Source organism: Capra hircus, chromosome 18 (assembly GCF_001704415.2).
Source record: "Capra hircus breed San Clemente chromosome 18, ASM170441v1, whole genome shotgun sequence".
In the NCBI taxonomy this organism is placed as follows: Eukaryota; Metazoa; Chordata; class Mammalia; order Artiodactyla; family Bovidae; genus Capra; species Capra hircus.
In genome coordinates this window covers 9,926,215-10,056,891 of record NC_030825.1, presented here as the reverse complement: position 1 = coordinate 10,056,891, position 130,677 = coordinate 9,926,215, and the positions used below count along the sequence as shown (strand labels likewise).

At 44.3% G+C, this 130,677-nt stretch overlaps 1 protein-coding gene and 1 pseudogene across 1 annotated transcript; both read right to left on the bottom strand.

Annotated features, from left to right (window-relative positions):
* HSD17B2 (hydroxysteroid 17-beta dehydrogenase 2) lies at positions 23,285-122,750 on the bottom strand. The gene is made up of 5 exons (XM_005691832.3): positions 122,293-122,750; positions 52,988-53,200; positions 46,185-46,370; positions 31,325-31,462; positions 23,285-23,729 (listed from the first exon to the last, which is right to left on the bottom strand). The coding sequence occupies exons 1-5, from the start codon at positions 122,558-122,560 to the stop codon at positions 23,368-23,370; spliced, it is 1,167 nt and encodes a 388-aa protein (XP_005691889.2). The 5' UTR covers positions 122,561-122,750; the 3' UTR covers positions 23,285-23,367.
* LOC102171181 lies at positions 53,270-104,737 on the bottom strand (annotated as a pseudogene).

Below are 130,677 nucleotides of genomic sequence, written 5' to 3'. Positions count from 1 at the left end.
ATCACCTCCACTAGCTTTGTTCACAGTGATGCTTCCTAAGGCCCACTTGACTTCACATTCCATTAAATTCACACTACAAATCTGTTTTCAACACAAATGATTTATTTTTTAAATAGGATATTCTCAACATCAGTAATCCTGTATTAAGAAAGATTTCATGTGTGACTCTCTATGGTAATAAAAACAATTGGAAAAGCAATTATGAGTGATCACTTGGAATGTAACTGTATGTCGTCACATATTTGTTTAGGTGACATTCTATGAAATATTACCTAATTTGAAAACAAGAGTTATGCCTCACTTTTAAAGTCTTTATTGAATTTGTTACAACATTGTTTCTGTTTCACGATCTGGTTTTTTGGCCTCGAGGCCTGTGGGATCTTAGCACCCTGACCAGAGATAGAACCTGCACCCCCTGCATTGGAAGACAGAGTCTTAATCACTGGACCACCAGGAAAGTCAACTATGCCTTACTCTTCTTTGTCTAGTTCCAAGCCAAATTCCTCAAGCAGGCTTTTGTTTGTTTGTTTGTTTTTTTAAGTAGGTAATTAAAAGATAATAGACTTTAAAAAACTGTTTTTCTATTTACCTAACTGCACATAATGTTTTTAGTGACTCTCCTGTGAAATTTGTTTAGTAAATATTGGCTCCTCAAATATTCTGCATACTTTATTGTTTTGCAAGATAAATCTATCTGCAGGCATATATTCACAAACTCAAAGTCTTCAGGTGTTCAGTGCTCAAGAGTAATGGAGAATTTCCGAGTTTTCTCCAGGAGATTAGAATTATGCAAATCTTAGTTTAGGATGTACTTCTCCCTTCTGATTTAATCCTGGTGCCAGATTCTACTCTCTCTGTCAAGCAGAAGATACAAGGTACTCCCCAGAAATTAACTACAGGCCCACTACATCTGGTAACATCTAGTTGGGGACATTCCCAGGTAAAAAGTTAAAGGTAACAGATGGCTTCTTCTTGATGCCTATGATAAAACAGGTCAATGTGGTTTTTTTTTAATTAATTAATTTATTTATTTATTGGGGGCTAATTACTTTACAATATTGTATTGGCTTTGCCATACATTGACATGAATCCGCCACCAGTGTACAATGTGGTTTTAAGAAGCCAGATAGATGAGCTACAGAAGGAACTGTTTAGTTTTGTAGCAGAATTTAGAGAAAATGTGAGAGCCTGGAGTAATCTTTCTAGCCAAGCAAAAGGCCCTCAAAGTAAGAAAATGTGAAGATTAAATCTGGAGAGTTTTCAATAAAATTTGGTCTTAGAATAAGCATTGAAGTAAATCATCAAATCCAAGGATGCGGCTATACGATCATTTTCCGATTTGGGGATGTCAGATCTGAAGGTTTGTCTCCTAGATCTTCTTTGTTATGTAAGAGAGATTCTAAGAATCTTAATGGGAGTGGTTTGTTACACAGCCATGCATAACAGATATTGACTTTGAAACATTTGCCAATCTTATGTGTATGAGGGATGGCATCTTGTTTCTCTCATCTACATTTCCTGGCTGCTAGTGAGTTTAGGAAACTTTTTATTTGAAATGTGGTTGATTTACCGTGTTTCATTAGTTTCAAGTGTACAGCAAAGTGATTCACTTAGGTCTATTTTATATATATGTTCTTTTGTGTATTCTTTTCTATTATAGATTATCATAAGATATTGCATACAGTCCCCTGTGCCATACAGTAGATTCTTGCTGTTTATCTATTTTATATACAGTAATGTGTGTCTGTTAATCCCAAACTCCTAATTTATCCTTCCCTATACCCTTTCCCTTTTGTTAACTGCAAATTATTTTTCTATGTCTGTAGGTCTGTTTATGTTGTGTAACTAAGTTCATTTGTATCCCTTTTTTTAGATTCCACCTGTAAGTGATATCATATGATATTTGTCTTTGTCTGACTTCACTTAGTATGATCATCTCTAGGCTCGTCCATGTTGCTGCACACGACTACTATGACTGAGTAGTATTCCACTGTGTGCAGGTAACATCTTTTTTTATCTATTCATCTGTTGATGGACATTTAGGTTGCTCCTATGTCTTGGCCATTGTAAACAGTGCTACCATACATGCACTGGGGTGCATTTATCTTTTCAAGTTAGAGGTTTTGTCTTTTCTGGATATATGCTCAGGAGTAGAACTGCGGGATCCTATGGTAACTCTATTTTTGGTTTTTTAAGGCACCTCCATACTGTTCTCCTTAGTGATTATACCAGTTTATGTTCCCACCAACAGTTAGAAGGGTTGGGAATCCTTTTTTTTTTTTTTAATCCCTGTGGGTACCCCTATACCTGTACATTGGATAACAAGGTTTGGAAGGGGGAAAAAAACATGTTTCTCTGAATTACCCAGGAGAAATCAGCTCTGTGGGATAAACTACAGTGCAGATATTTCTGGAGAGAAGTTGTAAGGGATGCAAATAATCCCAGAATGTTAGGTTGCTGGCTAGCCAGGTATTACACAGGATGGTGGTAACACTGTAGCTGATTTCAGTGATAACACTGTTCAACAGACTGTGGCACCTATGCCCTTGATTCTGGGAAAGTTGTCGACTGGATTTTTAGACATTATAATCCATAGTACCAAATGTGCAATTCTGAGTGACTCCTATCCTCTGTAACAATAGTGGCAGAAGCCCCAGAGCCTCCAGCAAGAATCAATGGGAAACCACTGGGTCAGAAGGCTCTCTGGTATAAAAGAAAGTGAGGCTGAAACCGGCTGTCCTCATGTTGAGGCAGAGACAGCTGGGTGGCGGGGGAGGGTTTCAACACACCCTCCAGCCCCCTGGATTGGCAGTTAGGAATTTTCAAATCAAAAATGATATGCTTCCAAGTGTTTATACCTGGGAGCAGAAGAGCAAAACTAAGAAATGCCTGAGGTCTCCTGGAGCTTACTTCACCCAGATGAAGTGATTACAAAAAAACAAGAAATGCATGAAATAGATGCCAACGATTCCAAAGGTAGGAGGAAGTAATAATTATGAAGCTAAGAAAAGCTGTCTCATGAATGTGAATTATGCATGTTGGAGGCTTATGGGTTTTAATACTTTAAAGTGTTAGAATTAGTAGTACTGTCTTGTTCCAAAAATTCTAACTCATATTAAATCAACTCTGAATATAAAAAATTGACTATAAACTCACTCATTTCCTTGATGGAGAATACTTTCCTCCTTAAGAAGAAAATGAAGGTGGGGAGAAAGTCCTGAAAGCTCTTTTTACACTGAGCTTCCCTGAGAAAGGGGCCAAGGAAGAAACTGGCTTCAAGCTGAAGGTTTTAAAAGTAATTCTTTTCAGAGGTTGGGTCATTTTATACATCCCTTTTACTTTGACACTCTGTCTACTGGTAAAGGGATTTTTTTTTAAAGTCAGCATTGGAATATAATGTACATGTGATAAGATCCACCCATTTTAAGTCTATGGTTTGATGACTTTTGACACAAGTATTCACTTTTGACAAAGCCATCACCGCAATGAAGATGTAGACTGTTTCCATCCACCCTAGAAAATCCCTCCTGCCTCCCTGTGGTCAGTTCCTGACCTCCTGTCTTAGGCAACCACCGATATGTTTCTGCCATATTATGTAAGTTTTGCCTGTTTTAACATTTTATATAAAAGGAATCTTATATATACTTTTTGTACCTAGGTTCTTTTGTTCATCCTAATGTTTTGGGATTTATCCATGTTGTTTGCATATTTCCTGCACTTCCAAAATAAATTGCTTGCACCTGAACCCTCATTAGGGTCTCCTTCTGGGGCAATCCAAATTGAGACAGCAACTCTGAGTCAGATATTAGAACAATTGTTATTGACAAAGTAAGGATAGGTTGGCAAGCAAACAAATAAATGATAGGTAGACAGATAAATAGATGATAAATAATACATAAAGCCAAGAAAAGAATGGTTGGAAAGGAGAAGGATCACAGATATTTTTATCTGGAAAGTTTGTATTGATTTCATTCATATTTCTTATTGAATGTTTAAAAATGGCAAATTTCAGTTTCTTTCAAAGATTTTTATTGTGGAATTTCAAATCTATATAAAAGTAGACAGAATAGTATCATAAATTTTCTATTTATGGAAAATTTTCCAGCTTCAGCTTTCTACCTACAGCCATTGTTACATTTGTACTTTCATCCACTACCCCACTCTGTATAATTTTGAACAAAATACTAAATGTCATACCATTTCCCCTATGAAACGGCTAAAATATGAAAATATTTTAGCATATACATCTAAAAGATAAGGTCTTTTAAAACAACTATCACACATAAAGTAACAATTTCTTAATATCATAAAATATCAAATTAGTATTAAATTTCTCAACTATCTAACAAATGCTTTTTTATAGTTTGTTTAAATCAAGATCCACATCAGTTCTCTGCATAGCCACTCACTGATGTTTCTTTCAAGTCTCCTCTAATCTATATTCTCCCGACTCCATCGCACTCTGTTTCCTGCACTTCGTTTATTAAATAATTACTTGATATACTTTAATTTGCCAAGATTTGGCTAAATCTAATGCAAATTACATTTTGCTTCCTTTGAGTCATGCAATGTATAACCCAGGGTTAATCCAATGCTTTAACATGATTTCTTCTTTTTTGCAGACTAATGTTGGAAAGTCTTTGTATTTTGGAAGGCATTCTCAAAATGTAAATGCTTTGGAGGCTGTGGAAACAGACATATGTATATGAAAGTAAAATCAGGAGCGCTTAGAAGCTGGATAAGTAAAGAGAATGAGAAAGCCAGCAATAAGTGCCAAATTACTTTTTAAATCTAGAAATCGATCATGTCACTTTCTCGGCTTAAAATGTTTCTGTGGTTCTCTATCACACTGAGAATAAATTCAAAACTCCTTACCCTGGCCCTGTGTGACTTGAAACTGCCTTTGCAATCTCACCTTACTATCTAACTCTTTTATGACGATACGATCAGTCAGATGGCCTTCTCGCCACACTTCTCACCCCAGTAGGGTTTGTGCGCTCGCTTTGTCCTCTGCTGGGTAATGCTTTTCCAGAATGTAAACAAGTCTGCTCAAAATGGAGGACTAAACAGATGCAGACTATACCCCAAGTTTAAAAACACAGAGCCAAACCTAAAAACAAAAGACAGTGTTCCCGTGGCCACCAGGGGAACTGAGCCCCAGTGACAAGGAGAAGTCAAAACCGTGTGGCCTGGGAATGCAAAATGGGACAACCGCTTTGGAAGACAGTTTGGCAGTTTCTTACAAAACTAAAACACATTCTTACCATCTGATCCCGCAATCATTGTCCTTGGTATTTATCCAAGGGAGTCGAAAATATGTCCACACAAAAACCTGCACATGGATGTTTACAGCAGCTTTATTCATAATTCACCCACCAAACTTGGAAGTAACCAAGATGTCCTTCAAGTAGGTGCAGGGATAAATAAACTGGTACCTCAGACAATGGAATATTATTCAGTGCTAAGGAAATATGAGCTATCCAGCCATGAAAAGACATGAGGAAACTTGGATGTATATTACTTTGTGAAAGAAGCCAGTCTGAAAAGGCTACATGCTGTATGATTCCAACTATAGGACTTTCTGGAAAAGGCAAAACCACGGAGACAGGAGAAAGATCAGTGGTTGCCGAAGGTAGGGCGGAAGGATGGATGGATAGGCAGAGTACAGAGGATTTTTAGGGCTGAGAAATTTTCTGTATGATATGACAATGGTGCTACATGTCATTATACATTTATCCAAACCCGCAGAGCATAGGACATCAAGAGAGAAGCCGCGGTAAATTTTGTACTTTGGGTGATTATGATGGCTTAATGTAGGTTCATCACTTATAACAAATGTACCACCGTAGTGGGGACACGGACAGTGGGGGAGCTTATGCATGTGTGGGGACAGTGAGCATATTATATGACAGATCTTTGTACTCTCCACTCAACTTTGCTGTGAACTTAAAACTTCTAAAAAATTATCTTAAAAAAAAAAAAAACACTGGATGACTCATGTGAGGCTCTATATAAAATAAATACTCTGGAATTTTGACCTTGAACTCATGCTTAGAAATGGAATTACTCGTGGGCCTTCCCTGATGGTCCAGTGGTTAAAACTCTGCATTTCCAATTCAGGGAGCATGGGTTCAATCCCCTGTCAGGGAACTAAAAATCCATATACCTTGTGGCTAAAAAAAAATAAAAATAAAAAAAATAGAATGGAATCACTTGTGATGATAGCTCATTTGAGCATAGAATTCTGGATTGAAATTCACTTTCACAAACCCAGAAATCAAGAACTATTATTTTTCACAGACCCTCCTTGAAAAAATTATTAAAAAATGAAACTAGAAAAATAAAGACAAAGGTTGTGTCATGTAAGAAGAATTAGTAAGGACAGAAATCAGCAAAAATTGACCAGAGAATCTACATATTAATTGATTGTAAGTTGCATAATTATTTAGGAATTGATTGTAAGTAGTCTATTTGGTTTAAGAAATCATACCAGAAAAAAAATCAGCAAAGATGGGAAAGGAGCATTTTGAAGAAATTTCAATTGTCCTCATCTTATTCAAGAAGAGAATAGAAATACAAATTTATGTAGATACTGTGTGCTGCATGCTAATTCGCTTCAGTTGTGGCCAACTCTTTGCAACCCTATGGACTGTATCCCACCAGGCTCCTCTGTCCATGGGATTTTCCAATTCAGGGAGCAAGAATACTGGAGTGGGTTGCCATGCCCTCCTCCAGGGGATCTCCCCAATCCAGGGATAGAACCCACGTCTCTTATGTCTCCTGCATTGGCAGTCGGGTTCTTTACCACTAGCACCATCTAGGAAGCCCCATGTAGATAACAGTTTTTAAAATAGAGCCTTAAGTGTACACGTGAAATTTTTGAGTAACCACCAAAGGAACCGAAATAGAATATGGTAAAGGTTTTATTTTTATTTTTATTTTTTTTAGAATATGGTAAAGGTTTTAAAAGGAGGCCAAAAATAAAAGGAAAAAAGCTGAAAGAAATAAAAACAATATGGTATTGGCATAAGATAGACACATAGGTCAATGAGATAGAGTATAATATAGAAACAGAAGAATCCAGAAATCTATACGATCAGTAAATGTTTTACAAAGTGTGACAGCCATTCAGTGGGGAAGATAAAGTCTGTTCAACAAATGGTTCTGGAACGACTGGATGACTATATGGAGAAAAGTGAACCTGATCTCTGCTCCCACCAGCATGGGATACAGCATGGGAATAGAACTCTATTCATCTCTCAAAATGCATTGAGCCACGTGCTGAATGTGCGTGTGTGTGTGTGTGTGTGTGTGTGTTTCTTGTACATGAAGTCATAATTTTTTGTAACTGACCCATGTTTGGTTGCTCTGTGTCTTCGTCACTGTGAGCAGGCTTTCTCTGGTCGTGGCAAGTGGAGAGCTGCTCTCTCGTTGCGGTGCACGGGCTTCTCACTGCCGCGGCTTCTCTTGCTGCAGAGCTCTAGGGGCCCGGCCTTCAGTAGCTGCAGCACGTGGGCTCAGTAGCTGTGGCTCGCGGACTCCAGTGTGCGGGTTTAGCAGTTGTGACTCACAGGATTAGTTGCTCTGCAGCATGTGGAAACTTCCTAGACCAAGGACCTAACTCATCCGTGCCCCCTACATTGGCAGGCAGATTCTTATCCACTGTACCACCAGGAAAGTCCAATACTCAATTTCTTAAAGCTCTACTAAGAGATAAGAAAGGCTTCTTCAGCGATCAATGCAAAGAAATAGAGGAAAAAAACAGAATGGGAAAGACTAGAGATGTCTTCAAGAAAATTAGAGATACCAAGGGAACATTTCATGCAAAGATGGACTCGATAAAGGACAGATATGGTATGGACCTAACAGAAGCAAAAGATATTAAGAAGAGATGTCAAGAATACACGGAAGAACTGTACAAAAAAGATCTTCACGACCCAGATAATCATGATGATGTGACCACTAATCTAGAGCCAGACATCTTGGAATGTGAAGTCAAGTTGGCCTTAGAAAGCATCACTACAAACAAAGCTAGTGAAGGTGATGGGATTCCAGTTGGGCTGTTTCAAATCCTGAAAGATGATGCTGTGAAAGTGCTGCACTCAATATGCCAGCAAATTTGGAAAACTCAGCAGTGGCCACAGGACTGGAAAAGGTCAGTTTTCATTCCAATTCCAAAGAAAGGCAATGCCAAAGAATGCTCGAGCTACTGCACAATTGCACTCATCTCACATGCTAGTAAAGTAATGCTCAAAATTCTCCAAGCCAAGCTTCAGCAATACGTGAACCATGAACTCCCTGACATTCAAACTGGTTTTAGAAAAGACAGAGGAACCAGAGATCAAATTGCCAACATCCGCTGGATCATGGAAAAAGCAAGAGAGTTCCAGGAAAACATCTATTTCTGCTTTATTGACTATGCCAAAGCCTTTGAGTGTGTGGATCACAATAAACTGTGGAAAATTCCTCAAGAGATGGGAATACCAGACCGCCTGACCTGCCTCTTGAGAAATCTGTATGCAGGTCAGGAAGCAACAGTTAGAACTGGACATGGAATAACAGACTGGTTCCAAATAGGAAAAGGAGTACGTCAAGGCTGTATATTGTCACCCTGCTTATTTAACTTCTATGCAGAGGACATCATGAGAAACGCTGGACTGGAAGAAGCACAAGCAGGAATCAAGATTGCCGGGAGAAATATCAATAACCTCAGATATGCAGATGACACCACCCTTATGGCAGAAAGTGAAGAGGAGCTAAAAAGCCTCTTGATGTAAGTGAAAGAGGAGAGCGAAAAAGTTGGCTCAAAGCTCAACATTCAGAAAACGAAGATCATGGCATCCGGTCCCATTACTTTATGGGAAATAGATGGGGAAACAGTGAAAACAGTGTCAGACTTTATCTTTTTGGGCTCCAAAATCACTGCAGATGGTGACTGCAGCCATGAAAGTAAAAGACGCTTACTCCTTGGAAGAAAAGTTATGACCAACCTAGATAGTATATTCAAAAGCAGAGACATTACTTTGCCAACTAAGGTCCGTCTAGTCAAGGCTATGGTTTTTCCTGTTGTCATGTGTAGATGTGAGAGTTGGACTGTGAAGAAGGCTGAGTGCTGAAGAATTGATGCTTTTGAACTGTGGTGTTGGAGAAGACTCTTGAGAGTCCCTTGGACTGCAAGGAGATCCAACCAGTCCATTCTGAAGGAGATCAGCCCTGGGATTTCTTTGGAAGGAATGATTCAGCTAAAGCTGAAACTCCAGTACTTTGGCCACCCCATGTGAAGGGTTGACTCATTGGAAAAGACTCTGATGCTGGGAGGGATTAGGGGCGGGAGGAGAAGGGGACGACCGGGGATGAGATGGCTGGATGGCATCACGGACTCAATGGACGTGAGTCTAAGTGAACTCTGGGAGATGGTGATGGACAGGGAGGCCTGGCGTGCTGCAATTCATGGGGTCGCAAAGAATCAGACACGACTGAGCGACTGAACAGAACTGAGAAATGATTACGAATTCCTCTCAACCTTTGCTCTCAGCCTAAATATCACCTCCTCAGAGAGGTCCTCCATAACCACTTCAGCACCTTCAGAATCTTGGATTGTACTGACTTCAGCCTGAAGAAGATAAAACATTATCTGTCAGGTGAGTGCAGAGAAACAGAGAGTGAGCTGGGCAGTCAGGCAAGAAGAGGAAATTTATTAGAGGGAAAAGAGAGGATGACTGGTTCTTAAGGAGAACCAGAGTTCTCCCTTTCTGACGGAGTCCTTCTTATACCCCACCAATGAAAAAATCTCTGAAGGGATGGTCATGTAGCCGGAGTTCTGGAATCTGGTTGTGTAGCAGCTCTGAAAAGACAGGCACCAGTGAGATAACAGGATGCCATTTGGGCAGCTTGGTCAGCCTCACAGATCACTGTGATTTATTCTTTATTTGCAAGGTTGACATAATGAGCCATCTTATCGAGACCCCATGTGGGCCTATCATTATCCAGCCAAAATCCCTCATCCCTCTGCTCTATAACCCACCTCCATACCCCCTGCTTCCTCTCTCTTCTTTTTTTGTTCAGCCCCTTCCTCTGTATGTTTATCCCATTCCCTCCCACCAGCTCCAGCCTCTGCTCTCTCATTATCTTGTCTTCCCATCCCAGTGTCTTCATCATCTTCTACTGGAAATGCTTTCCAGGCCTCCTCCTCCTCCAAGATGGTGGGGATCACAAGACAAGTGGTGATAACCACTCCCAATGGTTAATTTGGATTTCGAAACCTCATACTTGCCCTGCCTTCTGGGCATCCTGTCAGTCTGTCTGGTTTTTCAGTACCTAATGATTTGCTGTTGAGAATTGAAAATCATTTCTGATGGCCCTGGAACAGAAAACTTCACCAGGAAAGTGGGACTGAAGCTGGATTCCTACCTTTTCTCCTCTAAATGCTACTTGCTCTTCCCCTTGGATGTGGTGCTAATTCTGTCCTTGCAGGGTGCCTTTTAAGGAAGGGTTGATAGAATCTGTCCTTGGAGATTAGAAAGCTTGGCAAGGCTGACATGCACAGTTACACACGTCGTACATTTCACAACACACCCTGCTACGGCAGTAAGAGGGGCCTGAAATGCAGCCTTCACTCCCTTTACCAAGCCATACGCCTGTCAACTAAAAAAGAAGTACAACTAGAGATTTAAATTCATTCGGGGCAAAATGAGGACTGCAGCCTGGGAGGCAGTATCTCAGATGGCTCTGAGAGACCGCTCCAAAGCGGCAGCAGGGGAAAGCCAGTATATAAGGTTTTGGTGAAGGGGGAGTTCAGGACCATGAAGCACTCATTTTACAAAAGGTTTTTGTGAGTCATGAGGATCTGATGTCACCGTGAAGGGATTTAGTGCTTCTCTAGACATGAGGAGATGCTAGGATTGAGATCATAACATTTGTTCCTGAAAACATGCAAGTATCTGAAGACCTGTCCCACCAGATTCCCGGAAGCACAGAGCGCCTCACTGCACCCTGAGCTCCCTCAGGGGGTGATGAAGGTCAACAGCTAGAGCAGATGGGGTTCAGTCTCCATGGCAGATGGCAAATGCCTTTGCTGTTCAGTTGTGGGCAAAGCTCTTGGTAAGCGCCAATTTGCAGCTGACACATCCTTGAGCTGTGTCTGTCTAGTGGACAATTAGTAAAATCGTGTACTAATTTGCAAAAGGCACTCTAGGAACTAGCACGCACCCTGAAGCCTAGCCTGGGGGAGACCCTAGCCGGGTAACTGGCTATGACTGGATGCAGAAGGCCTGCAGCCATTCAGGGCCCTGATTAACAGGGCTTTTCTGAGAAGCTATGAAAGAAGCAGCCTAAAGGCATGTGCCCGTTTTTAGTGAGGCCTGTTATATGATGTTCAGCAAGTTAAGTGATATAAAATCACTTAACTTGTAAAATCAGCCACAGCCCCTGCCCAACAATTTCCATCCGTCCACTCAGCTTTGGCCAGAGAGGCCCTCACATCTTGGGCCTCTGCCACCTAGCCTGTACCCGGATCAATCTGATTCAGCCACGCCAACTTTCCTTGTGTCAGGCGAGCGTATGCTGCTCGGTTCTGTCTCATCACAACAGAGATTTGGAGTGACGGACATTAAAGCCCTCAGGGTGTCGCAGCTCTCAGGTCTCGGACAGCCCGTGTTATAGCTCTTAGACAAATTGGTGTTACAGCTCTATTTTATTTAGAAAATAGCAAGAGAATCCATCCTCGAGGCGTGAGGGCATGCCGACCCAAAGATGGGAAGAGAAGAGAGTGGGGGAGCGCCAGCATGAGGGGGAGAGGGAGAGAGGGCGTGCTCTGTGGCTCCTCTTTTTATATGTCTTTTCCTCCCCCTGGGCCTTCCCTATGCAAACTGGGCTAGCCAGGAGTGCTGTTAGTTCTACCAGAGGTCCTCACTCAGGTCCTCGGACCTTCCTTTGACCTTCCTTTGTCCTATTTTCACGGGCTTTTCCCTTCCTTGTCTTTTAGCCACCGCCATTTTGGACTCCTGTTTCCTGTTCTAACTACCCAACACTTGGATTAGTAAATGCATGGTATAATTTATCTTCTTCCCTCCAGTCTTACGATGTTTCTCTCGTTGACACTCTAGTCTCAATGCCCTTGTGGATGTTGGCCCTCCACAGGCTGTGGATAGTCCTGGTATACTCCTGTCTCCTACACAGTGAGTTCTGGTTGGGCAGGGGCGATCTTCTTTGCTTTAGACCCATGCCTCCCTCCCATAGCTTCTCACCCAGTGTGGTTGCTTCATGGTCTACTGAAGTAGGGTTGTCGCCCATCTCTCAACGAAGTAGGAATTTCACCCATTTTTTCTTATTTCTTTACTTTTTGGCTGCCCTGGGTCTTCACTGTTGTGCACAGGCTTTTCTCTGGTTGTGGCGAGCAGGGGCTTCTCTCTAGTTGCCATGCACAGGCTTCTCACTGGAGTGGCTTCTCTTGTTTCAGAGCATGGTCTATTGGACATAGGGGCTCAGTAGTTGTAGTGCTTGGGCTTAACTGCCCCTCAGCATGTGGGAATCTTCCTACACCAAGGATCGAACCTGTGTCGGCCTGCACTGGGAGGTAGATTCTTAGCCACTGGACCACCAGGGAAGTCCAGGAATTTCACCCTTAATGAACACTGAAGCAGAGGTCACAGAACACCAAAGACACAGAGAGGGGTCCCGTCTTCCACTTTGCCTTTACTGTGTAAAACTCACGAGGCTGGATATCGTCTGCTCAGTTCCCAGCCTCTGCTTCCTTGTACTTTTCTTCAACTGACCATTCACAGCTGTCCCAAGGGAGAAGGTTTCCTGTCCCTTCTCTTCATTTCACTCAGGACAGAAATGACAGTCCTATGATAACAGTTAATTAGTGTTCTCTTACCTTATTTGAAACATTGATGAACTGCCTTCTCCCCAATTTTGGGGTAGAAATATAAACGTCAGGGGTAAATTTCAAGCGGGAGATTTTGTTGACAATTTAAACACTGTGTAAGTATAGGAAAGAATATTTCAACAAAGGACACTGACACACTACTTAAGTCTTCCCTCTTGCTGCAGATAGCCTTGCCTTTACTGGCAGAGGCGCACAGGTCTTAGTGTACCTCAGAAAGGGAACTTGTTATACGGTAGCATCTCATGGTCTTTCTAGGGAAGAGACTTCCTGAGTTCCAATGGACGTCAATAAAGCTTGGCTTATAGTGGGTGCCAGAGTATGCCTTGGAATGAATGAAGGATGACTGCCTCTTTTTGAAGGCCTAATCTTCCCATTTCTCATGATTATAACAGGTCCATTTACTGGATGGATGAACCATAAACTCTGTAACATCATTAGCAGCACCCAATGCAACTAAGAACAAATCTCCCATCTCCTTCCAAGCTCCTCACTCATTAACACTTAGCTCTCTACATTTGTTGTTATTCAGTGGATAAGCTGTGTCCAATTCTTTGTAACCCTGTGGACCGCAGGGACCCTGTCCTTCCCTGTCCTTCACTATCTCCTGGAGTTTGCTCAAATTCAAGTCCATTGAGTCAGAGATGCCATCCAACCATCTCATCTTCTGTCGCCCCCTTCTCCTCCTGCCCTCAATCTTTCCCAGCATCAGGGTCTTTTCCAATGAGTTGGCTCTTTGCATCAGGTGGCTGAAGTATTGGAGCTTCAGCATCAGTCTTCCAGTGGATATTCAGAGTTGACACACAACTCTTTACACTAGGAAAAATCAAAACATACCATTCACATGAGATAAATGGCTCTGAAGCCATGTAGCTTGTCTATGAAATACTGACTTTAGGAAGGATAAGGGAACATTCATCTAGAATGGAAAAAAATCATCTTTGACCACCCACTTCCTTTGGCCTCTCGCCTTCTCTCAATGAGAGATGATGCTTCTTTAGGTCTTTCCTCGCGGCTAAGCCAGAGCTCTGACTGAGTCATTGGAATAGCCCCTGCCAGCTGTGGGCAAAGCTGTTTGGAAATTATAAATCAAGCCACCATTGTCATCAAGGGCTGGATGACAAATCAGTTTCTCCCTTGCACCAGTTTCCATCAACTGGTCATAGCCACAGGAAGCACACTGCTGGAACAGCACCTGAGACCTTATCTAAGGCTTGGTGGGGAAGGATTTCTAATTGCTCACCAATCCCTTCCATGGTTATTGTCACCAAAGTGAAAGTGAAGTCGCTCAGTCGTGTCCGACTCTTTGCGACCCGTGGACTGTAGCCCACCAAGCTCCTCCATTCATGGGATTCTCCAGGCAAGAATACTGGAGTGGGTTGTCATTTCCTTCTCCAGGGGATCTTCCTGACCCAGGGATCGAACCCAGGTCTCCCACATTGCAGGCAGACACTTTAACCTCTGCACCACCAGGGAAGCCCCAAAAGAACCACCTAAAACTTGGAAATGAGGCAAAAGCCTTTTTATTATCAGGCTAGAGCACTGTCTAAAAGCCCTCAAAGGACCATCTGAGTCTCCAAGGAAATGTGAATTTGTATATTGACCAGAGACCCAGCTCTGCAAGGGTAGATAGTAACTTGGAAAACACTTAGAGAGTACAGATTATTTTCATGTAGTAGAGATGCAAATGATTTCTGACTAGCAGAGAATATAGACCCAAACAGTATGGATATATTGTCCTTATACATATTAGCCAGTCTTACAGTTTTATATCTTACTTAGCAACTAAATTCTAGCATCCTCCTATTATTTTAAGAGCACTGTATTTTTACATAGCAGTTTTCATATCCTCTCTGAAGCCAGCTCTGCCATCCTGCTGGTTCTCTCATTAATGAGTTAAATAAAACTTTGGGACATGCTTGCTGTGCATTTGTTTGAGATGTTGATATTTTCTAAAATTATTCCTTGACAGTATGGAAGGAGGCGGGAGGCAGCAGGAGTTATGAGCTCTTTGTTTCTGGCCTGGGGTCCAGAGGAAGAGACGGCTTTGAGGATGCTGCCTGCACAGCTTCCGTCCTGCAACTCACCTTAAGCTCTCCATCTGCCAGGTACCCAGCTCTGGAGACAGAGACGCACATATGTGTTAGCAGTTGCCTGCTTGGGCCACCCAGTTACCTAGTGATGAGAGAGATCATGTTGCCTTTCAACATTAGAGGAGATTTTAAAGATCTAATGAAATCCCATCAACCCCCTCCCCACCCCGCTCTTTTTTTTTTTTTTTTTTTTGGTCTTCATCTGGCCTCATCATACAGCATGTGGTATCTTTCTTCCCTGATCAGAGATCAAACCCACACCTCGTGCATCGGAAGCACAGAATCTCAACCACTGGACTACCCAGACCGTCCTGGAATCCCATCAACTTGATTCAAGGAAGTGATGTATCACCTCAAGCCCAGCTAAAAGAAGTGAACTTGAATAAAATCCATGTGGTCCAAAGCCCTCTCCACATCACAGCATCTTTCCTAATGCTCTGATGTGCCAGCTTTCCTTCCGTCAGGACCACAGCACCCTGTAATTAGCAATAGGGAGTAATAACATCTAATGCTTATTGTGTGCCTAATATCTCCAGGTGAATTCTAAGTACTTAATATAAACTGCAAGGAGATCCAGCCAGTCCATTCTGAAGGAGATCAGCCCTGGGATTTCTTTGGAAGGAATGATGCTAAAGCTGAAACTCCAGTACTTTGGCCACCTCATGCGACGAGTTGACTCAATGGAAAAGACTCTGATGCTGGGAGGGACTGGGGGCAGGAGGAAAAGCGGATGACAGAGGATGAGATGGCTGGATGGCATCACCGACTCGATGGACGTGAGTTTGAGTGAACTCCAGGAGTTGGTGATGGACAGGGAGGCCTGGCGTGCTGCGATTCATGGGGTCGCAAAGAGTCGGACACGACTGAGGGACTGAACTGAACTGAATATAAGCTAAATCACTCAATATGATAACCACTCTATAAGACAGGCATCATTAATTATCATACTCTCCATTTACAGAGGAAGGTACTGAGGCACTAAAAAAACAAGTAACTTCCCCCAAGATCTCACAGCTCATCAAAGGCATACCTGAGGTTTGAACGCTCAAAGAATTTATACTCTAACTGCTTCATAATAGGCTCCATTCACAAATTAGAAGTTGAAGATGTTCCTGGTGGTATTAGGATTAAGACCCCATGCTTCCAGTGGAGGGGGTCTGAGTTCCATCCCTGGTCAGGAAACTTAAGTTTGCACATGCTAAATGACACAGACCAGAAAAAAAAAAAAAAGACACTTCACAAATTCAACTTAAAAAGCTCAACTCTTGGGATAGTGAAAAAATTCTGGGGATGAAGAGTGGTAATAGTCACACAGTGTTGTAAATGTCCTTTATATGCCACTGAATTGTGTACTTAAAAGTGGTTAAAATGGTTAATTCATATGTTATGTATATTTTACCACAATTAAAAAAAAAATAAAACCTCAGTTTTACTACATACTAGCTGTATGACTTTGAGCAGATTAACTTTCTAAGCCTGATTTCCTACCTAAACATGGAGATGTTAATAAAGTGTGTGCATCATAGTGTTATTGTAAGGATTGACTTAGTTGATTAAATTGCTCAGCAGAATTCCTGGCGCATAGGAAGACAGAAATGATTGTTAGCTTTAAAAAAAAAAAAAAAGTAGAAATTCTTACCAGCAAGAGTAGGAAATGTGAATTTCACTGTTTATCTATGAAAGACTACCTTGTACTCTTGTGAGAGGAAGAAGTATTAGCCAACCACCAGTCATTCCACCGTCCAACCTCAACCTAGAAGGGACACACCAAGGGAGCCTCATCTCCACAGCCATTGTGCTCAGATGCAAAGAAAAGAAAACCACCCACCACTATCCTATGCTTGGGGGCCCTTCCTAAATGCTAGGCACCGGCTAAACCCCTTTGCATTATGATGCTACTGTCACAATCATTGTATGAGATTAGCATTACTGCTTGCTTCTTAGGAAAAAGAAGATCCCACAGATGCAGAGAGGTTCATCAGCTTGCTTAAGGTCACCCAGCTGCTGAACAGCAGACCCAAGATTTGAATCCACATCTATGCATCTTCGTCAGTTCTGACTATTATAACAAACCACCATAACAAAACAGCTTCAACAACAGGCCATTTATTTCTCACAGTTCTGGAGTGTGGCAAGTCCGAGATCAATATGCCAGCAGATCTGGTGTCTGCACAAGACCCACTTCTTGGTGTGCAGATGGACACCATCTTGTATCTTCACAGCAGGGAGAGAGAAAAGCAAGCTCTCTCCTTTCTTCTTCTAAGGGCACTAATCCCATCATGAGGGCTACACCCTCATGACCTAATTACCTCCCAAAGGCTCCACCTCCTAATACCACCACACGGTGGTGTAGGTTTTCAACATATGAATTGGAGGGGATGCATTAACACTCTGTAAAAAATAACTCCAAAATGCCCATACTATACCACCTTGCTGTTCTGCCACCAAGAATGTGATATGTTTGGAGCAATATTAACCAGAATTCAAAACACAAAACAAAAACAAATCCAAGTGAAGGAGGAGGAGAGGGTCATCCTTTGACTTTGAAACGGAAGAGACCAGAAGTCCTAGATGGAGCAAGAGAGGAGGAGAGGCCTATTGGGATGCTACACAAGAAGAAATATACACTCCATCCCTCTTTGTAGAGGGAGCATCCTTCTTGAGACCCAGGAAGACATGGGGCTGTGTTTTGGGAGCGAACCTTTGAAAGCTCTGTGATGATGATAAGGAGGAGAGGGAGATGATTACAATACTCATAGCTGCAAGTAACAGAAACAGAGTTGCTTTGTTTTGTTTTTAAATTTTTGGCTATGCTGCACAGCATGTGGGATCTTAGTTCCCCAATCAGGAATTGAACCCACCTCTCTGTAGTGGAAGCATGGAGTCTTAACCACTGGACCACCAGGGAAGTCCCAGAAACTGAGTTCTGACCTCTTTGAAAAAAAACAGGAGTTGATTCACTTAATCAAGGCAAGCCTGGAGAATAGATTGGAAAAAATAGAATAGATGAGACCAAGTGCCTCCAAAAGATTAAGAGACAGGAAACAGAACTGTCATTTGTAGGAGACCGCCACCATCACTCTTTTTATCCCTCAATCAACACCCCATATCGTAGGAAGGTCATATGTCTGTTCATGATGCCCAAGTCCTTGAGGCTAAGATTCTGGAAGAGACAGGTTTTAGACCTCTGGCTTCTATAACTGGAGGAAAAGCATTGCTTTCCACCAAGATCTCACACCTGGGGAGTAACTTCCAATAAGTGGATGCTTAAAAGCACAACGCCCCCCACGCCAAACCCCTGCCAAAAAATTCCAGTCATTGCAATGTCTATGATATATATTAATATTAATAGCCCTTTTATGATTTTTCCAGTCCCAGTATACTTGGATACTATAAATATTCAAGATGAAAGTGTAAATTTTGTGTTCATCAATGAAAATGTCTTGCATAAACACTTAAGTCTTACAAAAAAGTCCTACCCAGTCTAAAGAATAGCGCTTTCAGTTAGGACCTTCTCTGTATGGAATTACTTCATCTCGGACAGTACGGAGAGAGAGTACAGGACAAGTCAAAGAAAGAGGTTGCATGCTATCCAGCAGCGAATTATTACCTATTATCAAAACAGGCAGAAGAACAGAAAGCAGAACTAAACCAAATTATCTCTGTGGTAAAATTCCTAGGGCAATTACCAGAGGCCAGAACACTCTCATGTGGTTGAAAGAATTTGAGAAGAACAAATAATTGAGGACAGAAGTTTTGGGTTTCTTTGTTGCTCTTCCTGCTTCCCATGGTAAGCTGGGATTTTCACGTTAGTCATCTCCATATTTTGCAATATGATAAACAGGTTGTGCGATGAACCAGGACAGGGTGTCCTACCACACCAGACACGGTGTGCCTACCACTGTTCTTCTAGCCAAGTGTGATTTCACACTTGAATTTCTAGAATTGCCAGTGATCAGATGAAATCTTCGATCCCCACCATGGGGCCCAGAAAGAATTTTGTGTCACCTTTTCCCTGAGGGACATGCTCACAGATTTGGGGGCGTATTATGTGTGCTCTGTTGCTCAGCTATGTCTGACTCTCGGTGATCCCATGGACCATAGCCCACCAGGTTCCTCTGTTCACCGAGTTTTCCAGACAATAATACAGGAGTGGTTTGCCATTTCCTCCTCCAGAGGGTCTTCCTGACCCAGGGATCGAACCCGAGTCTCCCGCATCTCCTGCACTGCAGGCGGTTTCTTTACTGCTGAGCTACCAGGAAGCCCCCACAGACTTTGAGGATAAAATTCCAAAATAAATTTTAACAGAAATAATTGCTTTCTATGGAAGAGGGCCACTAAACCATAATATCACCTACCCTAACCTCCTTTATTTTTTTTCTTTAGTTTCATCCCTTTCTTCCTCTCCTGTGATATTGCAACATTGCCTATTTTCTCCATCAAGCATTATTTTACTCTTCAATTCTTCACTGAATTCCTCCTACAGTGTATATTTGTCAGGAACTAATTCTGCTGCAAAAGATAGAAACCCAACTCAAAATAGATTGAAGAAAATGTATCAGCTCACACCATTTGGAAATCAGTCCAAACAGTAGATATGCAGGTATAGCCAGATCAAGGGACTCAAACTATGTCATCACTCTTTGATTTTTCTTCATCATTCTGGTACACTATCCTCTTTATTCTCTACCAGATTCTCCTCTGTGGGGTCTAGAAGCTGCAGTTTAACATGGACCTTGCAGTTGGAAAGGATAGCGTTTTCCTCCCAGTGCCCATGAGCAAACCTCACACAGTCAGGAATCATGACTGGTTCTTGTGTGGTCGTGTGTCCACCTCTGAACCAATCACTGGATCCAAGAGTATACATTGATTGGCCAGCCTGGGTCACATGCCCACCCCTATGGTAGGGCTGTGAAGTCCCTTGAATGACCATCTCACTAAAATCCTCCGCCAAAGGAAAGCTAGGCAGGCAAAAGAATAAGCAACTTCAGACTACAAACGTATATTCAACCTTCACATTCATTCCCAACTTCCTTTCCTTTTGCTTCTTGTTTCTTGCTGTGGAATTCGGATCTGGATATTAAGCTGAGTCTCTGAAACACCCACCTGGTCCCGCCATGGACACCCTACACTTGAGATCCCAAGAGAAATATTGGCTTATAAGATAAATCAACAGAGAAACACTGTTTGGAACTTCTCTAGACCAAGTGTTCAGGGGTCCTGGGTCCCTGAGTGGACGTTTACGTGTGAGTTGGACTGGGGACTTTTACTGGGCAGGAGGTATCAACACCTCGTCAGAGCCATTTGCATGGAATTACTCTTCCTCAGAATTACATCATCCAGAATGGCATCCCAAAACACAGATATATCACCAGTATAATGAAACTCATGAAATTTAATGTTCCATTCAATAATGTAGTAAAGTTTATTTCCAGACCTTTATCAGCTCCCTATGTAATAAATCATATTTTCGCCACATGCTTTTTTCTGATTCCTCCCTCTTATCCTGGGTTGTGAGGATGGCCCTCTTCCCTCTGCCAGTATTGGGAAAATACAGAAAGTGAAGAGATAAATGGGGCATGGGTACGGGCTTGCATGCAATTTACATGTGATACTGTGTGCCCGGGTATTAAATGTACCTTGCATTGTGCCCTTAAACAGAAAGCAGAACCGGGGAAGATAAAATACTTTTTGCCAAGAGTCCTGTTGTTGAAATACCTGTTCGTTTTGCCTTCCCCTAAGAATATGACAAATACCCCAATATTGGGGCTTCCCTCTGCCATTAGCTCTTATTGTTTTATTGTAGTAAACCAGGAACATCAATTACTGTGCAGACATGGTCCAGACATGGTGTTTCGTGTCTAGTACTTGTCTGTCTTTTTTTCTGAGAACCTGTAGATATTGTTCTAAAATTGAAATATATCTAACTTACATGTTTTTAGAGTTTTTTAAATCTGGACCATTTTTAAAGTCTTCATTGCATTTATTACAGTATTGGTTTTGTTGTTTATGTTCTGGTTTCTTGACCATGAGGCACATGAGAACTTAAACCCACACCGCTGCACTGGAAGTCAAAGTCCTCACCATTAGATCTCCAGGGAAGTCCCTGAAATTTATTTTAATGCTTATTAGTACTTACAGGTAACTTAGCATCTTCTGGTTTAAAACAGGGTCTCCAGGTGACTGTGAAATAGAATTTCAGATCCCTTCCCCTACCATCTCTTTCTCTTTTGCTTGCCCTAATCCTCAGAGTCTGGGTCCATAGGAGCTGGTGTGTTTTCAAAGCACCAGGAAAACGGTGGTATCTCATCTTCACCGGCTTTTTGGTTGGGCTTCTCATCCTCACATCAGCCCCTAGCTCAAGTGGCCCCTGCTACAGCATTCCCCCAAACCACCCTACAGACACCCTGGGTCTTCATCCTGAAATTCTCTTCCTCTCTCCATGAGCCTCAGTGATGTTTCCAGACCTCCCACTTCCACCCAAACCCAAGGGGTCACGGCCAGAGCGGTGGTGAGAGGTGGTCAGTCTTTCTCCAACCAAATGGACTGCACTGTTTCTTTTCCCTCCGTTGTTGTTTCTTGCTGCTAAGTCGTGTCCATCTCTTTTGCGAACCCAAAAGATGGTCCTAAATCTCCATGGGGTTGAAAAACAGAAAAAGAACCTGCACAGTCTAGAAAGAAAATGAGACAAAGGGAGGTTTGCGATGAGCAAGGTGTCTGGATCTCTACTTCCCTCGTGTCAAGCTGGTTTTCTAGAAAGTTACTTTCCTGCCCCGTCTGTTCACCAGCTCCTCCCCTTTTACCTCTACCAAGTGAACTTGGCTGCACCTTCCTCAGTATCTCACGTTGCTCCCTTCAGCTGGGCTTCTGCAAGTAACGATGCTGGCTTTTCCATCCTGCATGCTCATATGGAGGCCGCAGGGATGGTTACCATGGACACCAAGCCAGCCAAAAGACCTCAGGGCCTGTGCTTGAGATGGGAGGCCTCATCCTGTTATCCCCCAGGCTCCTTGGGTAGAGGAAGGGAGAAGAAGGGCATGGACCACTGGTTATAGACAATGAATCCAACACCTTGGGTGCAGTGGCTGCAGTGAGACATCAGTGCACAGTGAGAAAGATTCCATTTCACTGTGGTCCCTGCCATTTCTTCCTCCTCTTCTCTCATCCTGCTGTTTTCTTTCTTCATCTCTCTTTCTCTCCCCCCTCCTGGTGGGCAGTGGAGTCCAACCTGGATTTCAATTCTAGCTCTGCCTTTTGCTAGCTGTGCGACAGTGATCGAGGAATTTAACTTCTCCGATACTTAATTCCCTTGCCTATTAAACAGGGGTGAAGATACCTACCTCCATTCTCTAATGAGAACTAGATGACAGAATGTCTGATATCTATCCAGGGCAAAGTTAACACCCAATTAATGCTCCCCATGGTGATCATGTCTCCCCTCCAGTAAGTCCTATTGAAACTATGCAACTCCGATTGGGACTCAAACCCATTGTCCTTTTTTTTTTTTTCAAATTTTTATTGACTATTTTTGGCTGCCTTGTGTCTTCATTGCTACACACGGGCTTCCCGTTGCAGTGGCTTCTCTTGCAGAGCACAGGCTGTAGTGAGCACAGGCTTCAGTAGTTGCAGCACATGGGTTTAGTTGCCCTGTGGCATCTCACGTGGGATCTTTCCAGACCAGGGATCAAAACCTGTGTCCTCTGCAATGGCAGGTGGATTCCCAACCACTGGACCACCAGGGAAGCCCCTCAAACCCACTGTATTTTAATTGAAATCACCCAGCTGGTCTCAGGACTTCATGAAGTTCGGGTTCTTTATGTCTCGTAGCAGAAGAGTGATAGGTAAAAAGTAGATTTATTGAGAGAGATATACGCTCCACAGACCGAGTGTGGGCCATCTCAAGAGGCTTGGAGAGCAGCCCTGAAATATGGGGCAGTCAGTGTTTACAGGCTGGGTGATTTCATAAGCTAACAGGTGAGTGGGAGGGTCACTCCAACTGTTTCGGGGAAGGGGTAAGGATTTTCAGGGATTGGAGCACAGCCCGCTTTCTGGCCTTTTATGATTGGCTTCAGAACTGCCCTGGCACCTATGAGTGTGTCATTTAGCTAATACATTGCGATGAGTGTCTAATGAGGCTCGATCCACTGGGAGTTGAATCTTCCAGCAACATAGGCCTAGTTGGTTCTAACCAGTTTTGGGGGTTTTTTTTGGGTCATATGCTCAATGGCGCAATCATTCTTTTAAAAGTTGTGACCTGCCCCCTTCCCTCCTGTCTCCCTATTCAACCAACAGAATTCACAGGGGCTGCAAGGTGGGAAACCACAACTTTAATGAGAAGCTTGAGATTTCTTTTTATTCCAAGACGTTTAACATTTTCCACTGAGTTGCCTACATAGCCTCATTCTCCCAGTTAGATGTGCTTAATACTCTTGGCATCTTCTTACCATAGCTATATATTTTTCTGCTAAGATAATCAAATATGCCAGTAGGGCTGAAGGAAGCAAAACAGAGCCATGGATAAGACAATTTCCCCGGCGCATAAAATGCAAAGGGGCTCTGAGCAGAGATGGCATGCCGAACGTCCAGGAGCACTGGGGAGATGTCCGGATCAGTGCAGGTTTTCATTAACCTGAGAAGACTACGTTCGCTGAGGATATAGTCCTGGCCGTAGTCCTCTTGCACTTCAGGGGAAAGGTTGTCCAGGACAGTTCTCTCCAGTGTCTCCCACATTTGACTCGTGCCTGAGATGTCTGAGATGCAAGAAGAAAAAAAAAAGAGAGGCTCAGATGCTGGGAAGGCCAGAACAGGCATGTCCTACCCTTAACTGGGAAGAAGGCTCTTGTGAATCGGCTTCTGTCGGGAAGGACATTCCCAAATGCTTTTTAAAGTAAGTGCTTTGATTTTTATTTTTTAAAGATTTTTGGATGTGGGTCATTTTTAAAGTCTCTACTGAATTTGTTACAGTATTGTTTCTGTTGTTGATGTTCTGATTTTTTTTTTTTTTTTTTTTTTTTTGGTCAGAGAGGCATGTGGAATCTTAGCTCCCCGACCAGGGATTGAACCCACACCCCCTGCATTGCAAGGTGAAGTCTTAACCACAGAACCTCCAGGGAAATCCTAAAGTATGTGCTTCATAATGGCAATTCTATTCTTTGAAACAGGCATACAGAACAGGGCACAGAGGACTAGGTTTCCACAAACTGAACAGCTCATGTAACCAGCAGCTAGACCAAGGAAAGGAAAGACCAGCCAAGGCTCCTTTCCCAGGAGCAACTGTTCCAATGAACAGAATAAAGTTTTGCCTGACTTTAGAAGCATGCGCACATGGGTAAATTATTGATCTGTTATACTATGATGGCCATTGAGGTTGTTTTCAATTTGAGGCTCTTACGAATAGTGTTGCCATAAACATTCTAGTACATATCTTTTCATGACTATTATATACAATATAAAATATAAAATATAATATATATATCATCTGTGCCAAGTCGCCTCAGTTGTGTCCAACTATTTGCAACCCTATGGACTGTGGCCAGCCAGGCCCCTCAATCCACTTTTAAAAATATAGCAGTAATGCCTGTGTATTAAGTTAAATCTATGACATTGGGAATTCCCCGGTAGCCTAGTGGTTGGAATTCCAGGTTTCCACTGCCATTGCCCAGGTTAAATCCTTGGTCAGGGAAGGTCCCAAAAGCCTTGCAGCCAAAAAAGAAAAAAAGTTAAAAAATAAATAATTTTGAACATGATTTTATCTATTTAATAAATATAACTTTCATTTTAAACAACACATTAAAATTGAACACATAATGATATGTGGTTAAATATATAACCATAATTTAATACAGAAGTAAATTCTTGCTTATTATAGAAAATTTAACAATATCTATGTGCTGTGCTGTGCTTAATAGCTCAGTCATGTCCAACTCTTTGTGACCCCATGGAGAACAGCCCACCAGGCTCCCCTCTCCATGGAATTCTCTAGGCAAGAATACTAGAGTGGGTTGTCATGCCCTCCTCTAGGGGATCTTCCCAACCCAGGATTGAACCCATGTCTCCCTCATTACAGGCCGACTCTTTACCATCTGAACCACCAGGGAAGCCCAAGAATACTGGAGTGGGTAACCTACCCCTTCTCTAGGGGATCTTCCTGACCCAGGAATCAAACCTGGGTCTCCTGCATTGCACACAGGTTCTTTACCAGCTGGGCTACCAGGGGAAGCCCAATAATATCTATGCTAAGTCGCTTCAGTCATGTCCCACCCTGTGTGACCCCATAGACAGCAGCCTACCAGGCTCCTCTGTCCCTGGGATTCTCCAGGCAAGAACACTGGAGTGGGGTGCCATTTCCTTCTCCAATGCATGAGAGTGAAAAGTGAAAGTTAAGTGGCTCAGTCGTGTCCGACTCTTCGCGACCCCATGGACTGCAGCCCGCCAGGCTCCTCCGTCCATGGGATTTTCCAGGCAAGTGTACTGGAGTGGGTTGCCATTTCCTTCTCCAAATAATATCTATATATTTACTTTAAAATATAATTTCAATGTCTGCTTATCATATAAATAATGAATACTAAGGAGACGCATATTTTTAAAAAATTAATTTCCTCTGAGGTCACTCACAGTTTTCTGTCATCTTACAGTCCCTCCTACTTCATGAACATATACATGTATGTTTGACTTCAGCTTAATTTCATTTCATTTGTGTTTTCACAAACAAAACACAGAAAGGATCATACTATATGTGTTTTCATTGGAAAACACATATAGTATGTATTTTTTTGTTTGTTTGCAGGTTTTGTTTTTGGTCGCCTTGCTTAGTAATAAATCGCAGACCTGCCTCCTAGTCAATGGCTCGAGGCTTAAACCAGAGCTGCAGAATTTTCCACCGAGCAGTTTTTAGTCACTGCTTCTCAATCAAAGGACGACACAGTTGTTCCTAGGTTTCCCCATTTCAGGCAGTGCTGCCATCAACAACCTTGCACAATATATCCTTTTGTTTTTCACCCTTTACTTCTTTTTTTCTTTTTTTAAATTAATTTTTATTTTTACTTTATCTTGCTTTACAATACTGTATTGGTTTTGCCATACATTGACATGCATCAGCCACAGGTGTACATGATTTCCCAATCCTGAACCCCCCTCCCACCTCCCACCCCATATCATCTCTCTGGATCATCCCCGTGCACCAGCCCCAAGCACCCTGTATCCTGTATCGAACATAGACTGGCGATTCGTTTCTTACCTGATAGTATACCTGTTTCAACGCCATTCTCCAAAATCATCCCACCCTCTCCCTCTCCCACAGAGTCCAAAAGTCTGTTCTATACATCTGTGTCTCTTTTGCTGTCTCGCATGCAGGGTTATCGTTACCATCTTTCTAAATTCCGTATATATGCATTAGTATACTGTATAGGTGTTTTTCTTTTTGGCTTACTTCACTCTGTATAATCGGCTCCAGTTTCATCTACCTCATTAGAACTGATTCAAATGTATTCTTTTTAATGGCTGAGTAATATTCCATTGTGTATATGTACCACAGCTTTCTTATCCATTCGTCTGCTGATGGACATCTAGGTTGCTTCCATGTCCTGGCTATTCTAACCAGTGCTGCGATGAACATTGGGGTACCCATGTCTCTTTCAATTCTGGTTTCCTCGGTGTGTATGCCCAGCAGTGGGATTGCTGGGTCATAAGGCAGTTCTATTTGCAGTTTTTTAAGGAATCTCCACACTGTTCTCCATAGTGGCTGTACTAGTTTGCATTCCCACCAACAGTGTAAGAGGGTTCCCTCTTCTCCACACCCTTTCCAGCATTTATTGATTGTAGACTTTTGGATCGCTGCCATTCTGATTGGTGTGAAATGGTACCTCATTGTGGTTTTGATTTGCATTTCTCTGATAATGAGTGACGTTGAGCATCTTTTCATGTGTTTGTTAGCCATCTGTGTGTCTTCTTTGGCGAAATGTCTATTTAGTTCTTTGGCCCATTTTTTGATTGGGTCATTTATTTTTCTGGACTTGAGCTGCATAAGTTGCTTGTATATTTTTGAGATTAGTTGTTTGTCCATTGCTTCATTTGCTATCATTTTCTCCCATTCTGAAGGCTGTCTGTTCACCTTGCTTATAGTTTCCTTTGTTGTGCAGAAGCTTTTAAGTTTAATTAGATCCCATTTGTTTATTTTTGCTTTTATTTCCAATATTCTGGGAGGTGGATCATAGAGGATCCTGCTGTGATTTATGTCGGAGAGTGTTTTGCCTATGTTCTCCTCTAGGAGTTTTATAGTTTCTGGTCTTACGTTTAGATCTTTAATCCATTTTGAGTTTATTTGTGTGTATGGTGTTAGAAAGAGATCTAGTTTCATTCTTTTACAAGTGGTTGACCAGTTTTCCCAGCACCACTTGTTAAAGAGATTGTCCTCACCCTTTACTTCTTTAGGCTACTGTCCCCAGAGGGTAATGATCTGGTCAAAAAACAGGTATATTTTGAATTTTAATAGCTACTGCCAGATTACTTTCCAGAAAGGTTGTAGCGACCCACACTCCCTCCTGCAAAGCGTGTGGTTGCACAGGAGTTGCTGTGGGGGTGAATCTTGTTTGCCAGCCTGGGTGACTCCTGGATAGCAGAACAGTGAGGGAGCCTGGCTAGCCCAGTTATACTCAAGGAAATGCAAAGAGGGTTTCAATCGCTCATTTGTTTTCATGAAGACATGACACCCTGACACCCATACTTAAAGAAATGATTACCCTGACAGTTACCACTCTGGGGGCTTCTTTGGCTTGGAAAACATGTTTGCACGAACTATCGTTCCTCCAGCTGCTTCTTCCCTAGTCTCTGCTCTCACAGACTAGGGGGTTTCTTTTCCTCTCCACTTCTTCCCTCTCTGGACATCACATGGACATTCTAATCATTCTTGCACCTGCCCTGCCCACAATCCCCAAAGCTATGTTTATTGATGACAAAGCCACCAGCCTTTGATCAAACTTCATCTGCCTCTTCTGACACACAGTTGCCCTTCCCCTACCATTTTGAGGCCATACACAATAAAGCTGTTAAGATGACCTGGTTCCAAATCCAAACACTAGCTCATCTCAGCTCTGGCTGAGAAATTCCTTAACTCCTGAGCCTCAGTTTTCTGCCTACGAAATGGCACTATCATGATGCCTGCCTCGTGTATGCTCAGTGGCTCAGTCCTGTCGCGTCTTTGTGACCCCCGTGGACTGTAGCCCACCCAGCTCCTCCTTCCGTGGGATTTCCCAGGCAGGAATACTGGACTGGGTTGTCATTTCCTTTTCCAGGGGACCACATAAAATCTTAAAATGTGCTTGGAGTGCAAAATGTTCTAGCTATTTTTATTGCAAGGGACCCCTAAAATTTGATGCCTCCTTGAATGTCTTCAGAAATCGTGTGTTCCTAAAGATCCCTTTTCTCATCTCCCAATTCAAATGTCATTCTCCAAACATAAGTCCTCAGCCCTCTACCATCTGGCCTCTTGCCTTTAGAGAGCTTTATTTTTCATTTTATTTATTCTTTTCAGCCCCACTGTGTAGCATGCGGTGGGATCTTCCCTGTGATCAGGGACTGAACCCCAGCCCCCGCCATGGAAGCATGGAGTCCCAAGCACTGGACTGCCAGTGAAGTGAAGGGAAGGGAAAGTTGCTCAGTCGTGTCCAACTCTGGGAGACCCCATGGACTCTACAGTCCCTGGGATTTTCCAGGCCAGAATACTAGAGTTGGTAGCCTTTCCCTCTCCAGAGGATTTTCCCAACCCAAGAATTGAACCCAGGTCTCCTACATTGCAGACAGATTCTTTACCAGCTGAGCCATGAGGGAAGCCCAAGAATACTGGAGTGGGTAGCCTACCCCTCCTCTAACAGATCTTCCTGACCCAGGAATCAAACCAGGGTCTCCTGCACGACAGGCAGATTCTGAGCTATCAGGAAAGCCCACTGGGCCACCAGGGAAGTCCCCAAATGTCAGCTTTAAATTGAGAGCCGCTTAGTTTATGATATAAAAGAACCAGACACTACAACAAGGGATCTGATTTCTAATTCCCCACCATTGTGGTGTCATAGACGTCCATGCTGGAATATCTGTTACCCACCCTACAGCTGTGTCCTCGCCTGGTGAATGATGTCGATTAAACCTACCCCTCAGGGCTATGATGTAAATTAAGACATATACAGAAAGGATGGGAGTAAAATTGGAATCATAATTAAGGGAACAATTTAGAATTATCCAGTAAAGTTGAAGATAATGAAAATCTATGATCCAGTCATCCCATTCCTGGGTATGTGTCGTAGGAAAAATCACAGACACACACACATACACCACAGTATGTGAGCCAGGAGCGCCACAGAATTGTTCACAATTGTCCCAAGAAGAAAGAAAGAAAGAAGAAAAAGTTGCTCAGTCATGTCTTTGCAACCCCATGAGCTGTGTAGCCTGCCAGGCTACTCGGTCCATGGAATTCTCCAGTCTAGAATACTGGAGTGGGCAGACATTCCCCTCTCCAGGGGATCTTTTCAACCCAGGGATCAAACCCAGATCTCCTGCATTACAGCCAGATTTTTTACCATCTAAGCCACCAGGGAAGTTCAAAGCAACCCAAATATCCCATTGAGAGTAGAAAAATTTGTGGCATATTCACAGAATATGACACAGCAACGAAAATGGATGAACTACAGACAGCTATGCAGAGCACAGAAGAATTGTGAAAACATAATATTTTGTGAGAAAAGACAGACACAAAAGATTACATACATGTTGATTCCGTTCAAAGCTCAAAAACTACTAAAGGCAAACTATTGTTTGAGGATGCAGGCATGTGTGGAACACTGTCAAGAACAGCAAATAAACAATTGTTAGAGAAGGTACAGGGGGTTAAATGTTGTGGGAGGAGAGAGCCAAAAGTGGAGAGGACCGTATGGGGGCTTCTGGGAGCTGGAAATGTTTTGGTTTTTGATCTGGATGTTAAGTGCGCGAGTTTCTACAACAATTTACTAAACTGTGTATATGTGATATTTTTCTCAGTTTAAAAAAGAAGATCAACAGCATCGAGAAGGAATGTATGGAAAATGGCTAGTGCCCGATAAGAGCAGCTGCCCCCAAATGCTAGCGACGACAGTTTCACTGGGTCCTTGAAACAGTCGCTTAATTGCAGGGCTGCTGTCTGGTCCGTAGTGCATCTTACATCTCTGTGTTAGAAGTTTACGTGGGCTGTGTCACCAAGCCCCCAAACCCCCTGCCAGCTCACCATTCTCCCCTTCTCCACTAGCTGTCAGGCAGCTCTCCTCGCGCTGTCTCCCAGGCTGTCACATTTGGCATCGTCTCCGCCCCATCCTCCTTCCCCATCAACACCCCTCGACTCTTCTCCCCACCCAGAGAGTCCCTAAGCTGAAAACCCCTCCCCAGACTTCACCTCCCCTCCACTCCTACACTTCTGGTCCCACCTCTCAACCCAGATGGGCCACGTGTCTTTCCCCAGGTTTCCATCCCAGATGAACCATTTCCCCATCTTCTGGCTCCTCCTGGACAGCCCTGGGAGACTCCTGGCTGCCAAATACCTCAAGACAAAGTTCTGCTTTCCTTTCCAATTTACATCTGGTGCGTTTGAGTTAATATTCAGACCTCTAGGGTTTGTTCTTTAGAGTGTTAGGCATCCCTCTCCCAGTGTGTGGTTTTTTATTAGACATGTTCTTTTACATCCTTGCTTAAATCACCAATTAAATGTTTGATGGCCCAGAACTAAGGACTCAGCCATGAGGGGTCATTTGCCTCTCCCTAGAGTCCAGAAATTCAGCAAGAGGAGAAGAAAGGACAGCCATCTCCTCCCGGGGTAGAAGGAGGCAGATCATATCCATATCCTCCAGAGAGGATGAGGTGGTGTTTGCAAAAATACATGACATCAATATAATTCGTGGGTGTGAGGAGGCAGGGGAGCAACTATACATTGCCAAGCTGGGCACTCGGCCATCAGTGCTTGAAAGAGGGGCTTCCCAGTTGGCACTAGTGGTAAAGAACCCACCTGCCAATGCAGGAAAAGTGAGAGATGGGGGTTTGATCCCTGGGTCAGGAAGAGTTTCTGGAGGAGGGCATGGCAACCCACGCCAGTATTCTTGCCTGCGGAATCCCATGGACAGAGGGGCCTAGCGGGCTGCAGTCCCCAGGGTCACAAAGAGTCGGATGCAACTGAAGTGACTGAGCGTGCATACTCGCTTAAGAAAGGCCCACCCATCCCAACCCTATTTTGGTCCACCGCTAATAGGTTTGATTTGACCTCTGTCAGAACAGAACCTCTGTCAGAATCTCTTCCAGAGTGAACACTTCAGAGCTCTTGGGCTCAGACACCTACTTGTTTTGAAGCCTCCGGGCTGGATGACAGAGACTTTAACTCCCCATTTGGACAGCTCTTGTCGAAGGATTGATGAAAACATGATCAGAGCTGCCTTGGATGAGCCATAAGCTGCCATCTTCTGCATTGGAACCCCTCCTAGGGAACGACGAGAGGAAGAAAAAAAAATCAGGTCTGAGGTTTTCATTTGTTCATCCACTAAGTTTTTAGATGGCACCTACTTCATGCCAGGAGCTGGTATCAGCAATGACTAAGGCAGACAAAGGAAGACAAGGGCCCCCGGTACCCAGGTGAGCGTGTGTTCCTGGTCACGCTGTTGTCCGGCTTCCTCTGCGTCTGCTTTCCACAGCTGTTCCATCACAGCTGGTCCAGTGACAAACCAAGTGTAAGGCTCAGTCCCTCCCAGCAATTAAGTGAATGTAATAAACAGCGTCTGCCCAACCTCTGGCCTTCCGGTTTGGCCAACCTACGTTCTGAGGTCCTGGGTGGACATATGTTGGGGGAAGGAGGGGTAGAATGGGCACCGTTCACTCCATTACTGTACTTGTACTTGGGCTTAACACATTGCCGCAAGGAGTAACAGACACCACAGGGAACTGCGGGACATCTCTGTAAGAGGGTATGACCCGTCAGAATGGCCATCATCAAAAAGACTCTAAGTAATAAATGCTGCAGAGAGAGTTTGGAGAAAAGGGAACCCAATTTCTGTGGACAGTGACTGCAGCCATGAAATGAAAAGATGCTTGCTCCTGGGAAGAAAATTGCAGCCCAGCAAAACTGGGGGGCAGGGAACATAGGCATTGAAGAGATACCTAGAAGAGCTAATATCAATTAGCATTATTCTTCTTACATGATTATTAAAGCTCTGGTCTAGGATTCCCCTGATGATCCAGCTGTTAAGACCCCATGCTTCCAGTGCAGAGGGTTCAGGTTTGACCCCTGGTGGGGAACCTAAGATCTCACAGGCCAGGCGGTGCAGTCAAATAAAAAAATTTTTTTAATAAATCTTTGGTCTGGCTCACATAACTTACTTTTGGGAAACACTCTCCCTTATCCCTCTGTCTTTGCAGAAAGGCCGTCAGTCAGAAGTACTGTCATCATTAAGACAGGCCGACTGGCCAATCATGATCTTGCATCCCCTGGCTATGGAGACTGGGTTGGGGCTGTGCATGTGACTTCAACTGAGCAGAGTCCTGATATAGATTGTGGAAGGGAGATAGCTTTATCATTTATTCCTGGATATCTACATGTGATAATGGTGAAATATCAGAACTCCTGGGGCTGTTTAGGTCACCACCTCACAGAAGGTAAGCATACGAAAGTGGTGACAAGCGAGTTCAGGAAGCTAGAGGTGGAGGGTTGTGGACTGAAACGGAGATGGAGCTGGGGGAAGAGTTATGATGACCTTGAAGCTTGTTTGTAACTGTCAGTGAGCTCATAAACTCCTACTTCCTTCTTTAAGTTCCTTTGAGGTTTGGCCCTGTCACTTAAAAGAAAGAGTCCTGAAGTTTAACTAATGCAATTTCAATACAGAATCTGGCATCAAATATTAAGCTCTGATTCCTGCTTGCCACATATTTAAGCTGCTTCTTATTGAAGTGATTAAATTAAGAGTTCAAAATCCAGTTCCTTCCTTTGACCCGTGAGAAGGGCCAAAGAAGCTAAAGCAACTTGTTCAAACTCTCAACCCAGTTTGGACAGTTAGACTTGTCATTTCTTCACAGTTTTTAGAGATGAGGTATGCGTGGCCAGCTGGAAGGCAGGTTAGCAGAGGGCAGCAGTTAAGGGCTGGCTTCTGGAGCCAACTGTGCCTGTGTTCAAAGTCAGTTAAAGTTAGGAAAACCAGTTCATGTTTATGCACCTGTCTTTTGATCTGTAAACTAGGAATAAGGGTAATACGTGTATCACAGGATGGTTGTGAAAGCTGAGTGAGTGTTTGGTACAAAACAGGCTCCCTAATAGACCTTCCTGTTATTTGCCCAGGCACTGGGTTGTTTGAAAGCTCCCTCAGGTGATTACAGCGGTCAGATTTGGTTGTTAAATGCTTCTCAAGAACATCTCTGAATTTTTTCCATTTATTTCTGTCTTCTGGACGTGTAAATGTTAATACAGCTTGGGACCTGGGGAAACCGAGGTTTATGTTTCAGTTGTAGAAGTTGTGACTCAGAAGTTGGATAGTGACCTGGCATTGTTGTCTTATCTTTGATCTAAGTCTCAGAGATTTGGGTGGGGGCAGGGGGAGGGCAGGGGTAAGGTATGTTGTGTTTCAAGAGTCTGAAATTAAATCTAAGGCTATGCTGGAAGGAAGTGTTTCTTGCTTACATGTTTGGTTTTGATTGGTCTTGAGCTGTATGTGCCTTGGTCAAAATATATTTCCCTTAAATTATGTTGACTGAAAGCATATCTTAAAATGCATTCTGTATGATTCCATCTATATTACATTCTTGAAATAAAATTATACAGATGGAGAATAGATTCGTGGTCGCCAGAAGTTGGAGCGAGAGTGTGGATATGGTCCTGAAAGGAATAGCTCAGGGGATCCTTTTGCTGAAACATTCTGTATTTTGATTCTGTTGGTGGTTTTAGAAATCTATGCATATGATGAAACTGCACAGAATTACACACACACACATAAATGGGTGCAGATAAAACTGATGAAGTCTGAATAAGCTCTGTGCATGGTACTGATGGTTTTGATGTCACACTATAATTACGCAAAATGTTATCTTTAGGGAAGGCTGAGTGAAGGGCCAACAGGACTTCCCTGTACATTTCCTTGCAGCTTCCTAAGAGTCTATACTTATTTCGAAATAAAAAAATTTTTAAGGCATACTCTATTTAAGACATCTCAGGGAAAGAAAATTGCCTAGCTCCCATGTAGGTCTTTGGATGTACCAAGATCATAAGGTCTGTTAACATTTTGGTAAATAAAACTAAAAATTTAGGTGTTTTTTTTTACGCTTGTCATTGGAGGCCCCTGGATTTCCCTGGTGTCTCAGTGGTAAAGAATCCGCCTGCCAATGCAGGAGATGTGGGTTTGATCCCTGGGTTGGGAAGATCTCCTGGAGAAGGAAATGGCAACCCACTCCAGTATTCTTGCCTAGAGAATCGCATGGACAGAGGAGCCTGGCAGGCTACAGTCCATGGGATTGCAAAAGAGTTAGACATGATTTAGCAACTAAATAACAACAAATAGGAAGCCCCCAAATCAAGGTCTGGCTAATCTGAAACCTAAAAGATGAGCCCCCTAAGCACACCAAGAGTGTGAAACGTTTCTGCTGAGGCTGCAAGCAAATTTAAAGTGACAGTGCACTTGTTTGTCACTCCATCCCACATGCACCCCCATCACAATCGAGGCTAATGCGAAAGCAAAGCCTTGCCCTTAGAGGGATACTCGCTTAAGAGATACTAAAATTGAATGCTGGGGTTCCTGTCAATGGATGCTAAGCAGCCAGCACTGGTAAACTGCCCAGAATACGGGGTGAGCTGTTATTAAGCAACTTAATGGAGCACCCAGGCAACAACGGAACGTGTTCTAACCATCTGCAGACAAACCTGCGGGCTACTTTGCTGCTGCTGCGGTTGCTTAGTTGCTAAGTCATGTCTAATGTTTTGCGACCCCTTGGACTGTAGCCCACCAGGCTCCTCTGTCTATGGAATCTTCCAGGCAAGAATACTGGAGTGGGTTGCCCTTTCCTCCTTCAGGGGATCTTCCCGACCCTGGGATCGAACCCTCATCTCCTGCATCGGCAGGCGGAATCTTCACCACTGAGCCAGCAGGGAAGCCCCAGGGACTCTTTCCAGCCTTCACAACTGCAAACCAGCTATCTCCCCTTGGTGGAGCCACCAGGAGCGCAGCATCCCACCCCCTTCTAAATCTACCAGTCTCCCCTACCCAGTCTTTCTGCCTCGGGGAACTACTCAGTGACTCTGTTGTCTGGCAAGAACAAGCTCCGCACTCACATTTGTCATCAGCCTGGGGTTCCCTGTCTTGGACTTCATGGTGTAGAGGGAACCTTGAAGTTTCAATCCTGCAGCCTACAGAACTGTGAGGCCTTCCCCGACCCCCACCCCCATCCCCTAAGGTGGGGCTCAGCCCTAGTCTTTGCCTGACTCATTTGGTGCTGGACAAGCAACAGGGTAGTAACCTTTCTCTCAGTTCCAGCAGTCAAGTGCTCTTGGGGTCCTCTGAGGAAGCACAGGGCCTCAAAGGCTCCTCATATGCGCAACGATCCACACCTACCAGATCATCTTTTTCCTGACCGAAAGCTAACACACGGCTTTCCAAGTGGATGTCCTGTAACACAGGGTGGAATAACTGCGACTTTTCAGCCCGAAGCTGCATAGGTAGGGTGTGATACTTTGATTTATAATAAATGTGTATTTGGTCATGGCCGTTGTTTCTGGCACTGGGGCTTCTAAAGCCCCGGGAGCTTTCTAAGGCAGTGGTCCCTGGCCTTTTTGGCACCAGGGACTGATTTCATGAAAGATGATATTTCCACAGACAGGAGGTGGGGGGTGGGGATGATTTCAGGATGATTCAAGCACATACATTTATTATGCGCTTTATTTCTGATCTAACCCCGCCACTAATCTGACAGGAGGTACTAGTCTCAGGGCTGGCTGTTGGGGACCCCTGCCCTAAGGGGCAGGAGCTGCAAAGGTTAGAGGAGATTTCTCGTGTTAATGAGGCAACCAACAAAACCCTCGCCTAAGGGTGGGGCTAGGCAACCCACAAAACCCTCACCTAAGGATGGGGCTGGTGGCCACTGGATTCAACCTTGTGATTATAGGGCTGGAACTTTTGGTTTTACCCCCACCTCCATCTCCAGTGAGGGGAGAGGGGAGATTGAGATCAATCATCAATGGCTAATTATGTAGTCAATCACGTGCTCTAATGAAGCCTCACGAAAGCCCCAAAGGAGGGGGTTGGGAGAGCTTCCAGGTCAGTGACCACATGGAGACTGGCTTTCAGAGAGCGTGGAAACATCTCACCCTTTCCCCATGCCTTGCCCTGTGTAGCTCTTCATCCGGCTCTTGATCTGTATCCTTTAATATCCTTTGTAATAAACCAGTAATCCAGTGAGTTGAGCTGCTCTAGCAAATTAATCAGTCCCAACAACGGAGTAGTTGGTACCTCTGCTCTACAGCTCATCAATCAGAAGCACAGATGATAACCTGACTTGTGAGCAGCATCCACTGTTTGTTTGTTTGCCCCCGTGTTTGCCTGATATGTCCTGGTTTGGTAACCTGGAAGAGTGAGAATTCAGAGAATATACAGTAAAAGACCTCAGTACCAACCCTCATTCCATTGCTTACCAACTGGATGATCCTGGGCTAGATGTGCTTAATCTAAAAGGAATTAGTCTCTGGATCTTGCAGATAGATGTTAGAACTGAATCCAAAGTGGGGATGGTGTGGGAGGGTGGGGGTTTGGGGGACAGTCCTATAGCACTGAGCTCTCAACCAGCGGGACCTGATGCTATATCCAGGTAGAGAGCGTCAGAATTGAGTGGCATTGTAGGCACCCTGCTGGTATCTGAGCATTGCTTGTTGGTGTCGGGGAAACTCTTCTCTGTGATTTGGGACCAGGCGCAGGACACATGTATAGGGGTACCAGGGTCCCATATCCACAGCAGCTTTCTCATTCTCTAATATCTTCCCAAGACAGTACTCATGACCTTGTCTCAGGAGAAAGTAGTGAGGGCTCCCAGCTGGTTTCTGCTTCCTCCAAGGTCAAGTGAGTCAATTCAACTAACAAAGTCCAGGAAATTCCCTGGCAGTCCAGGGGTTCCCTGCTGAGGGCCAGGGTTTAATCCCTGGTCAGGGATCTAAGAATCCCCGCCTCCATCCTCCTCCCCGCAAAAAGGAACAAAGTTCATTACAACATTGCACCTTTCCAACTCAAGAACACAGACCAGAGCTTCCATGGTGGTCCACCGGTTAAGATTCCATGCTTCCACTGCAGGGGTCACGGGTTTGATCCCCTAGCTGGGGAAGTTCTGCATGCTACAAAGTGCGACCAAAAGAAAAGAAAAAAAAAAAAAAAAAGAACACAGACCAACCCAGGAGAGGTAGGTTTGCTTACCTCGTTTAGGTATGGATAACAGAAATTTGAGATTAAGAGCATCTCCCCAGTCCCTGGGGGTTTAACAGACTGCTCAATAACAAAAGGAATATCTAAGACCTTGTTCAAAGTGTGATTGAGAAGCAGTGGCAGCAGCTGGGAGTCTATTAGAAGTGCAAGCCCTTGAGTTCCACTCCAGACCCACTGAATCAGAAATTCTGAGGGTGAGAGCAGGAATTTTTTCTTACTGTGATAAAACACACAAAATGTAAAATTCACCATCTAAGCCTTTTAAGGTGTATAATTCAGTGGCTTTTAGTATGTTTACAATATTGCACAATCAACAGCACTGTTTGGTTCTGTATTTTCAATGCCCCCAAAGGAAACCCCTTAACCATTAAGAAGTCACCTCTCACACCTTTTCCCTCCAGGCCCTGAGAACCACTAACCTGCTTTCTGTCTCTATGGGTTTGCCTGTGTTGGACATTTCACATAAATAGGACTGTCTCAACATGTGGCCTTTTGTGGCTGGCCTCTGTCACTTAGCACGATCTTCTCAAGGTTCACCCTTCAGTGTATCAGCGCTTTGTTTCCTATTGTGGATTAATAATATTCCACTGTGTGGACAGACAACATTACGTTCATCAGTTCATCAGCTGATGGACATGTGGATTGTTTCCACCTCTAGCTATTGTAAATAATGATGCTATGAAGACCCGTGTACAAGTTTTTGTTTGAACACCTGTTTTCTGTTCTCTCAAGTACGCACTTAGGAGTAGAATTGCTGAGTCATACTGTAACTCTATGTTTAATGTATTGCTGCTGCTGCTGCTAAGTCGCTTCGGTCGTGTCCGACACTGTGCGACCCCATAGACGGCAGCTCACCAGGCTCCCCCTTCCCTGGGATTCTCCAGGCAAGAACACTGGAGTGGGTTGCCATTTCCTTCTCCAATTTAATTTATTGAGTAACTGCCAAATGTTTTCCACAGAGGGTGCACCATGTTACATTCCCACCAGCAATTCAGGAGAGTTCCACTTCCTCCACATCCTGGCGGATCAAGTGTTGTTTTCTGATTTTTCGTGACATCACCCTACTGGGTGTGAAATATTACCTCATTGAAGTTTTGGCTTCCTGTCATTGTTTTTAAGTAGCCCTCTTGCTGATATTAATGCATCCAAAGTTTAAAAAACATTGTCCAGGGATGAGTAGCATTCACGTAGGAACTAGTTACGAAATACAGACTCTTAGGCCCTCTCAGACCAATTCAGTCAAATCCTGCATTTTAACAGGGCTGCCCAAAGAGCAGAGTCATTGGGAAAGACCCTGATGCTGAGAAAAATTAAAAGCAAAAGGGGACGAGGGCAATAAGGATGAGATGGATGGCATTACCGACTCAATGGACATGAGTCTGAGCAAACTCGGGGAAATAGTGAAGGACAGGGGAGCCTGGCGTGCAGCAGTCCATGGGGTCACAGACAGTCAGACACGACTGAGCGACTGAACAGCAGCATCAACCAGGTGATCTCCGCGCACAGTGTTTGAGAAGCACTGATGCAGGCGACAGCCCTAAACTGCTAACACTTCCTCATCATTGCTTAAACATACTAGAGTGAGGGTCTGTGGTTTTCCTGTTTGTTTCGAGGTTTTTTTTGGCCCCCTCCCCATTTTTGCCTGGTATCTCCTTGTTTGGTAGTCTGGAAGAGTGAGAGAAACACAAAATTTGGAGTCAAGAAACAGACCTGGGTACCAACCCTGACTCAACTACTTAGCAGCTGGATGATCCTGGGCTAGAGTGTTCTTGATCTAAAAGGGATTAGTCTCTGCATCCTGTAGACGTTAGAAATGAATGGCTTCAAGTATGTTAGCATCTAATCAAACTCAGCACGAAGACGTTCACTCCATCTTGCTCTCCCCTCTCTCCCGCATTGTCCTATGCTCGCCCTGGCTAGTTTTAAGGAAGTAGATCTCATCTTTGGCCTCCTCTCACATTACTGAGCAGCTGAGACTGGCTGAATGATATGCCAGATGGTTCCCTTAAGGCAGCTAGTTCGGCAAGGGAAAAAAAAAAACAGAAATCCAGGTATGATCCCATAGTCAATTTCTACTGACTCGGGCTTCCTGGTGGCTCAGTCAGTAAAGAACCTGCCTGCAGGACAGGAGACACGGGGTTCAATCCCTGGGCTGGAAGATCTGCTGGAGAAGGAAATGGCAACCCACTCCAGTATTCTCGCCTGGGAAACCCCATGGACAGAGTTGCCTGGTGGGTTATAGTCCCTGGGGTCACAAGAGTTGGACACGACTTAGTGACTAAACCACCACATGGACTAAGTCAAAATGAACTCAAGGTTGGATCTGCCGATACCTAGAATTTGTAGACTTGTAAGACTCTCTGTGAGGCCAATGACTTGGGCGCAAAGTTTTTCACGCATTTTGAAACAGCTTGATGTGATGGGTGTCAACTACAAATTGGCACTTGCCAAGATCGTTGCGAACAACTGAGCAAGGGCATTCACCATCTGCCTCGGTGAAGGCTGAACCCTGCACTGTTGCAACTGTTGACCTTTAACACCCGCCAAGGGAGTTCAGCGTGGAGTAAGGCACTCTGTGCCCCTGAGGGCATGGGCCTTTAGATAGATGTTTTAGGGACAGATTTTATAAGCTCAGTCTTTGCATCTCTTCCTATCTAGAAAAGCAATAAATCCCTTCATGGTGACATCAGATCCTCTTGGCTAGCAGAAACCTTTTTGTAAATGAATGCTTAATGGTATTGAGCTCCCCTCTTCACCAAAACCTTATACATTGGCCTTCCCCTACTACCTTTTTTGGAACAGTCTCTCAGAACTATCTGAGGTGCTGCTTTCCGGGCTGCAGTCCTCATTTTGCCCGCAATAAAACTCAACACGCAACTCTCAAGTTGTGCATCGTTTTAGTGAACTTGGGCAACCATTACTACCTCTCGGTAGAGAGATCCCTGTTGCTAGAGTGACTCCTGCAACTGTGCTAAGTGCTCAGAACCCACAGTGCATTTAGTTCCACGGTTGAGACCGGAAATTCTCAGCTGGGGGTGATTCTGCACCCCAACCCCACCCCCAGCGGACACGTGGTAATATCTGAAGGTTTCTCCACCCTGTGGGTGGGTACTACTTACATCTAATGAATCAAGGACACGTGTTGCTAAACATCCTACAGTGCATCAGACAGCCCCCCACAGAAAGAATTAGCCTCCCCAGAAATATGAGTAATGTGGAGGCTGGGAAATGCTGCCTTAGACTCGGGTGCTATGTCACCCTGTCACGACAGAAGACGAAAGGGACCCATAGACAAGTGGGGTAGCCTGCCCTCAGGTCACCCAGCTAGTTTAATACAAGAGCGCAGTTCAGAGCACAACCGGCTCAAAATCCCTGAGGCCTGTGTCGTTTCGATAAGGTTTGCTTTTAGCTGTTCTCACTCAAGCACAGCTTGCAGCATAACACAGGTATTTGCTCTGCAGTTTCTTAAGAGGACAGCTGGCCAGAAAGGACCTCAGACCTCTCAAACATAGAGATTTTTCACCTGCCCTTTGTCCCATCAATCAGAGAGTCTTTTCTCACTTCCTTCAATCCTTGGTTAAATATTCATCAAACTGCCTTGCCGGGATTTAGGTTAAAGAGCCATCCTATTCTGAGGGAGGAATGAGAAACGAACTTGCTTACAGGGCGGGGGGAAATGTCCTCCCGGGTAAATTGTGGTCAAATCTGGAAGTAGTAGCCTATTGGGCTTATCTGCCCAGGAGCTATAGTGTGTGATAGGGAGCAGCAGGATGAAATGCCATGAGTGTCACAGTCAGGCGTGGTGATGCCAGCAGCGGGCGAGATGAAAAGCCACAGGGGCGCACAGAGCCAGCCTCTTCATGGCAGATGGCCTTCGAGTCTCTGACTCTGCTACACGCCAGGTTCAAGGCTGCCGCTTAACTCCATGTCATTTCATCCCATCTCACCATGGCCCTAAGAAGCAACCATCATTTTTATCCCCTCTGTAAAATGCACAAGCTGCAACTCAGATTCAGAACTTTGTCCTGGGTCACTCCACTGTCAGCGAGAAAGACAGGCTCAAAACCCACCTAATTTATCCCCACTCAGCTTCCTGGCTTTCTCTCCTTTTTGAAACCTGATTCTACCTATACAGCTACATGCTGCCTCTCTTGTTCTTTCTCTTTCTTGTTGCTTTCTTTGGAGAGGGGGAGATGTAGGAGGAAGGGGTGTATTCATAATGTGATCGACTGCTGTGTGCATCTCCTGGAGAAGTCTTTAAAGAAGCAATGTTTCTGCCCTGCCCCAATCCTGGAACTTCCTGTCTACAGGAGTGGTTATACTGACCCTCTTTACACCTGGGTATGGGGGTGAGGCTAAAGCTTACAGATTAGTAGGCAGAGGAACATGGTAGAGGTGATCCTTTGGGAAAAGTCTCTGACATGATGTTAACACAAGATCTTACCTAAATCAGTGGGAGAGGCAGTGACTTGGTGCATCAGAACATGGGGCCAAAGTTCAATCCCAGTTCTAGCTGGAGGGTTGGTTTATGTAACTGTTCTGAAACTTGATTTCCACAACTGCAAAAGGAGGAGACTAACACTTTGCAGGGTTGTTGGGATCATATCTCTGATGGCATCCCCAAAATGCCTGAAGCCTAATAGTTGTTTGTGTAATTGCTAAGTCATGTCTGACTCTGACCCCATGGACTATAGCCTGCCAGGTTCCTCTGTCCATGGGATTTTCCAGGCAAGAATACAGCAGTAGGTTGCCATTTCCTTCTCCACAATGCCTAATGGATGCTTCCTAATAATTATTACCATCTATTAGATATCTGCTATATGCCAGGCACTGCTCTAAGTACTTTCATATCAGTTCTATTGGTCACAACTGTCCACCTTCCAGCCACTCTTTGACTCTGACCCTCTGGCCTCCCTCTTATAAGCATTCTTGTAACCACATCAGACCCACCTAGATAACTCAGGATGATCTCTGCCTTTCAGATCCTTGACTCAATCATACCTACAAAGTCCCTTTTGCCAAGTAAAGTCACATGATTCAGGTCCAGGGAATCACAGCATGGATATATTTGAGAGATCATTATTCACTACCAGACCACTTGTCTATTCACAGTGTCCTGAGACACTGTCTTTGGGGTTACTTGCTATGCAGCCTTGGATAAGTGGAACAGAGTTATCAGTTCCAGCTTAGCTCCTCCTGGCTGAGGCAAACTTCCATGATAAATCTACATGAGATTCTTGTCATGAAGAAGGTGGCCTAGGTGCCATGCTCAAGACAACCTGAAGGGTCAGGGCAGCCAGGAGCTCCCGGGAGAACTTTGGAGAACGCTTATTAGTGACTGGCGCTCTCTCTCTCGCCTTACCTCCATCTTCAAAATGAGAAAAAGACCAGCATGTACTCCCAAATAAGTACATTTTCCAAAATTGCTATTACATTAGCTTTGCCAAGAGACTCATCACCAAGCTGTCATCATCTTGGATGTTAATTTCTGTGGATTAGTAGTAGGCTATATGCGGTCTTTTACACATCCCATGACTTTTCTGATTTTTGTGTTACAGTCTAGCTTCTTTTCTCCTTGCTTAAAAGCTCTTCCATTGTTCTGCAAAACACTCATCAGCAAGCTGCAAGGAATTCTGCTGAATTCCTCTGCTCCTCGTCGATAAGGTAGATTGTATGCGTGGTTTGACATCTTTGGCTCCTGTCTTCTTACAAACGCCTGGGCTGTCAGGGACACATGCTTCCTGTCTGCTCTGATTTCATGCTACTGTTCTAACAACTTTATAAAATACCCTGGGTGATTTCTGAGTCCTGTAAATGCACCCACTGCTGGGTTTTCCCTGAAACATAAGGATTCGGAGCTGGGTGTGATGAAGGAAGACTCCGCACATCCTGGTGGATGGAGTGAGAGGCTCCGGTGGGTGACTGGCTGAGAGCAAAGGAGAGAAAGGCACCGGGATAAACAAACCAAAGAAAGCTCGAAGCTCTGAAACCTAAAGACCAGGAGATGAACAGAAAGAAGTCAAGAGAGCAAACTTTTGAGTTGCTACTAGCGAGTGTAGCTTCAAACATGTTGACTTGATGATGACGGTAAAATAATGGAATGGAAATAATTGAGGCTAGGTGTAAAGGTTTTGCACGTCTAGTGGTGAGAATAGGAGTGAGATGTGTGATTTAATACTCAAAAATTTTCCTCTAATGGAAACATGTGATAAGTGAAAGTGTTAGTTGCTCAGTCATGTCTGACTCTTTGTGACCCCTTGGACTGTATCCCACCAGTCTCCTCTGTCCATGGAATTCTCCAGGCAAGAATACTGGAGTAGGTAGCTATTCCCTTCTCCAGGGGATCTTTCCAACCCAAGAGTCAAACCAGTGTCTCCTGCATTGCAGACATACTCTTTACTGCCTGAGCCACCCGGGAAGCCCAAACATGTGACAAGTCAGTTCAAAGTCTTGGCTTAAGGACTTCCATGGTGGTCTAGAGGTTAAGACTCTGTGCTTCCAATGCAGGGGTGGCCAGGGAACTAAGATCCTACATGCTATGTGGCATGGCCGATTTTTTTTTTTAAGGCTTAGAAAAGTTTTAGAGGCCAAGTAGAAGATGTATGAATGGACATCCTCATAGTATAAATTCATCACTTGTCCATTCATGCATCCATTTTTCCATTCATTTGCACCCTTGCATTTTTTCATTTATTAATTGAGCTTTTACTTCATGCCAGACACTGGGCCCATAACAGATAGTGTGCATATTAGTGAAATGTAAAATAAAATCTTGTGAATGAATGAGCAGCTCAAAGTTGAGAACAGAGGAAGAGAAAAGCTTTCTTGTCACTGTGTCAACCAAAAGGCAATGATAAGTCATTTCAGTAAATATTTGTTGAATGAATGAGGCAAAGGAGCATGTGAGACTTCTAGAAGTACCAGACTGAGGAAATCGAAGTTTTTGCAGAGGTCAAAAATGTAAAGGCTCAATTCAGAAGAAAGATAAGGGTGAAATACTGCCAATGTGTTTTCTCAGGATTGGTTTGCTTTAGCAAAAAAACTGGAAATATTTTGGGGTTCTCATAAAAGTTAAAATACAACACTCATTGCTCTTAACCATCTTAGACCTCTCTCTCTCCATCCTTTCCCCTCCTCCCTCCCTCTTTTCCTTCCTTCTTTCCTTCCTTCCTTGCAACTAGCAGCATTAATGTTTAAAGTGTTAGTTACTCAGTCGTGTCCAACTCTGCGACCCCATGGACTGTAGCCTGCCAGGCTCCTCTGTCCATGGAATTCTCCAGGCAAGAATGCTGGAGCAGGTTGTCATTCTCTTCCCCTGGGGATCTTCCTGACCCAGGGATTGTGCCTGGGTCTCCTGCATTGCAGGCAGAATCTTTACTGTCTGAGCCACCAGGGAAAGTAGCAATGTTAGCAACACACTCAAATAACTGTAAAGCTCAAGGAAGTTGCTAACTTAGAACCAGGGAAGAAATATCAGGGACAATATCAATTGTCTAAAATAAAAAAAAAAAAACCCTTCCCCCTTGAAACGTAAAGAAACCCAAATCAGACGAACAAATAGTTGGACTTCTATTTTTTTTTTTTTAATCTTTCTCAGAACCAACTGATCCACCAGTGAAGATCGGCATTCCTCTATGCAAAGACAGGATCCTGGAGTTTAGAGCCCACCCTCTAGGCTTCCCACTTACCCATGCAGTGACTTCCCCAAACAACCCCCTGGACACCACTAAAAGCCTACTAAGGTTCTGAGGAACCCCAGTTTGTAGGTTTATCATCTATAGCCTTTACTATGCTGAGGTAGGTCCCTGCTATGCCCATATTTTGAAGAATTTTAATCATAAATGGGTGATGAATTTTGTCAAAGTCTTTTTCTGCATCTATTGAGATTATCACATGGTTTTTATCTTCCAATTTGTTAATATGGTGTATCACATTGATTGATTTGCATATACTGAAGAATCTTTGCATCCCTGGGATAAACCCAGCTTGATCATGGGGAATGAGCTTTTTGATGTGTTGCTGAAATTGGTTTGCTAAAATTTTGTTGAGGATTTTTGCATCTATGTTCATAAGTGATATTGGCCTGTAGTTTTCTTTTTTTGTGTTGTCTTTGTCTGGTTTTGGCATCAAGAACCCCAGTTTGGAAATATCTATTCTAGGAGAAAGAATTTGACATCACCTGCATGAGCATTTTTTTATGGAAGGGAGGTGTTAAACCCTTGACTTGTTAACTATCTGCCCTTTGAAATGGAGAGAGATGAGAAATGTCACACCCTGTCCCAGCTATCTTGAGATTGCAAAACGATGGGAATAATCTTATGGAAAGTGCTAGTTGGCAGCCAACAGAGATACGCAGCACCAACAGTGCCAAAAGAGTGAAGACATGTGCCTACTCATTGTCCACGGAGGACAGAGAGTGCAGATGCTGGGAGGCTGGAAAACACAGGTCCTCCCTCGGTCACGCTGACGTGAACTGTATGCAGGGTTTCCTGGCCAGATCTAGGGAGCTTGTGCATTAGCAGTCACGCTGTGAGGATACGTGAGAACCGTAAATCCCCAGTAATGAACAGGTGAGTTAGAAGAGAGGCAAGAGTCAGTACCAGGAAGGTTTTGTACTAAGATCAATGGCAAACACAGGATTGGACTAATCTTCATCCAGCCCTGCATGAGAGTCCTGTTTTCTTGTTCAGCCCACAAAGAATGCTACAAGCTGCATCTTGTAGGACTGGCATCCACGGCCTTGTGGGGGAAAGGCAAGCTCACCTGCCATGCTGCTGATGTTCACCAGCCTCCCCTTGGATTTTCTAAGAAGAGGCAGAAATGCCTTCGTGACTTCCACGGCCCCGAAGAAGTTCACGGCCATGCATCGTTTGTATTCGGTCATGGGAATGAGTTCCCCATCGGTTGGTAAGCCAAGGACTCCAGCGTTGTTGATCACAGCCCACAGTCCTGAGGACAGAAGGGAACAACTCTGAGATGGGGCAATACCAAGAGAGTGGGATGATTTTTAATCCTTCAAGCTTCTAAGTCAAAAGGACCCATTTGAGACTTGAGATCTGGGCAAGAGATCACTTCAACTCTCACACCTTTGTCTTGGGGTTCTCCTGGAGGTCCAGTGGTTAAGACCTCACCTTCCAATGCAGGGGGGTGTGGGTTCAATCCTTTGTTAGGGAACTAAGATCCCACATGCCTCATGGCCCAAGCCAAAACATAAAACAGAAGCAATACTGTATCAAATTCAGTTAAGAGTTTAAATATGGTCCACATTTTTTAAAAAGCCTTGAAAAGAGAAAAACCTTACTCTCCTTGAATACTTGTGAAATATTAAGAAATGGTTTTATGGAGGTATATTCTTTTGCCTCAAAGTTTATTCCAAGTCTGCCTCGAGTTTCTCCCTCAAAGGAGTATGTGGAGGCAGAATGATGTCTCTAGGACATGCAGATTTAAGACAATGTGGCTTACCTGCAGTGCAACAAAACTAGATTCTGTCTTCCTTTTCCTTTGACTAGAAAAGTTCCCCTAGTACAGGGAAACAGGAAAACTAGGGCAGAAACACCAAGAGCTAAGAAGACTGCAGAGTCCTTGAGGTCTGCTCCCTTCCCCAGTCAGCCTGAACCCCTTGACTGACTGGAATCACAAGGAGAGCTTGTTCACACACAGGTGGCTAGCATCCAGCTCCAGAGAAACTGATTGGGGATGTCTGGGGTGAGGCCTGACAATCTGCATCTCTAGCAAGCTCCTAGGTGATGCTGACGCTACAGGCCTGGACTTCATTTGGAGAACCAGTGTCCACAACTGGTGATTTTTCAGCCTTGACTACACATTAAAATCATCTGGGGAACTTTTTAAAACCCTGACACCCAGGCCATACCACAGCCAATTAGATCAGCAATTGTGGGGTAGTAAAGAAAGGGGATCTCGGCATTAGCCATTTTTTAAATTCCCTACATAGATGATTCCAGTGTACAACCAAGCTTCGGAGTCACTGCCCTAAATGGCAGGAGAGTGGTAACCCAGAAACCCCACGTGCTTTGTGGGGAGGAGGGTCTGGAGTCACCTGGGAGAAACAGAGGCAACAGGATCTGGGGCATGTTCTGCTAGAAAGACCTGAAGCAGATTCTCTGAGTTCCCTGAGCCACTGCAGGGTTTAGACCAGTGGTTCTCGAGGCATGGTCCAGACCAGCAGCAACAACTGGGAAGTTGTTAGAAATGCAAATACTGGAGCCCCATCTCAGACCTGCTGGATCAGAAACTGATGATCAGAAATTACTGTTGAAGCTCAGCATTGTGACATAACCTGCCCAAGTGTGAGCTGCATGCCCATGTGTGAGAACCACAGGGATATAGAGGAGCAGAATGAGGCCCCATGCTAGGAAAGGCACAGAAATGGCAGCAGACACCAGCCCTAACTTCAAAGAGGCAAGTAGCAGCCAACCTGCATGAGGCCTGGACAGAGTACTGGACACCTCGGCAGAGTCCAGCATGAAGCACTGGCCATCAAAGATGTGATGTCCCGTCCCTAGGAATTTAGGATGCCACCCTGGGGAAACGAGAGAAAGCTCCAAACGACTGACATGGTTTCCGCCATGTGGCTCAAGATAGAAATGGAGTTGACTTATAGAAAATAAAGTTACATTTCTTGCACAGCTGAGTTGGTGGTCTGACATTTACATGCAGTAATGACTGGGAGCTGTAAGTGAGAGGATGCCTGGCACACAGTAAGAGCTCTACAGCTATTAGGAGGTTGGTGATAGGAGGAGAGGATGCCTCCAGCTAATGCCTCCAAGTGATGGTTTTAATTGACTCAGCCTGATGCATACTTTGACCAGTCAAACATACAGGTGGCAGCTTGAGAATGCCCTGTGACAGGGACCAGCAAACATATCCTGTAAAAGGCTGGATAGTAAATGCTTTAACATTGCAAGTCCTACTCACTCAACTCTGCCATTACAGTGTGAGCAGCCACAGAAATCTGTAAATGAACGGGAGTGGCTGCGTTCCAATAAAACAATAGGGATGTTGACATTTGTATGCCATATAATTTTTATGTGTCCAAAAAATCTTCTTCTGATTTCTTTTAACCATTTGAAAATATAAACATGATCCTGAGCTCACAGGATATACAAAAACAGGTGGCAGATCTATATAATAATCGATATATCTTTACAAAATACTCTTTAAATGACAATGTTAGAGAGAGAGCAGGTTAAGGATGAGAATACGGCTCTTCAGAGGTAATGTGAGAGGGTCTGGTGGTGATGGAACAGTTCTGTATTTTGAGTGGGGTGATCTTGCACAAAACTGCACATTATGAAACTGTGAGCAAGCACACACACACACACACACATGCACACATGCACACATGCACACATGCACACACACACACATGCACACATGCACACATGCACTTGCACGTATAGCTGATGAAATCTGAATGAACTCAGGGGATTACACCAATGCCAGTTTCCTGGTTTTGATATTGTACTATAGTTACGCAAGGTATTAACACTGGGGGAAGCTTGGCAAAGAGTGAATCTACTATTTTTCAAAATAAAATATTTAAAAAAACAAAGAGGCAGGGCCACAGCTTGCCAACTCCTGCCATAGAATTCTAAGCTGGCCAATAAACTTATTATACCCGTAGGGCTTCATAATAGTTTTTTAAAAATTAATATTAATAATGAACAAAGGGATTCCCCAATGGCTCACGTTAAAAGAATCCACCTTCCATACAAGCGACACAGGAGACACAGGTTCAATCCCTGGGTCAGGAAGATCCACCTGGAGAAGGGCACAGCAACCCACTGCAGTATTCCCGCCTGGAGCATCCCACACACCAAGGAACCCGCCAGGCGATAGTCCGTCGCGGGTCACAAAGAGCCAGACATGACTGAGCACGCAGATACCAGGGCAATAACGAACAATGTGTTCATCCTAATTTTAAAATCTGCTATGGAGGGACACCGCACAGTTGCTGGCCCTCTTACAGGAGCTGAGGTTTTCTGGTTTATCCACGTGGCCCAGAGGGTTCTTTAGCAAACATCCTTCTTCGTGATTTTAAATGAACCTGTTCTACTGCTCCACTTTCTGTTTGACTTGAGAGGTTGAAGTCGAGAGAGACCTCGAGAACAGGTAATTCTGTATTGGTGTTGAACTGGTATATTGGTAACTCTGCCTCAGTAAGGCCTGTTCTCCAGAACGCAGGCCCCAAAACAGCATGTAAAGTGTTTTCCAAATGCTCACACCTTGGAAAGCGTACTGATTGGATCCTTTCATCCCAGGACACTGGCATTGTTATTAGCATTTCAAGAAGTACTTCTTTATCATTCACTATGACCAACACTGTCCCGCTGGGCCTCTCTAGATGGTGTTTATTGAATATCTCCTAACAAGACACCATCAGGTCAATAAAAGGGACAGCAAAAGAAAAGGCCAGGAAAATGACCTTTCTAGAAAGCAACTATATTAGTTTCTTTTTTTCTGGGTAGATCAGCTGTGAAGAGGATATAAGGAGGAAGTCTTTGAGGCCTTCATGGAAAACCCCCAAGTGAAGCCAGAACAGGAGAAAGCAAAGCTGATTAAGAGAGGCTGGGTCCTGGTGACATTGCCTGAGTGCCTGGATCCAGACATGCCTGAAACCAACGGGTCCTTTTCGTTATGTAAGCAAAATGCATTCCCTTTATGCAAAGAGCTGACTCGTTTGAAAAGATTCTGATATGTTGGGAAAGATTGAAGGCAGGAGGAAAAGGGGACAACAGAGGATGAGATGGTTGGATGGCATCGCTGACTCCATGGACACGACTTTGGTAAACTCTGGGAGTTGGTGATGGACAGGGAGGCCTGGGGTGCTGCAGTTCATGGGTTCACAAGGAGTTAGACACAACTGAGCGACTGAACTGAACTATGAATCTTCTTTCTTAACATCTGAACTGAACTATGCTTAGCAGTTTTGAATCGGTTATGTCACTTGTATCTGAAAGAATCCTGATGGAAACATAGTTTTGGTTCTTAAGAAACCTGTGGTGAGGAGTGGGAGATGGACATATTTGTATAATAATCCAGTAATGAGGGTGTGTGCACGGGGTAAAGAGTGAGTTTCCAGAAGAGGAAGTGAATGGTGTAGCCTGGATTGCTGTTATGTTTGAGCTAGATCTCCTGTAGAGTGTGTGGTTGGACAAAGGCAAAATTCTAGAGAAATGAAGTGAAGGCAAGAGGGAAGTTTGGATAAGAGGAAGCTGAAAGTACAAAGTCATGAACTAGAACATTCTATTCTGGAAACCATTCATCATTTACTGAGTGGAACAGCAGATACTGCAAATGAAGGTTTTGGCAAGGGCTATTCTGAAAGGTCTTAGAATCCCTGGGAAGGTGTTTGACGGTGGAGGACCACAGAACCGTTCAGTGAGGCAAAGCATATGCCTGGCTCATGGGAGGAGCCCAAGACACGGAGGCTCAGTTTATCAAAGGAGATGGATGATACTCTAAGACGTGCACATTGTACAGACCATTCTCCATCTGGAAAGCAATGGGGAAGGAAATTCGATTACAAAGCTCAGGTGGGAGATGAGGGTCCCGGTTAAACCATAGCTACCCCTGGATAATGAGAAGGGGCGGGATGATAAAGATCTAGGACATAGAATTGACAGGACTCAGGACCAACAGGATGCAGAAATCAAGGGTAAGCTGCAGGCCTAAGTGACGCCAGGTTGTTTGGCTTGAATGACTGATTAGCTGGCAGGGCCTGGGCTTCCCTGGTGGCTCAGACAGTAAAGAATTCACCTGCAGGATACCTGGGTTTGAACCCTGGATTGGGAAGATCCCCTGGAGGAGGGCATGGCAACCCACTTCAGTATTCTTGCCTGGAGAATCCCCCTAGACAGAGGAGCCCGGCGGGCTACAGTCCATGGGGCCACAGAGTCAGACATGACTGAGCAACTAAGCACAGCTGGTGTCTGAGCCAGTGCCTCAGTCATCGGATGCAGGAGGGGAAACTGATTTGCAGACTAGAAGCAAAGGAAAAAATAAGGAGGTCCGTTTTTGACAAATTGAGGCGGGATATCTGGTAACCAGTTGTATATGCCTATAGGTCCTGACATTGTAAAGAGGGCTAGGTTGTTAACACAGATTCAGAAATTACTGGATTAAATGGCAGTGTTTCTCAACTCTGGCAGAATATTAGCGTTGCTGGAGGACCTTTAAAATGTGTTAATACCTGGGACCCCCAAATGGAATCTTTTTTATAGTGGACCTTCCCAGCAAAAGGAGAGCACCAGTACCAGCCTCGCTGCGGAAGGATCTGCTGAGTTACTGTCTGTAGATATTGACTTAACCTGCTGGGGAAAAGTCCCCAGGCCTCGTGGGAATCACAGACGTGTGACCTGTGCTTCAGAAAGATCTCAAGCTTTGTTTAATTTTCCACTGGCATTACCTTAACCTCTTAAACATTTTGTAAACAAGGGGCCCCACATAACTTGCAATTTTGCACTGCTGCTGCTGCTGCTAAGTCGCTTCGGTCGTGTCCGACTCTGTGCGACCCCATAGACGGCAGCCCACCAGGCTCCCCCGTCCCTGGGATTCTCCAGGCAGGAACACTGGAGTGGGTTGCCATTTCCTTCTCCAATGCAGGAAAGTGAAAAGTGAAGGTGAAGTCGCCCAGTCGTGTCTGATTCTTAGCGACCCCATGGACTGCAGCCTACCAGACTCCTCCATCCATGGGATTTTCCAGGCAAGAGTACTGGAGTGGGGTGCCATTGCCTTCTCCGAACTTTGCACTGCATCCCCTAAATTACATAGCCCATTCTGGGTCCACACATAGATATTTTAAGACACTTCCCAGGTGAAAAGTCCTGGTATAGGAAGAGAAACAGGATAGCCCAGGAAACTTGGAGTGGGGTCTGGGGATGGAGCCCTCAGTAACATTCACACTTAGGGGACTGGCACGGTGGGCAGAGGAAGGAGGTTCATATAAGAGAAGCAGAAAGAATGATCAGAGAACTTAGAGGGCAAGATGTGGAGATGTGGCTGGAGACCCCCAAAGCCCAAGGAGGGGAGGGTAATCAACACATTCAAACACTGCAGAGAAGTTAAGAGCTTGGTGTTCAGGATAACACGGACTGATTCCCTCGGCCAGACCATTTAAGGAGATGTGTCAAGAAGTGAACGCAGAGCAGCAGGACTCCAAAGAGCTTGGCTGTGAAGAGAGAGGAAGAGGAAGGCAGGGGCTAAGGGAAGACGGCCATTGTGAAGCTACTTCAATTCTAATACATGTTAGTATCAGTAAGAGGAAAGACATGTGGAGGGGCAGCAAGTAACAGGAGAGTGACTGAGCAGAGGTTGGAGGGAAAGAGATGGAGAATTCTGTAAGTTCCGAGGAAGGACCATGCCTAACTGCTTCCTAATGTCTTCATATATGCAAGAGGTCCCAGCGAGGGGCAGGGGCTCAGAGCAGGGGTGTCCAGGTGCTGTCAGAGACTAGAGAGAAGTGGTAATTAGAGGCTAGAACCAGTGTCTGGCATTTGCAAGGAGGGTGGAGGGCACCCAAGGGCACAGGTGGCTGAAGGCAGTACCTTTGTTCTGCACCTTCTCCTTCACTTTGCTGTAGGCCTCTTGTATCTCCTGCGTGTTGGTGATGTTCAGCTGGAGCACAGAGAGATGCTTGGAGCAGGTTCTTCGTAATTCCTCTGCTCCGGACCCCTGTTCATCCAGAACTCCAGCAAATACAGTGAAGCCCAGCTCGTCCAGATACTTGGCCAAACCATGGCCAAACCCAGAATCGCAACCTGCAAGGGGCCAAAGCAATACAAAATGGGCTCAGACTAAAATGGCAGGAGAAGTTGTTGAAGAAAAACTCACTGCATGCTGTTCATGATGGTCCATGCTCTATGTAGAGAGTGGGTCTTGAGGACGTTTTCTCCTTTGCTAAGTGGAAAATGGGCAGAGAAACCACAACAGACAAATTTCTCCTTATTAAAAAAAAAATATGGAGGTGAGGAAGAATTTGAGGTGGAGACATACATGGAAGGAGAAATGCTGATGAAGGGAAGTGGTCCAGGTGGCCAAAGAATGTAGCAGAGAAAACCAAGACATCCAACAGAAGCTTTTTTACTCATCTCTACGTGTAGTGTTTGATTTAATAACCTCAATCACTGCATACAATCTTCAGTAAAATTTTCATTACAAACTAACAGGTTGGAGTGGGGTTTTCTTTTTAAAGATATAACCAAATGTCAGGTCCTGCTTCAAAGTGGACCCAGGACAATAGCAGGGACTACCCACAGGGTCCAATTCCTTCTGAATTATGAAAGATGAAGACTCCGGCCACCTGCCCCGCTCACCTCCTTGAAGCTTTCCCCTAGACATGGCTTTCTCCCAAACCACTGAACCCTAGGAAGACACCTGCAACAGAAACCAGATAGTAACCCCTAAGGGCACTGCTTTGTGAAATCAGAGGATAAGATCATGTGCAAAACATATGTTAAATCTCAGAATTTCTTTTTTCACTAATCAGAAAAAGTCCATTCCTGTAAACGCTAGAAGGAATTTGGTCCATGTTCTTCAGAGAACACAAATACACAGTTACTTTTTTCCAATCCAAATTTCTTGCCTGCTTTAGTTGGATCCTTTAAGGTAACTTTTTTGAGTGTTAGTTCTAGAAGGTCTTGTAGGTCTTGATAGAACCGTTGAACTTCAGCTTCTTCAGCATTACTGGTTGGGGCATAGACTTGGATTACCATGATATTGAATGGTTTGCCTTGGAAACCAACAGAGGTCATTCTTTCATTTTTGAGATTGCATCCAAGTACTGCATTTCAGACTCTTTTGTTGACTATGATGGCTACTCCATTTCTTCTAAGGGATTCTTGCCCACAATAATAGATATAATGGTCATCTGAGTTAAAGTCACCCCAAAAAAATGTCCTTTTCATTATAGGGGACTGAAATGCAAAAGTAGGAAGTCAAGAAATACCTGGAGTACTGGGAAAATTTGGCCTTGGAGTACAAAACAAAGCAGGTCAAAGGCTAATACAGTTTTGCCAAGAGAACGCACTGGTCTTATCAAACACCCTCTTCCAACAACAGAAGAGAAGACTCTACACATGGACATCACCAGATGGTCAATACTAAAATCGGATTGATTATATTCTTTGCAGCCAAAGATGGAGAAGCTCTATACAGTCAGCAAAAACAAGACTGGTAGCTGACTGGATCAGATCATGAATTCCGTATTGCCAAATTCAGCCTTAAATTGAAGAAAATAGAGAAAACCATTAGACCATTCAGGTATGATCTAAATCAAATTCCTTACAATCATACAATGGAAGTGACAGATAGAGTCAAGGGATTAGATCTGATAGAGAGAATGCCTGAAGAACTATGGACAGAGGGTCACGACATTGTACAGGAGGCAGTGATCAAGACCATCCCCAAGAAAAAGAAAGGCAAAATGGTTGTCTGAGGAGGCCTTACAGATAGCCGAGAAAGAAGAGAAGCTAAAAGCAAAGGAGAAAAGGAAAGATATACCCATTTGAATGGAGAGTTCCAAAGAATAGCAAGGAGAGATAAGAAAGCTTTCCTCAGTGATCAATACAAAGAAATAGAGGGAAATAATAGAATGGGAAAGACTAGAGATCTTTTCAAGAAAATTAGAGATACCAAGGGGGACATTTCATGAAAAGATGGGCACGATAAAGGACAGAAATGGTATGGACCTAACAGAAGCAGAAGATATTAAGAAAAGGTGGCAAGAATACACAGAAGAACTATACAAAAAAGATCTTCACTACCCAGATAATCACAATGGCGTGATCACTCACCTAGAGCCAGACATCCTGGAATGTGAAGTTAAGTGGGCCTTAGGAAGCATCACTACAAACAAAGCTAGTGGAGGTGATGGAATTCCAATTGAGCTATTTCAAATCCTAAAAGATGATGCTGTGAAAGCATTGCACTCAACATGCCAGCAAATTTGGAAAACTCAGCAGTGGCCACACGACTGGAAAAGGTCAGTTTTCATTCCAATCCCAAAGAAAGGCAATGCCAAAGAATGCTCAAAGTACCACACAATTGCACTCATCTCACAAAATAGCAAAGTAGTGCTCAAAATTCTCCAAGCCAGGCTTTAACAATATGTGAAGTGTGAAATTCCAGATGTTCAAGCTGGATTTAGGAAAGGCAGAGGAACCAAAGATCAAATTTCCAACATCTGTTGGATCATCGAAAAAGCAAGAGAGTTCCAGAAAAACATCTACTTCTGCTTTATTGACTACACCAAAGTCTTGTGTGGATCACAACAAACTGTGGAAAATTCTGAAAGAGACAGGAATACCAGACCACCTGCCCTGCCTCCTGAGAAACCTGTATGCAGGTCAAGAAGCAACAGTTACAAATGGACATGGAACAATGATTGGTTCCAAATAGAGAAAGGAGTACATCAAAGCTGTATATTGTCACCCTGCTTATTTAACTTATATGCAGAGTACATCATGAGAAACGCTGGGCTGGAGGAAGTACAAGCTGGAATCAAGATTGCCTGGAGAAATATCAACAACCTCAGATATGCAGATGATACCACCCTTATGGCAGAAAGTGAAGAAGAACGAAAGAGCCTCTTGATGAAAGTGAAAAAGGAGAGTGAAAAAGTTGGCTTAAGACTCAACATTCAAAAAACTAAGTTCATGACATCTGGTCCCATCACTTTATGGCAACTAGATGGGGAAACAATGGAAATAGTGAGAGACTTTATTTGGGGGGGGGGCTCCAAAATCACTGCAGATGATGACCGCAGCCATTAAATTAAAAGACGCTTGCTCCTTGGAAGAAAAGCTATGACCAAGTTAGAGAGCATATTAAAAAGCAGAGACATTACTTTGCCAACAAAGGTCCATCTAGTCAAAGCTATGGTTTTTCCACTAGCCTTGTATGGGTGTGAAAGTTGGACTATGAAGAAAGCTGAGTGACGAAGAATTGATGCTCTTGAACTGTGGTGTTGGAGAAGACTCTTGAGAGTCCCTTGGCCTACAAGGAGGTCCAACCAGTCCATCCTAAAGGAATTCAGCCCTGAATATTCATTGGAAGGACTGATGCTGAAGCTGAAACTCCAATACTTTGGCCACCTGATGTGAAGAACTGAGTCATTGGAAAAGACCCTGATGCTGGGAGGGATGGAATGCAGGAGGAGAAGGGACGACAGAGGATGAGATGGCTGGATGGCATCACCGACTCGATGGTCATGAGTGTGAGCAAGCTCTGGAAGTTGGTGATAGATAGGGAGGCCTGGTGTGCTGCAGTCCATGGGGTCGCAAAGAGTCAGACACTCCTGAGTGACTGAAATTAACTGAACTTAAGGTAAATTTAGATAATTCTGTTTCATTAATGTGGAACGGGATATGAATTCTGATCTTGGGATGCAGGCACTTAGCCAAATTATCAAGCTATCTACAATGATGGTTTATTTGAAACAGTTCTTCTGAGCATGAGGCTTCTTTCTTGCAACAAATGAGTGAGGACTCAAAGGGGCAGGGAGAAGTACTTGTCAGTGTGAAAGGCACAGACAGTTCATCCTTATATAGTTAGCTTAGGAGAAAAAAGTGAAGAACCCACTGAAGCAGGAAGAAGCAAGAGTCTTCCAGGGCCTGACATTTGATTAATTATTGAAATTCCATTGTTTTTCCATGGCAGAACATATGGCAGAAACTTGGAAACGTGCATGCCTGAAGCCAGGTTACTCTTATGTTCCATAACTATGTTACTTGCAGTGCCACAGAAGTTGGCTGTGCCCCAGACAAATGGGGTGCTGGTCTGTTCCCACAAACCTTTATCCCAGTCTTCATGGCAAGGAGGGCACTGCCATGTGCTCTCAGCCAGTCTCTTGCCCAAGGTTGCTGGTTTGGCTGACTCAGTTCAGTTCAGTCGCTCAGTCGTGGCTGACTCTTTGCAGCCCCATAAACAGCAGCCCTCCAGGCCTCCCTGTCCATCACCAACTCCTGGAGTTCACTCAGACTCACATCCATAAGAGTCGGTGATGCCATCCAGCCATCTCATCCTCTGTCGTCCCCTTTTCTTCCTGCCCCCAATCCCTCCCAGCGTCAGAGTCTTTTCCAATGAGTCAACTCTTTGCATGAGGTGGCCAAAGTATTGGAGTTTCAGCTTTAGCATCATTCCTTCCAAAGAAATCCCAGGGCTGATTTCATTTAGAATGGACTGGTTGGATCTCCTTGCAGTCCAAGGGACTCTCCAGAGTCTTCTCCAACACCACAGTTCAAAAGCATCAATTCTTTGGCGCTCAGCTTTCTTCACAGTCCAACTCTCACATCCATACATGACCACTGGAAAAACCATAGCCTTGACTAGATGGACCTTTGTTGGCAAAGTAATGTCTCTGGTTTTCAATATGCTATCTAGGTTGACTACATCCTGCTCAATACAGCTTTTGTCATCACAGCTTGAAATGTGATGACTGATTTCAGCCCAAGGAACCTGATGACTAGCATTGAAGGACAAGTTGCCAGTTTGTCTGCGACATCAAGATTATTCTTTCTGCACTTGATAAGTTGATAAGGAAACCTGCAAGCCCTGATCTGGTGGTTTTTATCGTCAGGGCATCGTAACAGCTTTTCAGGGTTCCGAGTATCGATGTAAGTTTCTTCAATGTTGGGAATCAAGGAGCCTAATCCAACATGCTCGGCTGAGACACATACTCCCAACTGTGGTCTTCACCCACACCCTGTCTCCCACCAATGGTTCACTTCCGGCCCCTGACATTAAGGGGTGGGGCCCCCACTTCCTGTGTCGCAGGGCTAGGTATCAGCAGAGCGTGGGGATGGGGGCAAAATCTCAGAATTTGAGATGGGAGTGTACCCCATCCACTTGGAGTGTATTATGGACTCTAGTAAAGTTGGTTTATACCTACAAGTACAAAACAGAGATATCTGAAATTTTAAGATATCATTTTAAGACATTGTGGACATAAACTCACCCTTTGAGCCATGCCAGAATAAATGTGTAACAATTACTAAGTCTCTACAGCTCTAAAGATAAGAGATCATATTCACATTGGCTGTGCCAGGGGGTCTTTCCTGTAAAACTTGAAGGAACTGCCTTGTCAGCCACTGGGGGCTGCAGTCAGGCATGCCCCTAAAAATCAGAAAGTTCAGGAAATCAAAAAGCACACTGACAATCAACTCAAGGATCAATATGCAAGTGATTAGAAAAGATATCTGACTTAAAGCTAACAACACCTCCCTGGAGGGACTTCCCTAGTGATCCAGTGGTTAAGAATACATCTTGCAATACAAGAATTGCAGGTTCGATCCCTGGTCAGGGAACTAAGATCCCACATACTGCAGGGTAACAAAGCCCGTGGGCCACAACTAGAGAATCTGTGCACTGCAGCAAAAGATCCTCTATGACACAGCAAAGCTCCCACATGCCTCAGCTGAGACCTGATGCAGCCAAAGTTAATTAATTAATTTTTAAAACACCTTCCTGGGTCACAGTCTTGTCATGGTGAAGAGGCTTGCATAACTCAATGAAGCTTTGGCTATGCCATGCAAGGCCACCCAAGTTGAACAGGTCATAATGAAGAGTTCTGACAAAACGTGGTCCACTGGAGGAGGAAATGGCAAACCACCCTAGTACTCTTACTGCAAGAACCCCATGAACAGCATGAAAAGGCAAAAAGATAAGACACTGGAAGATAAGCACACCCAAGGTGTCTGATGTGCTACTGGGGAAGAGTGGGGGGCAATTACTAATAGCCCCAGAAAGAATGAAGAGGCTGGGCCAAAGCAGAAATGATGCTCAGTTGTGGATGTATCTGGTGGTGAACTAAAGAGCCTCTTGATGAAAGTGAAAGAGGAGAGTGAAAAAGTGCACTCAAAACTCAACTTTCAGAAAACTATGGTCATGGCATCCAGTCCCATCACTTCATGGCAAATAGATGGGGAAACAATGGAAACAGTGAGAGACTTTATTTTGGGGGGCTCCAAAATCACTGCAGATGGTGACTGCAGCCTTGAAGTCAAAAGACACTCGGTCCTTGGAAGAAATGTTATACCAACCTAGATAGCACATTGAAAAGCAGGGACATTACCTTGCGGACAAAGGTCCGCCTAGTCAAAGTTATGGTTTTTCTAGTCATCATGTATGGGTGTGAGAGCTGGACTATAAAGAAACCTGAGCCCTGAAGAACTGATGCTTTTGAACTGTGGTGTTGGACAAGACTCTTGAGAGTCCCTTGACTGCAAGGAGATCCAACCAGTTAAGCAAATCATCCCTGAATATTCACTGGAAGAACTGATGCTGAAGCTGAAACTCCAATACTCTGGCCACCTGATGCAAAGAACTGAGTCATTGGAAAAGACCCTGATGCTGAGAAAGATTGAAGGCAGGAAGAGAAGGGGATGACAGAGGATGAGATGGTTGGGTGGCATCACCGACTCAATGGACATGAGTTTGAGCAAACTCTGGGAGTTGGTGATGGACAGGGAGGCCTGGTGTGCTGCAGTCCATGGGATCACAAAGAGTCAGACATGACTGAGTGACTGGACTGAACTGAACTGAACTGGTGGTGAAAGTAACGTCCAACGCTGTAAAGAATAATATTGCCTAGGAACCTAGAATGTTAGATCCATGAATCAAGGTAAATTGGGCTTGGTTGTGAACATGGCACCCCACCTCTGCAACCCTGCTCGAGTTATTTAACCTCTCTGTGCCTCAGCTTCCTCATCTCTAAAATGGGCTTGATAACGGTGCCTACATCAGTTTTCATTTGTGATGTGTTAATAGTGCCTGGAATTACTATAATAGATCTTTTTTTAAAAGAAAATAAGACTAGGTACATGACATTCTTCCTGAATTTCAGGTGTTTACATGCATGATGTTGGTAGATAGGAAGTTCGCCTCTACTGACAGCTAAACATCTCGGTGAAGACTCCACCTGCTTGATTCTGCCTCCACCATGTCTGAGCCCTGGGTAACATTACATAAAGTAGTGCAGGGCCTCCACTTATTCATCTGGGAAGTGGGGTTATAATGGTTCCTCTCTCCTAGGCTGATTTGGAAGTCAACAAGACAGAGAATGTTCTGCAAAAAGCCCAGCATATCATACATGACTGTTACCAGTATTGTAGCTCTAACCCAGACATCATTTCTGATCTGTGGTGTGAATGATCAGGCTATGCTAACCCTGGTGTCCTAGGGCCGTGCAGGGTCCAGAGGGCCTTGAGAATGTAGGTGGCTGGGAAGCCACTCCCTGTCAAGATAGAGTAATCTTTGTGCACTCCAGAAACCCAAAGACAAGGCAGGGGCCTTTGTGAAAGCTTCTTTCCCTGGTGGCTCCCTGGCAAAGAATCTGCCTGCAATACAGGAGACCCAGGTTTAATCCCTGGGTTAGGAAGATCTCCTGGAGAAGGGAATGGCAACCCACTCCAGTATTCTTGCCTGAAGAATTCCATGGACAGAGGAACCTGGTAAGTTACAGTCCATGAGCTTAGACACAAAGAGTCGGACACAACTGAGCAACTAACACTTTGTGAAAAGGCAAAATGTTTCATAATTTACCCATCAGTAGCTCAGTTGGTAAAGAATTCGCCTGCAATGCAGGAAACTCAGGTTCAATCCCTGGGTCAGGATTATCCCCTGGAGAAGGAAATGGCAACCCACTGCAGTATTCTTGCCTGGAAAATCCCATGACAGAGGAGCCTGGTAGGCTATAGTCCATAGGGTCATAAAGAGTCACACCCAACCAAGCAACTAAACCACCAGCCTCTGAAAATTATCAAACCTAGTGTGACTCGAATGCTTCCCAAGACCCACCCAGCTTCATAATAGTAACTCCACCCACCCTGGGAGGCAAGTCATTTTGCTATCGTCACTCTGTGGAGGAGGAAGCTGAAACACAGAAGGGTTAAGTCATTTAGCTGGACATGGCAGAGGGAGGTGGAAACCCAGGCAAGGGTTGATGTATAAACATCTGCAATATAAAATATTCTATTCTTCTAGAGCACAGGGCTTGGCATATAGTAGGTGATCAATAAAACGTGTGTGTTGGGGACTTCTCCAGCAGTCCAGTGGTTAAGACTCCACACTTCCAATCCAGGGAGAGCTCGATCCCTGGTGACGGAACTAAGATCTGACATGCTATACAGCACAGCCAAAAAATTACACACACAAAAAAAAGCATGTGTTGGCTAAATGGGCATTTAAGAGGGCACTGGCCGTAATGCCTTAAAAATGCAAAGAGTCTTATGTCATTAGTATCGAGGGTTCCTAGCCTCTAAGTCCTAACAAACACCTGTTGAGTTGGATGCCTACCCCAAGAGAGGGTGGAGAAATTGCTGGGGGTCATTTAAGCTACACCCTTTGAGATAATTCTGTCTCTCGTGGCCTGGAAAATCATCAGCTTGGAGCAAGCAACGAGTACTAGAGTCTCAGTTTTGCAAAACTGGGGTGAATGTGAAATTATGATTTATTCTAAAATATTAATAAAGTCTCTCAATTTGTGTGAAAAACGGAAATGTGAATCACTTTAACTCAGAAGAGTTAAGAATCATAGTTTCTGAGCTGGTGGACTAACTGTAAGTGGATTTATGCTATTGCCGTATGGGGGCACCACATCAGCTGGTGAATAGAAACATAGCTCATCATTTGTTGGGTCAAGTCGTCAGCAAGTTGTGAATAATTCAAGTTCTGGAGTTCTTCAAGGCTAGGTACCCTGAATGAAACACGCCTGTCAAGACTAACAGCATGTGCTCTTGGACACAAGCTGGTTCCTTGGAAGCTGCATTCAGAAAAGGATGAAGAGGGAAGAATTTGCAACCCTGTAAATGATTTCTTTGTTGTTGTTGTTACTGTTTAGTCGCTCAGTTGTGTCCGACTCTTTGCAACCCCGTGGACTGGGAGGCTCCTGCCAGGCTCCTCTGTCCATGGCAAGAATACAGAAGTGGGTTACCATTTCCTTCCGCAGGGTATCTCCTCTCAGGAATCAAACCCACATCTGCATTGGCAGGTAGATTCTTTACCCCTGAGCTACCAATTTCTAGACAGTGTTAAAACGTCATATAAGTAATGAAACTTTAAGAGTAACATCAGGATAAACCAAAGAATGTTACCCATAACATCACCAATCTAGCATAAGTTTTATAACTTTCTTGCTTTTTCTTTTAGTCTTTTTTTCCTATACACTGTTCTTTAACAACTATAATTATAGCACGCATATGATTTGACAACTAATTTTTAAATTAGTATTATAGATATGCAGATGACACCACCCTTATGGCAGAAAGCGAAGAAGAACTAAAGAGCCTCTTGATGGAAGTGAAAGAGGAGAGTGAAAAGCTGGCTTAAAGCTCAACATTCAGAAAACGAAGATCATGGCATCCATTCCCATCACTTCATGGCAACTAGATGGGGAAACAGTGGCTGACTTTATTTTTCTGGGCTCCAAAGTCACTGCAGATGGTGATTGCAGCCATGAAATTAAAAGACGCTTACTCCTTGGAAAGAAAGTTATGACCAATGTAGACAGCATATTAAAAAGCAGAGACATTACTTTGCCAACAAAGGTCCATCTAGTCAAGGCTATGGTTTTTCCAGTGGTCATGTATGGATGTGAGAGTTGGACTGTGAAGAAAGCTGAGCGCCAAAGAATTGATGCTTTTGAACTGTGGCGTTGGAGAAGACTCTTGAGAGTCCCTTGGACTGCAAGGAGGTCCAACCAGTCCATCCTAAAAGAGATCAGTCCTGGGCGTTCATTGGAGGGATGACATTGAAGCTGAAATGCCAATACTTTGGCCACATGATGTGAAGAGCTGACCCATTTGAAAAGCCCCTGATGCTGGGAAAGATTGAAGGCAGGAGAAGGGGACGACAGAGGATGAGATGGTTGGATGGCATCACTGACTTGATGGACATGGGTTTGGGTGAACTCTGGAAGTTGGTGATGGAAAGGGAGGCCTGGCATGCTGCGATTCATGGGGTCGCAAAGAGTCGGACATGACTGAGTGACTGAATTGAAACCACTTTTAGCTATTTCCACAGTCTGAAAAACCATAAGTCATCATTTTTCACTACTAGATAAATTTCTCCCTATGAAAATGCAGCAGAGAAAGACATGATGAGAGCCTGGATTTTGGAGCCAGGATACCTGGGTCCAAATCCTGGCTCTGCTACTTACAAGCTGTGTGACTTTGGCCAGTCAATTTGCCTCTCTGTGCCTCAGTTTCCTTACCTATAAAGTGAGATGATACTAGGACCTGCCTCATAAGATTGTCCGAAGGATTAAATGATTTTATATACTAGAGCAATTGCAACAGAGCCTGCCACACGGCAATTGCCATCCAGGTGTTAAATAAATAGCAACTGTGTTTCTGTTTGTTTTAAATCCATGCTACTCCTTTCATTGGCTACTTCTGGTTCCTAGAACCAAAAGGATTTTGAGTTCTTATCTCAGAAGATCATCACAGACATTCCAACCACAGTGATGAATTGCCCAAGTACTGTGCTTTCTGCCAGCAATCTCACCTCTCCTAGCCTTTCCTTCCCTAAAGCTCCTCGAAGTCTCCCCTTTGTCAATATCTTTGAACAACAGCAGCTTGAAGAAGAGTTTCTCAGGGGGTGAGCCTCTTCAGAGGTGCCAGGGCCCATTCTCATAGTGGAATTTCACTTCTCTTCATTGGAAGGACTGATGTTGAAGCTGAAACTCCAATACTTTGGCCACATGATGGGAGGAGCAGACTCATTTGAGAAGACCCTGATGCTGGGAGGGATTGAAGCCAGGAAGAGAAGGGGATGACAGAGGATGAGATGTTTGGATGGCATCACCGACTTGATGGACATGGGTTTGGGCGGACTCCAGGAGCTGGAGTTGGACAGAGAAGCCTGGCGTGCTGCGGTTCATGGGGTCGCAAAGAGTCGGACGCGACTGAGTGACTGAACTGAACTGAGTGGAATAGACAAACACAAATGGAGGACCTGTTGTGTATCAAATAAGAGGATACTATCTGAATATGTGTTTTGCTTGGCCCATACAGTGTATTTCTTAAAAATTTAAACAAAGGCTAAAACCCAGGAATGCCACCTGAAAACCCAGATCGGTGGTTTCTCTTGATTTACCGGAAGATGGGTCAACTGTGGGCCTGCGTTCCTGTGAGGAACCCGTGTACTGAAGCTGAGGATCCCAAAGCTGCCCCCTGCCACTCCCCGTCCCCCACTCCCCCCCCCCATGCCCTCAGGCCCAGGTTTCCCTCTTCCTATCACAACTGCCTTGGCCACTGAGACCCGCCCCACCTCTGCAGCCTTTTGAACCCAACATACCTGCCACTTACAAAGGTCATCTGGGTGTAGAGTTAATTATCTGTAAAAGCTAGGGGGGAAAAGACTTTCCCCTCCCTTGTTTGAAATTGAAGCACTCCACCAGATTGCCACCCTCATGTTGACTCTGCCTGGTCCCTATAAAATAGATTAAGGTGTAATAAAATGGTAGACACATAGAATAAAACTGTAAGGCACCTAATAATTCCCTGAGAGCCACACAAGGCTCAGCTTCTAATCCAGGAAGAGAAAATACTTGACAGTTAAACCACTGACACTACCTGTGTTGACTTTGGCACTCTTAAAAGATAGTGATGTTGGGTGGTGAACCCCTGGGAATTAGCTAGATCTTTTTTGCTTAATCGGAGGATAACTGCTTTACAGGGTTGTATTGGTATCTGCTCTACAAAGTGTGTGTTAGTAGCTCCGTCATGTCCAACTCTTTGCAACCCCATGGACTGTAGCCCACAAGGCTCCCTTGTCTGCTGGATTCTCCAGGCAAGAATATTGGAGTGGGTTGCCATTCCCTTATCTAGGGGACCCTCCCGACTCAGGGATGGAACACAAGTCTCCTGGAGTGGCAGGTTGATTCTTTACCATCTGAGCCACCAGGGAACAACATGAATCAGTCATAATTACATATATATATATATATATATTTATCTTCTCCCTCTTGTGCCTCCCTCCCACCCCACCTTCCATCTCCCCTTCTAGGTCATCACAGAGCTTAGCTAGATCTTTCATGTCAATTTTTAAAAATAATTTTAAGTTTTATTTTTTGGCTGCGCTGGGCAGGCGGCTGCAAGAGCAGGGCAGGTGGCTGCGAGAGCCGGGCCGGCGCACCTGATGCAGCCAAGAGGAGCTACCCCATGTCCGAGATCAGGGGCAGCGGCCTAGAGTGCCAGGCTGCGACTGCACAGGAACAGCCGAGAGGTGCTACCCTGGGTCCGAGGTCAGTGGCGGCCAAGAGGAGTTACCCCACGTGCGAGGTCAGGGGCGGCCGGGAGGAGACACCCCGAGCCCGAGGTCAAGGGCGGCAGCTGGGAGGAGCCACCCACGCCCAAGGCCAGGGCTGGCGGCCGGGAGGAGCAACCCAAGGAGCAGTGGCTGCGTGGGCGCAGGAGGGCCTAGAGGAGCTATTGCACATTGAAGGCCAGGAACGGCGGCGGTAGGGAGATACCCCTCGTCCAAGGTAAGGAGCAGCGGCTGTGCTTTGCTGGAGCAGCCGTGAAGAGATACCCCACGCCCAAGGTAAGAGAAACCAAGTAAGATGGTAGGTGTTGCAAGAGGGTATCAGAGGGCAGACACACTGAAACCACACTCACAGAAAACTAGTCAATCTAATCACACTAGGATCACAGCCTTGTCTAACTCAGTGAAACCAAGCCATGCCTGCGGGGCAATCCAAGACCAGCGGGTCATGGTGGAGAGGTCTGAAGGAACATGGTCCACTGGAGAAGGGAATGGCAAACCACTTCAGTATTCTTGCCTTGAGAACCCCATGAACAGTATGAAAAGGCAAAATGATAGGATACCAAAAGAGGAACTCCCCAGGTCGTTAGGTGCCCAATATGCTACTGGAGATCAGTGGAGAAATAACTCCAGAAAGAATGAAGGGATGGAGCCAAAGCAAAAACAATACCCAGTTGTGGATGTGACTGGTGATAGAAACAAGGTCTGATGCTGTAAAGAGCAATATTGCATAGGAACCTGGAATGTTAGATCCATGAATCAAGGCAAATTGGAAGTGGTCAAACAAGAGATGGCAAGGGTGAATGTCGACATTCTAGGAATCAGTGAACTAAAATGGACTGGAATGGGCTAATTTAACTCAGATGACCATTATATCTACTACTGCGGGCAGGAATCCCTCAGAAGAAATGGAGTAGCCATCATGGTCAACAAAAGAGTCCGAAATGCAGTACTTGGATGCAATCTCAAAAACGACAGAATGATCTCTGTTCGTCTCCAAGGCAAACCATTCAATATCACAGTTATCCAAGTCTATGCCCCAACCAGTAACACTGAGAAGCTGAAGTTGAACGGTTTATGAACACCTACAAGACCTTTTAGGTCTTCAACACCCAAAAAAGATGTCCTCTTCATTATAGGGGACTGGAATGCAAAGGTAGGAGGTCAAGAAACACCTGGAGTAATAGGAAAATTTGGCCTTGGAATGCGGAATGAAGCAGGGCAAAGACTAATAGAGTTTTGCCAAGAAAATGCACTGGTCATACCAAACACCCTCTTCCAACAACACAAGAGAAGCCTCTACACATGGACATCACCAGATGGTCAACACTGAAATTAGATTGATTATATTTCATGCAGCCAAAGATGGAGAATCTCTATACAGTCAACAAAAACAAGACCAGGAGCTGACTGTGGCTCAGATCATGAACTCCTTATTGCCAAATTCAGACTTAAATTGAAGAAAGTAGGGAAAACCACTAGACCATTCAGGTAGGACCTAAATCAAATCCCTTATGACTATACAGTGAAAGTGAGAAATAGATTTAAGGGCCTAGATCTGATAGATAGAGTGCCTGATGAACTATGGAATGAGGTTCGTGACATTGTACAGGAGACAGGGATCAAGACCATCTCCATGGAAAAGAAATGCAAAAAAGCAAAATGGCTGTCTGGGGAGGCCTTACAAATAGCTGTGAAAAGAAGAGAGGTGAAAAGCAAAGGAGAAAAGGAAACATATAAGCATCTGAATGCAGAGTTCCAGAGAATAGCAAGAAGAGATAAGAAAGCCTTCCTCAGCGATCAATGCAAAGAAATAGAGGAAAACAACAGAATGGGAAAGACTAGAGATCTCTTCAAGAAAATTAGAGATACCAAGGGAACATTTCATGCAAAGATGGACTCGATAAAGGACAGAAATGGTATGGACCTAACAGAAGCAGAAGATATTAAGAAGAGATGGCAAGAATACACAGAAGAACTATACAAAAAAGATCTTCATGACCCAGATAATCATGATGATGTGATCACCAATCTAGAGCCAGACATCTTGGAATGTGAAGTCAAGTGGGCCTTAGAAAGCATCACTACAAACAAAGCTAGTGGAGGTGATGGGATTCCAGTTGAGCTATTTCAAATCCTAAAAGATGATGCTGTGAAAGTGCTGCACTCAATATGCCAGCAAATTTGGAAAACTCAGCAGTGGCCACAGAACTGGAAAAGGTCAGTTTTCATTCCAATTCCAAAGAAAAGCAATGCCAAAGAATGCTCACACTACCGCACAATTGCACTCATCTCACATGCTAGTAAAGTAATGCTCAAAATTCTCCAAGCCAGGATTCAGCAATACGTGAACCGTGAACTCCCTGATGTTCAAGCTGGTTTTAGAAAAGGCAGAGGAACCAGAGATCAAATTGCCAACATCAGCTGGATCATGGAAAAAGCAAGAGAGTTCCAGAAAAACATCTCTTTCTGCTTTATTGACTATGCCAAAGCCTTTGACTGTGTGGATCACAATAAACTGTGGAAAATTCCTCAAGAGATGGGAATACCAGACCACCTAACCTGTCTCTTGAGAAATCTGTATGCAGGCTAGGAAGCAACAGTTAGAACTGGACATGGAACAACAGACTGGCTCCAAATAGGAAAAGGAGTATGTCAAAGCTGTATATTGTCACCCTGCTTAATTAACTTCTATGCAGAGTACATCATGAGAAACGCTGGACTGGTAGAAACACAAGCTGGAATCAAGATTGCCGGGAGACATATCAATAACCTCAGATATGCAGATGACACCATCCTTATGGCAGAAAGTGAAGAGGAGCTAAAAAGCCTCTTGATGAAAATGAAAGAGGAGAGTGAAAAATTTGGCTTAAAGCTCAACATTCAGAAAACGAAGATCATGGCATCTGGTCCCATCACTTCATGGGAAATAGATGGGGAAACAGTGGAAACAGTGTCAGACTTTTTTTGGGGGGGCTCCAAAATCACTGCAGATGGTGATTGCAGCCATGAAATTAAAAGACGCTTACTCCTTGGCAGGAGTTAAGTTATGACCAACCTAAATAACGTATTCAAAAGCAGAGACATTACTTTGCCGACTAAGGTCCATCTAGTCAAGGCTATGGTTTTTCCTGTGGTCATGTATGGATGTGAGAGTTGGACTGTGAAGAAGGCTGAGCGCCGTAGAATTGATGCTTTTGAACTGTGGTGTTGGAGAAGACTCTTGAGAGTCCCTTGAACTGCAAGGAGATCCAACCAGTCCATTCTGAAGGAGATCAGCCCTGGGATTTCTTTGGAAGGAATGATGCTAAAGCTGAAGCTCCAGTCCTTTGGCCACCTCATGTGAAGAGTTGACTCCTTGGAAAAGACTCTGATGCTGGGAGGGATTGGGGGCAGGAGGAGAAGGGGATGACAGAGGATAAGATGGCTGGATGGCATCACTGACTCGATGGACGTGAGTCTGAGTGAACTCCAGGAGTTGGTGATGGACAGGGAGGCCTGGCGTGCTGCAATTCATGGGGTCGCAGAGTCAGACGCAACTTAGAGGCTGAGCTGAATGGGGCCCTCGTTGCTGTGAAGGATGTCCGCTAACCTGGGTGAGTGGGGATGATTCTCTAGTTGTGGTGCACAGGGCTTCTCATTGCGGTGGCCTCTCTTGTTGCTAAACACAGGTTCTAGACACACAGGCTTCAGTGGTTGCAGCTTGAGGGCTTGATTGCTCTGCAGCAGGTGGAATCTTCCCAGACCAGGGATTGAACCCATGTCTTTTGCATTGGCAAGCGGATTTTTCACCACTGAACCACCAGGGAAGCCCTCATGTCAAATTTTTAATGAAAATGAATTTCTCCTGGAATGTGAAAACCTTTATGAATGTTTCTTCAGTACTATTGATATTCCTATGTTAAGATGGGCAACTGAGATGCCAAGAGATTACTCATTCAAGGCTACACAGCTGGGATGTGCAAGAGTTGGCTCTCAGAGTAACCTGGAAATGTACATTACCATATGTAAAATAGATAGCCAGTGGGAATCCACTGTGTGACTCGGGGAACTCAAACCCAGGCTCTGCAACAACCTAGAGGGGTGGGATGGAGAGGGAGGTGGGAGGGAGGTTCAAGAGGAAGGGGACATAGGAATACCTATGGCTGATTCATGTTGTTCGGCAGAAACCAACACAATACCTTCAATTAAAAATAAATGAATTTTTTAAAAACATAAGGATAAAAAAGGTTCTCATGAACTGAAAACAAAACAAACAAACAAACAAAAAAAGAGCTGGCTCTCAGACCCAGATTTGCTTCTTTCATGTTCTATTATTGCTATGATTCATTTATTGTCTCCTTGAGTGCTTTGCAGTGGTGGGGATGGGGGCACCAAAGGTGAAAGCTCTCTGCCTAAGAGGGGTCTCCATCAGTGAGGCCAGTTCCCTTCACACAGGATGGACTGCCATCACCCACCCAGCAGTGAAAATGACTTACAGCTGAGTTTCTGGATGGAAAAATGCAGTGGGTTTGTTCTCAGTGGTGCATAAGGAAGCAACTCCTAGCCTTGCAAAATAAGCAACCAATCAAGGTAGCTCTGCTGGGTTTGAGCATGTGGCTGGATTTCCAGTCTAGTCCTGATGCTTCTTCTGAACTCTACCTGCTGCAATTTCAAGTTGAACCGGAATTCATCGCCAATTGCCCCCAACTGCTTCACCTTCTGGAATTTCTTGTTCTCCTAGTTACTCAGGACCAACACCTTCTCTCCCAATGCTCACCTCCAGTCAGTGCCCATACCTGTCCTCCTAAGACTGATATTTATCTCTATCTCCTTTCCAGCATCTTGTGACAAAAAAATGCCAACTCAGCTCAGCCTCTCATCAGGTTGTTAAGTTAGGGATTGTTTTCGCTGTTGCTTAGTCACTCAGTCAGGTCTGACTCTTTTGTGACCCCATGGACTGTGGCCCACCAGGCTCCTCCCTCCATGAAGTTTGCCAGGCAAGAATACTGGGGTGGGTGGCCATTTCCTCCTCCAAAGGATCTTCCTGACCCAGGGATCAAAACCCACGTCTCCTGAATTGGCAGGTAGATTCTTTACCCCTGAGCCATCAGGGAAGCCCGAAGTTAGGGGTATATATCCTCAAAAGCCACAGAAAATGATGCTGTAATTGTCTAAAATTTCATATTATGTCTCTTAAAGGTATGAGAGTTAAGAAACACTGGACATGAAACTCAGTACTGACAGGGATGATGTTCAGTCAGCTGAGAAGGCCAGAATTTCAGAAATCCTCAGTCAAGCACAGAAGCCATTAAAAAGAGGTGAGTTAGGATCTAGACAAGATACATGGGGTAAAACAGAGCTGGACACAACTTCGCAACTGAACAACAACACGCAGAATCCAGGGACGCTTCTCAACATCCCGCAGCATTCAGGACAGCCCCCACCACAAAGAATGATCTGGCCCCAAATGGCAATAGTGCTGAGAAACCCTGGTCTAGGGGAAGACACACATTAGGTAAATAAGTAAAACAGAGAGTAAGAAATGTTTTCAATAGAAAATCTCTGGGAACTACAGGCCATAGTTTCTGTCCAAGGAGAACTCCGCTCCTTTAGGGGACAACCCACTGGAGAGGAAAACAGGCAGGAAAGAGAAAGAACTAGGTCACCTCCACCAGGACAGGGAATCTATTGGGTTAACCTAGTTCACTGTTCTAGCCTCTGTGCCTAAAACAGTGCTGTTAGGCTTCCCTGGTGGCTCAGACAGTAAAGAATCCACCTGCAATGCAAGAGACCCAGGTTCAATCTGTAGGTCAGGAAGATCCCCTGGAGAAAGGAACAGCAACCCACTCCAGTGCTCTTGCCTGGAGAATCCCACAGACGGAGGAGCCTGGTGGTCTATAGTCCACAGGGTCTCAGAGTAGGACACGACTGAGTGAGTAAGCACACACACACAGACACTTCTGTGCCCAAAGCAGTGCTGGGTCTAAGTCCCAACAGTCCGAGAGCCTTATGTTTATATAAGTTCCCTTATTTCATGCCCAAGGTCTCAAAGCGGGTCTTTTTTTAAAAAATAGATTTTAATTTTTTAAAGTTTTAAATGTATATAAAAATTGAGAAGAGAGTATAGAGTTCTCTTTGCTTATAGTTTCCACTATTATTAACATCTTACATTAGTATGCTACATTTTCTGAAATTAATGAACCAATATTGATACGTTATTATTAACAGAATTTCAGACTTTTTTCAGATTTCCTTACTTTTTTACTTAAGGTCATTTTTCTATCCCAGGGTCCCATCCAGGATCCCTTATTATCTTTAGTCATTATATCTCCTTAGGCCTCTTTCTCACACTTTTTCTTGCTTTTGCTGTCTTTGATGGTTTTAAAGAGTACCGGTCAAGTATACAGGGCTTCCCAGGTGGATCAGTGATAAAGAATTTGCCTGCCACAGCAGAAGACGCTGGTTTGAATCAGGAAGATCCCTTGGAGAAGGAAGTGGGAACCTGCTCCAGTATTTTTGCCTGGAAAACCCCCTGGACACAGGGGGCTGGGTGGTTGCGGTCCATGGGGTCACAGAGAGTGGAGTACAACTGAGCGCACAAGTATATTGCACACGCGCACGGTCGAGTATATTGCAGGATGCCCCTCTGGCGGGATCTGATGTTTTCCTTAGGTTCTGGCTGGGGTTATGAGCTTGGGGAAGGAGATCACAGACACAGCGCTATTTTCATCACATTGTATTAAGAGTACAAACAAGCAACAAGACATGAATGTTGAAGTGGCCTTTGATCACCTGGATGAAGTAAAGTGGGGAAATTTCTCTGCTATAAAGTTACTCTTTATCCACCCCCTCTTCCATACTATACTCTTTGGAAGGAAGCCTCTATGTATTAATACCTACATAAATTATTTGGAAGTCTTGTACATGGGAGATTTGTCTCTTTTCCCTCATTTATTAATTTATTTTTATCTTTATGGACTCATGAATATTAATTTTGTACTTCTGGTTATAATCCAATACTTTATCTTAGTGCTCAGGTTATTCCGGCTTAAATCATTTTGAGCTCTTTCAGTTGGCTCCTGTGAAAGTATATTTTTTATTCTGATTTTATAGGTGAAAGAATATAAAGTTTCTTTAATCCGAGCTTCAAAGAATATAAAGTTCCCACTATCACTAAACTAACAAGAGCAGAGGTACAATGAAAATCATTAGATTCTAAAGCACAGGGTTTTTTTCTCCCTACTCATTCTTGCCTGGAGAATCCTAGGGACAGGTGAGCCTGGTGGGCTGCCGTCTCTGTGGTCGCACAGTCGGACACGACTGAAGCGACTTAGCAGCAGCAGCAGCAGCAGCATTGGCTACTGATCATAGCCAATCTTTGTTGACCAATGACTAGTGTATCTTTCACCTGATGGAGTTACTTAAGGCAATAAGTTTTGAGACTACCAGTCTGTTTTGTACATTACAGGGAAACTTCCTTATTTTTTGACCTTTTATATGTTGATGAATTTTCGCAGAGTGAATCCACTCACGCAGCCAGCACCCACATCCAGACCCAGAGCTTCACTAGCTCACCAGAAATCTCCCTGGTGCCTTCCTCCAGTGATCCCCACCCCAGAAGCTGCCATTATTCTGGCATCTAACAGCAGATCAGGTGTACCTGATTTTCACTTTAAATGGAGCCGTCCATTATTCCTTTTGGAGGCTGGATTCTTGTGTTCATCCTCACTTGTTTTCATGTGGTTTGGTTAGTGGAATTTTTTAGAAAGAGGTTCCAACCACTTATTTCATAAGAAAGGCTACAAGCAAGGTAACGCTTGTAAAAACATGTTAAGCAACTCCATTAAAAAAAGAAAATAGCAGACTACTATTTAAAAAGTAAATTTACTTAAGATTTACGTTACACAAAGAAGGGGAAACTACCTGAAGATGTCACTAAATTGCCCCATTATACCTGGGTGGCTCACTTCCTCCTCCCTATCTTTATCTATAATTTCATCTACCACAGGCTCTCTTAATGTTTCTGTTAGTCTCTTTCACAGCAAAGGTGCTTCTTGACTGACAGGATGTCCTTCTTGCCAACACATAGCCAAAAATTCACGAGGTTGCTTCTTACATCTGATGGTGCAAGATGCTACCTGCCAAACTGGACTAAAATACTGCCCAGAAACCCAAGAGACCTGTGGTCTACAGAATTTCTCTTTCTCTTTTGTTAGCCGTCACTGCCGATGACCTAGTTCCTCCTGATAGGGCCCACGTGGGGTCTCATTGGTAAGACGGCTCGTTATGTCGACCTCGCAAACAAACATTAAATCACAGAGATCTGTGAGGCTGACCCAGTTGCCCAAACAGCATCCTGTTGTCCCACTGGTGCTTGTCTTCTTAAAGCTGCAAGACCACCAGACTCCAGACCTCCGGCTACGTGACCATCCCTTCAGAGAACTTTTCCTTGGTGGTGTATAAGAAGGACTCCGTCAGAAAGGGAGAACGCTGGATCTCCTTAAGAGCCAGTCATCCTCTCTTTTCCCTCTAATATATTTCCTTTTCTTGCCTGACTTCCCGGCTCGCCTTCTTTTTCTCTGCACTCGCCTTACACCTCCCAACAGAGGTGCAGAACCCTTGATGTCCCTGCCACCACCCCCCTCTGATGTCACCATGGACCTCATTCAATCAAAGCACGCTCTCCCTCAGGACCCACTCCCCCACCACACGCTCCTAACCAACCAGAGACAGCACAAGAGAGGAAGGTATTTGCCATCCCCACTCACACACAAAGCACTGTGGTATTTTCTAGTTGGATCCAGGCTTTCACCCCGTTGTTTTCTAGTTGGAGTCAGGTTTCTAGCTTCTCCCGCATCCTTACCACCATATCTCTCACTGACTTACAAACCTCCTCTGGCTCCCTCTTGTCTGATAAGTGATGGATGAAGTACCCTGCTTGGGTTTCAGTAATCTCTTTAATTTGTTCACATCCAGCCAAGCCCAAGATCAGGCTCTACTATGTATTCTAGTCAGGCTGGTTTCTTCAACATCCCACACATGTCCTGCTTTTCCTATCCTGTGTGTTCCAACCTATCCTTTTAATATGCATGCATTTGTTCATTTTTTAAATAGCTTTTTTTTTTTTAACAGCTATTTGTTCAGTTCCGTTCAGTCACTCGGTCATGTCTGACTCTTTGTGACCCCATGGACTATAGAACACCAAGCTTCCCTGTCCATCACCAGCTCCGGCAGTTTACTCAAACTCATGTCCATCGAGTCGGTGATGCCATCCAGCCATCTCATCCTCTGTCATCCCCTTCTCCTCCTGAATTCCATCTTTCCCAGCATCAGGGTCTTTTCCAAGGAGTCTTCTTCACATCAGGTGGCAAAGCTTGGGTGCTTCCGCTTCAGCATCAGTCCTTCCAGTGAATATTTAGGACTGATTTCCTTTAGGATGGACTGATTGAATCTCCTTGCAGTCCAAGGGACTCACAAGAGTCTTCTCCAACACCACAATTCAAAAGCATCCATTCTTCAGTGCTCAGCTTTATTTACGGTCCAACTCTCACACCCATACATGACCACTGGAAAAACCATAGATTTGACTAGACAGACCTTTGTTGGCAAAGTAATGTCTCTGCTTTTCAATGTGCTGTTTAGGTTGGTCATAGCTTTTCTTCCAAGGAGCAAGTGTCTTTTAATTTAATGGCTGCAACCACCATCTGCAGTGATTTTGAAGCCCCCCAAAGTAAAGTCTCTCACTGTTTCCATTGTTTCCCCATCTATTTGACATGAAGTGATGGAACCAGATATCATGATCTTAATTTTCTGAATGTTGAGTTTTAAGCCAACTTTTTCACTCTCCTCTTTCACTTTCATCAAGAGGCTCTTCTTCACTTTCTGCCATAATGGTGGTGTCATCTGTGTATCTGAGGTTATTGATATTTTTCCAGCAATCTTGATTGCTTGTGTTTCATCCAGCCTGGCATTTCGCATGAGGTACTCTGCATATTAGTTAAATAAGCAGAGTGATAGTATACAGCCTTGATGTACTCCTTTCCCAATTTGGAACCAATCTGTTTTTCTATGTCCAGTGCTAACTGTTGCTTCTTGACCTGCATACAGATTTCTCAGGAGGCAGGTAAGGTGATCTGATATTCCCTTCTTTTTAAGAATATTTGTTAAGTTATTTATTAAGTATTTATTACATGCCTAGAAGGTGCTGTGCAGGCCTCCCAGGTGGCTCAGTGGCAAAGAATCTCCCTGCAATGCAGGAGACTCGGGTTCAACCCCTGGGTCAGGAAGATCCCCCAGAGAAGGAAATGGCAACCCACTCCTGTATTCTTGCCTGGGAAATGCTATGGACAGAGGAGCCTGGTGGGCTACTGTCGATGGGGTCATGAAAGAGTCAGACGTGTCTTAACAACTAAACAACAATGACAACTGTGTGCTATGCACTCTCCATGAGGGTACAGCAGTACGTAAAGCCATCCAAGTCCCAGTCCCATGGGCCTTATGTTATAGAGATGGGATACATTCAATAAACACACAAACAAATGCATATGGTATCAGGAGACAACGGGTGCTGTGACCAGAGAGGAGGACGCCGGGTTCTATATGCAGGTCAGGGAAGGCACCTCTGAGCAGGAGCAGTTGAACAGTCTTCCCAGGGAAAACTGTACAGGCACAAGGAAGAGTGGGTGCGAAGGCTCTCGGGGACATAACTGTTAGAGGAAGAACAGGGAGGCCGTTGTGACCACAGGGGAATGAGTGAGGAAGGGAGCAACAGGAGGTAATCAGAGCAGTGATTCAAGGCCAGTTCATGTGGGGCCATTAAGCCAACGGCTCTCAACTGGGGCGATTTGGCCCCCACTCCAGGGGACAGCTAACAATACCTGGAGACATTTTTGGTTGTCACGGTTGTGTGGTGCTGGACGCCAGGGCCTAAGGATGCTCTTTAATATCCTACGGTGCACAGGGTGGCACACCAAGGAAGTATCCAACCCCAGCACCATGGTGCCAAGGTAGAGAAACCCTGCTTTATTTATTTGCCTGTGCCTGGTCTCCATTGTGCCATACGAATTCTGAGTTGCAGCATATGTGATCCAGTTCCCCGACCAGGATCAAACCTGGGCCCCCTGCATCAGAAGCACAGAGTCTTAGCCACTGGACCACCGAAACCTTGCTTTAAACCATGATGATGACTTTGGCTTTTACTCTAAGTGTGATGAAATGGCATTACAAAGCTTTAAACAAAGGAAAGACATGAACTGACTTCGATTTTGAAAGGGTCACTTTAGATACGGCGTAGTAAATCATACCTTGAATAATGAGGGATATAAAAGGCTACCATTTATGAAGCCATTTAAAAGGCTACCAATTTGAGACACTGTACTACACCCCTTAAGCTGGGATATCTTGATAACATTCTTCATTGTTCCTACCACTACCTGACATTGTATGACATATTGGTATGTTATTGTTTAAATATTTGTCTCCCCCAGTAAAATGCCACTTGAGAGAGGGCAAGAACTTTGCTATATGACCTGTTGAATCTCTAGTCCCTAGGAGAGTGTCTGGCATACCCTGGGAACTCAGTATTTGTTGAATGAACACATGGCTCTTGAGGTCAATCCATTTATCCCCATTTCACAGACAAAAGAATCAAGTTTCAGCATTTGTGGCCTGAACAACACTATGAGTACAACTCATTTGTGTTGTGTGGGCCATTTCCAGGGGGATCACCTCCGATTTTGGTGACAATTCCCAGAAAGAAAAGTTCCCAGGGAACACTATTCCAAGTGACTTGCCTAAGCTACTGAAGCTATTGCTACACCTTAATGATTTTTGACATCAGTATCTATTTAGTCATTCATTTGCCAAGATTTTACTGAGATCATACTGTGTGCCAGGCACTATGCTAGGCACTTGGGATATCCTGCTGAGGAAGATCAATGTGATCCCTGTCTGACTGACATATATAAACTATTGATACTGTGTATAAAGTAGAGAACTTACTGTATAGTTCAGGGAATTCTACTCAATGCTCTATCGTGACCTAAATGGGAAGGAAATCCAAAAAGAGGGGATATATGCATGCATAGAGCTGGTTCACTTTGCTGTACAGTAGAAACTAACAAAATATTGTAAAGCAACTATGCTCCAATAAAAATTATTAATTTTAAAAAAGAAAGGAAAGGAAAAGACAGATTAGTATTCATACAGGAATATCCAAGATGCATTGCTAATTTGCCTGTGAGGAAGTATAGTGTGATAACTTTATTATGAAAGAGCCCATGAGATAGGAAGGTATATACACTTGTATGAGCACCAAGAAAGGCATGGAACCATAATGTCCAAGAAAAATATTAATTTGAAACAACTGGGAATAAAGGAAATAAAAACAAATCTTTAAGTACAAAAGAAAATGTGAACTCCACTTGTATTAGTCAGCTCAGGCTGCCGTAACAAAATAGCATAGACTGGATGGTATTTCAACCACAGAAAGCCATTCTCCCACAGTTCAGGAGGGCAGAAATCAGAGACCAGGGTGCAAACGTGAGCAGCTTCTGGTGAAAGCGATCTTCCTGGCCCTCTGCAAGGAAGCCCACTGCAAACCTCTTCACTGTGTCCTCATAGAGAGAGGGAGAGAGCTCTCTGGCAACTCTTCTTATTTTTTTTAAATATTTATTTCTTTGGCTCCACTAGGTCTTAGCCATGGCACACAGGGTCTTCCATCTTTGTTGCAGCATGCAGGACCTAGTTCCCTGGCCAGGGATTGAACCCGGGCCCCCTGAATTGGGAGTGCAGAATATTAGCCACTAGACTACCTGGCAATCTCTTCTTATAAAGATACTGATCCCATCATGAGGGTCCCACCCTCATGAACCCGTCTAAACCTAGTCACCTCCCAAAGGCTCCATCTCCAAACAGCATCACAGTGTGGGGGGCAGGGGAACTAGGGTTTCAACATATGAATTGAGGGAGAATATAATTCAGACTATACCACCATCCTCACAAAGTTTACAGTCCTGTGTGGGATATAGACATTATCTGTATGATATAAAAAAAAAAAATTATGCACTGTGGTAAGTGTTACAGAGGAAGTAAGTGAGTGCTGTGCGATGAGTAATTGAGGCAGAAAGGAGGGGCCAGACTTAAGGAAGCAGGCTCCTTCAAGGAAGTAACCTACAAACAAATCACCAAAAATGTGGTACAATGAAAAATACCTCATTAATAACTTTTACACAGATTACATATTGAAGTGATACCATTTTAAATATAATACATTAAATTCAATATATGATTAACATTCATTTTACCTGTTTCTTTTTCATTTCTTTTTAAATGTGACAATTTGAAAAATCTAAATTGCTAATGTAGTATGTACATGTGAATACTCTGTCGAGTCCAGCTCTTTGCAACCCCATGGACCCTGCGTAGCCTGCCAGGCTCCTCTGTCTATGGGATTTTCTTTCCCAGACAGGAGTGGGTTGCCATTCCCTCCTCCAAGGGATCTTCCCAACCCAGGGATCAAACCCCCATCTCCTGTGTCTCCTGCATTGTTAGGCAGATTCTTTACCAATGAGCTACCACAAAGTACTTCTGTGGCTTGCATGATATTTCCACTGGACAGCACTGCCTTGTACTATTCCCTTCTACCTAAAAACACCAGTGGAAAAGAAGAGTGACACCCCAAAGAGACAGAGGTGGAGGTGATGAAAAGCAACATGTCAGGAGGTTGAGAGGGCGGGTTGGCAGAAATGACTAAGCAACATTTTCAGAAGAGAACAGTCTGCTAATGGTTCCAGCTTTCTTTTGGGGGTTATTGAAAACTGGGGATTAGATAGTAGTGACAGTTGGATGACCTTATGAGTATACTAAAATCCACTGCACTGTACACTTGAAAGGGTAAATTGTATGGTATGTGAATTTATAGCTCAGTAAAAAAGTAAGGTATAAAAAAGAGTAGAATAGGGCAATCTAATATCTACGATGTCTGCTATGACAAAAGACACCTGGATTTTCTGGAAAGCTTACTACGATTTGTGTATGGAAGGGTGTGGGTTTGAGAGTGAGTGATTAAGGAGACAGGGCTATTACATGTTCTGGTGGAAAGCAGGGCGGAGAACAACATTGCACCTTCACTTGGAGAAAGATGAACTTGAGAATTTGCAAACACACTCTGGAGGGCATGAATGGACCTACTACAAGGGATCACATAGGGACTTAAGCACATGATGTCTTGACCTAGCGGGGCAGGGTGACCTTCCCTGATATCCGAGTCCCTTTGGTTATCTGCTTGATTAAATTCAACCGTGAACCTCTATCTATGGTTATACTTTCTAGGTTAGAACCTCCTTGCCTAGTGCCAAGGGGACACCCTGCCCATGGGCAACTCTCCATGTCCATCTTTGTGTTGGTTCCCCAGCTGCAGCCAGAGATGAAGCTTATCCCCAGGGGACAACGACACACTGTATGCCCAGTCTCGGAGCTGATTAACAACACCTTTAGAGGCTAGCCCCAGCCAAAGAGTCCACTCATGAGTTCACTCAGCTTCTCTCTGCTTCACACAGGACTGGACGCTGCGGGTAGAATGGTGACTGACATCAACCCAGTTCCTGCCCTCAAGGCACTTACAGTCTGGTAGGAAATTCCAAGTCCATGGCTAGCAGTATGGACTTTACCCATTCCTGATAAATGTATCATTGTTTGGCTATACTGATATTTGTTGTCTTGGTTTGCGGTTCCTGTCATTGTTTTTAGTTCAGGAGGATGGAAGATGGTGATGATTTCCATGAACCCTCTTCTCCTCTGTGGACTCTGCACAAGGGCTACGGTAATCTTAGCCTGTTTGGAACGCGTGCCTCTTCCAGATCTCCACTGCTCTTCGTGCTTCATGGCTTGGCTTCTTTTCTCTGTGGTTCAAGTCATGACTCCCAGATCTGCATGGGCTCTGTGAGCTCCCTGCGCTTCCGCACCTGCAGCGCAGACAAGTCCTGCGCTAGGAAAAATCTCTAGAAAGCACCTTGTTGCTGAGTTATTATTAAATGAAGTTATTGTTAGACAAAAAACCATGGAGACCCAGCAGTCATGACCAAGAGATGTCGTTTAGTAAAGTGTGTGTTTAATCAAATGATAATTGTAGAATGAGCATTTCTTAGAAGTATAGTGGACAGCTGTTATTTGCTGCTCTGTAAGGCAGGATATCTTGGGTAAAGAGATGGCAAATTGGGTGATTGGAAAGAAAGCCAGTAATGGACGTGAGAAGAGTCAAAAGGCAGTGAAATACCCCTGGGCACATAAAAGTCAGGATCCCTATTTTAGGCCTAAGGGGCAAAGGAAGGGATCAGTTGCTGAAATCCAAAGAGAGTAAACTGTGACATTCCATCAGGGAGTTAGGCAGCCCCTAGTTCCCTGGTGGCTCAGCAGTAAAGACTGCAGGAGGCGCAGGTTTGATCCCTGGGTCAGGAAGGTCCCCTTGAAAAGGAAATGGCAATCCACTCCAGTGTTCTTAAAGAGGAAAAGTTAAAATTTTACATAACCTCCTGCTCCTTCTGCCTCTGTAACTCAGCCTGCTCCTAGCAAAAGTCTGGATCACATAGGTCACATAGTCTCAGAAAGTGAGGACTCACAATACTAGTAACTGCAGCTTATCTCACTCACTCTTGTCCTGCTCTTTGCAATAGCTGCTGCTGCTAAGCTGCTTCAGTCATATCCGACTCTGTGCGACCCCATAGACGGCAGCTCGCCAGGCTCCCCCGTCCCTGGGATTCTCCAGGCAAGAACACTGGAGTGGGTTGCCATTTCCTTCTCCAATGCATGAAAGTGAAAAGTGAAAGTGAAGTTGCTCAGTCGTATCTGACTCTTTAGCGATCCCATAATCTGCAGCCCACCAAGCTCCCGCGTCCATGGGATTTTCCAGGCAAGAGTATTGGAGTGGTTGCAATAGCTAAGTCCCTATAAACCTGCTTAATCATGCCTGTCTGTGTATAAAAATTCTATAACCCCTTTGTTCAGGGCTCAGAGCTTAGAGTACGCCTCTGGGTCACCAGCATGAAAAGCCTGAGTTCTCCAACTCTCCGAGTGTGGTGCTTGCTTTCTTGAGTATTGGTTTCCGCAACATTTTGGGAGGCCCCAGTGAGATTCCAATCATACTGGCCTGTTGAGCAGCCGGACCGGTGGCTCAGCCGGGCTGGAGCAAAGGAGCCCTGAGACAAACACGGAGGTACGCCCCCTGACAGTATTCCGGGTTTTCTTTCGGACCGGTGTTCCAATTCTCTGGACAGCCGAGATCAGACTGGACTCATTGGAGGGGCGGACCAACTCACCAGAAATGGCCACAGGATCAGGTAAGGCCCCGGGGCCAGTCCCCAGTCAGGTCCTACTCCAACAGGTAGAAGACTGATAACCTCTCCTTGGGGCTCCCAGGAAGGGAGCAACAGTTACAGAAAACCTGGGGACTCGAGAGAAGGGAGGCATTGTGATAACCTCTGAATGATTGTGAGTGTGTGATTGCTGATTGAATGAAGTGAGAGAAATTTTTCTTTTTGGAAACTGTAAAACCAATTATTTTTGAATATACGATTAAAAACAACTAGCTGGTTAAAAGGCCTGCCCAGGAGAAAGATTGAAATTAACCCTTTCCATGTCCTTGAAATACACAATCAACTTTGCCTGAGACCTCAGCCTTTGTCAAATTAGAACTTCAAGCAAAGGAAAAAAAAGGGGGGGTCAAAGAGATATTTTAAACCTCAAACAGAAAACTGTTAAGATCTCTGTCAGTCTGTCTGTCTGGATTTATGTATGTCTCAGTGTATGTCCTTTGTTTTCTTCTGATAATACAGTTAAAGTTGTAAATGAGTTCTAATTTAATTGGCCTAAAGAAAAGCAAGCACTTACAAATCAAACAATTCTAAATTAAAAAAAAAAAAACTTAACCTAAATAAATTTCAAATTCACATAAACTGTTCCCAGTTAATATTCAATATTAAATATCAGACTAGAGGTCTCTTCAAGAAAATTAGAGATACCAAGGGATACCATCTTTCATGCAAAGATGGGCTCAATAAAGGACAGAAATGGTATGGACCTAACAGAAGCAGAAGATATTAAGAAGAGGTGGCAAGAATACATAGAAGAACTGTACAAAAAAAATCTTCACCACCCAGATAATCACGATGATATGATCACTCACCTAAAGCCAGACATCCTGGAATGTGAAGTCAAGTGGGCCTTAGAAAGCATCACTACGAACAAAGCTAGTGGAGGTGATGGAATTCCAGTTGAGCTATTTCAAATCCTGAAAGATGATGCTGTGAAAGTGCTGCATTCAATATGCCAGCAAATTTGGAAAACTCAGCAGTGGCCACACAACTGGAAAAGGTCAGTTTTCATTCCAATCCCAAAGAAAGGCAATGCCAAAGAATGCTCACACTACCACACAATTGCACTCATCTCACATGCTAGTAAAGTAATGCTCAAAATTCTCCAAGCCAGGCTTCAGCAATACGTGAACCGTGAACTCCCTGATGTTCAAGCTGGTTTTAGAAAAGGCAGAGGAACCAGAGATCAAATTGCCAACATCTGCTGGATCATGGAAAAAGCAAGAGAGTTCCAGAAAAACATCTCTTTCTGCTTTATTGACTATGCCAAAGCCTTTGACTGTGTGGATCACAATCAACTGTGGAAAATTCCTCTAGAGATGGGAATACCAGACCACCTGACCTGCCTCTTAAGAAACCTATATGCAGGTCAGGAAGCAAGAGTTAGAACTGGACATAGAGCAACAGACTGGTTCCAAATAGGAAAAAGAGTACGTCAAGGCTGTATATTGTCATCCTGCTTATTTAATTTATATGTAGAGTACATCATGAGAAACACTGGGCTGGATGAAGCACAAGCTGGAATCAAGATTGCTTGGAGAAATATCAATAACCTCAAATATGCAGATGACACCACCCTTATGACAGAAAGTGAAGTGGAGCTAAAAAGCCTCTTGATGAAAGTGAAAGTGGAGAATGAAAATGTTGGCTTGAAGCTCAACATTTAGAAAACTAAATCATGGCATCTGGTCCTATCACTCCATGGGAAATAGATGGGAAACAGTGGAAACAGTGTCAAACTTTATTTTTGGGGGCTCCAAAATCACTGCAGATGGTGATTGCAGCCAGGAAATTAAAAGATGCTTACTCCTTGGAAGAAAAGTTATGACCAACCTAGATAGCATATTCAAAAGCAGAGACATTACTTTGCCAACAAATGTCCATCTAGTCAAGGCTATGGTTTTTCCAGTGGTCATGTACGGATGTGAGAGTTGGACTGTGAAGAGGGCTGAGCGCCGAAGAATTGATGCTTTTGAACCATGGTGCTTGAGAAGCCTCTTGAGAGTCCCTTGGACTGCAAGGAGATCCAACCAGTCCATCCTAAAGGAGACCAGTCCTGGGTATTCATTGGAAGGACTGATGCTGAGGCTGAAACTCCAATACTTTGGCCACCTCATGTGAAGAGTTGACTCATTGGAAAAGAGTCTGATGCTGGGAGGGATTGGGAGCAGGAGGAGAAGGGGACGACAGAGGATGAGATGGCTGGATGGCATCACCGACTTGATGCACATGAGTTTGTGTGAACTCCGGGAACTGGTGATGGACAGGGAGGCCTGGCATGCTGCGATTCATGGGGTCGCAAAGAGTCAGACACGACTGAGCGACTGAACTGAACTGAATGTTTCGTAATCTAATAAGGAAGTAGGATGTGTGTTTTTAATAAAGGAGATAGAAAAAATAAGATTACATTTTATAAAGGGAAAAGAAAGTAGGTCTGACTTAAACAGGTCTGACTTACAGGCTGTTACAAAAAGTGATTAGAAGTTTTGTGGAAAGTGACCCGGAAAAAACAGTTTGTGCATGGTAGGACTGACTAGTCAAGATTAAAACACATTTAATTAAGTTCACCTAAATGAGTTTAAAGTAAGTTGGTGCAAAAACTTAAATTTAGCCTTTCTGTCTGTTAAGAGGACATGCTTTCTTCAGATGTTGAACTGCTTTTAATTATAGATTTAAGTTTCTTTACCTCTTAATTGATCTGTTCTATATTTACCTTTGAAATCTTCTGTTAGCTTTGACTAAGTGAATAACTATTACTTCACAGTAAATTATATGATCTTACCTGACTGAGTGTTTTAAGCCCGTTTGACACGTATCGACAAAACTTCCTAAATAACTTGACTTCTAGCTAACTTTGGGATGCTTCAGAGGGCCCATGAGACATCCCAAAGAGCTATTAAGCTACCTGGGTTCATTAGACATGTTAAATTACATGAGAAGTACTGCTGAATGGGTGATAAATCTTTTCAGGTTATATGTATGGTTGATGTTTCTAATATAGATATCCTAAAATTATGTTAAATTCATATAGATCTGATATTCCCTGATAAAATATGGTCAGTTATAATCCTAGTTATCATATTAAAGTGTTACATATCACAACAATGATCAGGTCTCTTTGTTAATTACAATAGAATCAGATTTTAAACATGCCTTCTACGGTTTTACTCTCATGCCTTTTAGAAGAATACTGCTAGCTCTTCAAGACTTATGGAAAAGACTTTCTAAGATTAAACAGATAAACAAACTTTGTTATAAACAGTAAGCTGGTACAGGACTAAAGTTTGGTTTTCTCTCTGTCTAGAGAACAAAATTTTCTTACAATGCAGCTTTTGATAACAGATTATTAATTTCTTTCTCTTTAAGTGATTTACATTTGTTTTTAAAATCTTTTTGGTAAAGTAAATAAACTTTTTGGTAAAGTAAATAAACATTATTTAAGATTATGTTACATGTAGACAAAGCTCATTCTGCTTCACAAAAAAATTACCCCTGACAGTAAGACTTTTGCTATCCTGATGTCCTTAAAACATGGCAATAGTCAGTTCCTAAATCAGGAAATTAAAAATGGATAAACAACAGCTGAAAATCAAAGAGCCAAGGCCACTTGGTTTTTCCCGGCTCCCTGACGGACCTCATTTTTATTTGATAGGTTAAAGCCTTCCCTGGCTACAGTGTTAGTGCCCTCACAATGAGTTCTCCAAAAAGAAAAAAATTATGTTTCACTGAATATTACTCGCAGGCAGCTGCGACGGTGCACATAGTGCGGCCGAGAGGAGTTACCCCACATATGAGATCAGGGGCAGAAGCTGGGAGGACCCCATGCCCGAGGGGCAGCAGCCAAGAGGAGCTACCCCACGTCCGAGGTCAGGGGTGGCAGCCTAGAGAAGCTACCCCACACCAGAGGCCAGGGGTGGCAGCCGGGAGGAGCAACCCCACATCCAAGGAGCGGTGGCCATGCAGGTGCAGGAAGGCCTAGAGGAGCTATTCCATGTTCAAGGTCAGCAGGGACGGCGGTGAGGAGATACCCCTCGTCCAAGGTAAGAGAAACCCAAGTAAGACAGTAGGTGTTGCAAGAGGGCATCAGAGGGCAGACACACTGAAACCATACTCACAGAAAACTAGTCAATCTAATCACACTAGGACCACAGCCTTGTCTAACTCAATGAAACTAAGCCATGCCCATGGGGCCAATCAAGATGGGCGGGTCATGGTGGACAGGTCTGACAGAATGTGGTCCACTGGAGAAGGGAATGGCAAACCACTTCAGTACTCTTGCCTTGAGAACCCCATGAACAGTATGAAAAGGCAAAATGATAGGATACTGAAAGAGGAATTCTCCAGGTCAGTAGGTGCCCAATATGCTACTGGAGGTCAGTGGAGAAATAACTCCAGAAGGAATGAAGGGATGGAGCCAAAGCAAAAATAATACCGAGTTGTGGATGTGACTGGTGATAGAAGCAAAGTCCGATGCTGTAACAAGCAATATTGCATAGGAACCTGGAATGTCAGGTCTATGAATCAAGGCAAATTGGAAGTGGTCAAACAGGAGATGGCAAGGGTGAACATCGACATCCTAGGATTCAGCAAACTAAAATGGACTGTAATGGGCGAATTTAACTCAGATGACCATTATATCTACTACTGCGGGCAGGAATCCCTTAGCAGGATGGAATAAGCCATTATGGTCAACAAAAGAGTCCGAAATGCAGTACTTGGATGAAACTCAAAAACGACAGAATGATCTCTGTTCATTTCCAAGGCAAACCTTTCAATATCACAGTTATCCAAGTCTATGCCCCAACCAGTAACACTGAGAAGCTGAAGTTGAACGGTTTATGAACACCTACAAGACCTTTTAGGTCTTCAACACCCAAAAAAGATGTCCTTTTCATTACAGGGGACTGGAATGCAAAGGTAGGAGGTCAAGAAACACCTGGAGTGACAGGCAAATTTGGCCTTGGAATGCAGAATGAAGCAGGGCAAAGACTAATAGAGTTTTGCCAAGGAAATGCACTGGTCATAACAAACACCCTCTTCCAACAACACAAGAGAAGACTCTACACATGGACATCACCAGCTGGTCAACACCAAAATCATTGATTATATTCTTTGCAGCCAAAGATGGACAAGCTCTATACAGTCAGCAAAAACAAGACTGGGAGTTCACTGTGGCTCAGATCATGAACTCCTTATTGCCAAATTCAGACTGAAATTGAAGAAAGTAGGGAAAACCACTAGACCATTCAGGTACGACCTAAATCAAATCCCTTATGATTATACAGTGGAAGTGAGAAATAGATTTAAGGGACTAGATCTGATAGATAAGAGTGCCTGATGAACTATGGAATGAGGTTTGTGACATTGTACAGGAGACAGGGATCAAGACCATCCCAAGGAATAGAAATACAAAAAAGCAACATGGCTGTCTGAGGAGGACTAAAAATAGCTGTGAAAAGAAGAGAAGCAAAAAGCAAAGGAGAAAAGGAAAGATATAAGCATCTGAATGAAGAGTTCCAAAGAGCATCAAGAAGAGATAAGTAAGCCTTCTTCAGCAATCAATGCAAAGAAATAGAGGAAAAGAACAGAATGGGAAAGACTAGAGATCTCTTCAAGAAAATCAGAGATACCAAGGGAACATTTCATGAAAACATGGGCACAATAAAGGACAGAAATGGTATGGACCCTACAGAAGCAGAAGATATTAAGAAGAGGTGGCAAGAATACACAGAAGAACTGTACAAAAAAGATCTTCACAACCCAGATAATCATGATGGTGTGATCACTCATCTAGAGCCAGACATCCTGGAATGTGAAGTCAAGTGGGCCTTAGGAAGCATCACTGTGAACAAAACTAGTGGAGGTAATGGAATTCCAGTTGAGCTATTTCAAATCCTAAAAGATGATGCTGTGAAAGTGCTGCATTCAATATGCCAGCAAATTTGGAAAACTCAGCAGTGGCCACAGGTCTAGAAAAGGTCAGTTTTCATTCCAATCCCAAAGAAAGGCAATGCCAAAGAACGCTCAAACTACTGCACAATTGCACTCATCTCATACGCTAGTAAAGTAATGCTTAAAATTCTCCAAGCCAGGCTTCAGCAATACGTGAACCGTGAACTCCCTGATGTTCAAGCTGGTTTTAGAAAAGGCAGAGGAACCAGAGATCAAATTGCCAACATCCTCTGGATCATGGAAAAAGCAAGAGAGTTCCAGAAAAACATCTTTCTGCTTTATTGACTGTGCCAAAGCCTTTGTCGGTGTGGATCACAATAAACTGTGGAAAATACCTCAAGAGATGGGAATACCAGACCACCTGACCTGCCTCTTAAGAAACCTATATGCAGGTCAGGAAGCAACAGTTAAAATTGGACATAGAACAACAGACTGGTTCCAAATAGGAAAAAGAGTACGTCAAGGCTGTATATTGTCACCCTGGTTATTTAACTTCTATGCAGAGTACATCATGAGAAACACTGGGCTGGATGAAGCACAAGCTGGAATCAAGATTGCCGGGTGAAATATCAGTAACCTCAGATATGCAGATGACACCACCCTTATGGCAGAAAGTGAAGAGGAACTCAAAAGCCTCTTGATGAAAGTGCAAGAGGAGAATGAAAAAGTTGGCTTGAAGCTCAACATTCAGAAAACAAAAATCATGGCATCTGGTCCCATCACTTCATGGGAAATAGATGGGGAAACATTGGAAACAGTGTCAGAATTTTTTTGGGGGTGCTCCAAAATCACTGCAGATGGTGATTGCAGCCATGAAATTAAAAGATGCTTACTCCTTGGAAGAAAAGTTATGACCAACCTAGATAGCATATTCAAAAGCAGAGACATTACTTTGCCAGCAAAGGCCCATCTAGTCAAGGCTATGGTTTTTCCAGTGGTCATGTATGGATGTGAGTTTTGGACTGTGAAGAAGGCTGAGTGCCGAAGAATTGATGCTTTTGAACTGTGGTGTTGGAGACGACTCTTGAGAGTCCCTTGGACTGCAAGGAGATCCAACCAGTCCATTCTGAAGGAGATCAGCCTTGGGATTTCTTTGGAAGGAATGATGCTAAAGCTGAAACTCTAGTACTTTGGCCACCTCATGTGAATAGTTGACTCATTAGAAAAGAGTCTGATGCTGGGAGGGATTGGGGGCAGGAGGAGAAGGGGATGACAGAGGATGAGATGGCTGGATGGCGTCACTGACTGGATGGACATGAGGCTGAGTGAACCCCGGGAGTTGGTGATGGACAGGGAGGCCTGGTGTACTGTGATTCACGGGGTCGCAAAGAGTTGGACATGACTGAGTGACCGAACTGATATGAACTGAATATTAAGTTCTAGTTTTGTTAATTAAGGTCTGTGCCTACTATCTCACTTCTGAGATAGTTTCTTGTTATGTTATATTGCTAAAAGTTTTAATTGTTATTAAAAAGGACCCTCTAAGATTGTTTTTAAAGCTTATCTCAGTAACCAATCTTTGGATAAAGGTCAGATGCTCCATGATTTACAACCAGGAGATTCACACTTGGCTATAATCGTTTAACTGAGTCAGATGACCTGGGGTATACCAGGCTATACCCAATGAAAGTTCTTGACTTAAATTCTTGCTGCTGACCTTACTAATAACGGCTAGCTATATTATGTTCTGTGTAGCTTGTTTCAGAAGATTATTGCTTACATTACCGAATGTGTGACTGAACCTGTGGTATAATGCTGATATGCAATTCCATATGAGATCAATAATTGTAATAATGCAACTCTAGATATGGGAAGAAGCAATAAGAAGAAATATTTTCCTGGACCAAGAGGCTAGTAAGACAGGTATGGTCCAGAGACTTTTGCTACTTACAAGGCCTGGTCTGGTGACAATACATTGAGTGGCCTGTCAATGGAATCTTTGTTAGACCTGGGAATGAGCCTTCCCAGCACCGTGGGACACAATGACCATGAAATGCCCCCAAAACATGGTCAAACGTGTGACTATGAAGGGGCCCTGCTGACTGAAAGTTGGCCCTTGCCAGCTGCCTCTACAAAGATTAAATCATGAGCACTGAAAGATGCTGACCTTCAATACCCTCTTGAAAGGAGTTCAGGGTGGAGACAAAAAACGAGGCACTCTGTGCTCTGGGAAAAACCTGGAAAAACAGGCCTTCAGATAGTCAGATGTTTTCAGGTAAAGATTTTTATGAGTCTAAATTCTTGTATCTTGTACCTAGAGAAACACTAATGTCACAAACCAACATTTGGACCCGATTCTCCCGGCTAGCCCCCCAGCACCTTTCATACTGCTATTAATCTTTGGGCCAAATATCTTTAACTTTCTTGTTACGTTTCCTTCTCCAGGTAGTAGTACAACAAGAATATCCCCCGGGCAACACCCAGACAATGCTGAAACAAGCTGCCTTATCATTCTGTGGACTCTCCTCTCCCCCTGTAAATGCACCCTGAGGTCCTCAGGCTATTTTCCCTTTGAGATCTTATACGGGAGACCACCCCCCAGTGATAGAAAAGCTCAAGGGAGACCACCAACAACTAGCTGCACTGGAGATGTCCCAGCACCTCCAGGCCCTGGGAAAAGTCTTCTGCCATATTGCCTAAGAAACCTTGGAAAGAACAGCCAGTCCCTTGAACAACTGGGTTCACCCCTATCAGCCAGGAGATGAGATATGGGTTAAAGACTGAAAACATGAGCCACGTCAGCCAGTTTGGACAGGCCTCACATGCTCGTCCTGGCAACCCGTATTGCTGTTAAAGTTACAGGTGTCGTCTCTTGGATCCACCACACCAGAGTCAAGAAGGCAGCAGCTTCCTGTGATGAGGACACCAGGAAAGCAGTTTGGGACCCCCAAAACCTCCTGAAGGTCCAGTTCCAAAGACAAAGGCCCTCATCCAGGAAGGACGCTGAGCCCTGCTCTAGTCACTCTGGAAGCTGACTAGACAACACACAGCAGAAGCTTGAGGATTCTTCAGCCTTGCTCCAGCCACACTCCGGCAGCTGGCTGGTCAATGCACAGTGGGAGCTCGAGGATCCACCTATCAAAATATCAATGGATTTTCATCGTCAACCCTGGCTGAGACGGTTTTACAGAATAGGAGAGGGCTAGACCTACTGAAAGCTAAAAAGGGAGGACTCTGCCTCTTCTTGAATGAAAAATGCTGCTTTTATGTAAACCAGTCAGGAATAGTCAGGGACATGGCCCAACAGCTAAGGGAATGAATCATGAAAAGGAGAGAGGAACTAGCAAATTCCTGGGGTGATTGGAACAGTATCTGGAGCTGGGCATTGTGGCTTCTCCCTGTAACCAGCCCTCTCTTCATGTTCTTTGCACCACTCTTGTTTGGCCCTTGTATTCCCAATGCTATTACCCAATTCGTAACCTCTCAGGTTGAATCCATAAAGTTACGAATGGTAATAGTTCAATATAGCCCCCTAAACGATGGGGAGCTCTGAATGTCCTACCAAAACATGATATGATGCTTTCTACAATAAGTGATAGACGCATCGAGAGGGGGGAATGAAGAGGAAAAGTTAAAATTTTACATAACCTCCTGCTCCTTCTGCCTCTGTAACTCAGCTTGCTCTTTGCAAAGTCTGGATCACATAGGTCACACGTAGTCTCAGAAAGTGGAGACTCATAATACAAGGAACTGGAGCTTATCTCACTCACCCTTGTCCTACTCTTTGCGATCACCAAGCCTCTACAAACCTGCTTAATCATGCCTGTCCATGTATAAAAACTCTGTAATCCCTTTGTTCAGGGCTCAGAGTTTACAGTGTTAACTCCTCCGGGCCTGCTGGCGTAATAAACCTGAGTTCTGCAACTCTGAGTGTGGTGCTTGGTTTCTTGAGTACTGGTTTCTGCAACATTCTTGCCTGGAGAATTCCGTGGACAGAGATGCCTGGTGGGCTACTGTCTATGGGGTTGTAAAGAGTTGGACCTAAACAACATCAGTGACCCTGCAGAAAGGGCATCAGGTGGAAAAAGCTGATTTCATGTTTCTCTCTTCATACAACCTCTGACCTTTGCTCTCTGCTGATGGAGGTCAGTCTCTGGGATAGAAAGCAGAGTGGGGATGACACGTGGAGAAGGGTGGGTCCATGTGGATTTGCCCATGGCTAGCACATCTGCTCAAACATCCATCCCCACTTCCTCTGATGGGACATTGCTTTGGTTTGAGGGAATCTTCTGAGTTGCATCATGTCTCCCAAAAAGATATGTGAAAGTTCCAACCTCTAGGACCTCAAAATGTGACCTTTATTTGGGAACGGGCTTGTTGCAGGTGAAATTAGTTAAGATGAGGTCATACGCAGTAGAAAAGAAAGAAGAAAGTGAAGTTGCTCAGTCGTATCCAATTCTTTGCAACCCCGTGGACTGTAGCCTACCAGGCTCCTCTATCCATGGGATTTCCCAGGCAAGAATACTGGAGTAGGTTGCCATTTCCTTCTCCAGGGGATCTCCCTGACCCAGGGATCGAACCCGGGTCTCCTGCATTCCAGGCAGACCCTTTACCCTCTGAGCCACCAGGGAAACCATACACAGTAGGGGAGGGCACATATTCCAATATGCTGCTGCTGCTAAGTCACTTCAGTCGTGTCCGACATTGTACGACCCCAGAGACGGCAGCCCACCAGGCTTCCCTGCCCCTGGGATTCTCCAGGCAAGAACACTGGAGTGGGTTGCCATTTCCTTCTCCAATGCATGAAAGTGAAGAGTGAAAGTGAAGTCACTCAGTCGTGTCTGACTCTTAGCGACCCCATGGACTGCAGCCCATCAGGCTCCTCCGTCCATGGGATTTTCCAGGCAAGAGTACCGGAGTGGGGTGCCATTGACTTCTCCAATTCCAATATGACTGGTGTCCTTATTAGAAAAGGAAAATTTAGACACACAGGTGAAAGACTGTCATGTGAAGATGGAGGCAGAGATTAGAGTCACACTGCCACAAGCCAAGTATCACCTGGGGCCGCTGGAAGAGGCCTCCTTCTCTAGAGGCTTCGAAGGGAGTGAGGCCCTACTCACACCTTGATTGTGAATTTCTGGCATCAGAGCCATAAAACAAATTAAAAATGGAAGGAGAGGGAGGGATATATCAGGAGCCTGCAATGAACACACACACACACACACACACACACACTAGTATATATAAGATAGATAACCAACAAGGATCTACTGTATAGCATAAGGAACTCTACTCAATATTCTGAGATAAGCTATATGAGAAAAGAATCTTTAAAAAGCATTTATGTGTGTATATACCTGAATCACTTTGTTGTACACCTGAAACTAACACTGCCTTGTAAATCAACTGTACTCCAATAAAAATAAAAACACCAACTCTTCTGATGTTTTAAACCACCCAGGATACAGTCCCTTGTCACAGCATCTCTGGGACACCGCAAAGGGGGCTACCCCTTCCTCCCCACATGGCACTACATGACAGTCCAACCCTGCTGGAGCTAGGGAAAAGGGTATTTGCCCCCTGAGAAGTGGATTTTGAGCATGAAAACAGGGAGCTGGACAAGTCTTAAATTCAGATCCCTGCTTTGTCACTTGCTCGCCTGATGGGACTGGGATGAGCCAGTTCAAGGGAAATTCATACCCCTGGGGCTTGCCTCCTGGTTGGGATTTTTAAGCCATTAGGAGACCTCAAAGTGCTGCCTCCTGAGGGAGCTCATGCTATGAACAAGCAGAAACTCACTGACAGCTCTACTCACAAAGACTGCTTGCTAGAACCATCTTGAAGACATAGACCTTCCCTTTTCTGGTGACTGAGGAGGAGGACATTACTGCCCACACTCAGCTCACTGGGTCTAAGACACAGTCAGAAAATATCATCATCAACTTCATTATTCACAAAGCCTGGAGAAGAAGGAGGAGCAGAGAAACAAGAAGACCAAGGCCTAGCTTTCCAGACTTCTGCATTAAGGTGGGAAGCCCTCCTTAGTGTGAGCGCACGACAGAGAGCGGCACAACCTTCCCAGGCCCACAGCCCACCAAAGGGGACACTTGGCATTGGCCATTTTCCTCCCAGCGACCAGCCCCATGGTGATCATCTCAGCAGACTGGCCACAGCGCTGTCGTTCAAACGTGGACACAGTATGATCTGTGGTCACGCTGCACACAGATTATTGTTGATATGCTTGGCACCAAATAAGGCCTTGAGGGTGCCGTGTTGGTTCCTGTCCTTGGTGATGGTGAGCTCTGATAGAGACCTACTCCAGCGGCCAAGGGCAAGGGAAGGAATGCCTGGGATCTGGGAGAGTTGACCCAACACTCAAGGACAGTCTGCCAATTTTGCAGATAAATTAAGGCTCTGTGGTGTTAATCACCCAGAGGTGGGAGGCCAGAATTTGCTGGCTCCTAAGCTCATGCTCTTTCTGCTGTGCCAGGTCACCTCCCACTCACATGCCCAGCAGTCCTGGCTTCTTTGTGAATTTAAACATTCATTCATTCATGCATGCACTTCTTCATCGCAGGTTTATTGAGTAGCTACTGTGTCCCAGCAGCTGTGTTAGATATGAGTAAAGCAGAACTGAGTGAGATAGTCAAGGTAATCTAGTGGGGAGAGGGGCGTGCAGATACTTAATAGATAAATAAATGTGTATTTAATTTCTATGTGAGAAAAGTACTATATCAAAGTAAGATATGGAGATTGAGAATAATAGCTGGAGACTTAAAGTCCCAACACTAATATTTAAGCCACTAGTGTTTCAACTGGTCAGTGATTTTGTTCCCACGGGACATTGTCTGGAGACAATTTTGGTGATCACAGTAAGAAATGGCGGTAGGGTGTTATTAGCGTCTAGTGAGCAGAGGCCATGAATGTTTCTAGACATCCTACAATGCACAGGACAGCCCCCAAAACAAAGAATTTTCTGGCCCAGAGTGTTAATGGCACAAGACTGAGGAACCCTGATTTAGACAAAGATATGAAGGTGACCTTTGCCGACAAAGTAGTCAAAGCTATGGTTTTTCCAGTAGTCATATGCGGAGGTGAGAACTGGATCATGAAGAATGCTGAACATCGAAGAACTGATGCTTTTGAACTGTAGTGCTGGAGAAGACTCTAGACAGTCCCTTGGACTGCAAGGAGATCCAACCAGTCAATCCTAAAGGAAATCAACCCTGAATATTCACTGGAAGGACTGATGCTGAAGCTCCCATACTTTGGCCACCTGATGCAAAAGGCCAACTCACTGGAAAATACCCTGATGATAGGAAAGATTGAAGGCAAAAGGAGAAGAGGGCAGTGGAGGATGAGATGGTTAGATAGCATCACCAACTTAAGGCACGTGCATTTGAGCAAATTCTGGGAGATGGTAAAGGATAGAGGATCCTGGCGTGCTGCAGTCCATAGGGTCACAAGGAGTCGGACATAAATTAGCAACTGAACAAAAACAGCATGAAGATGAAGAAGATGCTAGCCCTAGTCACCTGCCCCAAGCATTCCAGATGAAAGGGAAAGCATGTGCAAAGGCTACGACATCAGGAAAAGCTTTGTGTCTCAAGCTAAGGGATAGGGGAGAAAGTTACAGAATGAGAGGAACCAGATTGTACAGGGCCCTTGGTCTTGGGCAGAAGTTTGACTTTTCATTCTTTGCCATGGAAAGCCTTTAAAGGGTCTTAAACCAGAGAGGGGCACTCTGGCTACTCTGCAGAGAAGTGGCAGTGAGGGAAGAGTGGAATTCCAGAGACTGGGAACTGCCCAGGAAGAGATGACAGCCTTGACTAAGCCCAGAGGTGGTACAGGAGAGAAACGGGGGTATCAGTGACAGCAACACTGGCGATGAACTGGATCAGGGGAGGAAGAGGAGGAGAAATAGGGACTCTGGTCTCCAGGGTGCTGGGTCACGTGGACCTCCAGACGGGGAAGACTGAGCCAGGGCCAGGCCAGGAGGGGTCCCAGATCAAGAGCTCGCCTTCAGACACGGCGGGTGTGAGACACCCAGTGGACTTGGGTAGGTAAGGCGTTGGAAGGAGGAGTTACTCATAAAAGGCCTTGCAAATGTGCGTGCGGATCTGCCCCAGGCAGGGGACCTTCTCTGTGTGCACGGCAGCCCACAGCTGGCTGAGAAGCCTCACCTCTGTGTGTTACCAAAAGAACTCTCTTTTGTGTCTGTTTAAAATCCTGCCTCTGCTGCTGCCTCGGTGGTTGACTGCGTTCCGTCTGTCAAAGCAAAGAACGGTCAACGTCTGGGACGTTCTCACACCAACTCCAGTTCCAGACCCTTTGTTCTGAGAGTCTCTTGTTTACAGCAATGTCAGTCTCCTGCTGAAGCCCGAGGGCTGCTTCATCTCTTCCATCCCATTGGGGATAGAATATTTACAGTCTTCTTTCCAACCTCCTTTTTCCAAACAACTCCCAGCATCCTCTGCCACCGTGTACTCAACGCAGAGAAAAATACATTGAGACCAGGCCTGTCCTTCAAGCTCTAGTTCAAGCCTCTATTTCCTGTTTTTTCCTACCTTTTGACTGCCTTCACCCATTTCCCCTTTCCCCCATTCTCATCTCTGGTAACCACAAATTTAGCCTCTTTTTCTATGAGTTTGTTTTTGAAGCATGAGTGATCTATAAGACTGTTATTTCCTGCTATGCATCATAGCCATTTGGTATCTCATGCATTTCAAAATGATCATCATGATAAGTCTGGTTATAATATGTCAAGGTACAAAGATATACATAGTTATTGACAACATTCCCCACACAGGTACATTTTGTACCCATGACTGGAACTTTGTATCTCTTTCATCTCCCTCATCTATTTCTCTCCTTGCCTACCACCTGTTTGTTCTCTGTATCTATAATCCTATATCTGTTTTATCATGTTTATTTGTCTTGCATTTTAGATGCCACATATAAGTGAAATCATGTGCTGTTTGTCTTTCTCTGTCTGACTTATTTCACTTCATGATACCCTCATGATACCCTCCATCCGTGTTGTCACAGATGGCAAGATTTCATTCTTCCTTTATGGTTGAGTAATATTCCAGTGATTGCAGCCATGAAATTAAAGACGCTTACTCCTTGGAAGTAAAGTTGTGACCAACCTAGATAGCATATTCAAAAGCAAAGACATTACTTTGCCAACAAAGGTCCATCTAGTCAAGGCTATGGTTTTTCCAGTGGTCTTGTATGGATGTGAGAGTTGGACTGTGAAGAAAGTTGAGCACCGAAGAATTGATGCTTTTGAACTGTGGTGTTGGAGAAGACTCTTGGGAGTCCCTTAGACTGCAAGGGGATCCAACCAGTCCATTCTAAAGGAGATCAGACCTGGGTATTCATTGGAAAGACTGATGCTGAAGCTGAAACTCCAATACTTTGGCCACCTCATGTGAAGAGTTGACTCATTGGAAAAGAGTCTGATGCTGGGAGGGATTGGGGGCAGGAGGAGAAGAGGACAACAGAGGATGAGATGGCTGGATGGCATCACCGACTCGATGCACATGAGTTTGAGTGAACTCGGGGAGTTGGTGATGGACAGGGAGGCCTGGCGTGCTGCGATTCATGGGGTCACAAAAAGTCGGACACGACTGAGTGACTGAACTGAACTGAACTGAACTAAATGTTCCATCACATGTTTGCACGCGCGCGTGCGCGTGTGTGTGCATATGTGTGTGTGTGTGTGTGTGTGTGTGTGTATCTCCCATCATCTTTATCCATTTCCTTTCATACCCTTTTATTATTATTGGACACCCATCGTTGACTTGCTCTGTACCTGGCACTTGGGGATATCATGATCAATGAGAGTGATATGGTCCCTGATAGGGCCCCTGATAGAGACCCAGGCTTGATTCCTGGGTTGGGAAGATCTCCTGGAGAAGGAAATGGCTACTCAACCCAGTATTCTTGCCTGGAGAATTCCATGGACAGGAGAGCCTGGCTATATATAGTCCATGGGGTTGCAAAGAGTTGGACATGACTGAGCAACTAACACTCACTTTCAATACGGAGCTCACAGCTTAGGACAGGATGTCTCAATCTCAGCACTATTGGCATCTGACATCAAGTAATTCTTTGTTGTGGGGACCATCTTGTGTGTTGTGTCATGTTTAGCAGCTTCCCTGGCTTCTACCTATTAGATGCCAGTAGCTTGTTCCCATCCCCCAAGTTGTCACTACCCAAAATATCTTCAGTCATTGCTAAAACTTCTCCTGGGAAGCAAATTTTCCCAGTCAAGAGATTTTGTTCTAGAAGGAAGAGGACATTAAACAAACACTCATCAAGGTAGATAAATGTGATGACAGAAGGATCAACAAGAGATTCAATTTATCTTGGCAGGAATGGAGAGATAAGAGTCCAATGTGGAGACTACCTGTTCCAGCCCAGAGAAATAGTTGGTATTCCTTCCAACATGAGGCTTTCTCTGATCACTTAATTGTCTTCTGTCTTCCCTGGTTTCCTACAGTAGCATTCACCGATTCTGTACTAGGCAGCCGAGTACAGTACTGAGCACTGGGCATGCCTTATATCCTTGCATCCTTGTAAGTACCCTATAAGCATAACTGGACCACAAACCGCTAAAGATTCACCACAAAAGTAAATTGAAATAGTAAACTGAATGAAAGCTGAGACACTGACTGCTTCTACTTCTTGTTCATCCTCCGACAACAGCTTCCCATTTCATCAGTTACTACAACCTTTTTGAAGTGTCCATGTCTCCTGCCTTTTGAGCCTCCAAAACTACTCCCCCAAATTTTCCCATCACCCAAATTTCTTTGTTTGATCTTACTATTCCCTGGGCCTGATCTCCCATCTTGCTTCTTCCTTTTCCCGCCAGTGTTCTCAAAACTTCAGAGTTGCCCAACATCTCCTTCATTGTCCTTACACGGGGGTGCCTTCTTACACCCTTTACTGAAATCATTCTCATCAGTTTCCCCAAAGCATAGAATCCAGAGGTATCCTGTCATCTCATTCAATCTGTCCTCCATGTTTGATGTTATTTAAAACTCTCTTCCTTGGAACTTTCTTCTCCCTTGGTACCCTGCACCCTTCAGGTCTACCTTCTGCCTCCTATCCTATAGGTTTGGGTAGCCTCCACTGTTCCTCCAAGTCCCCAGTTCCTTGCCCCAATCTCTATCTACACTCATTGCTCAGGCATTGCTTTAGCTTTCAGAGCTATATTTAACCTACCTTTATGGAACACTAGCTTAACTCACTTTTGCAATCCATCTGGGCACTCTACCTGAATACAACCTTGACACCTCAAATTGAAAGTGTCCCAAAGAAAAGGCTCTATCTTTTCTTCAAAGTCAGTTCTTTCCCTCAGCTTCTCAAAATCTGCTGTTTCTTCTGGTAGGAAGAATCATCCTTGGAGCTTCAGAACGAACTGTCCACATTAATCTTTGTTCATGAACTCATTCCTTGAACCTATTGTGGGCACCATGCTTTACAGACTGTCTGCTCTCATGGAACTCACAGTCCATCTGGCAAGACAGATGGTCAGAAGAAAGTGCAGAGACCTTTGATACGGGTTATAGTAGGAGACGGAGAAGGCAATGGCACCCCACTCCAGTACTCTTGCCTGGAAAATCCCATGGGCGGAGGAGCCTGGTGGGCTGCAGTCCATGGGGTCGCTAAGAGTCTGACATAACTGAGAGACTTCACTTTCACTTTTCACTTTCATGCTTTGGAGAAGGAAATGGAAACCCACTCCAGTGTTCTTGCCTGGAGAATCCCAGGGATGGGGGAGCCTGGTGGGCTGCCATCTATGGGGTTGCACAGAGTCGGACACGACTGAAGCTACTTAGCAGCAGCCTAGTAGGAGAAGTCTAATGTGTAACGGGTCTCTCCTCTTCTTTACCACCTAGACCCAATGAGCTGGTAAGTGCTCTCGTTCCCCCATCATTGTGCCCGTCCAATCAGCTGCTTGCTCTCCAAACTCCTGGCCACTGCCTTGGCCTCCTAAGTGGTCTTATTTCCTCTTATTTCCTTTCACTTCTCTGAATTCTCACATGTTATGTTGCCTTGTAACATCTTCCTTCTTATCGGTCCCCTTGCAACACTATAAGTTTATTCAATATAACTCTGTGTGTGTGTCTTGGTTGTTCATCATGTCTGACTCTTTTGTGACCCCATGGACTGTAGTCCACCAGGTTCCTCTGTCCATGGAATTCTCCAGGTAAGAATACTGGAGCGGGTTACCATGCCCTTCTCCAGGGAATCTTTCTGATCCAGGGATCAATCCAGGGTTTCCCTCACTATAGGCAGATTCTTTACCGTCTGAGTCACCTTGGAAGCCAAAGACAGAGAACATTGCATTTAAATTCTAGCACTGCCACTTACTTCTTTTATGTTATATAACCTTAATTGTATCATCTCTTGAAAGCCTCAATTTCTACATCTTTGAGTGGGATTAATAATAGACTTTCTATCAATGTCTCGATTATGATTTTAGAACATGGGTATTGGGCTTGTTGCATATATTCACCCACTTTTATATATTTAAAACTTTTCACATATTTAAAAATGATTTATAAGGTATTTGCGAAAGTTAAATGAAATTAGGAAAATGCTAATCACAGTGCCTGTCACAGTTCCTAACACATAGATAGCCTCCAGTACAAAGTGGTCCTCAGCAGTGAAGGAAGGGTCACTCTTCATGCCACCAAATCCTTGCTGGGCTGGGATTATCTTCTCTCTTTATTGGTTTGTGCTGTGTTCTTCTCCACTGGAACTAAGCTTCATGAGGGCAGAGACCCCTGTCTGTCTGCGCTCCCCATTGTATGTCAAGTGTGCCCAGGAGGCAGTTGACGAGTGGTAATTGCAGACATGAACTGTGAAGACACACCATCATGGTTCCTTCATTGCACATAAAGATAATTAACCTCAGACAGGTGAAGCAGCTCATTCAAGGGCCCAGAGCTAGTGAGTGGTCTTCTACCTTCTTTTCGATATTGTGCATCTTAAGAGTACATCTGTGTATATATGTTTATGTGTGTGTGATGGAATGGGTGTGGGGGATGGTTGTGGGAAAACAGCCCTCCATCGGTCCTGTTAGAGTTTGTGGTCACACCTCCCTGGACCTCTATCATGCAAGCCACAGTCTGGATACTAGCATTCTCCCTCCAGAGAGCTGGTTTTCTGAGCCTAATATTAGGAGGGGGCGCTTCTTCCTCACTGCACATGCTCCCTTCAGTATACGGGGATATCTATTAGTGTGTCAGTAGCTCCGCTCTATCTCCCACTCCTTCCTTCCCCTTGGGAGGTGGAGCAAAGCATCTGGTTGGTGATTTTGACGGAAAGAACTTTGGAGGCTGTTTCAGTGGGTGCAAAGGTCTCTTCTCTCTCTAGCAGAAGAACCAAAAGGACAGTTCAAAGAAAATGATCAGGACTGAGAAGCAGAGGAGAAAAATCAAGAGGCCAGAATGTCACATGGAAGCTCTCTTCTCTTTCTCAGCATCTCCCAGCATGCAAAACCCCTGTGTTATTGGGCTATGATAGCCTAGCTGTCCAACCCAAGCCCTACCTTGTGGGCAAGGCTTGAGTCTTTTCAACCCTGCCTTGACTGGATGCACCATTTGCTGTTGTCCAGTCACTAAGTCGTGTCCCACTCTTTGTGACACCATGAACTACAGCACTCTAGGCTCCCCTGTCCTTCGCTATCTCCCGGAGTTTGCTCAAACTCACGTCCATTGAGTTGATAATGCCAGCCAACCATCTCATCCTCTGTCGCCCCCTTCTTCTCCTTCCCTCAATCTTTCCCAGCATCAGGGTCTTTTCCAATGCACCATTATTACTACACAACTAAGATACCTTCTTCTGGAGAAGGCGATGGCACCCCACTCCAGTACTCTTGCCTGAAAAATCCCATGGGCAGAGGAGCCTGATGGGCTGCAGTCCATGGGGTCACTAACAGTCAGACACGACTGAGTGACTTCACTTTCACTTTTCACTCTCATGCATTGGAGAAGGAAATAGCAACCCACTCCTGTGTTCTTGCCTGGAGAATCCCAGGGACTGGGGCCTGGTGGGCTGCCGTCTATGGGGTCGCACAGAGTCGGACATGACTGAAGCGACTTCGCAGCAGCAGCAGCAGCAGCAAGATACCTTCTTCAAGGCTTATATCAGGAATAAAACTGACATCTTGATTTCCACTTGCCTGTCTCTATGAGATCAGAACTCAGCTAGGAATATTAGAAAGGGACTTATGAACTGACCCCACCAAACAAAACAACAACATCCAAGGAAGAACTTTGAATGTATACTGATTTAATTTTATTTCATTAATTCCAGTTTGGTTTGTATTGCTAATACCAAGATGGCACATGATGTTAAATCTGAGTCAACATCTCAGAGTAATGTCAAGTAATTAGAAAACGTCCAGAGGAAACTTAAGAGAATGGTGAGAGTTCTGGAAACCAGCCAGTAGGGAAAGGTAAAACGAATCAGGAGATTTAGTTCAAAGCAGATTTGGCTATGATATGACCCAGTCTTCACATTTTTCAAGGGCTACCATGCAAAAGAGTGGTTTAATCAGATTATGTGACTTCCAAGGGCAGGATTAAGTGCACTGATGGATGTTCCAAGGAGGCATATTTTGGCTCATTATAAAAATTATATTTGCAATGACTCGCATTGTATAGAAGTATAGTTACCACCTACAGATGGCCCTTTATGTGTATTATCTCATTTCATCCTGGCAGCAGTCCCAGTGAGATCAGTATATGATTATCTCCATTTAACAGATAAAGAAACTGAGGTTCTGGCAGGTAGATTAATTTGCCCTAGGTCAAAAAACTAATAAGTGGCAAGGCAGGAGTTAGTAAATGCATCAGTCATTGCCCTAAGTATGTGGTCTTAACCACTACACACTACTATTCACCCTGAATAACAGTGACCAGACCTGCACTTAGATGCACCTGTGTTGTTTCAAAAGAGGAACAGAGTTTTGGTTTTGTTTCTATTCTTCTTAATGATGCCCAGGTTTGGTTTGACTTTCTAGGCTACAGGACCTCAGTAAATGTGAGTGTTTATAGAAAATAGGATTCAGGGCTTCCCTGGTGACTCAGGGGGAAAGAATCCACCTGGAAACACAGGAGACACAGGTTCAATCCCTGGTCCAGGAAGAACCCACATGCTGTGGCTTAACTAAGTCTGTGCACCGCAACTACTGAGACTGTGCTCTAGAGCCCAGCTACTGAAACCCACGCACTGCAACTATTGAAGCCCATGTGCCCCAGAGTCCGGGTCTCTAACAAGAGAAGCCACTAGAGCGAGAACCCCGCGCACTGCAACAGGAGTAACCCCTGCTTGCTGCACGTAGATAATAGCCCATGGGGCAATGAAGATCCAGAACGGCCAAAAATACAAATAGATAAAATTATTTTTTTCAAAACAGAATACAATGAAACCCAGATCCTTTCCCAGTGTTTCAATTGCCCTACCAAAGCCTTTGACCCATAAGGATGAAGTTGAGGTTTCACTCAACCTAAGACCCTGTTGGGCGCTGACTGTTTCAAATAAAGATCCATCCAGTGCAGTCCCTGGGCCTTGAGTCCTCTGCACACAAAGAGCATTTCACACAGGTCCCTAGCAGCTTCTGGTTTTGAATTTTAGAATTGTTTTTCAGCGAACCTGTATCCACTGAGGATACATAAGAGGAAGGAACTCATAAGACATACCAGTGGGCAAGGGAGTGGAAGTAGGGGTCAGGGAGCACATGTTGTGCGTGGTAAATCCTTTTAAAGAGGAGACGCCCCTCTGTGACAAAGGTGGGTGGGATGGATGCAGGCGTCCCTGGATCATCCAAGCTAGACATGTTCCTCCATTCCACTCCATATCTGCCCCAGACTCCCTCCTGCTCCCTGCTTACCTAGCCCTGTCTTGTTCTCTTTGGCAGCTGGATTCACTGACTTGTCTTACCCCTAGGTGTCTGTTTTTCTCCATTTTGTTCAGTACGACAGAACTATCTGAACCATCTACCCATTAACATGATGTCCCTGGCCTTGATTCAGAACCTCTGCCCACACCGTGTCCTAGCACATATTTGTTGACATCTTATGATCTCATGTAATCACCAACTCTGAGGGCCCAGAACTGGAGGGTAGGGGATGATGCAAAGGAACAGCATCTGGAAAGGGTTCATCCTTAGGAGCATAAATAGGGGACACCAAAATGCGGGGGGTAATCAAGGTTCACAGACTGAAAAACAAATGGACAAGGCAGCTATGTCTATGAGGCAGCAAGCAAGGATGATCTTGGATCGATTTTTTTTTAAATTTTTAATAGGAGTGTAATTAATTGCTTTACATTGTTGTGCTAGTTTCTGCCATACCACAACATGAAAAGTATGAAACACTGCATGTATTTTTGTGTGTTATCCCTTGCCCCAGGGCCAAGCTAATCTGTGTCATTCCAGTTTTAGTGTATGTGCTGCTGAAGCGAGCCCTTTCATGGCTTTTTTGAGATGAACTTGTTTGGACCAGGAATCCTGCTGAAGAGGGCTAAGGACAAAGGCCACCTAAGCGGGAGGGGGTAAGAAGAAGGACAGGGAGGAGTCAGAGGACAGAGCAGTGGGGGAGAAGCATGGACATGTAGTGTTCTGGAAGGCAAAGGAGGCCGTGTCAAGAAGGAAAACAGTCAGCAGTGCTGGCGTGGAAGCCATGCTCGGGGGACGAGGAGGGTACCAGTGACACGGGAGAGCAGCTTCAGCAGCTGGGGTATGAACCAGAGGGTGTTCTGTTCGTGCTGCATCCCGGGTGACCAGGAGCACACTTCGAACCAAATCATCACAAAGCCCTGTCCAGAGCAAGCCAAGAATGACATCTCTACAGAACAATGGGCCCGCCGCAGCTCAGCCATGTCACTCTGACCTTTCTACAAGCGTGACCTAGGCAAAAAGAACCAGCAGAGATAAGTCTTTAAGCAAGTGAGTTTATGGGGACAAACCCATTGTGTCCAACCAGTGACCCCGACAAGGGGAGGACATTTCACCAGCTTGGTTTATTCACTAATGGCTCTCTCACTCATGAACACTGAGCTGGCTCTAACGTGCTCAGAGACAGAGAAGGCACTTGGTCATAAAAGAGATCTGGTCTCTGCCATCAAACAGCTTACAACACATCTGGGGGAACTTCATTCCATGAGTATATCCGCCAACCTCAACACGCCATCTAGGATGCCTAATGAAGTCCCCATTCAAATTTTACAAAATTACCCAAGTTTTAGCAATACCTTTTTTATGTCTCTCTATAGAGGGCTACTGCTGCTGCTAAGTTGCTTCAGTTGTGTCCGACTCTGTGCAACCCCATAAATGGCAGCCCACAAGGCTCCACCGTCCCCAGGATTCTCCAGCAAGGGTACTGGAGTGGGGTGCCATTGCCTTCTCTGGTAGAGGGCTAAGGTTAAGCTTAAAATGAATGATCAAAGACGATATGTGTTCATTAAAAACAATCTGATAGACTGACTAAATTATAGGCTCACTGAGGACTGTATTGACTCCTTACAGTATATACCAATGACCTCTTCCCTTGAAGCACTAACCATGCTATGCTGCTTGTGTTTCTCTTTCTCCATCCTCCTTCTCCAAACTTAATCAAGATCTAGGTCTGTATTTCCAACGGCCCCCTCACTGCCCTCAAACTCAAACCTGAAGTCAGATTCGCCATATGGCGTCTCTCCATTATCACCCTTTTCAGGCATCCTCATTCCCATCTGTGGTGCCTTTCATTTTATCTTCTCTCATGAGCATATCCTGTGTCCAGTCAATTACCAAGTTCTGTGTCAAGCAGGGTCTTGTGCCCATAAAAGATGTTCAACACTTACTTTCTGATGAATGACACATTTTATATTCTGGAAACATTTATAGCTGACTGGTAACTGTAGCTATGGCACTGGTAATGACAGCTGTTAAGAGCAAGGCTTTGGGTGGCAGATGGGGCTGAGCTGGGTTTAGTCTCATAAGACACTTGCTCCTTAGAAGAAAAGTTATGACCAACCTAGACAGCATATTAAAAAGCAGAGATATTACTTTGCATACAAAGGTCCATCTAGTCAAAGCTATGATTTTTCCAGTAGGCATGCATGGATGTGAGAGTTGGAGAAAGCTGAGCACCAAAGAATTGATGCTTTTGAACTGTGGTGTTGAGGAAGACCCTTGAGAGTCCCTTGGACTGCAAGAAGATCCAACCAGTGCATCCTAAAGGAAATCAGTCCTGAGTGTTCATTGGAAGGACTGATGCTGAAGCTGAAACTCCAATACTTTGGCCACCTGATGTGAAGAACTGACACATTTGAAAAGACCCTGATGCTGGGGAAGATTGAAGGTGGGGGGAGAAGGGGACAACAGAGGATGAGATGGTTGGATGTCATCCAACTTGTAATCCAAGTCTATGCCCCAACCAATAAAGCTGAAGAAGCTGAAGTTGAATGGTTCTGTGAAGACCTACAAGACCTTTTAGAACTAACACCGAAAAAAAGATGTCTTTTTCATTAAGGGGACTGGAATGTAAAAGGAGGAAGTCAAGAAACACCTGGGGTAGCAGGCAAATTTGGCCTTGGAATATAGAGTTTTGCCAAGAGAACGCACAGGTCATAGCAAACACCCTCTTCCAAAAACACAAGAGAAGACTCTACACATGGACATCACCAGATGGTCAACACCAAAATCAGATTGATTATATTCTATGCAGCCAAAGATGGACAAGCTCTATACAGTCAGCTAAAACAAGACCGGGAGCTGACTGTGGCTCAGATCATGAACTCCTTATTGACAGATTCAGACTTAAATTGAAGAAAGTAGGGAAAACCACTAGACCATTCAGGTAGGACCTAAATCAAATCCCTTATGATTGTAGAGTGGAAGTGAGAAATAGATTTAAGGGACTAGATCTGATAGATAGAGTGCCTGATGAACTATGGACGGAGGTTCATGACATTGTACAGGAGACAGGGATCAAGATCATCCCCATGGAAAAGAAATGCAAAAAAGCAAAATGGCTGTCTGGGGAGGCCTTACAAATAGCTGTGAAAAGAAGAGAAACAAAAAGCAAAGGAGAAAAGGAAAGATATAAGCATCTGAATGCAGAGTTCCAAAGAAAAGCAAGAAGAGATAAGAAAGCCTTCCTCAGCGATCAATGCAAATAAATAGAGGAAAACAACAGAATGGGAAAGACTAGAGATCTCTTCAAGAAAATTAGAGATGCCAAGGAAACATTTCATGCAAAGATAGGCACGATAAAGGACAGAAATGGTATGGACCTAACAGAAGCAGAAGATATTAAGAAGAAGTGGCAAGAATACACAGAAGAACTGTACAAAAAAGATCTTCATGATCCAGATAATCACGATGGTGTGATCACTCATCTAGAGCCAGACATCCTGGATAGTGAAGCCAAGTGGGCCTTAGAAAGCATCACTACGAACAAAGCTAGTGGAGGTGATGGGATTCCAGTTGAGCTATTTCAGATCCTGAAAGATGATGCTATGAAAGTGCTGTACTCAATATGCCAGCAAATTTGGAAAACTCAGCAGTGGCCACAGCTCTAGAAAACATCAGTTTTCATTACAATCCCAAAGAAAGGCAATGCCAAAGAATGCGCAAACTACCGCACAATTGCACTCATCTCACACGCTAGTAAAGTAATGCTCAAAATTCTCCAAGCCAGGCTTTAGAAATACATGAACCATGAACTTCCAGATATTCAAGCTGGTTTTAGAAAAGGCAGAAGAACCAGAGATCAAATTGCCAACATCTGCTGGACCATCCAAAAACCAAGAGAGTTCCAGAAAAACATCTATTTCTGCTTTATTGACTATGCCAAAGCCTTTGACTGTGTGGATCACAATAAACTGTGGAAAATTTCTCAAGAGATGGGACCGCCAGACTACCTGACCTGCCGCTTAAGAAACCTATATGCAAGTCAGGAAGCAAGAATTAGAACTGGACATGGAACAACAGACTGGTTCCAAATAGGAAAAGGAGTATGTCAAGGCTGTGTATTGTCACTCTGCTTATTTAACTTCTATGCAGAGTACATCATGAGAAACACTGGGCTGGAAGAAGCACAAGCTGGAATCAAGATTGCTGGGAGAAATATCAATAACCTCAGATATGCAGATGACACCACCCTTATGGCAGAAAGTGAAGAGGAGCTAAAAAGCCTCTTGATGAAAGTGAAAGAGGAGAGTGAAAAAGTTGGCTTAAAGTTCAACATTCAGAAAACGAAGATCATGGCATTTGGTCCCATCACTTCATGGGAAATAGATGGGGAAACAGTGGAAACAGTGTCAGACTTTATTTTTTGAGGCTCCAAAATCACTGTAGATGGTGATTGCAGCCAGGAAATTAAAAGACGCTTACTCCTTGGAAGAAAAGTATGACCAACCTATTCAAAAGCAGAGACATTACTTTGCCAACAAAAGTCCATCTAGTCAAGGCTATGGTTTTTCCAGTAGTCATGTATGGATGTGAGAGTTGGACTGTGAAGAAAGCTGAGCACCGAAGAATTGATGCTTTTGTACTGTGGTGTTGGAGAAGACTCTTGAGAGTCCCTTGGACTGCAAGGAGATCCAACCAGTCCATTCTAAAGGAGATAGTCCTCCTTGTTCATTGGAAGGAATGATGCTAAAGCTGAAACTCTAGTACTTTGGCCACCTCATATGAAAAGTTGACTCATTAGAAAAGAGTCTGATGCTGTGAGAGATTGCGGGCAGGAGGAGAAGGGGACGACAGAGGATGAGATGGATGGATGGCATCACCAACTCGATGGACGTGAGTCTGAGTGAACCCCGGGAATTGGTGATGGACAGGGAGGCCTGGCGTGCTGCGATTCATGGGGTCACAAAGAGTCAGACATGACTGAGCGACTGAACTGAACTGAACTGAATGTTAAGTTTAAAGAAGCCCAGAGAATTCCCTGGTGGTCCAGTGGTTTGGACTCCTGACCTTCACTGCTGAGGATGCAGGTTCAATTCCTGGACAGGGAGATAAGATCCCCCACAAGCCACGTGTTATATGCATCCCCACCCCCAACCCCCACCACGGCCACCAGAAAAAAAATTCAAAGGAACCTAAATCCCAAGCTGAGGCCAACAGTATTCCATTTTAGAACACAAATCAGGCTGTTTAGTAAGTCCTAGAAAGGGATGACCATCCACTAGGACTCTGTTTGGGGCATAAGATAAAGACTTCCACATCAAACATATTCTTCTTCCCTTCCCTTATCTGTCTTCCATTGTACCTACTTTTGCAAATTCCAATTAAAAATTATGCAATTCAAAAAAAAAATATCCAACTCAACAAGTTTTAATGAGTGCTGGCTGTGTGTGTCATGGCTGATTAACCAGTTGCCTAGAAGACCTTATCTTCCTTGTAGAAAGTAACTTTTTCAAATCCTAATGAGCTCCCTCCCACACCCAACACTGGGCTTCATGCCACTCTGGGAATCCTTCTGGAGGCACCCTCCATTTCTTTGTCAGTCATTGTTTTCCCTTTTGGTTCTCTTTTTATCCTACCTAACCTCACCTGTCACCACGTCAACAGACAGAATCACCTCTCTCCCTCCCTCCCCCTCCTCTTTCTCATCCACTAGCTCCATCTATAACTGTGAGTGTGAGTATGTGTGTGTGTGTGTGTGTGTGTGTGTGTGTATCATTTCCAGTTTACAGAGGAGAAAACAGTTTAAAGCCTAAAACCAGGTACTGTGAAAGATCACACTGCTAATAAGAGGTATCTAGCAGATATCAGGCTGCCCCTGATCCTTGATGATTTTTTTAAATTGTTTTAATTGGACTATAATTGCTTTACAGTATTGTGTTAATTTCTGCTGTACAATGACATAAATTAACTATGCGTGCATGTTACGTCACTTCAGTCATGTACCACTCTTTGTGATCTCATAGACTGTAGCCCTCCAGGCTCCTCTGTCCATGGAATTCTCCAGGCAAGAATACTGGAGTGGGTTGCCATTCCCTCCTCTAGGGGATCTATATGCATACATATATCCGAGGCTTCCCAGGTGGCACTAATGGTAAAGAACCCGCCTGCCAATGCAGGAGACGTGGGTTCAGTCCCTGGATGAGGAAGATCCCTTGGAGGAGGGCGTGGCCACCCACTCTAGTATTCTTGCCTGGAGAATTCCATGGACAAAGGAGCCTGGTGGACTACAGTCCATAGGGGTCACAAAGACTCAGACATGACTGAAGCACTTAGCACACAAGCACACACATATACCCCCTCCCTCTTAGGCCTCTCTTCCACCTCACCCCAGTCCCACCCCTCTATTTCCTTCCTCCAGGGGGTCTTCCCAACCCAGAGATCAAACCCGGGTCTCCCGCATTACAGGCAGAGTTTTCACCATTTGAGCCCACACCCCAGGAAGCCCCTTCCCACTCCCCTAGGTCATCACAAAGCACTGAGCTGAGCCCCCCGTGCGACACAGCAGCTCCCCCCAGCTCTCTATTTTGCATACGGCGGTGTATATGAGCCTTGACCATCTGGAGGGGCTCTCATCCACAGCGCACTTCACTCCCAGCGAGCAGAACCTGTGACCTTGTCCACCAGCTGCTCAGAATGCTGGGGTCCTTTTAGGCAGTGGCCATGGAAAGCCAGAGGGCTTCCCTGGTGGCTCAGACAGTAAAGAATCCACCTGCAATGCAGGAGACCTGGGTTTAGTCCCTGAGTTGGGAAGATCCCCTTGGAGGAGGGCATGGCAACTCACACCAGTATTCTTGCCTGGAGAATCCCCACGGACAGAGGAGCCTGGCGGGCTCCAGTCCAAGGGGTCGCAGACACGATTGAGCGACTAAGCGCGCACACAGCAGGGAGAGCCAGCTGGAGTTTAAGCCACTCCTCCTCTTGCCAAAGGGGGTGGGGGTGACAGCCCTTAACTAATGATTAACAAGTATGAGGGTATCCCCTGGCCTGCAATGGGGACCGCTCTCGCCTGTGACACCCTGGCCTCCTGATCTGCCCCAGGTTATTGAGCTAATACAGGAGCCAAACTCACTTCCCTTGTTGCTGAATCGGGGCTTGGCCTCCTCCCCTTCCCTGTTCATCTTCCCTACTCCACAACCTATCACCCTTAACCTATAAGTTCAGTTCAGTTCAGTTCAGTTCAGTCATGTCCGACTCTTTGCAACCCCATGAATTGCAGCATGCCAGGCCTACCTGTCCTGTCCATCACCATCTCCCGGAGTTCAGTCAGACTCATGTCCATCGAGCCAGTGATGCCATCCAGCCATCTCATCCTCGGTCGTCCCCTTCTCCTCCTGCCCCCAATCCCTCCCAGCATCAGAGTCTTTTCCAATGAGTCAACTTTTCGCATGAGGTGGCCAAAGTACTAGAGTTTCAGCTTTAGCATCAGTCCTTCCAAAAAAATCCCAGGGTTGATCTCCTTCAGAATGGACTGGTTGGATCTCCTTGCAGTCCAAGGGACTCTCAAGAGTCTTCTCCAACACCACAGTTCAAAAGCATCAATTCTTCAGTGCTCAGCCTTCTTCACACTCCAACTCTCACATCCATACATGACCACAGGAAAAACCATAGCCTTGACTAGACGGACCTTAGTTGGCAAAGTAATGTCTCTGCTTTTGAATATACTATCTAGGTTGGTCATAACTTTTCTTCCAAATGGTAAGCGTCTTTTAATTTCATGGCTGCAGTCACCATCTGCAGTGATTTTGGAGCCCAAAAAGATAAAGTCTGACACTGTTTCCACTGATTCTCCATCTATTTCCCATAAAGTAATGGGACCGGATGCCATGATCTTCGTTTTCTGAATATTGAGCTTTAAGCCAACTTTTTCACTCTCCTCTTTCACTTTCATCAAGAGGCTTTTTAGCTCCTCTTCACTTTCTGCCATAAGGGTGGTGTCATCTAACCTTTCCAATAAATTCCTTTCACACAAATCTTTGCCTCAATCCCTGACCCTAGAGAACATAACCTGAGGCAATGTGCATGCAAGTTTCCAACCCAAGCCTGTCAGACTTCAACCCTCTTTTGCCTCTGTGGCGTTTGACATGCTGTTGCAGGGTGGCTGGGCTCTTCACTAATCTCACAGCCCTTAAAAAAAATTGACTGACTGCCATAAGCCTTTGGGGCCCTGAATGCCCTACATGCTATAATTATATGTCTCAGAGACAAAAGCCCTTTATCTTAACAAAGTGAAATAGGGGACTCAAGGAAAAAGGTTTTTTGAACTTGTAATTGTCCTACACCTGGGTCCATAATTAATTAGACACTACAGTGGACTTTATCCTTTTAATATGATCTCTGTTAAATGGTTTTGTTATGAGAAATGGAATATTTCCTGCTATATCCATAAACAAGAATATCATAGTCATCAAGGATAGCAACCCTTCAAAGTAAGGTGGTGACCCGTAAGGGCACTCAGGAAGGAAAAGAATATTTGTCAGCTAGCAGCCATCAGACTGCAGCCACTCCCTGCAGTGAGCCCTGAGGAAAGGAAGCTCAGGATGTGAAAACACGGGATGCTGGCCCCAGGTAGCCGAGGCGCATATGAAAGGAATGATCTTAGTGAGCACTCGTCTTCCCATACAGAGAAAAGCCCCAAATTCCTTAACTTAGAATATCTGATCTTCTTTAATTAACAATAACCTTCTGATGTGCAGACTACCTGCCCTTTGTTCCAAAAGTTCTGGATAATCTTGGCCCTTCTCCTCGCCTCCTCTGAGCAATTTTCTCAGGGTTACTTGAGATGCTGTCTCAAGTAACAGCTTGAGAGGCTTGGCTTGAGGCCCTAAAAATTTCCACCAAATAAAACATGATTCTCAACTTTTAGATTATGAGTATTTTTAAAGTCCACAGTTATATAAGCAATATAACTACATTAGACAAATTTCTGAGGGAAAAACAAATCTAAGTACTCTGATCCAACCATTCACATACTATTTCCTTCTAGTGCTTTCCATCTTCATGTAACATGGATATAGTCTTAGCCAAACACCAGGATCCCCTGGGTGCTTTCCCTTAGTTCAGTTCCCATGTTCCAGCACAGTTGTCAGGTCATTTCACATGAATTTTTCAAATTCTCGTTTTACGTCCGGAGACGATACCATCATTTCTCACCATTTTGTTTTCTCTTCATTTCAATGACATTTGTTGCTTTCTGTCTAATTTTACAATGTGGTCACCTTTTTGATTGCTTTTGATATTTCACAATTTTAAAGAACTTTGTAAATGTACCAGTTTGGTTTGCATGTACACTTTTTCTCACATTTCAGATGATTTCTTCAAGAGAAATGTCCAAATCTTGAATTACCAGGTAAAAGAATAACATTTATGGTTTTGAGGTACACTGCCCATTTCTCTATGTACCCCCATCCCTAAAATGTGTACTGATTTACCGTATAAGCCAACCTGAAGCAAAAGCTGTTCCAAGTCATGATGGCTTATTCTTTAAGGAGTTATGAGCTGGATTACTATGATGGTGCAGTCAGTCACCCACAGCCAGACATTCTGGAGAGTGAAGTCAAGTGGGCCTTAGGAAGCACTGCTGTTAGGAAAGCTAGTGGATGTGACGGAATTCCCGTGAAACTATCCAAAACCCTAAAGGACGATGCCATCAAGGTGTTGCAGTCAATATGTCTGCAAATCTGAAAGACCCAGCAGTGGCCACAGGACTGGATCAATTCTCATCCCAATTCCTAAGAAGGGTAGTACTTTAAAAATGCTCTAACCATTGGACAATTGCATTCATCTCCCGTGAAATAAGGTCATGCTTAAACTCTTGCATACTAGGCTTCAGCATTATGCAAACCAAGAACTTCGAGATGTCCAAGCTGGGTTTAGAAAAGGGAAAGGAACCAGAGATCAAATTGCCAACATTCATTGGATCATAGAGAAAGCTAGGGAATTCCAGAAAAAAACATCTACCTCTGTTTCAAAGCCTTCGACTGTGTGGATCATAATAAACTGTGGAAACTCTTAAAGAGATGGGAATACCAGACCATCTTACCTGTCTCCTGAGAAACCTGTATGTGTGTCAAGAAGTTAGAACCCTGTATGGAACAACTGATTGGTTCAAGACTGAGAAAGGGATGTGACAGGGCTATCTGCTGTCACTCTGATTGTTTAATCTATACACTGAGCACATCAGGAGAAATCGCGGGCTGGATGAGTTACAAGCCTGGAATCAACATCAGTGGGACAAACATCAAACTTCATTTATGAGGATGATACCACTCTAATGGCAGAAAGCGCATTTAGAAGAAGTCCTGAATGTGAGTGGTGGCTGCACTGTGCTGGAGCAGCCATGTGCAGATAACCCACATCTAAGGTCAGAAAAACCCCAGTAAGACGATAGGCACTGGAGCGGCTGTGAGGAGATATTCCCACGTCCAAGGGCAAAGGAGACTGGCATATAGGTTTCTCAAGAGGCAGGTCAGGTGGTCCAATAGTCCCATCTCTTGAGAAACTTTCCACAGTTTATTGTGATCCACACAGTCAAAGGCTTTGGCATAGTCAATAAAGCAGAAATAGATGTTTTTCTGGAACTGTCTTGCTTTTTCGATGGTCCAGCAGATGTTGGCAATTTGATCTCTGGTTCTTCTGCTTTTTCTAAAACCAGCTTGAACATCTTGAAGTTCATGGTTCACATATTACTGAAGCCTGGCTTGGAGAATTTTGAGCACATTACTAGCATGTGAGATGAGTGCAATTGTGAGGTAATTTGAGCATTCTTTGGCATTGCCTTTCTTTGGGATTGGAATAAAAACTAACCTTTTCCAGTTCTGTGGCTACTGCTGAGTTTTCCAACTTTGCTGGCATATTGAGTGCAGCACTTTCACAGCGTCATCTTTCAGGATTTGAAATAGCTCAACGGGAATTCTATCACCTCCACTAGCTTTGTTTGTAGTGATACTTCCTAAGGCCCACTTGACTTTACATTCCAGGATGTCTGGCTCTAGGTGAGTGATCATACCATCATGATTATCTGGGTCATGAAGATTTTTTTTGTACAGTTCTTCTGTGTATTCTTGCCATCTCTTCTTAATATCTTCTGCTTCTGTTAGGTCCATACAATTTCTGTCCTTTATTGTGCCCATCTTTGCATGAAATGTTCCATTGGTATCTCTAATTTTCTTGAAGAGATCTCTAGTCTTTCCCATTCTGTTGTTTTTCTCTATTTCTTTGCAATGATCACTGCTCAGTTCAGTTCATTTCAGTCACTCAATCGTGTCCGACTCTTTGTGACCCCATGAATTACAGCACGCCAGGCCTCCCTGTCCATCACCAACTCCCAAGTTCACTCAAAGTCATGTCAATCGAGTCGGTGATGCCATCCAGCCATCTCATTCTCTGTCGTCCCCTTCTCCTCCTGCCCACAATCTCTCCTAGCATCAGGGTCTTTTCCAGTGAGTCAACTCTTCACATGAGGTGGCCAAAGTATTGGAGTTTCAGCCTCAGCATCAGTCCTTCAAATGAACACCCAGGACTGGTCTCCTTTAGGATGGACTGGTTTGATCTCCTTGCAGTCCAAGGGACTCTCAAGAGTCTTCTCCAACACCACAGTTCAAAAGCATCAATTCTTCCATGCTCAGCTTTCTTCACAGTCCAACTCTCACATCCATAGATGACCATTGGAAAAACCATAGCATTGACTAAATGGACCTTTGTTGGCAAAGTAATATCTCTGCTTTTTAATATGTTATCTAGGTTGGTCATAACTTTCCTTCCAAGGGGTAAGCATCTTTTAATTTCATGGCTGCAATCACCATCTGCAGTGATTTTGGAGCCCCCCTCAAAAAAGTCTGACACTGTTTCCCCATCTATTTCCCATGAAGTGATGGCACCAGATGCCATGATCTTCGTTTTCTGAATGTTGAGCTTTAAGCCAACTGTTTCACTCTCCTCTTTCACTTTCATCAAAGGGCTTTTGAGTTCCACTTCACTTTCTGCCATAAGGGTGGTGTCATCTGCATATCTGAGGTTACTGATATTTCTCCCAGCGATCCTGATTCCAGCTTGTGCTTCATCCAGCCCAGTGTTTCTCATGATGTACTCCGCACATAAGTTAAATAAGCAGGGTGACAATATACAGCCTTGACTATTCCTTTTGCTATTGATTGCTGAAATGAAGTGAAGTCGCTCAGTCGTGTCCAACTCTTTGCGACCCCATGGACTGTAGCCTACTGGGCTCCTCCGTCCATGGGATTTTCCAGGCAAGAATACTGGAGTGGGTTGCCATTTCCTTCTCCAGGGGAACTACCTGACCCAGGGATCCAACCCGGGTCTCCTGCATTGTAGGCAGACGCTTTACCGTCTGAACCACAAGGGAAGCCCCAGGTTAAGCCCACAAGTGTAAATTGATTACTGAGCCCCAGGTAAATAGCAGGGAGGGAACACACTTCCACCCATCAACAGAAAATTGGATTAAAGATTTACTGGGCATGGCCCTGCCCATCAGAACAAGACCCAGTGTCCCCCTCAGTCAGTCTATCCCATCAGGAAGCTTTCATAAGCCTCTTCTCCTTCTCCATCAGAGGGCAGATGGACTGAAAACCACCATCACAGAAAACTAACCAATCTGATCACATGGACCACAGCCTTGTCTAACTCAATGAAACCATGAGCCATGCATGTGGGGCCACCCAAGATGGGCGGGTCATGGTGGAGAGTTCTGACAAAATATGGCCCACTGGAGAAGGGAATGGCAAACCACTTCAGTATTCTTGCCTTGAGAACCCATGAACAGTATGAAAAGGCAAAAAGATAGGACACCGAAAGATGAACTCCCCAGGTTGGTAGGTGCCCAATATGCTACTGGAGATTGGTGGAGAAATAACTCCAGAAAGAATTAACAGATGGAGCCAAAACAAAAACAACACAGAAGCAAGGTCTGATGCTATAAAGAGCAATATTGCATAGGAACCTGGAATGTTAGGTCCATGAATCAAGGCAATTGCAAGTGATCAAACAGGAGATGATAAGAGTGAACGTCGACATTCTAGCAATCAGGAACTAAAATGGACTGCAATGGGTGAATTTAACTCAAATGGCCATTATATTTACTACTGTGGGCAGGAATCCCTTAGAAGAAATGGAGTAACCATCTTGGTCAACAAAAGAGTCGGAAATGCAGTACTTGGATGCAATCTCAAAAACGACAAAATGATCTCTGTTCATTTCCAAGGCAAACCATTCAATATCACAGTAATCCAAGCCTATGCCCCAACCAGTAATGCTGAAGAAGCTGAAGTTGAATGGCTCTATCAAGATCTACAAGACCTTTTAGAACTAACACCCAAAGATGTCCGTTTCATTATAGGGGACTGGAATGCAAAAGGAGGAAGTCAAGAAACACCTAGAGTAACAGGCAAATTTGGCCTTGGAGTACAGAATGAAGCAGGGGAAAGGCTAATATAGTTTTACCAAGAGAATGCACTGGTCATAGCAAACACCCTCTTCCAACAACACAAGAGAAGACTCTACACATGGACATCACCAGATGGTCAACACCAAAATCAGACTGATTATATTCTTTGCAGCCAAAGATGGAGAAGCTGTATACAGTCAGCAAAAACAAGACTGGGAGCTGACTGTGGCTCAGATCATGAACTCCTTATTGCCAAATTCAGACTGAAATTGAAGAAAGTAGGGAAAACCACTAGACCATTCAGGTAGGACCTAAATCAAATCCCTAAGGGTTATACAGTGGAAGTGAGAAATAGATTTAAGGGACTAGATCTGATAGATAGAGTGCCAGATGAACTATGGATGGAGGTTCATAACACTGTACAGGAGACAGGGATCAGGACCATACCCCAAAACAGAAATGCAAAAAAGCAAAATGCCTGTCTGAGGAGGCCTTACAAATGGCTGTGAAAAGAAGAGAAGCCAAAAGCAAAGGAGAAAAGGAAAGATATACACATTTGATACAGAGTTCCAAAGAATAGCAAGGAGAGATAAGAAAGACTTCCTCAGTGATCGGTGCAAAGAAATAGAGGAAAACAACAGAATGGGAAAGACTAGAGATCTCTTCAAGAAAATTAGAGATACCAAGGGAACATTTCATGCAAAGATGAGCACAATAAAGGACAGAAATGGTATGAACCTAACAGAAGCAGAAGATATTAAGAAGAGGTGGCAAGAATACACAGAAGAACTGTACAAAAAAGATCTTCACAACCCAGATGGTGTGATCACTCACCTAGAGCCAGACATCCTGGGATGTGAAGTCAAGTGGACCTTAGGGAAGTATCACTACGAACAAAGCTAGTGGAGGTGATGGAACTCCAGTTGAGCTATTTCAAATCCTGAAAGAGGATGCTGTGAAAGTGCTGCACTCAATATGCCAGCAAATTTGGAAAACTCAGCAGTAGCCACAGGACTGGAAAAGGTCAGTTTTCATTCCAATCCCAAGGAAAGGCAATGTCAAAGAATGCTCAAACTACCACACCATTACACTCATCTCACATGCTAGTAAAGTAATGCTCAAAATTCTCCAAGCCAGGCTTCAAGAATACTTGAACTGGGAATGTCCAGATGTTCAAGCTGGTTTTAGAAAAGGCAGAGGAACCAGAGATCAAAGTGCCAACATCCGCTGGATCGTGGAAAAAGCAAGAGAGTTCAGAAACACATCTACTTCTGCTTTGTTGACTGTGCCAAAGCCTTTGACTGTGTGGATCACAAGAAACTGTGGAAAATTCTGAAAGAGATGGGAATACCAGACCACCTGACCTGCCTCTTGAGAAATCTGTATGCAGGTCAGGAAGCAACAGTTAGAACTGGACATGGAATAACAGACTGGTTCCAAATCGGGAAAGGAGTACGTCAAGGCTGTATATTGTCACCGTGCTTATTTAACTTACATGCAGAGTACATCAAGAGAAACGCTGGGCTGGATGAAGCACAAGCTGGAATCAAGATTGCTGGGAGAAATATCAAAAACCTCAGATATGCAGATGACACCACCCTTATGGCAGAAAACGAGGAAGAACTAAAGAGCCTCTTGATGAAAGTGAAAGAGGAGAGTAAAAATGTTGGCTTAAAGCTCACATTCAGAAAACGAAGATCATGGCATCCTGTCCCATCACTTCATGGGAAATAGATGGAGAAACAGTGGACACAGTGACTGGCTTTATTTTGGGGGGCTCCAAAATCATTGTGGATGGTGACTGCAACCATGAAATTAAAAGACGCTTACTCCTTGGAAGAAAAGCTATGACCAACCTAGACAGCATATTACAAAGCAGAGACATTACTTTGCCAACTGAGGTCCATCAAGTCATGGCTCTCGTTTTTCCTGTGGTTATGTATGGATGTGAGCGTTGGACTGTGAAGAAAGCTGAGTGCTGAAGAATTGATGCTTTTGAACTGAGGTGTTGGAGAAGACTCTTGAGAGTCCCTTGGACTGCAAGGAGATCCAACCAGTCCAGCCTAAAGGAGATCAGTCCTGAATGGACATTCAGTTTGAAGGACTGTTGTTGAAGCTGAAACTCCAGTACTTTGGCCACCTCATGCAAAGAGCTGACTCATTTGAAAAGACCCATAATGCTGGGAAAGATCGAAGGCAGGAGGAGAAGGAGACGACAGAGGATGAGATAGTTGGATGGCATCACTGACTCAATGGACATGAGTTTGAGTAAACTTCGGGAGTTGGAGATGGACAGGGAGGCCTGGTGTGCTGCAGTCCATGGGATTGCAAACAGTCAGAAACGAGCTACTGAACTTAACTGAACTGAAGAGGAACTAAAGAGCCTCTTAATGAGGATGAAGGAGGAGAGTGAAAGAGCTAGCTTAAAACTAAATATTGAAAACCCTAAGATCGTGGCATCTGGCCCCATTACTTCATGGCGCATTGAGAGGGAAAAGTTGGAAGTAGTGTCAGATTTCCTCTTCTTGGACTCTGAAATAACTGTGGATGGTGGCTGCAGCCATGGAATCAGAAGACATTTACTGCTTGGCAGGAAAGCTATGACAAATCTAGACAGCACGTTGAAAAGCAGAGACATTGCTCTGCCATTACTCAAGGCTATGGTCTTCCCAGTGGGTATGGTTGTGAGAGCTGGACCATAAAGAAGGCAGAGCACCAAAGAATCGATGCCTTTGAACTATCGTTCTGGAGAAGACTCCTGAGAATCTGTTGGAAATCAACCCAGAATACTCATTGGAAGGACTGATGCTGAAGATGAAACTCCAGTATTTTGGCCATCTGATGCAAACAACTGACTCATTGGAAAAGTTCCTGATGCTGGGAAAGATTGAGGAAAGAAGGAGAAAAGGGCATCTGAGGATGAGATGGCTGGATGGCATTGCTGATGCAATGGACATGAACTTGGGCAAACTTTGGGAGATGGTGAGGGACAAGGAGGCCGAGTGTGCTGCAATCCATGGAGTTGTTAAGAATTGAACACGACCGGGCAACTGAACAACAACAAGAGTCTAAATAACTAAATTCATTTAAAATTTCCCTATTTGGTACAAAGGTCTTGAGAGCTTCCCTAGAATTATATGGACTCTATGGCATTCCTCATGAAAGTGACTTGAAAGGCACAGTTCAGTCAGCCTCAAGGTATGTCCTTCCTTTCCTAAGCCTGAGCCTTCTAATTGCTAAGCATTTCATTGAGGGATTAGTCACTGGGTTTGAGTTGCCTAATTGAATCAATCATTTTCCATGCCACTGAACACAAGTCAGGACATTTCAATGGCTGATGTGAGCTGAGCTGGGTGTGTATTTGGTGCGTTTCTGCATGCCTCTGTCTTCAAAATCATAGGATAAAGAACACTGACAAGACAAACAAGCAAAAGACAATTCCTGCTTTCTCAGTTACCTTGAAGTTTGCCTCTGTTTATCCTAAGCTTTAGTATTCTTATCTAATAGTCTTAGAAGTGCTGCTTCTTGAAATCCATTTCCCAGGAATATTTGGACCTCCGGGAAATCATAGCCATTAGTGTCAACAACAGCATCATGATTATTTTTTTAAAACATGCTTCATTGTTCTGTCTTCTTTCATGCAAGTGGAAAAGTACAAAAAATAAATTGGAACTGGAATTACTCTGAAGACTGTAGGGACTTGCTACTACAGACTGAACAGAAAAATTTATACTGTTCTTACAGCTTTTCGCCCAGCCAGCCCTAGAGCATTTGAGTGAAACAGTGGAAAACCCAGCCAAGCCCTCCAGATGCGTGATTCCAGGTAACACTAGAGATTAGCATAGATAAACATCCCATGGATCAACTGAATTTTTTACCTTTGAACTGTTTTGGTGATTTTTCTTTTTCATTGCAGAAGCTTGTTTTCTGCAGCACTTCAGACCTCCAACAAGTGCCTACTTGCGTCCCATTTTAAGAGAGAATTTCATGATTGAGTTAAAAGTCAAGAGCAAGATAGACGAGTGGCTTTCTAGTCCCTGTCTCGGCAACTTGGGAAATCGGCTGATTTGGTTCCATTCACACTGCCTGTTTGCCTTCACTCCGCTCCGTGGGTCACAACCTAGGGGTGGAGAGTGGGGTAATGACCTCTCTCCCAGCAAATGCTTCTGCAGCCGCCGTCCTCACCGTAGCTGGACTTGCTGGGTGAGGATAACACTAGGCAACCCTAATTAAAGTCCTAGCCAAGCTCAAACTTCACAACCAAACAAACCAGTTTTACAACACCTAGGAATTTAATTTGGTCTCACACTTGTAGCAGGGGGAAAAAGCAACACAGGAGAAGGAAAAAAAGCTAGCACCTCAGCCAACCGGCAGCCAGCCGCCTTCTGGACACCTTGCCAAATTGATCCAAATAAGAAACATTAGCAGTCCCAAGACAGATCTGAAAACAAAGGTTCGGATGAGACACAAGGTTCTTGACAGCAGTTGGGGAAAATCACAACTTTTTCCAGCCCAGGTGAGTCTCTTTGATATTTAAATAATGAAGCAAAGTACAAGGATAACCTCAGTTTGACAGCTTTTTTATGCATCTCAGGAATAAGAAGCAAAGTCTAAAACACAGCTAAACATTAATCTCAGAATGAAAATTGGTTTTAGCTTTAAAAAAAAAAAGAAACTATAGGCCTTTCCTGGCTATGATGAAACGAACCGCCTTGGCTTATTTGTGCATATCCTGGGAAATTATCAAAATCGTGACTTAGATACATGTTCCCTTCCAAGTCCCTCTTACCACCAGCCTCATCAGAGGCACCTTCTAAAGAAAGCAGATCAAATCGCTGTAGTGAAAGACACTGGGGATGTGCTTGCATTTACTCCATGCCAAATATTTTCTTTTTAAACCTAATCTGAAAAAAAGTCCTGCTAAGGCAAAGCAAGGGCCAGTTCCGGCACTGAGCAGGGCTGTCCACTTACCTGTTATCAGCACCGCCTTTTGATCCACAGGTAACAACTCTTGGCCAGAAAAGTAAGTATACATGACGAAATATGACAGGGAGAAGAGAACCAAGCCCCAGAAGAGGGACAGGCTGATCAGGCAAGCGCCTCCCCAGAGGCCCGCCAGGCAGACCACCTTTCTCCCCACCTGCCCTGGGCTCGTCTTGAGTTTGCAAAGAATTGTTCCTCCCAGCACTGCGGTGACAGTCAGGCAGAGCCACCCTGGCTCAGAGAAGAAAGTGCCCATTCTTGGCGACTCTGCACCTTTCCGTGCTCACGGCCAGTGAGTCAAGTGGGCAAAGGCAGTCTGGAGGCAGCCTGGGTTATATGAACGGGGAGGCAAGAAGGGAGGGGGAGAAAACAGCCCCAGCTCACTTCGAATGAGTATGAATTAAGCATACTCATACAGCCACATATTTCCTGGTGGGTAATTTAAATCAATCTGCAGTTTAATATAAATACTAGAGCACTGACTATTCGATTACTCCCCCCCCCACGCCCACTGCACACATGACACAGATGTGTACTCACCCACAACAAACACACACATCATTATTTTTTAATCACCTCTGGAGAGATAACTAGTTGGGTAATAATTGACAGAATTCAAACTGTCTGAACAGTGAATAACGAAACCTCTAGCTTGCAGATCTCTTCTCCTTTCAGTGCCTGTGATGTGTGAGTCAAGCCTCTTTTCTGACCCAGGGGTGTGTGTGTGTTTGTGTGTGTGTGTGTAAATCCAGGCAACCACTCTGGAAGATCAACTCTGGAAGGGAAACAGTTCACTGATTTTGTCCACACCTGCAGCATTCCTGCCATCTCCCGCTGGAGCCAGGCTGAAGGGTTGGATGGAAAGAGAATGCAGAAGTAGAGATAGAGAGTCTCGGCAGATGAGACGTGCTTTGGTCTCACTGGAGGAAAGGCAAGCCAGGGAGAGCTCACGCTATAATAAACATATGAGTAATGGCCGATAGATACCTATTTGTGCCAGGAGCCGTGTTCAGCTGAGACCCTATTTTCTGCTAAACTCTGCTCCAGGCAGCAGCGCTCAACAGTCAATATGCACAGTCTGTCTGAACACAGTATCTCTATGAAGTAACTTCTATCACTGCAGTGACTTGACAGGCGAGGACACTGAGGCACACAGAGCTTAAGCGACTTGCCCAAGATCACACAGAAGTGGAAACGAGCAGTCTTATTTCAGAGTTTTATGCTTTAACCACTCTCCTGTCCTAGGAGAAAAAAAAATTAAAGACAATTAGTATACTATGTACTAGCTCATTTTACCCTCATTTGAAGCATGAAATAGTTCAAGGCAGATGTTACTATGCACATTTTACAGTGTAGAAAGTTGAGGCTGGAAGAGGATAGGCTACTTAAGAACAGTGGGTCAAGACCCACAGCCATGACTCAATTTTCTCAAAAGGCAGCACTCAGGAGCGTTGGCAATGCTGATAGCCCCAAGAGGTCACTGCCCCACTTGGGTTTACAGCCTCATGTGTGCTGGCACCTGTCTGGGAGGGACCCAGAATTCTGAGAAAGCTGACTGTTGGCATCTCTGGAGAAACAAGAAAAGTCCTCAGTCTGAGGTCAGATTGGCTCTATTCAAATCCAATCTCAGCTCTGCAGCTTAATAGCTAGGTTGTCTTGGGTGGGTGATTCTTTTTCCCTAAACCCTCATCTCCTCAGCTGTAAAATCATAAAAACACTAAGGTAAAGTGCTAAGCACATCCTGCCTGGCACACCAGAAGGAGCCTCATCAGTGCTGGCAATTTGCATTTCTTCAACAAGAGAGAAAGAACGAGAGGAGAAAAGCAGTGCCTAGTGGCGTGTAGATTTCTCACAAACCCTGGCTGAAGTTAGCACGTGCTGAGGGTGGGGAGGAGGTGGGGGATTGTGGTGTTGTTGTTTAATTGCTAAGTCATGTCCGACTCTTTTGTGATCCCATGGACTGTAGCCAGCCAGGCTCCTCTATGCATGGGATTCTCCAGGCAAGAGTACTGGAATGGGTTGCCATTTCCTCCCCCAGGGGATTTCCCAACCCAGGGACTGAAGCCACGTCTCCTGCATTGGCAGGTGGATTCTCTACCACTGAGCCACCAGGGAAGCCTGAGGTCAGGGGAGAGGACTCCAGTGATGAATGATGGGGTGGAGGCAAGACTTTGGAGGAAGTGTACCTAGCAGCCCATCAGGTAGATAGGGCTTTGGATAGGAGTCGGGAAAGTTGTCTTCTGGCCTCAGATGAGCCTGAGATGAACCACTGGGCTCAGCCAGCTCAGCTGTAAAGGGAGATGAGGCCGAGCCACCTGGGCTTAGTGCTATCTCAGGACCCAAGGAGGGATAGTTCTTGGACTTCCCTGGTGGTCCAGTGGCTAATCACCTTCTGGACCATCACCTTCCAATGCAGTGGATGCAGGTTCAATCCTTGGTCAAGGAGGTAATATCCCACGTGCCTCGTGGCCAAAAAACCAAAATACAAAACAGAAGCACTATTGTAACAAATTCAATAAAGACTTTTAAAAAAATGGCCTACATCAAAAAATCTTAAAACAGAACAACAAAAAATGAGGGGAGACTGGGTGTGAAACTTATTGTGCTGTGGAACCATGAGGGGTGACAAGAAAGCCATTATGGGGGTCTCACTTGGGGCAATGGCCCTTCTTGTCTGCCCTCCCAGCCACAAGGACATCAGAAGTTGTCGGCTTCGGGTCAGGGAGCTGAGGGATAAGGATCTGAAATCCTGCTTGGTGAGCCCCGAGATCGCCCTCACACCACACACCCCATTTCTTCCTGTCCGCTGTCCACAAAGCCATCCCTGGAGCTGGTACCTCATTGTCCTTGAGGCCTCCTCAGCCAGGAGGATGCAGTCAAGCTAGCTCTGATGTCAGATGGATTCTAGGTGAGGATGCAGCTCTGGGCCAGAGCCCTTTGCGCTTTTTCTGCCCCTCGGGCTGGGACCTGACCCCCCTGCAGGTCTTCTGACGGCACACGTCCACCAGAGACAGACAGAATCTTCTCTGGTGGCGGCCCATGTAGCTTCCCAGCTGCTCGACGCTGGGGCCCCCAAGGAGAAAGCAAAAGATGCTGTGATGTGCGGGAAGGGCGTATGCTATACTAAGAATACGAGCTTTATATTTTATTTTTGTGGAATGTTGTCAATGTACAATGTTGTGTTACTTTCTGCTGCACAGCAAAGTGATCCAGTTATACATATAGACACATACTTTTTAATCTTACTGTTAATTGGTAATTATTATTATTATTATTATTTTGGCTGCGCTGGGTCTTCGTTGCTGGGCGAGGGCTTTCTCTAGCTGTGGCAAGCGGAGGCTCCTCTTCGCTGTGGTGCGCAGGCTTCTCATTGCAGTGGCCTCTCTTGCCGCAGAGCGTGGGCTGTACATGCATCAGCTCAGTAGTTGCGGCAGGCAGGCTTAGTTGCTATGTGCCACGTTGGATCATCCTAGACCAGGGATTCAACCCATGTCCCCAGCGCTGGCAGGCGGAGTCTTAACCACTGGACCACCAGGAAAGTCCTATACACATTCTCATTTTAATTTTATTTTCCGTTATGGCTTATCATAGGTTATTGAATACAGTTCTCTGTGCTCTACGGTAGGACCTTGTGGTTTGTCCATCCTGTAGATGATAGAAAGTGAAAGTGAAAATGTGAGTTGCTCAGTGGTGTCTGACTCTTTGCAACCCCATGGACTGTAGCCCACCAGGCCCCTCTGTCCATGGAACGCTCCAGGCAAGAAGACTGGCATGGGTAGCCATTCCCGACCCCAGGGGATCTTCCCGAACCAGGGATCAAACCCACGTCTCCTGCATTGCAGGCAGATTCTTTACCATCTGAGACACCAGGGACACCCTTATACTGACTAACTCCACCATCCCACTCCACCCCTCCCCGAACACTCTCCCTCTTGGCCACCACAAGTCTGCTCTCCTTGTCCTAAGTCTGTTTCCTGTTTCATAGATAGGTTCGTTAGTGTCATGTTTCAGACTCACATATAAGTAGTATCCTATGATATTTGTCTTTCTCCTTCTGACTTACTTCAATTAGTACAATAATCTCTAGTAACATCCATGTTGCTGCAAATGGCATTATTTCAAAGAAAACGTGAGCTTTAAAGATTCACAGGACTGAGTTTGAACCGTGATTCTGCCAACTTACTAGCTGTGAGGCGTTGGGCAATTACCTGCCCTTCCTGAGACTCAGTCCCCTCCTCGGAAGCAGGGTAGATGGTGGTGGAAACGGAGGGTTTTTACCATTGGGAGAACAGACATGGGACTGCAGAGTTTCCAGTTGAAAACTAGTTCAATCCCACCTGATCTTTGGATGTCCTCTTTCAGATTGAGGATTCCAGGGCCCTAGTCCATCTGAGGGGCTGCTCTACCTCTGAATGAGGACTTCTTCCATCTGACTGAGCTGAACTGGGTCTCCTGTTCATCCTCGTTATTCTATCCCAGAGCTTTCCTTGAGACCATTTTTGCTTGACCAATGTCCCATTTCTGGCAAACTTGTGCTTAGCTTTCCAGGGGGATGGTGCCAATTGGGTCAAGTCATTCCTGTTGATGGTGTCAATGAGCCAACGTGTTGCTCCTTTCTGGCAGTGGAGGTCCCTTTTTGATGGTGCCTTCTGGCCCAGATGGTTAAGAATCTGCCTGCAATGCAGAAGACCCGGGTTCGATCCCTGAGTTGGGAACATGGCAACCCACTCCAGTATTCTTGCCTGGAAAAGCCCATGGACAGAGGAATCTGGTGGGCTACAGTCCACGCAGTCACAAAGAGTTGGACACAACTGAGTGACTAACACTCTGAAGACAAGATATCTTACCCCATTTCTCAACCCAGGGAACGGGGGAAATGCTGAGACTCTGGAATGTATATTTTCTTAGAATCGATGGATCTTGAGTTTCAAAGGGAAATTTGAAGAAGTAAAACATGGATTCTCTCTGTAACACCCCCACCAAGTGGTCATCTTGTCTATTGCCACTATGCCTCCCATAACAGGCACTGAAAAGCTTCTGTAGCTGCCTTTCCAGTTCAGGACATACAGAGCATTAGGAAGATCTCCGCTAGACTGAATTTTATCATGTCACTTGTCCGTCCTTTTTCACTAGGTGTCACACAAGCCAACTTAGTAGTCCCTATTTCATTCAGATATTTGAAGACTACTGTAATGTCTCACTTTCTCCAAGTGGATGGTCCTCAGTTCTCTCAGTTGCCCCTTATGTATAGTAGAGTATAATCTATCTGGTACTTAGTGCCTGAAGCAGCCATAACTTCAAGAGTTCAAACATTTAAAAAATCATGTTGTTGCAATAACTGAAGAAATGCTGTTATAATGAATGTAACAGCATGATGACAACATCATTCATCCAGTAGAGAATGACCTTGTGTTGATATCACCATGACCCAAATGTCGAGATATGGAGATGGCGGTACCGTCATAATGGGTCATCCCATGGACATCAGGGTGGTCTTGGAGTAGCACAAGGGTTGTCATGTATTTTTAAGCTTTTGGGTGATAACTAACATTTTAAGTGTTTAGCTGTAATTGTGCAAATATTATATATCTGTTCTCTAGTTCACATTTGGGAGGGGGAAAAGACAAGCTGATGGTGGTGCTGGATGGATCCTTTTTTTATTCCACTGAACTATTGTGGGGTGAAAATGTTGAAATCATTCATTTTAAATAAATCAGATCTAAATTTATTGTATATGGTTTCAAGGATCTTTAGCAGCCTGGCCTTTCCTAGAATGGAACTCAAGTACTTACTTCTCCTCTGAAAGGTTAGGCCCAGAAGAAGTCACCATATTTTCAGCACAGTGCAAACAGCAGAGAATAGAGCAAGATGATCACCTCCCCTATCCCTGAAGTGATATCTTTAGTTATATGTCCGAAGACTCATTTGCTCTTCTGGCAGTAGTGTACTGTGGCTTACTCCCATTGTGTTTGCTATCAAGTAAAATTCCAATTTTTGCAGCTTTTTTGTCTTTTTAAAATTATTTTGGTGTCCAAAATATAAATGTAAGTAAATATCCATGAGTCCATGCTGATACAGATAAATGATTAAATAAGTATAAATAAATGGAGAAAAGACAAATCTCTTATGCAGAAAATTTCCAATTAATTTACATAGATACCCCCACTCAAGGAGGTGGAACAGAACTCACACTTAGAAGTGTGGGCTGCACATCGTGACTTCCTTCCAAAATGCACAGCCTGGAAACTAAAACAGGAGCCTGCCATGGAGAAACATGAAGAAACTCCATCTCAGCCAGGTGGTTGACATCAACTGACTGGGGATAAGTCACATAATGAAAAGGGCACAATCATCCTTGCAGAACATTCTGAAAAACACCTGGCCAACACTCTTCAAAGACATCAAAAACAAGAAACTGCTGAGAAACGGTCACAGCCTAGAGGAGCCTAAGGAGACATGACAAGTAAATGTAACGTGGGATGTCGGATGGGGTCCTGGAACAGAAACAGGACAAGGACGTCAGGTAGAAAGTATAGACTTTAGTCAATAATAACGTATCAGTATTGGCTCATTAGCTGTAAGAGATGCCCCGCCGGTAATGGGAGATACAGGGAAGAATGGGTGGAAGTACAGAACTCCATAATAATCTTTGTCTCTTAATCAAACAGTTTAATTCATTTTGTTAAATGTGAGTGTTGACATATTTAGTTTAAACCCATTATTTTACTGTTTACCTTCTATTGGTCCCTTCTATTCTATATTACTTTTCTTCTATTTGTTGACTTCTTTTGAATTAATTATTTTTCAGCCCATCTTCCACCCTCCCCTCCTCATTACATTCACAGTTACATACTTTCAAAAAATAGACTTATTTATTTGGCCACACCAGGTCTTAGTTGCATTATCCAACTTGATGCAGCGCGCAAACCCTTAGCTGTGGCATGTGGGATCTAGTTCACTGACCAGGGACTGAACTCATGCCTCCTGCATTGAGAGCATGAAGTCTTAGCCACCAGACCAAAGTCCTTGACAGCTGCACACTTTTTATGATTCTTTTAATAGTTGCTTATGACACTTATCAAAGTCAACATGACTTGGCATTTTGGCTCCCTCTCTACACAATGCAGGACCTTTGAGCACCATAACACCATTCCACCCTTCCTGACTTGAATGCTAACGTTGAAATTAATTTTTATTACCTAAACATGCCAAATCACACTGATACTACTATATTTGTCTTATAAGTCAAATGTTCAGCTAATTTTCCCACAAAGTTGTTACCTTTGGTGACTTCTCATTCTTTCTCATATCTTCACGCTTAATCCCAAGGTAACTTTTCTTTGATATTTCCTTTAGTGTGGAGGCCAGTGAAGAAACCTCTCAATGTTTGTTTTTCTAAAAATGTCTTCATTTTTTGAAGAATATTTTCCCTGGGTATAGAATTTCCTGTTGGCAGTTGTTTTCTTTCAGCATTTTTATGCCTTTGGGGAGATATATTTTCTGTTTTATCTAGGACTATTGGATAAGTTCTCAGCAAAAGTGCTGATCTTAATTACCTTGTCTGCTGTTCCTGAAGGCAAAGTTCCTGATTCTCTTCTTATGCTCTCTGGTAAGACTCACCTCTCCCTGTCCTTGTATGATGTGTTATTTATATAAAAGTAGAAATCCTGTTAAAAACAGGTCCACCGTGCTAGCCTCCCAGCAACACGTCATGGGGAACACGTCTACATGTATCTTCCATAGCTTTATCTACGTGTTAAAGTAAGACATTTAATAAAACATTAACGCATTCATCACATATTTATAGAGTTCATATTATGTGCCGGATGCTGTTCTAAGTACTGCAAATACAACAGTGGGGGGAAAAAAATGACTTGGTTCACGCTCTCATAGAGTTTAAAGTCTAGTCAGGGAAACAGACCATTAAATAGCTAATTACAACATAGCTATGAGAGATCCACCACTGGAAATCACTTTCTCAGGTTGATATTAATCATCTGACATGTCTTTATCTTGCCAACAGTGATATCAAAAGTGACCTTTTCAAATCCTTTGCTGAAATCCAAAGTCAACATGTTTATTCATTCCACCAGTCAGCAGAGTTCTTTTAATCTGACATACTTATTTACTGGTCAACCATGTTAATTCCTGGGAACTGTGGATTCCTCTTCTAAGATTACCCAAATCATTTTTTAATAAGACCCATGATGAAAATCTAATTCCCTGCTCTGGTCTGTGGTTTTCAGAAGGCATTTTCTTTCCCTTTTTAGAAAAAACAAAAACTGGGAGTGCAGGGCTTTCAGAACCCCAAAGCATTTCTCAGAGTAATTAATTAATACGCAACACAAAAAGATGTTATATGCTATGTCAGAA

Bases quoted from the DNA above. Each gene is read 5' to 3' on its own strand.
- HSD17B2 (XM_005691832.3), bottom strand. From the start codon at position 122,560: ATGGGCACTTTCTTCTCTGAGCCAGGGTGGCTCTGCCTGACTGTCACC. The intron at 53,201-122,292 runs GTAAGTGGACAG...GGCCCCTTGCAG, and splicing joins AAAGGCGGTGCTGATAACAG to GTTGCGATTCTGGGTTTGGC. The intron at 23,730-31,324 runs GTAGGTGTCTGA...CTTGCATCTCAG, and splicing joins GCCCGGAGGCTTCAAAACAA to ACATCTCAGGCACGAGTCAA.